The sequence below is a fragment of the Sparus aurata genome, unplaced genomic scaffold, assembly GCF_900880675.1.
Source record: "Sparus aurata unplaced genomic scaffold, fSpaAur1.1, whole genome shotgun sequence".
NCBI classification, from domain to species: domain Eukaryota; kingdom Metazoa; phylum Chordata; class Actinopteri; order Spariformes; family Sparidae; genus Sparus; species Sparus aurata.
The window spans coordinates 1-116,722 of NW_022045144.1; the positions used below are offsets into that span (position 1 = coordinate 1).

The following is a 116,722-nucleotide window of genomic DNA, read 5'->3' on the forward strand; positions in this document are numbered from 1 at the left end:
TAGCCAACATTGACGATGAAATACACCACCACCTCAGCTGTGCCAGTGGGGCTTTTTCAAGGTTAAGGAAATAGGATTTTCGAGAACCGCGACCTTCTGGCAAAGACCAAAATCCTGGTCTACAAAGCCATAATGCTACCCACTCTACTGTATGGATCAGAGGCCTGGACCACATACAGTAGGCACTTAAAGGCGCTAGAGGCACATGCCAGAGATGCCTCTGGAAAATCCTCAGGATCAGCTGGGAGGATAGGCACACCAACACCAGCGTCCTGGAGAAGGCTGGCATCCCCACCATCACTGCTACTATCGCTCAACACCAGCTCAGATGGACCGGTCACGTTGTCTGTATGCCTGACTTTCGCCTTCCAAAACAAGTCCTCTACTCCCAGCTTGCTGAAGGAAAACGTGACCCAGGAGGCCAAAAGAAGAGGTATAAGGTCAACATCAAAACAAACATCAAAAACGTTCCACATAGACCTTAAGACATGGGAGGACATGACAAAAATAGGGTGACATGGAGAAACCTTGTCCATGAGGGTGCTGCACTATATAATGAAGATTTCCACCACGCTGTAGAACACAAACGCAGACTCAAAAAGGAGAGAGCATCCACCAAACAGGCCCAGCCCAAACCCACCACCACTTTCACCTGCCCACACTGCACAAGAATAATCGGGTCCAGGATCGTTCTCTATGCTCATCTGGAGACCCAGAAGGACCAAGAAGGAGGACAGTCATACTCGACTACGAGTGACCGCCGATGATGATGATGGTGTGTGTGTGTGCGTGCGTGTGTGGATGAGCAGAAACAACCCTCACCTGCATTTTCTCTCTCCAGCTGGTCAATCCTGGACTTGCTGAGAAGTTCACTTCACTGCTGCTCAGTCTGGTCTGCAGGTCTGGAGTTAATGTAATTACAGTGAATCACAGAACAGAGCAGACATCAAAATATCAAACTGTTAACATGCACAACACATTATTTACAGTATCTTGACCCATATCTTCTATGTACGTCTGAACCAGTGCTAAAACTATTGTTTCGTTCATGATCAGAACATATACTGACAATATACGTAATTTTCCATGCTGTCCAAAACAACAAATGTGACTGTTACAGAAATATTCACAAAAAACATTTCTCATCCAAAGGTGTTAAGGTGTTCTTTAGGCAACATAAACTGTTCTTAATTTGAGTGAAGGTTGTCAGTGTGATACCTGCATTCTCTTTTTCAGGTCACTTGTTTTGCTCTCGGAGGACGTCAGTCTGCTTTCCAAAGATAACAGTTCTGTGGCTTGGACTGAAAAACAGAAAGTTAGATTTTTGTTTGTGAATGCATAAATTCATTAATTACTAACAATACAAAAGCGAACATCAATGAGCTCTGTTATATTTTTAATTCAGTGACACTTTCATTCATGTTGACTTTTGAAGCTTTATTGTTGGAGCTCACAATACGTTTTTAGTACACTGACACACTTCAGTGGAACATGATCATCACTGAACAGGAAAAGTAATCAGTCTGTACCTGAATTCTCTCTCTGCAGCAGCTCCATGTGAACCTTTTGCTCCACCACCATGTCTCTCAGTGCCCTCAGCTCCGTCCAGATGTCACAGGTGGTTTGCTTTGTGGTCTGCTCGGTCGATTCCTCAGCTGCATGTTTTGGATCTGTGTTCTGGTTGATCTCAGCCACCTCACCGAGGCCTCCAGCCTCCCCCTGAGCCCCTGATCCACACAGACTGAGCAGCAACAACAGCAAACCAACAACAACCCTCATCGTCTCCACAAAGGTACAGTGGTAGAGTGGGTCTGTCTTATATCGTCTCCAAACTTCAGCGCTGAACGAATGGGAAAAAAACAACAGTCCTTTTAAACACTCAATGGCACAACGTCTAAAGTCCATGGCACAAGTGTTTTTAGGGCGTGTAGATAATTACAGTATGGGTATGCTGATAACATCAACTATCCAGTTAACAATTATTGTTTTACTGCACATGTTGTAGGCTGTTTCGTAGCCTCACTGCAGGCTGCTCTACATGTTGGGTTAAATGTTTGTCAGAATTTCAAACCAGAATCAGAAGCAACTGCAGGTGATGAAGAGCAAAGTGTTCATTCTCATTTGTAAGAGCCAGCGTGCATCATGCATGAAGTGCACCAGCTTAACTCTATCGGTCATCGGTCAGGACTTATTGTTAATTAATCTTCATCTACTTGTGCGAGCTGTAAATTAAACACAGTTCAGATTCATATTGTCCAGTTGTTTGGAATAAGGCAGCAACCCTCCAGATAAATCCTGAGCTCCATCAGAGCTGTCTCAAAGTTTTATTTAAGAAGCTAAAATTTTGATTCTGTTTCCTCTGGAGAGTTTCCTCTGTCCTGTCAAGTTTATAACTACAGTTTTTCCTTTTGCTCCTTATATGTGCCATGATATTTGCTGCTGTGAAGTTACTGCATGCATGAAACGTCTAAAATAACTAAAAGCAGCCTCTCTGATCATTAAAGCAGGGTGTACATGTGTTGCCAACCTGCCTATGTAGGTTCATGTTAATAATTGAATGATGCACCTTTAAAAAGCAGGAAAAATACTGCACCATTGACTTATAGACAGGTTTTTCACTTTCTGCTGCCTGACCACACCTCATACTACATTTGCTACTTTCACAACGTGGGCGCTGGCTGTAAAAATGACAACTGCATCAGTCAGAGTCCAGTTTGTCCAGTTTGTGTCGGTGTTAGATCGGCCACAAGTGCTTTTGTTCATGACAATTTTGACTCAACACTGTAAACACAAAAATGTAATTGGATCTATGGATCTTTTCCTAATAACTTAACATAATGTTGATATACAAGTTGTAAACACAAAGTTCACAACACTTAAAATTTGAAGTTCTTATTTTCAGAACCTATAAATAAAAGTTCATCTGACTTCAAGTCTTTTTGACGGAAAATGATGAAATGATGAATATACTGCTCAGAGCTCAATCAGCCTATTAAAGAAACATGATTAGCATGTTATCATACTTCCCAGCATGCATTGTTTAAGAGTTCTCCTGAGACCCTCTTTTCATAGTTTGAAGAAAGCATATGTGATGACAACTTGCTGTGTGCCTGTAATAGGCGACATCTTGTGATGAATCATGGTTGTTTACTTGGACCGTAATGAAAAGATTGTTGTCCATGATGAAGGTTAGAACTGGATTCAGTACCTCGGCCCTCCTGTTGACCTGGACCTCAGTTCTTTAAGCTGATACAAATAAGTGGATTTCTCAGTGAAGGTCTCAGATGATTCGATGAAATCTCTGTGCTGGTGAGAAAACTAAAATTGGGTCGTAGAACATTTAAACTGTAGTGTGTCAACACTGTGTTTATTAATACACACATAGAGACAAACACTCACAGACACACACTGATCCTGATGCTGAGGCCTTCTAGTGTGACTGAGGGTTATCTGATTAAATTCAGTGAGTGAGTTCAACTTTTTCTTCACTCTGTCTCACTTGTATCTCATTATCTCTGATGTATTAGGCTAATAAATGAATATAGATACTGTCCTCTGTTTGAACATTGTGATTGTCTTTCACATCCCAGTAATGATTTTGTTTTTGTCTCGTACATTATTTAAAGCCCAGAGAAAGTTAAAATCTGTTCTCTGGAGCCCTCTGGTGGTTCCCTGAATACTTCAACTCAGTTTGGACGATACAAAGATCCTTCAGACTGCTGAACTGTGGTCAGGGGTCAAAGGTCAGGGGTCAGATATTCATACATTCAACTTTGAGTGACTCAGGGTTTTGATTTTCGACTGCTAGTTCTACTTTGCTTTCAGTAGTTTTATTTTGTTTTGCCTACTTTGGACATTATTATTTACAATTCTTGTATTTGTGGTTGTTTTGACATAAACTCTCATAAGTGTTGAACACATTGTGCACTTGCATCACTCAGTTACTAGAACCAACTTCCACTGTGTTTATTTTGATGCAGATCTTCAACCAAATACAGTATTTTCACAATGTATGTTGATATGTACCAACAGTTGATTGGAAGTGTTCAGGCCACACACCCTCTCAGGTCTGTTCAAACTCTTTGATGCAGTACAAATCTTTCACCACCAGAGGGCGGTATTACTCTGATATACAGAGAGAGTCAGCTGCAGTAAATCACACAGACTTTGTAGTAACTTCATGTTGTGTTGAAGTAAAAATGAAGGGTCATCTAATTCATTTTAATAAGGAGGCCTGAGATGCAAAAGGTCAGAATGAGACTCATGTAGTGAATCTATAAAACTCATCTCAGGCTTCACAGCCAACAGTCAGTGATAACAAACAGAATCCAAACACTTGAATGCAACTTTGATTTATTTGAATGTTGTTTTCATGTGACGACACAAAAGTGAAGTCAGATTGAGAATCAAATGATTTGATACATGCAGTGAATGTACAGAAAGTTGTCCTGGAGGCAGCAGTGCTGAGATATATCAGCATTTTATAAAGATTCACAGTTCAGCCAATAACAACAGGGTTTGTGACAAATCAGTCACACAGCAGCCTGAACAACATCCTCACAGTGTGAAGAGAAGGGAGCCACTGAAGGTGCTGTAATTATCACTGTTGTCATAGATAGAATGGCCTGATGGGAGAACCAGGTGAATTTCATCTCCTGCTGTCAGCTCCAACACCAGAGAGTTAGTGAAATACTCAGGAAAATAATCGTTGTTGTTATGCTCCCAATTATGCATAATCCTTTGGTTGTTCTTGTACACTCGTACACCTATATGACCAGCAGAGCAGCCAAACACAGTGAACTGGAGATAGTAGACACCTTTGACTGGTGCTGTGAAGAAACCTACAGAGTGAGAGCAGAAAATGAAAAACAGGAACAACTGATGTATGTAAAATGTCCACATGTGAGCTGCAGTATGTTACCTGTAGATGGATTGTAAGCATTGCCAATGTTGGTGAAGACCTTGCTGTATTTCAGTGTGATGTCTGTGTTGTATGGTCCAAGTTGTCCTGCATCAGTCAGAGCTGTGTAGAAGGCCACCTTTGGTTTCTCTGATGACAAGAAGGAGAGCATTTAATGTAACGATTTAACTTAATGTTGGCAATGTGGCACTGTGTGTGTGTGTGTGTGTGTGTGTGTGTGTGTGTAGATGAGTAGATACAACCCTCACCTGCATTTTCTCTCTCCAGCTGGTCAATCCTGGACTCACTGCTGCTCAGTCTGGTCTGCAGGTCTGGAGTTAATGTAATGACAGTGAATCACAGAACAGATCAACACATCGTTAAAAGTAACTTTGACTCTCCTGCCTTCTGTTAAACTAGCACTCAGAAAGCTGTGCAAAACTATTGTAAAGGTCCATCACAAGGTTAAATCATGATGTGACTAAAAGAGACTGGAACAAAAATTGCATTCAGTGAAACACATGTAATTCTTAACAAAGTTTACAATAATATCATAGACAATAACAAACCATGAAAGTTATAAAACCTTCATGTTCGTCAGTCACAGACCTGCATTCTGTTTTTCTAGGTCACTTGTTTTGCTCTCGCTTGCCGCCAGTCTAGTTTCCAAAGATGTCAGTTCTGTGGCTTGTACTGAAAAATAGTTCAGAGTTCAGTGCCGGTCCTGAGTAATTTGGTGCCCTAGGCAAAATCGTAGGCGGCGCACCCTTGTATCGCGGTCAATTTTCATAAACTCACACAGAAACTGCATGTATATATTCAAGATTTTATTTCTTTCAATTCAAAAATATCCCACCAAATAAAAACTGAGGAAAAACACAAGTGATAAAAATACAGTATAAATAAGGCATTGTGCAAACATTTTATCTCTCAGCCTCAGCAAGTGCCATCTCTCTATTGCTTATCTATTGTCAGCCACTTTGCAGAACGACCTCCAACTCCTTCTATGTATCCATGTTGGTATTGTGCTCCTGGCTATCCTCATTAACCTTCAGCAAGTGGCTTGCGTTGCTCCAGTCCTTTGGTCCTTCCTTATTAAATCTGTATTCTTCTGGAGAAAACATTTAGCAGTAGAAGCAGTGCAAGCTATCATTTCTGTTTGAGTATATCAGCCAGCGTCTTTTGAGTTTTTCAGCATTGACTAAGACTCTGTCACAAAAGTCATGTTGACACTCTCACATGTGTAACAGATTTTTTTCTTTTGAACTGGTCCTAAGTGAACTAGCTCTCATCTCACATTGTCGGTTAGAAGAAATGTCCAGTCAGCAGGTCTGTTGGGGCAGCCTTTAGTCCTAAGGCGGTGTAACTCTGCTGTACTGAGGTAGAGGGACAGGAGCACCTGATGCTGTGTCACTGGGCTGGTGAAATATGTTAAAAGTGCATCTGAAGAGAGAAGGGAAGTATATGTGACCAGTGCATGTAACACTTTAAGAAAAAAAGCAAAAGAAAATCCTCCTCGAACCGGCACCTTATCGTGGATGAGGGGTTTGAGCACCCGATTGATCCTAGGAGCTATGTTGTCCGGGGCTTAATGCCCCTGGTAGGGTCTCCCAAGGCAAACAGGTCCTAGGAGACGGGTCAGACTAAGATCGGTTCACAAGCCACTAATGAAAGGAAAAACACCAAGGACGTTCACGTCGCCCGGATTGGTGTCACCGGGGCCCCACCCTGGAGCCAGGCCTGGGGTTGGGGCTCGCACGTGAGAGCCTGGTGGCCGGGTCTTTGCCCACGGGACCCGGCCGGGCGCAGCCCGAAAAAGCGACGGGAGCCCGCCCTCCCATGGGCTCACCACTCGCGGGAGGGTTCAGAAGGGGCCGGTGCAGTGGGATATGGGTGGCAGTCGTGGGCCCCGGTGACCCAATCCCCGGATGGTTACTCTAGCCATGGGGACATGGAATGTCACCTCGCTGGGGGGGAAAGAGCCTGAGCTGGTGTGGGAGGTTGAGTGGTACCGGCTAGAAATAGTCGGGCTCACCTCCACGCACAGTCTGGGCTCTGGAACCCAACTCCTTGAGAGAGGCTGGACTCTCTTCTACTCTGGAGTTGCCCGCGGTGAGAGGCGGCGAGCTGGTGTGGGCTTGTGTATAGCTCCTCAGCTTAGCCGCCATGTGTTGGAGTTTTCCCCAGTGAACGAGAGGGTTGCTTCCCTGTGCCTTCGGGTCAGGGATAGGACTCTCACCTTTGTCTCGGCTTATGGGCTGAACAGCGGTGCAGAGTACCCAGCCTTCTTGGAGTCCCTGGGAGGGGTACTGGGGAGTGCTCCAACCGAAGGATTCCGTCGTTCTACTGGGGGACTTCAACACCCATGTGGGCAGCGACATCGTTACCTGGAGGGGTGTGATTGGGAGGAACGGCCTCCCTGATCTGAACCCGAGTAGTATTTTGTTACTGGACTTCTGTGCTAGTCACAGTTTGTCCATAACAAACACCATGTTCAAGCATAAGGGTGTCCATGTGTGCACGTGGCACCAGGAGACCCTAGGCCGAGGTCTATGATCGACTTTGTGGTTGTGTCATCTGACCTCCGGCCGTATGTCTTGGACACTCGGGTGAAGAGAGGGGCTGAGCTGTTAACTGATCACCACCTGGTGGTAAGTTGGATCCGCTGGCAGGGGAGGAAGCTGGACAGACCTGGCAGACCCAAACGTATTGTGAGGGTCTGTTGGAAACATCTGGCGGAACCCTCTGTCAGGGAGATCTTTCACTCCAATCATTGAATCATTAATCAATGTTCTGTTTTCATGTACTTGTTCAAACTGTAAATTAAACACGTTTAGATTCATATAGTCCAGTTGTTTGGAATAAGGCAGCAACCCTCCAGATAAATCCTGAGCTCCATCAGAGCTGTCTCAAAGTTTTATCTAAGAAGCTGAAAGTTTGATTCTGTTTTCTTTGGAGATTTTCCTCTGTCCTGTCAAGTTTATAACTACAGTTTTTCCTTTTGCTGTTTAAATATGTGCATAGAAACGTCTAAAATAACTGAAAGCAGCCTCTCTGATCATTAAAGCAGGGTGTACATGTGGTGCCAACCCGCCTATGTAGGTTCATGTCAATATCTGAATGTTGAACCTTTTAAAAAGCAGGAAAAATAGTGCACCAATGACTTATAGACATGTTTTTCACTTCCTGCTGCCTGACCGTACCTCATAGTACATTTGCGACTTGCACAATGTAGACGCTGGTTGTGAAAATGACAACTGCATCAGTCAGAGTCCAGTTTGTCCAGTTTGTGCCGGTGTTAGATCGGCCACAAGTGTTTTTGTTCATGACAATTTTGACTCAACACTGTAAACAAAAAAATATAATTGGATCTATGGATCTTTTCCTAATAATTTAACATAATGTTAATATACAAGTTGTAAACACAAAGTTCACCACACTTAAAATTTGCAGTTTCTTTTTTCAGAACCTATAAATACAAGTTCTTCTGACTTCAAGTCTTTTTGACTTGAAACGATGAAATGATGAATATACTGCTCAGAACTCAATCAGCATTAAAGAAACATTATTAGCATGTTGTCATACTTCCCAGCATGCATTGTTTAAGAGTTCTCCTGAGATACTCTTATCATACTTTGAAGAAAGCATATGTGATGACAACTTGCTGTGTGCCTGTAATAGGCGACATTTTGTGATGAATCATGGTTGTTTACTTGGACTGTAATGAAAAGATTGTTATCCATGATGAAGGTTAGAACTGGATTCAGTACCTCGGCCCTCCTGTTGACCTGGACTTCAGTTTTTAAAGCTGATACAAATAAGTGGTTTTCTCAGTAAAGGTCTCAGATGATTTGATGAAATACTTTTGAGAAAACAAAAGTTGGGTCGTAGAACATTTAAACTGAACTGTGTGAACACTGTGTTTATTAATACACACACATGGACAAACACTCACAGACACACACTGATCCTGATGCTGAGGCCTTCTAGTGTGACTGAGGGTTATCTGATTAAATTCAGTGAGTGAGTTCAACTTTTTCTTCACTCTGTCTCACTTGTATCTCATTATCTCTGATGTATTAGGCTTATAAATTAATATAGATACTGTCCTCTGTTTAAACATTGTGACTGTCTTTTACATCCCAGCAATGATTTTGTTCATGTCTCGTACATTATTTAAAGCCCAGAGAAAGCTAATATCTGTTCTCTGGAGCCCTCTGGTGGTTCCCTGAATACTTCAACTCAGTTTGGACGATACAAAGATCCTTCAGACTGCTGAACTGTGGTCAGGGGTCAAAGGTCAGGGGTCAGATATTCTTACATTCAACTTTGAGTGACTCAGGGTTTTGATTTTCGATTGCTAATTCTACTTTACTTTTAGTAGTTTTATTTTGTTTTGCCTACTTTGGACATTATTATTTAGAATTCTTGTATTTGTGGTTGTTTTAACATAAACTCTCATAAGTGTTGAACACATTGTGCACTTGCATCACCCAGTCACTCGAACTAACTTCCACTGTGTTTATTTTGATGCAGATCTTCAACCAAATACAGTATTTTCACAATGTATGTTGATATGTACCAACAGTTCATTGGAAGTGTTCAGGCCACACACCCTCTCAGGTCTGTTCAAACTCTTTGATGCAGTACAAATCTTTCACCACCAGAGGGCGGTATTACTCTGATATACAGAGAGAGTCAGCTGCAGTAAATCACACAGACTTTGTAGTAACTTCATGTTGTATTGAAGTAAAAATGGAGGGTCATCTAATCTATTTTGAATAAGGAGGCCTGAGATGCAAAAGGTCAGAATGAGACTCATGTAGTGAATCTATAAAACTCATCTCAGGCTTCACAGCCAACAGTCAATGATAACAAACAGAATCCAAACACTTGAATGCAACTTTGATTTATTTAAAATTGTTTTCATGTGACGACACAAAAGTGAAGTCAGATTGAGAATCACATTATTTGATTCATGCAGTGAATGTACAGAAAGTTGTCCTGGAGGCAGCAGTGCTGAGATATATCAGCATTTTATAAAGATTCACAGTTCAGCCAATAACAACAGGGTTTGTGACAAATCAGTCACACAGCAGCCTGAACAACATCCTCACAGTGTGAAGAGAAGGGAGCCACTGAAGGTGCTGTAATTATCATTGCTGTCATGGATAGTCCAGCTTGATGGGAGAACCAGGTGAATTTCATCTCCTGCTGTCAGCTCCAACACCAGAGACTTAGTGAAATACTCAGGAACATTATTGTTGTCGTTCCTCTCCCAATTAGCCATAATCCTTTGGTTGTTCTTGTACACATGTACACCTATATTACCAGCATGGTAACCAAACACAGTTAACTGGAGATTGTAGACACCTTTGACTGGTGCTGTGAAGAAACCTACAGAGTGAGAGCAGAAAATGAAAAACAGGAACAACTGATGTATGTAAAATGTCCACATGTGAGCTGCAGTATGTTACCTGTAGATGGATTGTAAGCATTGCCAATGTTGGTGAAGACCTTGCTGTATTTCAGTGTGATGTCTGTGTTGTATGGTCCAAGAGTTCCTGCATCAGTCAGAGCTGTGTAGAAGGCCACCTTTGGTTTCTCTGATGACATGAAAACAATATCTGTAAATAAGTAATGTGTGTGTGTGTGTGTGTGTGTGTGTGTGTGTGTGTGTGTGTGTGTGTGTGTGTGTGTGTGAGTAGATACAACCCTCACCTGCATTTACTGTCTCCAGCTGGTCAATCCTGGACTCACTGCTGCTCAGTCTGGTCTGCAGGTCTGGAGTTAATGTAATGACAGTGAATCACAGAACAGATCAGACATCAAAATATCAAACTGTTAACATGCACAACACATTATTTACAGTATCTTGACTCATATCTTCTCTGTCTGTCTGAGTGCTAAAACTATTGTTTCATTCATGATCAGAACATATACTGACAAAATAAGTAAGTTTTCATGCTGTCCAAAACAACAAATGTGATTGTTACACAAATTATTCACAAAAATTATTTCTCATCCAACACCTGTGTAGTTAAGGTGTTCTTTAGGCAACATAAACTGTTCTTAATTTGAGGTGAAGGTTGTCAGTGTGATACCTGCATTCTCTTTTTCTAGGTCACTTGTTTTGCTCTCGGAGGACGTCAGTCTGCTTTCCAAAGATACCAGTTCTGTGGCTTGGACTGAAAAACAAAGGAAGGTTTTAAAAATACGAAAAGAAATTAAAAACATATCGCTGTTGTATTTGTCATTATTAGATTAAGTAAGTAATTTTGATTTTTGTTTGTGAATGCGTGAATTAATTTCTTGAGTTCTGTTATATTTTTCATTCAGTGAAAGTTAGATCCATGTTGATTTCTGAAGGTTTATTGTTGGAGCTCACAAGAAGTTTATTAGTGTACTGACACACTTCAGTCAAACTCTTCAAGGAAAACATGATCATCACTGAACAGGAAAAGTAATCAGTCTGTACCTGAATTCTCTCTCTGCAGCAGCTCCATGTCAACCCTTTGCTCCACCACCATGTCTCTCAGTGCCCTCAGCTCCGTCCAGATGTCACAGGTGGTTTGCTTTGTGGTCTGCTCGGTCGATTCCTCAGCTGCATCTTTTGGATCTGTGTTCTGGTTGATCTCAGCCACCTCACCGAGGCCTCCAGCCTCCCCCTGAGCCCCTGATCCACACAGACCGAGCAGCAACAACAGCAAACCAACGACAACCCTCATCGTCTCCACAAAGGTACAGTGGTAGAGTGGGTCTGTCTTATATCGTCTCCAAACTTCAGCTGGCTGAATTGATGGGAAAACAACAATGGTCCAATTTTTAAAGAAATGATGGCGCAACATCTAAAGTCCATGAAACAAGTGTTTTTAGGGCCTGTAAATAATTACAGTATGGGTACAGAATGCTGATCACATGACCTATCCAATGGATAATTATTGCATCATTGCACATGTTGTAGGCTGTTTCTTAGCCTCACTGCAGGCTGCTCTACTTGTTGGGTTAAATGTTTGTCAGAATTTCAAACCAGAATCAGAAGCAACTGCAGGTGATGAAGAGCAAAGTGTTCATCCTCATTGTAAGAGCCAGTATGCATCATGCATGAGGTGCAACAGCTTAACTCCATCGATCATTAATCAATGTTCTGTTATCATTTACTTGTCCAAACTGTAAAATAAACACAGTTCAGATTCATATAGTCCAGTTGTTTGGAATAAGGCAGCAACCCTCCAGATAAATCCTGAGCTCCATCAGAGCTGTCTCAAGGTTTTATTTAAGAAGCTGAAAGTTTGATTCTGTGTCCTCTGGAGAGTTTCCTCTGTCCTGTCAAGTTTATAACTACAGTTTTTCCTTTTGCTGTTTAAATGTGCCATGATATTTGCGGCTGTGAAGTTACTGCGTGCATGGAACATCTAAAATAACTGAAAGCAGCCTCTCTGATCATTAAAGCAGGGTGTACATGTGGTGCCAACCTGCCTATGTAGGTTCATGTTAATATCTAAATGATGCACCTTTGAAAAAGCAGGAAAAATAGTGCACTACTGACTCATAGACATGTTTTGCACTTTCTGCTGCCTGACCACACCTCATACTACATTTGCTACTTTCACAACGTGGGCGCTGGCTGTAAAAATGACAACTGCATCAGTCAGAGTCCAGTTTGTCCAGTTTGTGTCGGTGTTAGATCGGCCACAAGTGCTTTTGTTCATGACAATTTTGACTCAACACTGTAAACACAAAAATGTAATTGGATCTATGGATCTTTTCCTAATAACTTAACATAATGTTGATATACAAGTTGTAAACACAAAGTTCACAACACTTAAAATTTGAAGTTCTTATTTTCAGAACCTGTAAATGAAAGTTCATCTGACTTCAAGTCTTTTTGACTTGAAACGATGAAATGATGAATATACTGCTCAGAACTCAATCAGCCTATTAAAGAAACATAATTAGCATGTTATCATACTTCCCAGCATGCATTGTTTAAGAGTTCTCCTGAGACCCTCTTTTCATGGTTTGAAGAAAGCAAATGTGATGACAACTTGCTGTGTGCCTGTAATAGGCGACATCTTGTGATGAATCATGGTTGTTTACTTGGACCGTAATGAAAAGATTGTTATCCATGATGAAGGTTAGAACTGGATTCAGTACCTCGGCCCTCCTGTTGACCTGGACCTCAGTTTTTTAAGCTGATACAAATAAGTGGATTTCTCAGTGAAGGTCTCAGATGATTCGATGAAATATCTGTGCTGGTGAGAAAACTAAAATTGGGTCATAGAACATTTAAACTGTACTGTGTCAACACTGTGTTTATTAATACACACACATAGACAAACACTCACAGACACACACTGATCCTGATGCTGAGGCCTTCTAGTGTGACTGAGGGTTATCTGATTAAACTCAGTGAGTGAGTTCAACTTTTTCTCCACTCTGTCTCACTTGTATCTCATTATCTCTGATGTATTAGGCTTATACATTAATATAGATACTGTCCTCTGTTTGAACATTGTGATTGTTTTTTACATCCCAGTAATGATTTTGTTTTTGTCTCGTACATTATTTAAAGCTCAGAGAAAGTTAATATCTGTTCTCTGGAGCCCTCTGGTGGTTCCCTGAATACTTCAACTCAGTTTGGATGATACAAAGATTCTTCAGACTGCTGATTCACTAGCAAGGACCACACCGTCAACGAGATGCGTTTAAGGATTTATTAGTGACAAAGGAAAACGAAATGTCGAAGATCTTGGTTCTTTTGAGTTCTTCGAATGCGTTGTGGGGATTCTTGTAGAGAATCCGCCGCCGCTCCCGGGCAGCGACGGACCCCCTCATGGATCTACGAAGGAGAGGAAAGAAAGAAGGAACAGGGAGAGATGAATGGGGTGGGGGGAGGGGCGCAGAATACGAGAGCGAAGCAGAGGAGAGGGTCAGGTGGTTATTCATAGAAATGCGGAAGTTGGCGCTGTTGAGGTGTGGTCCTGCTCCTGAAACTTCGCCAATTAAGCTTCAAACTGTGGTCAGGGGTCAGATATTCATACATTCAACTTTGAGTGACTCAGATTTGTTGATGTTTTTTTCTCTATTTGAGATATATTTTTATTTTTACATTTAATAATCAAATATGAAAATGAAGGGTAATCTGAATCATTTTGAATAAAGAACGGCTGAAATGAGACTCATGTAGTGAATCAATGAAACCTCTCTCAGGCTTTACAGCCTACAGTCACTGAGAACAGACAGAAACACTTGAATGCAACTTTGATTTATTTGAATGTTGTTTTCATGTGACGACACAAAAGTGAAGTCAGATTGAGAATCACATTATTTGATACATGCAGTGAATGTACAGAAAGTTGTCCTGGAGGCAGCAGTGCTGAGATATATCAGCATTTTATAAAGATTCACAGTTCAGCCAATAACAACAGGGTTTGTGACAAATCAGTCACACAGCAGCCTGAACAACATCCTCACAGTGTGAAGAGAAGGGAGCCACTGAAGGTGCAGTAATTATCCCTGTTGTCATAGATAGCACGGCCTGATGGGAGAACCAGGTGAATTTCATCTCCAGCTGTCAGCTCCAACACCAGAGAGTTAGTGAAATACTCATGAACCCCATCGCCGTTGTTTTTCTCCCAATTAGCCATAATCCTTTGGTTGTTCTTGTACACTCGTACGCCAAAATAACCATCCTTGAAACCAAACACAGTGAACTGGAGATAGTAGACACCTTTGACTGGTGCTGTGAAGAAACCTACAGAGTGAGAGCAGAAAATGAAAAACAGGAACAACTGATGTATGTAAAATGTCCACATGTGAGCTGCAGTATGTTACCTGTAGATGGATTGTAAGCATTGCCAATGTTGGTGAAGACCTTGCTGTATTTCAGTGTGATGTCTGTGTTGTATGGTCCAAGAGTTCCTGCATCAGTCAGAGCTGTGTAGAAGGCCACCTTTGGTTTCTCTGATGACACGAAGAAGAAGATTTATTGTGATAATTCAACTTAATCATCCTAAGTAGGCAATGTCTGAGTGTGTGTGTGTGTGTATGTGGATGAGTAAATACAACCCTCACCTGCATTTTCTCTCTCCAGCTGGTCAATTCTGGACTTGCTGGTTAGAAGTTCACTCTCACTGCTGCTCAGTCTGGTCTGCAGGTCTGGAGTTAATGTAATGACAGTGAATCACAGAACAGAGCAGACATCAAAATATAACTGCATGTACAACAATCATGGAAAGTGACTTGACTCTCGTCTTATCTGCTCACCTCATCATACTGAGTTTAACGTTATAGCTAGAAACCATTATTCATACAGTTAAACAGTCACATTCTGTGAATTCAAATGGACTCCAATGGATTAAATACAATTAAAATGTAATTTAAACAAATACAATTAATTACACATGATCACAAATCAATGAATTATTTAAACAAAAATGAATTAAATTGAATCAACTTAATGAAAAGAATCTACTTAATTGACTCAAATAAACTCAATTAAAACGAATTATCTCAAATCTATTATGTGTCTACTATGATATTGATTAATGTAAATAATAACATTTAATCATACAACTTATTACGATTTAAAAACTAGCATTAAATAAAATATAAAACTTTACAGATATATGGGGGAAATTCGAGTGATGCACGTATAAATGCATCAATAATTATGATCGAATAGTATAATATATATTAAATTAACATGTGACATTCTTCATAGTGAGTATTAAAATCATTTTATCATATCATGTTTGTCAGTCACAGACCTGCATTCTCTTTTCTAGGTCACTTGTTTTGCTCTCGGTGGTCATCAGTCAAAATTAAAAAAAAAAAAATTAAAATTCAAAAAAATCGAAACATATATCTGTTGTACTTGTCATTATGTAAGGGATAATGCCCGACGAGGTGTCCATAAACAGGAGTTAATGGACAACGCAGAGGCCTAAGAACCATCCGACGCGCAGAGGAGGACGGTTGCCTCCGCGAAGTCCATTAGCTCCTGTTTAGGGACACCTCGAAGGGCATTATCCCGCTTATACCATGGTCACTTGCCAAAGAAAAGAAATTCGGACCATTAATTTACATTTTCATGCGTCTTACAATCAAAATATAAAGTTTTTCACAAGCCATAACTTAGTTTCCCTGGAAACGCCTGAGGGTTTGACTAATACCAACAATCATTACTCTCCCGTAAGGTTCTTATGTAACAGAAACATTGTTTACTCCTCCAGTAAATAGGACGGATCATAGATACGACTTGGCAACGGGAGATATTCTAGTCCGCTCAGCGATGAGCCAGAAAGCTAACGCTATGCTAGCAAGATTAAAAGTCAATAACATTGCACACGGTTGACAAACAGTAAATATAATTTGACAGTATGCTAGCTAACATGATTAGCTAACTATCCAGTCATGTCATTGTCCCCAAATCAATAGCAAGATTTTCACGAAGAAATGACCGGCCGTGTGTACTGTTACTGTGGCCGCAGCCTGAAGCAGAGAGCTGAACAGCGAACGGGATGTGAGATTATTCGCGTATCAGTAAGTTTAGAGGGGAAGTGAACTTTCTGCAGCTTGTGTGTTACAGTCGCCACCCTGTGGTGTTCAGAGAATAAGACACTGAAGGACTCACGGACTGCACTCAGTGCTGAAAATAAAATATTCAGATTTGATACGCCAGCTAGCGCATTGATTTACAGCGGTGAACAGTCAATTTGACTGGAACTACTTACTAGGTGTCCATATATCAGGGATTAATGGACACCCTGCAGCCAATCAGAATCGAGTATTCCCCCAGACCATGGTATAAATGAAGTTGAATTATCCGTATCATATTGATGTTTAAAGGTTTTACTTGTGCTCACAGTAAGTACATCAATGCAGTGACACACTTCAGTGGAACATGATCATCACTGAACAGGAAAAGTAATCAGTCTGTACCTGAATTCTCTCTCTGCAGCAGCTCCATGTGAACATTGAGCTCCACCACCATGTCTCTCAGTGCCCTCAGCTCCGTCCAGATGTCAGGGTAGGTATGCTTTGTGATCTGCTCGGTCGATTCCTCAGCTGCATCTTTTGGATCTGTGTTCTGGTTGATCTCAGCCACCTCACCGAGGCCTCCAGCCTCCCCCTGAGCCCCTGATCCACACAGACCGAGCAGCAACAACAGCAAACCAACAACAACCCTCATCGTCTCCACAAAGGTACAGTGGTAGAGTGGGTCTGTCTTATATCGTCTCTAAACTTCAGCTGGCTGAACGAAGGGGAAAAACAAGAACAGTCCAATTTAAACAATCGATGGCACAACGTCTAAAGTCCATGGCACAAGTGTTTTTAGGGCGTGTAGATAATTACAGTATGGGTACAGAATGCTGATAACATCAACTATTCAATAAACAATTATTGTTTTACTGCACATGTTGTAGGCTGTTTCGTAGCCTCACTGCAGGCTGCTCTACATGTTGGGTTAAATGTTTGTCAGAATTTCAAACCAGAATCAGAAGCAACTGCAGGTGATGAAGAGCAAAGTGTTCATCCTCATTTGTAAGAGCCAGCATGCATCATGCATGAAGTGCAACTGTGTTTATTTTACAGTTCGGAAAAGTAGGTGAAAACAGAACATTGATTAATGATCAATGGAGTTAAGCCATTGATCATTAATCAATGTTCTGTTTCACCTACCTTTCCGGAAAAGTAGGTGAAAACAGAACATTGATTAATGATCAATGGCTTAACTCCATTGATCATTAATCAATGTTCTGTTTTCACCTACTTTCCGAACTGTAAAATACACACAGTTTAGATTCATATAGTCCAGTTGTTTGGAATAAGGCAGCAACCCTCCAGATGAATCCTGAGCTCCATCAGAGCTGTCTCAAAGTTTTATTTAAGAAGCTGAACGTTTGATTCTGTTTCCTCTGGAGAGTTTCCTCCGTCCTGTCAAGTTTATAACTACAGTTTTTCCTTTTGCTGTTTAAATGTGCCATGATATTTGCTACCGTAACATTACTGCGTGCGTGGAAAAGTCTAAAATAAAAAAGCAGCAGCTGAAAGCAGCCTCTCTGATCATTTATATCTGAATGATGCACCTTTAAAAAGCAGGGAAAAATACTGCGCCATTGACTTATAGACAGATTTTTCACTTTCTGCTGCCTGACCACACCTCATAGTACATTTGCTACTTGCACAATGTGGACGCTTGTTGTAAAAATGACAACTACATCAGTCAGAGTCCAGTTTGTCCAGTTTGTGCTGGTGTTAGATCGGCCAAAAGTGTTTTTGTTCATGACAATTTTGACTCAATACTGTAAACACAAAAATGTAATTGGATCTATGGATCTTTTCCTAATAACCTAACATACTGTAAATATACAAGTTGATTAAACTCAGTGAGTTCAACTTTTTCTTCACTCTGTCTCACTTGTATCTCATTATCTCTGATGTATTAGGCTTATAAATTAATATAGATACTGTAAAGTTAATATCTGTTCTCTTGAGCCCTCTGGTGGTTCCCTGAAACTTCAACTCAGTTTGGATGATACAAAGATCCTTCAGACTGCTGAACTGTTGTCAGGGGTCAAAGGTCAGGGGTCAGATATTCATACATTCAACTTTGAGTGACTCAGATTTGATGATGTTTTTTCTATATTTCATGCACATTTTTGCATTTTTATTTTTACATTAAGCATTCAAATATGAAAGTGAAGGGTCATCTAAATCGTTTTGAATGAACAACGGCTGAAATGAGACTCATGTAGTAAATCAATGAAACCTCTCTCAGGCTTTACAGCCTACAGTCAGTGAGAACAGACAGAAACACTTGAATGCAACTTTAATTTATTTGAATGTTGACAAATCACTGACAGCAGCCTGAATAACATCCTCACAGTGTGAAGAGAAGGGAGCCACTGAAGGTGCTGTAATTATTACTGTCGTCAAAGATAGATTGGCCTGATGGGAGAACCAGGTGAATTTCATCTCCTGCTGTCAGCTCCAACACCAGGGACTTAGTGAAATACTCAGGAATTACATCATTGTTCCTCTCCCAATTAGCCATAATCCTTTGGTTGTTCTTGTACACTTCTACACCTATAGTACCAGCATCGTAACCCATCACAGTGAACTGGAGACTGTAGACACCTTTGACTGGTGCTGTGAAGAAACCTACAGAGTGAGAGCAGAAAATGAAAAACAGGAACAACTGATGTATGTAAAATGTCCACATGTGAGCTGCAGTATGTTACCTGTAGATGGATTGTAAGCATTGCCAATGTTGGTGAAGACCTTGCTGTATTTCAGTGTGATGTCTGTGTTGTATGGTCCAAGAGTTCCTGCATCAGTCAGAGCTGTGTAGAAGGCCACCTTTGGTTTCTCTGATGACACAAAAACAATGTCTGTAAATAAGTAATATGTGTGTGTGTGTGTGTGTGTGTGTGTGTGTGTCCAGTGGTGGACAAAGAAGGCTCTGGAGATCCAGCAGCTTGCTGACTCTGGAGACACCAGAGGTTTCTTTGATGCCACAAGAGCGGTATATGGCCCCAGCTACCGTTGCCTAACCCCACTTTGCTCTAAAGATGGGCTCATGCTGCTGAAAGATAAGGAAGCAATAGCAAACAGGTGGAAAGAGCATTACGAGGATCTTCTGAACAGTGACACCACTCCTGACATGGAGGCCCTCGAAAACTCCCTCAACAGCCTATAAATGAGAGCTTGGGGGAACCACCCAGCCTGGAAGACGTGCAGGATGCTATTAGGAAGATGAAGAACAACAAGGCTGCTGGTCCGGACGGCATTCCAGCAGAAGTCCTAAAGGAAGGCGGCCCTGAACTGCTTAAACACATCCAACCCTGCTTTACAAAATATGGGAACAAGAGAAAATCCCTGCACAACTTAAGGATGCCCTGGTTGCCTCCATCTTTAAGGAAGGAGACAAGGTAGACTGCGGGAACTACCGTGGCATTTCTCTCCTGTCCACCACAGGGAAAGCCCTGGCTCGGGTTTTGGCCAACAGACTCACCCCTCTGTCAGAAAGCATCCTTCCTGAGTCTCAGAGTGGTTTTTTGCCCAAACAGAGGCACTACAGATATGATATTCATTGCTCGCCAACTTCAAGAAAAATGCTGGGAACAAAATCTACCACTATACATGGCCTTCATAGACCTCAGCAAAGCCTTTGACTCAGTGAACCATCAGGCCCTCTGGCTGGTTCTGGCAAAGATTGGCTGCCCAGAAAAATACATACGGGTACTGAGACTGCTGCATGACAACATGTCAGCTACAGTCCTCAGTGGCAGTGGAGATGAAACAGAACCCTTCAGGGTTGACACAGGAGTCAAACAAGGATGTGTCATTGCTCCAACACTGTTCTCCATCTTCATTGCTGCTATCCTCCATCTCACAGGTAAACATCTGCCCCAGGGAGTCAAGATTATGTGCAGAACAGACGGGCAACTCTTTAACATCAATCGATTCATGGCAAAAGGTCGAACCACTACCATATCCATCATGGAGCTGCAGTATGTGGACGACAACGCCCTCGTAGCCCTCTCAGAAGGGGACCTACAGTGCATTTTGGTTGCCTTCACAAAAGCATGCAAACAGCTTGGTTTAACCATCAACATAAAAAAGACTCAAATCCTCTATCAGTCACCACCAAACAGTACTCCTGTCCCACCCCCAAACATCTCAGTTGTCAACATCAAATTAGAAAATGTGGATCACTTTCAATATCTGGGCAGCCTCCTATCATCAAAAGCCAACACTGACGATGAAATACACCACCGCCTCAACTGTTCCAGTGGGGCTTTTTCAAGGTTAAGGAAAAGGATTTTCGAGAACCGCGACCTTCTGGCAAAGACCAAAATCCTGGTCTACAAAGCCATAATGCTACCCACTCTACTGTGTGGATCAGAGGCCTGGACCACATACAGTAGGCACTTAAAGGCGCTAGAGGCACATTGCCAGAGATGCCTCTGGAAAATCCTCAGGATCAGCTGGAGGATAGGCACACCAACACCAGCGTCCTGGAGAAGGCTGGCATCCCCACCATCACTGCTACTATCGCTCAACACCAGCTCAGATGGACTGGTCATGTTGTCCGTATGCCTGACTTTCGCCTTCCAAAAGAAGTCCTCTACTCCCAGCTTGCTGAAGGAAAACGTGCCCCAGCAGGCCAAAACAAGAGGTATAAGGTCAACATTAAAACAAACATCAAAAAGTTCCACATAGACCTTAAGACATGGGAGGACATGACAAAAATAGGGTGACATGGAGAAACCTTGTCCATGAGGGTGCTGCACTATATAATGAAGATTTCCACCACGCTGCAGAACACAAACGCAGACTCAGAAAGGAGAGGGCATCCACCAAACAGGCCCGGCCCAAACCCACCACCACTTTCACCTGCCCACACTGCACAAGAATAATCGGGTCCAGGATCGCTCTCTATGCTCATCTGGAGACCCAGAAGGACCAAGAAGGAGGACAGTCATACTCGACTACGAGTGACCGCCGATGATGATGATGGTGTGTGTGTGTGTGTGTGTGTGTGTGTGTGTGTGGATGAGTAGAAACAACCCTCACCTGCATTTTCTCTCTCCAGCTGGTCAATCCTGGACTCACTGCTGTTCAGTCTGGTCTGCAGGTCTGGAGTTAATGTAATGACAGTGAATCACAGAACAGAGCAGACATCAAAATATCAAACTGTTAACATGAACAACACATTATTTACAGTATCTTGACCCATATCTTCTCTGTCCGTCTGAGTGCTAAAACTATTGTTTCGTTCATGATCAGAACATATACTGACAATATACGTAATTCTCCATGCTGTCTAAAACAACAAATGTGACTGTTACAGAAATTATTCACAAAAATCATTTCTCATCCAACACCTGTGTAGTTAAGGTTTTCTTTAGGCAACATAAACTGTTCTAAATTTGAAGTGAAGGTTGTCAGTGTGATACCTGCATTCTCTTTTTCTAGGTCACTTGTTTTGCTCTCGGAGGACGTCAGTCTGCTTTCCAAAGATAACAGTTCTGTGGCTTGGACTGAAAAACAGAAGAAGTTAGATTTTTGTTTGTGAATGCATGAATTCATCAATTACTAACAATACAAAAGCGAACCTCAATGAGCTCTGTTATATTTTTCATTCAGTGACACTTTCATTCAAGTTGATTTTTGAAGCTTTATTGTTGGAGCTCACAATACGTTTTTAGTACACTGACACACTTCAGTGGAACATGATCATCACTGAACAGGAAAAGTAATCAGTCTGTACCTGAATTCTCTCTCTGCAGCAGCTCCATGTGAACCCTTTGCTCCACCACCATGTCTCTCAGTGCCCTCAGCTCCGTCCAGATGTCAGGGTAGGTTTGCTTTGTGGTCTGCTTGGTCGATTTCTCAGCAGCATGTTTTGGTGTTCTCGTTGATTTCAGCCACCTCACCGAGGCCTCCAGCCTCCCCCTGAGCCCCTGATCCACACAGACCGAGCAGCAACAACAGCAAACCAACAACAACCCTCATCGTCTGCACAAAGGTACAGTGGTAGAGTGGGTCTGTCTTATATCGTCTCCAAACTTCAGCTGGCTGGATTAATGGGAAAAACAACAACAGTCCTATTCAAACAATCGATGGCACAAGGTCTAAAGTCCATGGCACAAGTGTTTTTAGGGTGTGCAGATAATTACAGTATGAGTACAGAATGCTGATAAAGTCAACAATCCAATAAATAATTGTTGTTTTACTGCACATGTTGTAGGCTGTTTCGTAGCCTCACTGCAGGCTGCTCTACATGTTGGGTTAAATGTTTGTCAGAATTTCCAAACAGGATCAGAAGCAACTGCAGGTGATGAAGAGCAAAGTGTTCATTCTCATTGTAAGAGCCAGCATGTATCATGCATGAGGTGTAACAGCTTAACTCCATTGATCATTAATCAATGTTCTGTTTTCATCTACTTGTCCAAACTGTAAATACACACAGTTCACATTCATATAGTCCAGTTGTTTGGAATAAGGCAGCAACCCTCCAGATAAATCCTGAGCTCCATCAGAGCTGTCTCAAAGTTTTATTTAAGGAGTTGAAAGTTTGATTATGTTTCCTCTGGAGAGTTTCCTCTGTCCTGTCAAGTTTATAACTACAGTTTTTCCTTTTGGTTTTTAAATGTGCCATGACATTTGCTGCTGTGATATTACTGCGTGCGTGGAAAATTAAAGCAGGGTGTACATGTGTTGCCAACCCTGCGCCATTCAATATTCAAGATGTTTTATCGTCATATACACATAGTTTACACCAGGCAATGAAAATGAAAATTTGCGAGTTTCCCAACACACAAAATATAAAACACAAAAATATAAAACATACTTAAAAGAAAATATATAAATGACAAGCATGTTAGCGTGTGCAAAGTTCACATGCAGCAGAAGGCACTGAAAGACACTGAGATATATTAAATGTATTCATCGGATATTGAAGATATGTACATAGTGCAAATATAGTTCACAGTATTGAATATAGTCCAAATGTGGTTCCCAGTGCTGAATGGTAGTGTATACAGAGTTGTCATAAGACAGAGCCATTTAACAGCCTGATGGCCTGTGGATCAAAACGTTTTAAGTCTGGTTGTTCTGGCTTTCATGCTCCTGTAGCATCTGCCAGATGGTAGCAGTGTAAACAGTCTGTGCTGCAGGTGTGTAATGTCCTTGGTGATGTTGTGTGCTTTCCTTGTGACCCGGGTGTTGTAAATGTCCTGAAGTGATGGGAAGGCTGCTCCCCAGATGTGTTGTACAGTTTTAATTACACGTTGGAGAGCCTTCCTTTCCTGTAATGTGCAGTTTCCAAACCACACTGTGATGGAGTTGGTCAGGATGCTCTCAACTGTACATCTGTAGAAGTTGCTGAGGAGTTTGGTGGACAGTCCAAATTGCCTCAGCTTTCTTAAGAAGTACAGCCGCTGGTGAGACTTCCTGGCAATGTGATGGGTGTTGTGAGACCAGGAGAGGTCCTCACTGATGTGGGTGCTGAGGAATTTAAAAGTTTTCACCCTCTCTACCTGTGTCTCACCGATGTGAAGTGGGCTGTGCGGGTCTCTCCTCCTCATCGGGTTGATAATCATCTCCTTAGTCTTCTCTGCATTTAAGGAGAGATTATTTGTGCTGCACCAGGACACCAGCTGAGCCACCGCCTCCCTATAGTCTGTCTCTGCCCCACCAGCAGTGATCAGTCCGATGACTGTTGTGTTGTCTGCAAACTTGAAGATGGTGGTGTTGCGCTGGGTGGGGGCACAGCCATAGGTGAAGAGGGTGTACAGAAGAGGACACAGCACACAGCCCTGGGTGGTCCCTGTGCTCACCGTCCTTGTGCCTGATGTCTGGGTACCAAGTCTTGACTGTCTGGGGTCTGTCTGTGAAGAAATCCAGAACCCAGCTGCAGAGGGAAGGTGTCAGTCAAATGATGAGGAGCTTCTCAGCCAGTCTGATTGGGAGGACCGCGTTGAATGCTGAGCTGTAGTCGATAAACATCATTCGAACATACGTGTCCTTGTTCTCCAGATGTGTGACAGCCAGGGGCGTCGCTAGGAGTGCAAAACATCCGGGGCTTTAGCCCTGCGCAGTGATGCCTCAGTTACCCTGAAAAAGTAATCTGATTACTGATTACTGATTACTCCTTAAAACTCACTTGAAGCTTGATAGTACTTTGTCGCCAGCACAGAGTGAACAACACACATTAATATTCTCATCTTTAGCTGAGAGGAACTCAAAATAATGACTATATTTCCAGCTAGAAAACGCGCATCTCTCTCCTCCCTCCATTGTTGTCGTGTTTGTGTTGCTGCGTGGTGTTACACGTGAGTTGAGCTCGTGCTGAAATGTGACTTGTTGCAAACGTGACATCACTCCCCGAGACAAGAAGAAAGCAAAAATATACATTTTTACTAAGGAAAAAACAATGATATGTAACTTTAATCTGGTTACTGGTTTGGAAATATTAACTTGTTAGATTACTCGTTTCTGAAAAAAGGTCAGATACCGGCATCACTGCCCGCAGATAGAGTCTTTTTTAACGGGGTCCGGGGAAATTTCGAAAATTTGGAAAATCTAGCTGTTTAAAGATGCAATTTCAACATAGTTTGAGAGGGAAAGGAAGGGGTCCTCATCGTCATATTTTAATCACTAATAAAGCTAATTTTCCCTCACTAAGCCTACTGAGTAATGTTTACATTTAAGATATTATAGCCAAGACCTGCGCTGTGTGCATAAGCTATTAGAGCAGGTAGAACATTCCCTATTATAATTTCTTGGCTTCATTGTCTATCTGCATCAGGCCTACAGGAGGCTTTGTAGGGTATTAAGAGACAAACATCGTCATTTAACATCGTCAATAAACCCAAAAATGTACTTCAAATCTGCAGCATTTCCACCACAAATGTAGCCTAATACATTTTCCACAAGAGCCGCTGCCTACTACAAACGTAACAAACGATTTCCCACACATGTAATAACTGTTACATTTGCAGGAATTTCTTCGTGGGGACGTGAAAATCTTTATTGTAATAACTTCCCACAAATTTATTAATACAATGAATAATAGTCGGGGTGGTTGTTGTTTGTTTGTTTACCAATACACCTACTAATACTACTGACCGTGGGTGCAAAATCCAGCTGCTGACTCTCCGCTGTCACACAGCGGATCCCCCGTGACCAAAGTGTCAGTTGGACTTCAGACGAGCCGAATACAACACTACTAGAACTGCCGTAAGCGGTCATTTGCACCGCTAGATTTAAACTCTATAATCTGTCAGCTAAATACCCAACTGAGTGATGAATGCATTCATTGTGTCATGATATTTTTTTTAAAAACTAAATAACGAATTAACACCAAAGTGTACATTTTAATAAGTTTAATTATAATTAAACTTAGTTCTTTCGTTTTTTTAAATGTAGGCCTATATTTATCAATATTCATCGCACATAGTAAACCGTAATTATTGTAGGCCTATATTTACACACGATTTTAATAGAGAAAGCTCAGAACAAGAAAATTAGCCTAACTATTAAAAGTAACTTCTTTGATTATGAAACATTTTATTTTAACACTTAATAATATATAATATAATAATAATAATAATCGAAAAAGCTGAAAACGAGCTGATCTAAAACAAAGACAAACAAAGAGTCGTTGTGATCACTGGTCACAGTCTGCAGATTACCTCCGCTCTCCTCACAGTTCCACACGGGCTTGTGGCATTTCAAGTGTCCGTCGTTTGGCTCCGTTTGCAGTTCTTTTGGACCGGCACTGCCTCGGTGTCTGTGTCAGCGAAGATGGCCAGTGGCGGTCTTCTATAACATCCTCGACCTGACTGAGATCAATGCCCGCATCTTATTCAAGGAAAGGAGGAAAGTCCTGCAGCAGCTGGCAGAGGAGCTGAGGGCAGAATACATGGAGGGGAAAGAGGCCGCGGCAGGCGGCACAAGGTGGGCAGCAGCGAAGCATACGCAGCAACAGCAGACACGGAGACGGAGGCAGTGCTGGTCCAAAAGAGCTGCAAACGGAACCAAACGTCGGACACGTGTGTGGTATCTGTGAGGAGATCGGAGGTAATCTGTGACCAGTGATCGCAACGGCTCTTTTTTTGTTTTACATCAGCTCGTTTTCAGCTTTTTCGATTATCATTATTTTATTATATATTATTAAGTGTTAAAATAAAATGTTTCATAATCAAATAAGTTACTTTTAATTGTTAATTTTCTTCTGAGTTTTCTCTATTAAAATCGTGTGTAAATATGCAATAATTACGGTTTACTATGTGCGATGACATGAATGTTGATAATTGTAGGCTATAATTAAACTTATTAAAATGTACACTTTGGTGTTATTTCGTTATGGTTTTTTTTTTTTTTTTTTTATATCATGACACAATGAATGCATTCATCACTCAGTTGTGTATTTACATGAGAGAATAGGATTTAAATCCAGCAGTCCAAATGACCGCTTACGGCCGTATGTTGAATTCCGGCTCCTCTGAAGTCCAACTGGCACTTTGGTCCAATCAGAAACATTATTTGTCCGGATCTAACTCTAGGGTTGTGGAAAGCGCATCGTTATACCCTAACCAAGATATCGATCATTAAGATTAATTGGATCAGATCTGACTGGAATGAACCCGCCACAGTGGTAAACTGATTCAGTTCACCCGCCAGCACACAAACTCACCCGCATTTGGCTGGTGGCGGGTTTAATTTCCATCCCTGTTATAAACGCTGCAGTGGTACTACACAGTAGGCTAATAGACGGCTCTGGTAATATCAGTGACGCATAGAGGGGGAAAGAATAACACTGATGTTGAATTTGCAACAAATTATTCAGACTCTGGTGACAATGTCGCATTTGAGGCTGCTGGCCGTTCGATATGCAGCCACGTAAAAACCTTTCAGCTCACCATTAGACAATTATATCAGATTTTTTTTTTTTTTCAAAGCACAGAGATCCGGGGCTATTCCCAAAACATCCGGGGCTATAGCCCCGAATGCCCAGGTCTAACGACGCGCCTGGTGACAGCTGTGTGAATGGCGGTGTTGGCAGTGGACCGGTTCCGATGATGCGCAAACTGTAGGGGGTCCAGTGTGTCTGGGATGGTCTTTTTGATGTGGGTCATGATTTTCCTCTCAAAACACTTCATCACAATTGAAGTGAGCGCGATGGGACGGTAGTCATTTAAGCAGGTTATGGTGTTTTCCTTAGGGAGGGGCACAATGGTGATGGTCTTGAAGAAGGTGGGCACAGAAGATTGTGAGAGGGACAGATTGTAAATATCTGTTAGCACCTCAGCCAGCTCCACTGAGCAGACCCTCAGTGCACGGCCCGGGATGTTATCAGGGCCTGCTGCATTCCGGGGGTTCGTTCTCCTCAGCGCCCTGCACACCTCAGCTGATGTCACCTTGAGTGAAGAGCTCTGTGCTGCATCTGTTGGTAGAGTCCCTCTGCTGGTGTTGAGGGCATCGAAGTGAGTGTAAAACTAATTCAGCTCATCTGGTAGTGTGCTTTGGCTGGTTGTTACCTCCCTACTCCGCTGCTGGTAGTCTGTGATGTGTTGCAGGCCCTGCCACCAGGTATCCGCGGTGGTGTAGTATCCCTCAAGCTTTACTCTGTATTGTCTCTTGGCTTCTCTGATGGATCTACGTAGGTCATATCTGGCCTTTTTGTAGCCTTCAGCGTCACAAGAAACACTGTATGTCACAGTTAATCCAGGGTTTTTGGTTTGGGAATGTTTTGTAGCACTTGGTGGGGACAATGGTGGCTATGCATGTGCTGATGTAACCAGTAACCACTGAAGCATATTCCTCTAAGTCCACAGTACAGTCATCTCTCACAGCAGCAATCTTAAACACATCCCAGTCAGTACTGTTAAAGCAGTCCTGCAGTCTCTTTATTCCATACTTTAACAGTTTTACTTACTAGGGGGGCCTGTTTGAGGCGCTGCCTGTAAGATGGGTAGAGGAACACCGAGATGTGGTTGGACTGTCCAGAGTGGGGGCAGGGGGGGCAGCCTTGTAGGCCCACAACAAACACAGCGTCTGGGTGTGTAGTCTCGTGTTTGCTGAGAGTGTCGTGCAGCAGTCCGAGCATTGCAGTCCGGTTCGCCCGTGTCAGGATGTAACCAGCCAGCATAAACACAGCACTGAACTCCCTCGGTAAATAAAAAGGTCTGCACTTAACCATCAGCACCTCTATTTCCACTGAAAAATGTTTCACCACCACCTGAACGTCCGAACACCATCTGTTGTTGATGTAGACACAGACGTTGCTGCCTTTGTTCTTATGCCGCTGACTTATGAGCATGTTTCTCACTTTCTGTTGCCTGACCACACCTTGTAATACATTTTCTACTTACACAACGTGGGCGCCGGTTGTTAAAACTGCATCAATCAGAGTCCACTTTGTGCCCGTGTTAAATCGGCCACAAGTGTTTTTGTTCATGACAATTTTGACTCAGCGCTGTAAACACAAAAATGTAATTGGATCATCAGCAGGATCTTTCCCTAATAACTTAACATACTGCAAATATACAAGTTGTAAACACAAAGTTCACTACACTTACAATTTGCTGAAGTTCTTCTGACTTCAAGTCTTATTGACTTGAAATGATGAAATGATGAATATACTGCTCAGAGCTCAGTTTATTAAAGAAACATGATCAGCATGTTATCATACTTCCCAGCATGCATTGTTTAAGAGTTCTCCCTAGACCCTCTGTTCATAGTTTGAAGAAAGCAAATGCGATGACAACTTACACTACACTACGTTTCATTTACCAGACGCTTTTGTCCAAAGCAACTTATAGTAATTCATACATACATTTATACACTGATGGCGGTGGTTGTCATGCAAGGTGGCGACCAGCACATCAGGAGCATGGCTAGCTAACAGGTAGCAGCAGCAACAGTCGGCAGCAGTTAGCGGTGACTCTGGTGATATACTGCCCCCTATATGTTGCAAGTAGGAATTCAGCAGTTGGCCAATTCTTACTTGCTCTGTAATCTCCTTACCTCGGAGGTTGTTTTCACTTGCATCTGCTCATTCAGCCCAGAATAGACCCCACTAACTCTTGCAGCTGAAGGGATGGACCCCACGCTATGAATTAGGGCGCTTTTCATATTTTTTCCTTAATTTCTCACAGAATAAGTCATTGGTCTTGATGAAAAGAAATCAGGTGTATTTATGTCGCTGCAATCTGTGAGTAACTGTTGGGCCTTGACGGGGGTCAGCGCTCCACAGAGTGCAATTCTAGTTGTGTATGATATACTGTAACTCCAAATGTCTGCACAGTCATCAGAAAACACAGAAACACTGTTGTATGATCACTGGTGTATTGAAATGATATACACAAAAAATAATCTGGGGTTCCAAATCACTGACAAAACTTTTGCTGTGCAGGAGAATCTTCTGTCACTTCAAAATAAACCTAATTGTTATTAACACAGGACTTGAATTTGGCAGGAAAATCCCATTATAGAATCATCAAAACAGACATTACATCACAATACAGTCCTCCTCAATGACAGACCTCAAGAAAATGTGTGCAGTGATGTTATTCAAGACATTACAGTGTAAGGACATATTGCCCAGCCCCAATAGTGAGTGTATTTATTAGTCACATTTAATAAGAGCTTGTTTTAATAACAAAAAGTTGGGAATTTGTTGTGATATATTATTTTTTTAAAAGCTACGTTTGAGAAACACTTTGCTCGTTTGAAAGAAAATGACCAAAAGCTTCCATATTTATAATCTCTTAAGGATATTATTGTTTTTCATAATTTGCCAATAATCTGATGCAAGAACTTTTTCTAAAGCCGGAATTTAATTTAAATTAATCACTGACCAAAAACGTTGTTAAGGGCATTATTGTATAACTTGTTATCAGGGTGAGATTCTACATCTGACCATCTTACAGATAAATGTCCCTTAAAGCCACAAAAACAAAAACAGCACGTCAAAAACTCGTTCATACATCTTCAGCACCATTTCCTGAATCAGTGTCACACATATTAATGTGTTCTTTACATATAAAAGATTAGAATTCTTGTATTTGTGGTTGTTTTGACATAAACTCTCGTAAGTGTTGAACACATTGTGCACTTGCATCACTCAGTCACTAGAACTAACTTCCACTGTGTTTATTTTCATGCAGATCTGCAACCAAATACAGTATTTTCACAATGTATGTTGATATGTACCAACAGTTCATTGGAAGTGTTCAGGCCACACACCCTCTCAGGTCTGTTCAAACTCTTTGATGCAGTACAAATCTTTCACCACCAGAGGGCGGTATTACTCTGATATACAGAGAGAGTCAGCTGCAGTAAATCACACAGACTTTGTAGTAACTTCATGTTGTGTTGAAGTAAAAATGGAGGGTCATCTAATTTATTTTAATAAGGAGGCCTGAGATGCAAAAGGTCAGAATGAGACTCATGTAGTGAATCTATAAAACTCATCTCAGGCTTCACAGCCAACAGTCAATGATAACAAACAGAATCCAAACACTTGAATGCAACTTTGATTTATTTGAATGTTGTTTTCATGTGACGACACAAAAGTGAAGTCAGATTGAGAATCACATTATTTGATTCATGCAGTGAATGTACAGAAAGTTGTCCTGGAGGCAGCAGTGCTGAGATATATCAGCATTTTATAAAGATTCACAGTTCAGCCAATAACAACAGGGTTTGTGACAAATCAGTCACACAGCAGCCTGAACAACATCCTCACAGTGTGAAGAGAAGGGAGCCACTGAAGGTGCTGTGATTATCACTGCTGTCATAGATAGAATGGCCTGATGGGAGAACCAGGTGAATTTCATCTCCTGCTGTCAGCTCCAACACCAGAGACTTAGTGAAATACTCAGGAACCACATTGTTGTTATGCTCCCAATTATGCATAATCCTTTGGTTGTTCTTGTACACATCTACAGCTGTAGTACCAGTATGGTAACCCATCACAGTGAGCTGGAGATTGTAGACACCTTTGACTGGTGCTGTGAAGAAACCTACAGAGTGAGAGCAGAAAATGAAAAACAGGAACAACTGATGTATGTAAAATGTCCACATGTGAGCTGCAGTATGTTACCTGTAGATGGATTGTAAGCATTGCCAATGTTGGTGAAGACCTTGCTGTATTTCAGTGTGATGTCTGTGTTGTATGGTCCAAGATTTCCTGCATCAGTCAGAGCTGTGTAGAAGGCCACCTTTGGTTTCTCTGATGACACAAAGAAGAACATTTCATGTGATAATTCAACTCAATCAGACCAAGTAGACTGTGTGTGTGTGTGTGTGTGTGTGTGTGTGTGTGTGTGTGTGTGTGTGTGTGTGTGTGTAGATTAGTTTATACAACCCTCACCTGCATTTTCTCTCTCCAGCTGGTCAATCCTGGACTCACTGCTGCTCAGTCTGGTCTGCAGGTCTGGAGTTAATGTGATGACAGTGAATCACAGAACAGAGCAGACATCAATATATCAAACTGTTAACATGAACAACACGTTATTTACAGTATCTTGACTCATATCTTCTCTGTCCGTCTGAGTGCTAAAACTATTGTTTCGTTCATTATCAGAACATATACTGACAAAATAACTAATTATCCATGCTGTCCAAACAACAAATGTGATTGTTACACAAATTATTCACAGAAATCATTTCTCACCCAACACCTGTGTAGTTAAGGTGTTCTTTAGGCAACATAAACTGTTTTTAATTTGAGGTGAAGGTTGTCAGTGTGATACCTGCATTCTCTTTTTCTAGGTCACTTGTTTTGCTCTCGGAGGACGTCAGTCTGCTTTCCAAAGATACCAGTTCTGTGGCTTGGACTGAAAAACAGAAGAAGTTTGATTTTTGTTTGTGAATACGTAAATTGATTTCTTATAATACAAAAACACAAAACAATGAGCTCTGTTATATTTTTCATTTAAGGACACTTTCATCTTATCATGTTGATATCTGAAGCTTTATTGTTGGAACTCACAATAAGTTTTTAGTGCACTGACACACTTCAGTCAAACTCTTCAAGGAAAACATGATCAACATCCATATAAATTGTAATCAGTCTGATCATCTCTTGATGTTTCCAATAGCTCCATCATCAGGTCGACACTTTGACTAATGACTAATTACTTAAATACTTTTAACACGTTTTTAGTTTTTTCATCAAAGAGACTAAATTGCATTCAATGAAACACATGTAATTCTTATCAAAGTTTTCAATAATATCATAGACAATAACAAACCATGAAAGTTATAAAACCTTCATGTTTGTCAGTCACAGACCTGCATTCTCTTTTTCTAGGTCACTTGTTTTGCTCTCGGTTGCCGTCAGTCTAGTTCCCAAAGATGTCAGTTCTGTGGCTTGGACTGAAAAACATGAGTTTGATATATTTTTTTTGAATGGGTGAATACATTTCTAACCAAGTTTGAAATACACAGGCTATGTTTTATCATGTATTTAATGTAGTGTAATTATCTCATCCATACCACGTGGATTGTTACAGCTTTATTCTGGAGCTCACAATAAATTCATTGTTTCACTTCATCACCTGCATTTTCTGTCTCCAGCTGGTCAATCCTGGACTCACTGCTGCTCAGTCTGGTCTGCAGGTCTGGAGTTAATGTAATGACAGTGAATCACAGAACAGACCAACACATTGTTTACAGTAACTTTTACTCTCATCACTTCTGTTGAACCAACACTCACAAAGATGTGCAAAAGTATTGTAAATGTCCATCACAAGGTTAAATCATAATGTGACTAAAAGAGACTGGAACAAAAATTGCATTGAATGAAACATGTGTAGTTCTTAACACAGTATGCAATAATATCACAGACAATAACAAACCATGAAAGTTATAAAACCTTCATGTTTGTCAGTCACAGACCTGCATTCTCTTTTTCTAGGTCACTTGTTTTGCTCTCGGTTGTCGTCAATCCAAATGTGTTAAAGTACAAAAAAATCAAAACATATATCTGTTGTATTTGTCATTAAATGAAGTTAGAAGCGTACATATCATAAGGATGTTGAAAGCTTTTTCTTGAGCTCACAGTAAGTACATCATTACACTGACACACTTCAGTGGAACATGATCATCACTGAACAGGAAAAGTAATCAGTCTGTACCTGAATTCTCTCTCTGCAGCAGCTCCACGTGAACATTGAGCTCCACCACCATGTCTCTCAGTGCCCTCAGCTCCGTCCAGATGTCAGAGGTGGTTTGCCTTGCGATCTGCTGGGTCGATTCCTCAGCTGCATGTTTTGGATCTGTGTTCTGGTTGATCTCAGCCACCTCACCGAGGCCTCCAGCCTCCCCCTGAGCCCCTGATCCACACAGACCGAGCAGCAACAACAGCAAACCAACAACAACCCTCATCGTCTCCACAAAGGTACAGTGGTAGAGTGGGTCTGTCTTATATCGTCTCCAAACTTCAGCTGGCTGAACGAATGGGAAAAACAACAAGTGTTTCTTGTTTGACAGTTTGATTCAAGGCCTCAGTTTATTCAATATGTTCTCTGTGCTGGTGAGAAAATCCAAGCTGCTACAGGCTGGAGGAACACTTTAACTGTGACACCCTCTCATGTAGTCACAACTGTGTCAACACTGTGTTCATTAATACACACACATGGACATGTCTTCACTCCGACTCTAATGAGCTCATTCTCTCACAAATGTTCAAATTAATATGAAAACCTTGCTTGGATTGAGCACTGTGATCGACCTGAGAGTGGGTCAGGGGTCAAAAGTCAAGGGTCAGATCTTCATTCATTTTTATGTTCAATCGCACAAAATGCCAGTTTTCTACCTGATCTTGCATCAATTCCTCCACTTCTTCTTACTTTCATCATCGGTTTTGTTTCCTTCAATGTTGTTTGTTGCTTTTATCGTCTTTAACTAGAAAATCTGAATCTTAAATCTTCGTGGTGAGTTATGAAATGCACAATGTTTCATTAATGCAGATATTAATGCACAGTAAACACAGTTTCCGTTATTTAAAAAAAACATTCATATTTTTATCAGGAAGACTTTAATGCATATTGACAAGATATTGTGTATTTGAGGTGGTTTATGAGCAGGACAACAACAGATGTCAGTTTCACTGCAACATGTTGATGCATGTAACATGAAAACATGAAAAGACTGACAATATCACCAAACCCTGACACTTTCTTTATAAAGTATACAGTAAGTTGTTTGAATATTTTCCGTCCTCTTGAGCACCTTGTTTTGTGTTTGATGTGTATCCTCTTGCACTGTGCTATAGTTTCTTATAGATGTACACAGCACCAGATATGTAGCCGTGCTCCTGCTCCGACACCGCTCTCTCCCAGTCCTCCACCTGAGAGTACTCTACACAAGTCCACAGCTCCTCTTCCTCCATCTGCTTCAGCTCACGCTCCAGTGAGGCTTTGTACTGCAGGTTGTCATGGTTACTTCTGGTTGTCATGCAAATGTAGCCACCTAGTGTTAAACAGGCGACAGTGCAGTGTCGTCATAAAACTCACCTGTCGCTAAGAGACACTGATGTCAAATCAAAGATCAGAACTGCAGGTCAAAACTTAAAAAATAAAAATCTTCTCACCTGGTTTGGTGGATTTGCACAATTCTCTGACCACATCAACGGGAACCTGACCAACACTGAGCGCTCCAACGATCACAACCACGTCAAACAAACCTGCAGGAAGTGAAGAGAGATCATCAGTGAGAAGACTGGCAATTTCAATATAGTTATTATATATTATTTATGTCTATCACTGGGTCAGATTCTGACTCATCTGGGTTGGATAATTTACCTTATGGTGAACCAACATTAACCCCTGGACCCCACTGACTAATGATAATAATACTATAGATTAATAATATTTAATGGCCATAATTCTAGAGATCTTTTCATAATAAAGTAAATCTAAAAAAAACAATCATATAGGATTGATGATATGTAAACATGTCTGTCATGTCTGTGACAGAGTAAACACATAAAAAGAATTAATAAAATCACCCCACTGCACAGGTAGCTGCCCTTCTCCCAGCATGCACTGCTTCAGGTCCTGGTACAACCCGCTCTCTCTGGCCACCTCCAGCATAGCCTGGCTTCCATCAATACCCACAAAATGTCCAAATCCATGTCTCTTCATCTGTTCAACAGACGCACATTTAGTTGTAAATCAGTCTGGTCAAATCCACTGAATGTGAATCTGGAAAATAAAAACTGAGGTTCTAAATCACAGAACCAAGAAAAGAAAAACCCTCAAATAAAAGTTCTGGTGCAAAGAAGAAAACACGTCTTTACATTTACCAAACAAACTAGAGATCGACACAGAAGTCATATTTTATAGAAAGGATCACTTTTGGTCTTGTAGGTTCACCTGTTGTGCCACCAGTCCGGTGCCACAGGCCACATCCAACACGACAGCCGCCTCACGATCGCCGCTGAAATGTGTGGAGATGCTGTTTGCTGCCAGACTCGGTGCACGGTAGTCCAGAACAGCCACATCCTATTCAGATGAGTTTGAAGTAAAACCAGTGACTTTGAGCACAGATGCAGAAGACAAACATGAACATCTATCTGAGCATATTCATTCATTTTGTATGAAGACATCACACTATCAAATATATACTGTAGAACTGCTGTGAGTGCAGTGACACTATATTTGGGCACTATATACACTATACAGGGGGGCCAGACTCAGAGTTATGGGGGCACTGGCCCCTGTTGGCCCCCCTAGAACCACCACTGTCATACAATACAAAGATACAGAGCCTCATAATGTTATATATTGAACTGTGTTATTTAGATTAAGGGGGCACTTTGTAGTTTTGGAGAAGAAATTAAAAGTCTTAACAGTTATTATATTAATGATGTAATAATACAAACTCAGAAATATCTATTTTTTCTACACCTGAATACACACTGTTAGAAGCTAGAAAGGTGGCAGGGTCCGCCACATATAAACAAAGTAAAACAGAATGAAACTGTGTTGTCTTTTAAGGTCAGTTTGTTTATTTCATTTGTTTAGACAGTACGGAGGTGCTAATGCATGCTTTTATTTCCTGTCTCTTAGATTATTGTAATGCCCTGCTCTCTGGTCTTCACAAAACGAGTTCTCTAAATCTCCAATTATTACAAAACTCAGCCGCAGGCGTGCTGACGAGGACCAGAGGGCGGGAGCACATTACACCAGTTTTAGAGTCACTGCATTGGCTCCCCGTCCGCTTCAGGATCGATTTTAAGGTTCTTTTACTGGTTTTTAAATGTCTTAACGTCCTTGCGCCCTCCTACTTATCTGATCTGCTTTTACCATATCAACCCTCGCGGACCCTGAGGTCCTCCGGCTCTGGCCTTTTATCCATACCAAAACCAAGAACTAGAACCCACGGTGAGGCGGCATTTAGCCACTATGGCCCCCACCTGTGGAACAGCCTGCTGGAGAACCTCAGGTCTGCAGAGACTGTTGATATTTTTAAGGGAAGGTTAAAGACACACCTTTTTAATCAGGCTTTTAACTAATATTTTAAATTCTTATTCCGTTCTCATGTGGTTCTGTCGTATTTTATGTTGTTCCTTCTATCTTGTTTTTTAAAACAATTTTAATCTTAAATAATTTCATTTTTATTTATCTTTGGTACAATTTTATTTTATCTATTATCTTACATATTTCTATCCTTTTAACTGTTTACTCCATTTACTTATCTTTTGTCAGGGTTTTTATCCTATCTTATGTTTTTAGTTTTTAAGGTTTAACTCCAGAGTTTCCTCAGGGGGGTCCTCCACACTGGGAGCTGTGTCTGGGCTGCTGCTGGGGTGCTGTCCCTGGGTCCCTTCGGCCCGGCCAGCTGTTGTCTGTCAGGGTCGGGGGGCCTGGGCACTGCTGCCCCCGTGGCACAGCCTGTGACTCCTCCCAGTGTGGACGGCCCCAAAGGCAGCGCTTCCTCAATCCTCACAGGTGTGTGTGTGTGTGTGTGTGTGTGTGTGTGTCTATGTAGTATGGAGGGTGGGAGGGAGGGGCTTTCTTAATAATTGTGATATCTTTCTTGTGTAAAGCACTTTGTGCTGCACGGCCGTGTATGAAAAGTGCTCTATAAATAAAGTTGTTGTTAATAATGATAAAAGTAAGAAATGAAGGGTAATCAAGTGTGAAAGAGTTGCTGAAACATACTACTGGACACCAGCTGATTGAAATGTGCATCTACTGATTAAAGCTGCTGTAGTGTGATGATGTGAAGTGTGGAAATGTAAACACAGATATAAGAACAAAATCATATAACCAGATATACAACACTGCTATTGTTCTTTAAAATGCAGATATGATGGGATATATCAAGAAGGGGACTGAGTTATCAAAGAGTTTCTAAGAGCCAGAGATACAGATAGAGGAAAAGCACCTGATTAAAAAAACAAAGTGAGGCGAAGAGCAACTGGTCTATGTGCAGTTCTGCACGTGGGCCAAAGCTTCACACAGGTGCAGAAGGGAGAATGAGAGTTTTCGATAGAAAAATAGCATGTCAGCAGAAATAAAGAAGAGTAGTGATTGGTTGTGGCATGAAGCCTGTGACACCCTCTCATGTAGTCACAACTGTGTCAACACTGTGTTTATTAATACACACACAGACTAACACTCACAGACACACACTGATCCTGATGCTGCATGTGTGGCTGACTCAACTCAGTGAGTAAAAAGACAAAAGTATTTAAAAAACGTATCCACATCTTTGTTCTTATACAGCCTGAATATTTCCCATGAGCCTCTACACCACAACATCTGCCATCAAAAACTTCATCACAAAAATGCAGACTGTCATATATTTTTCATGCAGTTGTAGCAAACAACTAATCTATAAAAAAGTGTTTTTCACTCTAAATCTCCATTATAGATTAAATAAACATAACAGCATTATTATTCAGTGCAGTGTCCAACTGTTGTTGCTCAGTCTGTTACGTGTAATGATATTTGTGGGTTTTTGTACGTGCACCTGTGCACGGAGTCGAAGATACTGGAGTCATTTACGCCGAGCTTCGCGCAGGTGCAGAAGGAAGAACGGGGATTTTCCAGAGAAAAATAGCAGTGTCAGCAGAAATAAAGAAGAGTAGGGATTGGTTGAGGCCATGAAACCTGATAAGACACTCCCAGTTTTTGGGTTTAAAAGAGGACGCTCAATGCTTTGAACCTCGGGTCAGTTTGTTTTTTCACAGATTTTGTCTGTGTTATCTCGTGCTTTGTTTGCCGGCAAATAAAGTTCTACTGCACTCAGCCTTGAAGACTCCTGCTGACTTTTTTTGATCTTTTAAATCTTTTGGACCAACCGAGAAAAGTCAAATCGATTTACGAACTAACCAGCTAGCCCCGACCTGTCTGGCATTAAAACTTCTTTGTGTTAACACCAACACTTCCCCGGTGCTCTCAGCTCCACTCACCACTAGCTCCATGGCTAGCTAATAGGTAGCAGCAGCAACACTTGGCAGCAGTTAGCGGTGACTCTGGTGATATACTGCCCCCTATATGTTGCGAGTCGGAATTAATCTCCTTACTTCGGGGTTGCTTTCACCTGCATCTGCTCATTTGTCAGCAGGATTACATAAAAACTATGGAGGTGATCTCCATTAAAACTCAGAGGGACGATGGGTCTCAGCCCAGAATAGACCCCACTAACTCTTCCAGCTGAAGGGATGGACCCCACGTTCTGAAATAGGGCGCTTTTCATATTTTTTCCTTAATTTCTCACAGAATAAGTCATTGGTCTTGATGAAAAGAAATCAGGTGTATTTATGTCGCTGCAATCTGTGAGTAACTGTTGGGCCTTGACGGGGGTCAGCGCTCCACAGAGTGCAATTCTAGTTGTGTATGATATACTGTAACTCCAAATGTCTGCACAATCATCAGAAAACACAGAAACACTGTTGTATGATCAATGTTGTATTGAAATGATATACACAAAAAATAATCTGGGGTTCCAAATCACTGACAAAACTTTTGTTGTGCAGGAGAATCTTCTGTCACTTCAAAATAAACCTAATTGTTATTAACACAGGACTTGAATTTGGCAGGAAAATCCCATTATAGAATCATCAAAACAGACATTACATTACAATACAGTCCTCCTCAATGACAGACCTCAAGAAAATGTGTGCAGTGATGTTATTCAAGGCATTACAGCACAAATAAATAAGGTTAAAGATGCAAACTGAAGCACTTAAGCAATGATGAAAAAAAAGGACATTTCTAGTTGGACATTTGACAATAACATTTACATAAAAACAAGGTCAGCCTCACTTATTTGTAACCTAATCATGAGGGCAATCACAAACTAATATTTATCTCTTTTAGGTCCATAATGGAGTCTAATAGGCCGTTCCAAATAAACAAACATGAAGAATCTCTGGCTGTACATTTGGCATCCAGCCTCTCCCTTTTTTAAGGTTGTAATGAGCACCCACTGCCAGCAAAACCTATTGGATTTACCTACGTTTAATGAAAATAGCCTGTTAAAAAGAAAAGTCACCATTACTGGATTCCATACTGTGTATCTCAGGGGGAAAACAATGAGATTCTTCCTGCAGTGATTGTCTCCGACACTAACCCTGAGAAGAACATGAGAGGAACAAAAAGAAAATGGAAAAGCCGTAAATCTGCCGTTCCGAGAAACAGAATCAAATTTTAAAGTTCCCCTAACGCTGACACACACAAGGACATGATACCAAATAAAACCTCAGTAACTCAAATCATAAAAAGTACAAAATAAAGTTCAAGGCACATCGACAGTCTAGAGTACAAAATATAAAAACATGAAATGACAGAGCTGAAGCCTGTAGCTGTATACTACACTTCTATTAACCATCACTTTGAGGCACTAGAAACTATAAAAAGGCACCTGTGTGATGTTTTCAGAAAAGGCAGTTCATGAAGTGAGTTACAAAAACTGCAATCAAACACAAATGAAAGACCAAAACAAAGATGGAACACTGATGGAGTGTCACAAGGAGACGCTGCTCCTGCACACGTCCGCTCGTCAAACTTTTGTTCTAAGTTGCAATTAATACGTTTAGGAGCAAGATCACCATGTTGTTCTTCACATTATATGTTATTGATCAAGAATGATCTTTAATCAGGGCTGGGCAATGTATCGATAACATATCCTGAGACTAGACGCTGTATTGTCTCACATTCTGGATTGTTAGACATGAAGTGTCTAAAAGCTGCATCACAGTAAAGTGATATCATTTTCTGAACTCAGCAGTTTGTTCTACATGTTTTAATACTCGTCTTTACCCACTTAGACATTAAATCCACATTACTGATGATTATTTAACAAAGATCTCACTGTGTTACTGTTTTCTGATAACAGTCACCTCTACATCACTGTCACAATAATGTTGAGGTATTTAGTCAAAAATATTGTCATACTTAATTTTGTCTATTACAGGAGATTCCAAAATGTCCTAGTTTGTATCGTGTGTTAGGAAAAAGAATATTAGTGTAAGTCCATATTGTCCAGCCCAAAGAGTGAGTGTATTAGTCACATTTAATAAGAGCTTGTTCATTTAATAATCAGAAAGTTGGAAATTTGTTTTGATACATTATTTTTTAAAAGCTAATTTTGAGAAACACTTTGCTTGTTTGAAAGAAAATGACCAAAAGCTTCCATATTTATAATCTCTTAAGGTTATTACTGTTTTTCATAATTTCCCACAGCCTGAAAAAACTATTTGCCAATAATCTAATGTAAGAAATTTTTCTAAAGCCGGTATAGAATTTAAAATGAATCGCTGACCAAAAATGTTGTTAAAGGTATTATTGTGTAACTTGTTATTGAGGTGAGATTCTACATCTGACCATCTTACAGATAAATGTCCCTTAAAGCCACAAAAACAAAAACAGCACATCATAAACTCGTTCATACATCCATCTTCAGCACCATTTCCTGAATCAGTGTCACACATATTAATGTGTTCATTACATATAAAAGATTAGAATTCTTGTATTTTGTCAGGCTTGAACAAAGGAGAGGACTCAGGTGCAGAGCAGAAACGGTATAGACAAGCTTTTATTCTGGTTTCAGTTGTTTCCTCTTCAGACAAAGCGATAGCACAAAAAGCTATGAAAAACTGATCTCGTCTGCACAGACGGGGAAACATACAGCAAGAACACCACAACAGAAGACGCTCCCGAAGGATGAAAAAACAACAAGCAAAATCTACACTATCCTGAGAATCTAATATCTACAAAACGTTACTCAAAGAAAAATCTCTCTTAAAGTGGAAAAAGGCAAAAGGCCAAAAACTTAAACTACGCTGCACAGAGCTATGAAAATTACAAGACAAAGCACTCCAAGGGGGGAAACAAATAGACGATGAAATCAAAACTACAGGCAAAATAAAACAAGCTGACCAAAACTTTACAAAATGAAAATCACTCTTCTAAAGAGGTAAGCAAATGAAAACAGAAATCAAGCGTGGCAATACTTAGCGATACTGGGCTGTGGAAATCAAGGCTGGGGCAATCGATGAGACGAATGAAATACTCTGGCAACAAAGACAGGGGAAGACAAAGACTATATACACATGAGGAGGGAAGACACAGGTGGAAACAATCAGGGATCAAGGGAGACGCCAGACCAGTGACACAGGAGGAAGGGCAAGTGACCTGAAACGAGAGGAGAGTTACTTTTCAAAATAAAACATGAATTTCACAAGACAAAAAACCCAAGACAGGACACCCCTCACCACGGTGTGACATATTTGAGGTTGTTTTGACATAAACTCTCATAAGTGTTGAACACATTGTGCACTTGCATCACTCAGTCACTAGAACTAACTTCCACTGTGTTTATTTTCATGCAGATCTTCAACCAAATACAGTATTTTCACAATGTATGTTGATATGTACCAACAGTTGATTGGAAGTGTTCAGGCCACACACCCTCTCAGGTCTGTTCAAACTCTTTGATGCAGTACAAATCTTTCACCACCAGAGGGCGGTATTACTCTGATACACAGAGAGAGTCAGCTGCAGTAAATCACACAGACTTTGTAGTTACTTCATGTTGTGTTGAAGTAAAAATGGAGGGTCATCTAATTTATTTTAATAAGGAGGCCTGAGATGCAAAAGGTCAGAATGAGACTCATGTAGTGAATCTATAAAACTCATCTCAGGCTTCACAGCCAACAGTCAATGATAACAAACAGAATCCAAACACTTGAATGCAACTTTGATTTATTTAAAATTGTTTTCATGTGATGACACAAAAGTGAAGTCAGATTGAGAATCACATTATTTGATTCATGCAGTGAATGTACAGAAAGTTGTCCTGGAGGCAGCAGTGCTGAGATATATCAGCATTTTATAAAGATTCACAGTTCAGCCAATAACAACAGGGTTTGTGACAAATCAGTCACACAGCAGCCTGAACAACATCCTCACAGTGTGAAGAGAAGGGAGCCACTGAAGGTGCTGTAATTATCACTGCTGTCATAGATAGAATAGCCTGATTGGAGAACCAGGTGAATTTCATCTCCTGCTGTCAGCTCCAACACCTGAGACTTAGTGAAATACTCAGGAGCATTGTTGTTGTTATGCTCCCAATTATGCATAATCCTTTGGTTGTTCTTGTACACATCTACAGCTGTATTACCAGCATAGTAACCCATCACAGTGAACTGGAGATTGTAGACACCTTTGACTGGTGCTGTGAAGAAACCTACAGAGTGAGAGCAGAAAATGAAAAACAGGAACAACTGATGTATGTAAAATGTCTACATGTGAGCTGCAGTATGTTACCTGTAGATGGATTGTAAGCATTGCCAATGTTGTCTCTCTCTGCAGCAGCTCCACATCAGTCAGAGCTGTGTAGAAGGCCACCTTTGGTTTCTCTGATGACAAGAAGGAGAGCATTTAATGTAACGATTTAACCTAATGTTGGCAATGTGGCAATGTGGCAATGTGTGTGTGTGTGTGTGTGTGTGTGGATGAGTAGATACAACCCTCACCTGCATTTTCTGTCTCCAGCTGGTCAATCCTGGACTCACTGCTGCTCAGTCTGGTCTTCAGGTCTGGAGTTAATGTAATGACAGTGAATCACAGAACAGAGCAGACATCAAAATATCAAACTGTTAACATGCACAACACATTATTTACAGTATCTTGACTCATATCTTCTCTGTCCGTCTGAGTGCTAAAACTATTGTTTCGTTCATGATCAGAACATATACTGATAAAATAACTAATTTTTCATGCTGTCCAAAACAACAAATGTGATTGTTACACAAATTATTCACTAAAATCATTTATCATCCAACACCTGTGTAGTTAAGGTGTTCTTTAGGCAACATAAACTGTTCTTAATTTGAGGTGAAGGTTGTCAGTGTGATACCTGCATTCTCTTTTTCTAGGTCACTTGTTTTGCTCTCGGAGGACGTCAGTCTGCTTTCCAAAGATACCAGTTCTGTGGCTTGGACTGAAAACCAGAAGAAGATTTTTGTTTGTGAACGTGTAAATTAATTTCTTATGATACAAAAACACAAAACAATGAGCTCTGTTATATTTTTCATTTAATGATGATTTTATCCATGTGGATTTTTGAAGCTTTATTGTTGGAGCTCACAATAAGTTTTTAGTGCACTGACACACTTCAGTCAAACTCTTCAAGGAAAACATGATCAACATCCATATAAACTGTAATCAGTCTGATCATCTCTTGATGTTTCCTACAGCGCCATCATCAGGTCGACACTTTGGCGAATGACTAATTAACTAAATACTTTCAAAATGTTTTTAGCTTTTTTATCAAAGAGACTGGAACTTAATTGCATTCAATGAAACACGTGTAATTCTTAACAAAGTCTGCAATAATATCACAGACAATAACAAACCATGAACGTTATAAAACCTTCATGTTTGTCAGTCACAGACCTGCATTCTCTTTTTCTAGGTCACTTGTTTTGCTCTCGGTTGCCGTCAGTCTAGTTCCCAAAGATGTCAGTTCTGTGGCTTGGACTGAAAAACATAAGTTTGATTTATTTTTTGTGAATACATTTACAATACAATACAATACATTTCTAACCAAGTTTAAAATACACAAACTATGTTTGATCATTGATTAAATGTAGCATAATTATCTCATCCATACCACGTGGATTGTTACAGCTTTATTCTGGAGCTCACAATAAATTCATCGTTTCACTTCATCACCTGCATTTTCTGTCTCCAGCTGGTCAATCCTGGACTCACTGCTGCTCAGTCTGGTCTGCAGGTCTGGAGTTAATGTAATGACAGTGAATCACAGAACAGAGCAGACATCAACATATAACTGCATGCACAACAATCATGTAAAGTGACTTGACTCTCGTCTTATCTGCTCACCTCATCATACTGAATTTAAAATAACAGCTAGAAGTCAGTATTCATACAGTTAAACAGTCACATTTTGTTAATTTAAATTGAGTAAAATGGATTAAATACAATTAAAATCAAATTTAAACAAATATAATAATTACAAGTAATCACAAATCAATGAATTAATTAAACTGAAAATAATTAAATTGAATCAACTTGATGAAAAAAATGCACATTTTCTTATTGACTCAAATAAACTCAACTAAAGTAAATGATCTCAAATCTATCATGTGTCTTCTATGATATTGATTAAACATAAATGATAACATTTAACCATTCAATTATATGATAATTTAAATACTAACATTAAAAAAAGATAAAAGTTTATAGATACGTGGTAGAAATTCTCAACCAACCAAGCAGTCTATAAAGTGTCACAACTCCACATTTATCGGCTGCAACAGAAGAGCGATGCACATATTAATGTAGGGCTGTTTTCGACTAAGGATTTTCATAGTCGAATCTGATTCGTCAGATTTTGCCGTAGTCGACTGATCGTCGATCATGACCGACCGCACGGATCCTGAAAACGCACTTTTTTGAAAAGGGGTCTCAGGGTGGAGAAATCTGAAAACGCAGCTCTCCCGTTGTCGTGTGGACGGCGAATCCGCATACGATGACGCCATCACCCCACCCCGCGACGTCTCATAACAACAACAACAATGGCGGACTACATGCTCGTGTTCGTGCCGCAGAAGATATTGAGCTTTCTTGCAACTTACTCTCCTTGTAGTCGAGTGTGAGTCGCAGCAGCAGTTCGACCTCATTACCGGTCCACACTAAAGATTCTGGTTTCCTTGCACTCGCCATTTTCATCTTCTTCTTCTTGTGTTCGGTTTCTCCGTCTACTGTCTGTTTGTTTACAGCGTGCAAGCTTTCTGCGCATGCCCCGTGTCTTCTTCCCCGTTTGTGGTGAATGTCAAGCGCCACCTAGACGCCTGGAATATGAACTACAGCGTTTTCGGTCGTTTTCAGTGGATCCGTGTGGACGCAAATATTCTTAAAACGATGACGAGTAAGACGGAGAAAAAAAGATCGTTTTCGCCCGTGTGGACGGGGCCTTAGTAGCCATTGTGAGCCTATAAGTCCTGTAGCGTGCTGCTCACCTCCGCCTCTCATTTGGATTGTGCAACTGCAGTGGGTGATTAATTAATACGTAGTAAGAAGCTAAGAATACCATTTAAACGCACACATCATTTTGAACTCTTTATTACCAGAAAGTAGGCATATTTTGTAAATAAATAGGCTTTTATATAACAAAAACAACGTAACAATTTATGCTCAGTAGCCGTGGGCACCCCCATATAGTTAGAATGGTACAGTCTTGTTTACATAACAACATTTTCGGACCATTCGACTACGAGGTTCATAGTCGAATCAGACCTCTCCAGATCGAATCGTCGAATAGTCGACTATTGGAGGTCAGCCCTATGTTAATGCATCAATAATGATGATTGAATAGTATAATATATATTCTATTGACATGTGACATTCTTCATAGTGAGAATTGAAATCATTGTATCATATCATGTTTGTCAGTCACAGACCTGCATTCTCTTTTTCTAGCTCACTTGTTTTACTCTCGGTTGTCGTCAGTCTAGTTCCCAAAGATGTCAGTTCTGAGGCTTGGTCTGAAAAACATGAGTTTGATTTGTTTTTGTGAATGGTTGAATACATTTCAAAACACGTTTAAAATACACAAGCTATGTTGTATCATTGAATAAATGTAGCATAATTATTTCATCCATACCACGTGGATTGTTACAGCTTTATTCTGGAGCTCACAATAAATTCATCATTTCACTTCATCACCTGCATTTTCTGTCTCCAGCTGGTCAATCCTGAACCTGCTGATGAGAAGTTCACTCTCACTGCTGCTCAGTCTGGTCTGCAGGTCTGGAGTTAATGTAATGACAGTGAATCACAGAACAGAGCAGACATCAAAATATAACTGCATATAAATTGACTTAACTCTCGTCCTGCTCACCTCATCATACTGAATTTAACAATACAGCTAGCAGCCATTATTCATACAGTTAAACAGTCACATTCTGTTACTTCAAATTGGCTCAACTGGATTTGTTACAATTAAAATGGAATTTAAACACGTAATCACAAATCTATGAAATATGTAAACACAAATGAATTAAACTGAATCAACTTCATGAAAAAAATGCACGTTTATTTAATAAACTCAATTAAATTATCTCAAATCTATCATGTGTCTTCTATGATATTGATTAAATGTAAATAATGGCATTTAAACATGCAATTATATAATAATATATAAACTAACATTAAATAAAAGTTAAAGCTTTATAGATATGTGGGGGAAATTCTCAACCAACCAAGCAGTCTATAAAGTAATTAAATATAACTCCACCTTTATCAGCTGCAACAGAAGACTGACGCACACATAAATGTATCAGTAATGATGATTGAATAGTATAATATATATTATATTGATATGTGCCATTCTTCATACCTTACCTTACCATACCGGCTTACCTTTTTAATCATATTGTTTATTTTTGCTATTTGTTTTGTCTTTTGTAATATTTTATTGTTTGGCTGCTGGGACAAACACATTTTCCCGTTTGCGGGACATTAAAGGATTTCTGATTCTGATTCTGAGTATTAAAATCATTGTATCATATCATGTTTGTCAGTTACAGACCTGCATTCTCTTTTTCTAGGTCACTTGTTTTCAAAACATATTGTTGTTGTATTTGTCATTAAATGACATTGAAATACCCATATCTTATTGATGTTGAAAGCTTTTTCTTGAGCTCACAGTAAGTACATCAATACACCAACACACTGCAATAAAACATGATCATCAGTGAACAGGAAAAGTAATCAGTCTGTACCTGAATTCTCTCTCTGCAGCAGCTCCATGTGAACATTGAGCTCCACCACCATGTCTCTCAGTGCCCTCAGCTCCGTCCAGATGTCAGGGTAGGTTTGCTTTGTGGTCTGCTCGGTCGATTCCTCAGCTGCATCTTTTGGATCTGTGTTCTGGTTGATCTCAGCCACCTCACCGAGGCCTCCAGCCTCCCCCTGAGCCCCTGATCCACACAGACCGAGCAGCAACAACAGCAAACCAACAACAACCCTCATCGTCTCCACAAAGGTACAGTGGTAGAGTGGGTCTGTCTTATATCGTCTCCAAACTTCAGCTGGCTGAACGAATGGGAAAAACAACAAGTGTTTCTTGTTTGACAGTTTGATTCAAGGCCTCAGATTATTCAATATGTTCTCTGTGCTGGTGAGAAAATACAAGCTGCTACAGGCTGGAGGAACACTTTAACTGTGACACCCTCTCATGTAGTCACAACTGTGTCAACACTGTGTTTATTAATACACACACATGGACATGTCTTCACTCCGACTCTAATGAGCTCATTCTCTCACAAATGTTCTAAATCAATATGAAAATCATGCTTGGATTGAGCACTGTGATCGTCCTGAGAGTGGGTCAGGGGTCAAAAAGTCAAGGGTCAGATCTTCATTCATTTTTATGCTGAATCAAACAAAATGCCAGTTTTCTACATGATGTTGCATCAATTCCTCCACTTCTTCTTACTTTTTAATCATCAGTTTGTTTCCTTCAGTGTTGGTTGTTGCTTTTATTGTCTTCAGTTAGAAAATCTGAATCTTAAATCTTCGTGGTGAGTTATGAAATGCACAATTTTTATCAATGCAGATATTAATGCGCAGTAAAGACACAGTTTCTGATTCATATTTTCATCAGGAAGACTTTAATGCATATTGACAAGTTTGCATTTGTAGAAAACGGAGGTGGATTACGAGCAGGACAACAATAGATGTCACTTTCACTGCAACATGTCTATGCATGTAACATCAGGCATGAAAACAGGTCAGGGGTGAAAAAGGGGAGAAGGATACGACCCCTCTCGGGGGGGTTCGGGGTCATGCTCCCCCGGACGAAAATTTTGAATATTTCATATTTAAAACATCAATCTGATGCATTTTCTAAGCAAAATCAAGCAGAATTACAAGACAGTGAATGTATCTATACATACATCTATCTATACATTGTCACATTATGCTATATAAGAAATGAGACTGACAACTTCTCTCATGACATGCGCAACAGCACAACTTTAATAGCGCAATCTGCCGCAAAGAGTGTGTTTTGACAAGACCAACCTGGGTTTAGAAAAAGTTGCTGTCTCTCTGCGTGGAAGAAAGGTGCTGGCAACACGTGTTGATGCTGTGACCTGCACCTTCTTCCTGTGCACTTCTGTTTGACAGTGTGCCTGCAGTGCATGGCTGCCCTTGTTTGCATAGTTAATAGCTGTTTTTATACTGGGCAGCAAGCCGCCACTTCGGCTGTCCATTTTGCGGCTAGGTCCACGGATTTAGACAGAAGGCTTATTGGAGGTCTGTTCTGGTCCACCAATTTGCCACCTTGGAGGGTACACCTCGGATGCTATCTAAATCTGAGACATCAATGTGCCGGCTGTTGCGTGAGATGGGCGGAGGAGAAAACTCAGCTGATCACAGCAGTCAGTCCGCACATGTTCGCAGTTCATTCTCTGGTATACCTCCATGTCCCTCTTCCTCCATCTGCTTCAGCTCATGCTCCAATGACGCTTTGTACTGCAGGTTGTCATGGTTCTGATGCAAAGAAGAAAACACATCTTTACATTTACCAAACAAACTAGAGATCGACACAGAAGTCATATTTTATAGAGAGGATCACTTTTGGTCTTGTAGGTTCACCTGTTGTGCCACCAGTCCGGTGCCACAGGCCACATCCAACACGACAGCCGCCTCACGATCGCCGCTGAAATGTGTGGAGATGCTGTTTGCTGCCAGACTCGGTGCACGGTAGTCCAGAACAGCCACATCCTATTCAGATGAGTTTGAAGTAAAACCAGTGACTTTGAGCACAGATGCAGAAGGCAAACATGAACATCTATCTGAGCATATTCATTCATTTTGTATAAAAACATCACACCATGGAATATATACTGTAGAACTGCTGTGAGTGCAGTGACACTATATTTGGGCATGATATAAGGAAAAAATAGGCTTTTTATCTTTATACAATACAAAGATACAGAGCCTCATAATGTTATACATTGAACTGTGTTATTTAGATTAAGGGGGCACTTTGTAGTTTTGGAGAAGAAATTAAAAGTCAGAATCTTAACAGTTATTATATTAATGATGTAATAATACAAACTCAGAAATATCTATTTTTTCTACACCTGAATACACACTGTTAGAAGCCAGAAAGGTGGCAGGGTCCGCCACATATAAACAAAGTAAAACTGAATGAAACTGTGTTGTCCAGTTTGTTTATTTCATTTGTTTAGGCATAAAAAGAAGATCTTTCTCTTCTGATTAATATTCCTTTGTAGTATAAAATAACCATAGTTAGTAAATAGTGACTAATGATAACTGATCATAACTGTTATAATGATAAAAGTAAGAAATGAAGGGTAATCAAGTGTGAAAGAGTTGCTGAAACATACTACTGGACACCAGCTGATTGAAATGTGCATCTACTGATTAAAGCTGCTGTAGTGTGATGATGTGAAGTGTGAAAATGTAAACACAGATATAAGAACAAAATCATATAACCAGATATACAACACTGCTATTGTTCTTTAAAATGCAGATATGATGGGATATATCAAGAAGGGACTGAGTTATCAAAGAGTTTCTAAGAGTCAGAGATACAGATAGAGGAAAAGCACCTGATTAAAAAAACAAAGTGAGGCGAAGAGCAACTGGTCTATGTGCAGTTCTGCACGTGGGCCAAAGCTTCCCACAGGTGCAGAAGGAAGAACAAGGATTTTCCATAGAAAAATAGCAGCGTCAGCAGAAATAAAGAAGAGTAGTGATTGGTTGTGGCATGAAGCCTGTGACACCCTCTCATGTAGTCACAACTGTGTCAACAATGTGTTTATTAATACACACACACAGACACACACTGATCCTGATGCTGCATGTGTGGCTGACTCAACTCAGTGAGTAAAAAGACAAAAGTATTTAAAAAACGTATCCACATCTTTGTTCTTATACAGTGTGAATCAGAGTCCTGCACGGGTCTTATTTTGCAAACCCGCACCCGCCCGTACCCGTCGTACTTAAAACCGCATCCGACCCGTTTCCCGACAGTGGCACAAATTACATTCCGCACCCGAGCCGACCCGCTATAAATTGATACCGACGCCCGACCCGCACCCGAAGCAAAATTAGACTGACGCAATTTTTAAAAATGAAAGTAAGCCAGCATGGGGAATGGGAGTTCTGGGAGGGCGCAAGCACGCATGAATGAGCTCATATGAAATATACCGTATTGACCCTAATATAGGACGACCCTGATTATAAGACGACCCCTCTTTTCAAGACTAATCTTCAGAAAATAACTCTGATAACCAAAATTAGTTTCTCAATAACAAACTCACATACCCTCCTGTCAGTGTCTTGGAAGCGGCAGCTTAGAGGACCACGATAAGCTTTTCTCTTAGGGCGTTTTCACACCTGCCTTGTTTAGTTCGGTTGAATCGAACCCTGGAGCGTTTACCCCCTTGGTGCACTTCATTTGGGAAGGTGTGAACACATCAATCGCATTCGGGTGCGGACCAAAACAACCGGACCGAGACCTTGTTCAAGAGGTGGTCTCGGTCCGGTTCCAAAAAAACTCTGGTACAGTTCGTTTGTGGTGAGAACATGATCCAAACTCGATCCGACCCAACTGCAGGAAGCATCAGTGCTTAACCCCGAATTTCCACTGGATACGTGTCCGCTGCGTTACGGCCCGATCAGGTGTTTTGCTCCGCCGTCCGGTAACCCCCGGTTGCGTTTTGAGTCGGACACGGCGCAGTATGGTAGGCAGCTGCCGTCGCGAGGCCAAGGAGTTCCCGCGATATTCACATGATCACTCGCGACCGCAGTTATAGGTCTGTGTCATAAAAACAACAACACGAAGTGTTCCCGACCGAAGGATCAGAAGAAGAGCTTGTGTTTGTCTCTTTTTTGAGATTTGTGTGCTGGTGTAAACACGGAGTGTTTTATTTTGAAAAGTAACCGGATGTCAAATTGTTGTTGTTTCAGTACTTGACTTCCTGTCTGTCCGGTGCTAAATTCAGCTGAATTGCTGCCTCATTTTCGAAATTTAGACCAATTAGAGAGCAATTTCCTCACGCATCACACATTTTGGTCCACCTGTAAATGCTGCTGTGTGAACACAAACCAAACTCGAGGCAGTATGCAACATTGTAACAAGTTGGTCCCTGATACGGACCAGAGCAAACGAACTATAGGTGTGAAAACGCCCTTACTGTTAGCGTTTTCAGACGATCTTTTTGGACCCGCCATCTTCAGACGTTACACTCCGTAACTCCATATTTCTTGGCTGGCTGACAGTTGTTTGACGCCTCCGCAGCATTGATCACCACTATCTTAAAATTAGCATCATAGCTCCGCCTCAGATGTCTGTTAACTTGCCCCACTTTTGATCCATTTGTCGTGTAGCGACCCAGACAACTATCAGCATGTGTCAACGGTTAGACCCCGATTATAAGACGACCGTCACGACCCCACTTTTTCCACATAATTTTCATCCAAAAAAACCTCGCCCTATATTCGGGTCAATACAGTACATGCTTATCATTTTGAAATGCAGGCATATTTTTGTAGATGTGTCGCTAATGATTTTTTTTTTTTGCACCTGACGCCATGAAAATGACAATCGCAAAAAACCCGACCCGCGCTCTCTAGGCGTCCGACCCGATCCGCACCTGTGTCCGACACAGGACATTATTTTTCACCCGTTTCATTCAAATTGTGCGGGTCACCCGTCGGGTACCCGCGGGTACCCGAACCCGTGCAGGACTCTGATGTATATATATATATATACATACATACATACATATATATATATATTTAATGACCATATGTCCTGAACCATACAACATGTAAACTGCCATAATCGTCGGACTCTCAGGTTCAGCTCCAAGTTCGGCATGACTACGCCATAATCTGTGCAGACCTGGTGGTTGTTATCAAGCTGCTCTGCTCCTCAAGCTAGCGTGTAGCTAGTCAGCACATAATGGACAGGTTTTTGACAACAAATAGACAGAAGGAGCAGACCAACAGCTCTGCTGTGGAGGACTCTGCGGCAAAAAACCTAAGAATTTATGGCCAACTACAATCTGAAAATATGAGGCAGCGTACATTAAGTATGGCTTTACAGCCATACAGAAAAATGGCCGTGATTGCCTGAAATGCGTCCTCTATGTGGAGACCCTCTCAAACGAGTGTTCAGATGTTTGTTAATAATTGAACACATTGTGCACTTGCATCTATTATGTTGATATGTACCTACAGTTGATTGGAAGTGTTCAGGCCACACACCCTCTCAGGTCTGTTCAAACTCTTTGATGCAGTACAAATCTTTCACCACCAGAGGGCGGTATTACTCTGATATACAGAGAGAGTCAGCTGCAGTAAATCACACAGACTTTGTAGTAACTCCATGTTGTGTTGAAGTAAAAATGGAGGGTCATCTCATTTATTTTAATAAGGAGGCCTGAGATGGAAAAGGTCAGAATGAGACTCATGTAGTGAATCTATAAAACTCATCTCAGGCTTCACAGCCAACAGTCAATGATAACAAACAGAATCCAAACACTTGAATGCAATTACATTAGAATCATGAGAATCACATTATTTGATTCATGCAGTGAAGGTACAGAAAGTTGTCCTGGAGGCAGCAGTGCTGAGATATATCAGCATTATATAAAGATTCACAGTTCAGCCAATAACAACAGGGTTTGTGACAAATCAGTCACACAGCAGCCTGAACAACATCCTCACAGTGTGAAGAGAAGGGAGCCACTGAAGGTGCTGTAATTATCACTGTTGTCAAAGATAGAGAAGCCTGATGGGAGAACCAGGTGAATTTCATCTCCTGCTGTCAGCTCCAACACCATGAGAGTTAGTCAAATACTCAGGAAAATAATCGTTGTTGTTATACTCCCAATTATGCATAATCCTTTGGTTGTTCTTGTACACTCGTACACCGATATGACCAGTATTTAGACCAAACGCAGTGAACTGGAGATGGTAGACACCTTTGACTGGTGCTGTGAAGAAACCTACAGAGTGAGAGCAGAAAATGAAAAACAGGAACAACTGATGTATGTAAAATGTCCACATGTGAGCTGCAGTATGTTACCTGTAGATGGATTGTAAGCATTGCCAATGTTGGTGAAGACCTTGCTGTATTTCAGTGTGATGTCTGTGTTGTATGGTCCAAGATTTCCTGCATCAGTCAGAGCTGTGTAGAAGGCCACCTTTGGTTTCTCTGATGACATGAAGAAGAACATTTCATGTGATAATTCGTCCGTGTGTGTGTGTGTGTGTGTGTGTGTGTGTGTGTGTGTGTGTAGATGAGTTTATACAACCCTCACCTGCATTTTCTGTCTCCAGCTGGTCAATCCTGGACTCACTGCTGCTCAGTCTGGTCTGCAGGTCTGGAGTTAATGTAATGACAGTGAATCACAGAACAGATCATCACATTGTTAAAAGTAACATTTACTCTCCATCCTTCTGTTGAACCAGCACTCAGAAAGCTGTGCAAAGCTATTGTAAATGTCCATCACAAGGATAAATCATAATGTGGCTGAAAGAGACTGAAATTAAATTGCATTCAATGAAACACATGTCATTCTTAACAAAGTTTGCAATAATATCATAGACAATAACAAACCAGTAAAGTTATAAAACCTTCATGTTTGTCAGTCACAGACCTGCATTCTCTTTTTCTAGGTCACTTGTTTTGCTCTCGGTTGTCGTCAGTCTAGTTCCCAAAGATGTCAGTTCTGTGGCTTGGACTGAAAAATATGAGTTCAGTGCCGGTCCTGAGTAATTTGGTGCCCTAGGCAAAATCTTAGGCGGCGCACCCTTGCATCGCAGTCAGTTTTCATACACTCACACAAAAACTGCATGTATATATTCAAGATTTTATTTCTTTTAATTCAAAAATATCCCACCAAATAAAAACTGAGGAAAGAAACAAGTGATAAGAATACAATATAAATAAGGCATTGTGCAAACATTTTATCTCTCAGCCTCAGCAAGTGCCATCTCTCTATTGCTTATCTATTGTCAGCCGCTTTGCAGAACGACCTCCAACTCCTTCATGTTGCCATGTGGGTATTGTGCTCCTGGCTATCCTCATGAACCTTCAGCAAGTGACTTGCATTGTTCCAGTCCTTTAGTCCTTCCTTATTAAGTCTGTATTCTTTTGGAGAAAACATTTAGCAGCAGAAGCAGTGCAAGCTATCATTTCTGTTTGAGTACATCAGCCAGCGTCTTTTGATTTTTTCAGCATTGACTAAGACTCTGTTACAAAAGTCATGTTGACACTCTCACATCTTTGTTTTTGGGAAATGTGTAACTGTTTTTTTTTTTTTTTTTTGAACTGGTCATTAGTGAACTAGCTCTCATCTCACTGTGTCAGTTAGAAGAGATGTCCAGTCAGCATCTGTTGGTGCAGCCTTTAGTCCTAATGCAGTGTAACTCTGCTGTGCTGAGGTCGAAGGACAGGAGCACCTGATGCTGTGTCACTGGGCTGGTGAAATATGTTAAAAGTGCATCTGAAGAGAGAAGTATATGTGACCACTGCATGTAACACTTTAAGAAAAAAAAAAACAAAAAAACCGATTGGTGTGTGCTATATATAAGACTAATATAGACTAATAATGAAAATGTGATGAGATTCATTCAACTTTATTGCCATTGAAAAGCAATTCAGTCTAACGAGAGTACAAGTGCAGTGTATATATTTCGCCTATGAATGATAAGGGAAAGCTAAAATGTGGATTAGTAACAGTAATACATTTTAACTGCTCTTTAACACTGATGTAACTTTAACAAACATAAACTGTGACACAATATTTACAACTATACTAAGGGGATGGAAAACTAAAAGCATTTTAACTGACGTACAAGCAGGATAGACACCTGTAAAATAACACCTGAACAGGCCTAATGTTAACTTTCCGAATGTCCCTGATGAATTTAAGTGGAGTAACATTAACACACGTCGACTGCAGCTATTTACAAATTATTAAACGATGTTGCAATTTGAAGTGAGCGAGCAAGCTAACACTCTGCTTCAACAACGATAACTAAGAACATTAAAGTATTAATTTCATTCACTTCATCACATTGACGTTACTGTACCTCTATCTTCTTCACGTTTTTCTTCCTCTTCTTTCCTTTGTTTCTTTTACTGGGCGCCGGAAGGTTTCAGTCTTTGTGACCTTTTGGTTCTGCTACAGCATCAGTAAATCTCTCACTGGGTCTTGAGGTCTCGGTGCGGTCAGATTCAGGCAGCTCGCCTCTCGACCCGCCCCCCTCACAGAGGACAGGTACAGTGAAAAGAGCCAGAACCCAGAAAAAAAGGCCTCTCCTCTCATTTAATAGTCCTTCGTTGCCATGATGTTAAATTGCTGTGGGCTTATATTATATTTCGAAATAATAGTAGTAATGGCACTGTTAAAAAAAAAAGATTTTTTTTTTATTTGTACTTATTTATTTTTTCTCCCCCCGTTTTCGGCGCCCCCCATGGATGACGGCGCCCCTAACATTTGCCTATACTGCCTATGTCCCTGCATGAGTTTGATGTATTTTTAGGAATGGTTGAATATATTTCTAACAAAGCTTAAAATACACAAACTATGTTTCATCATTGATTAAATGTAGCGTAATTATCTCATTTATACCACGTGGATTGTTACAGTTTTATTCTGGAGCTCACAATAAATTCATCGTTTCAATTCATCACCTGCATTTTCTGTCTCCAGCTGGTCAATCCTGGACTCACTGCTGCTCAGTCTGGTCTGCAGGTCTGGAGTTAATGTAATGACAGTGAATCACAGAACAGAGCAAACATCAAAATATAACTGCATGTACAACAATCATGAAAAGTGACCTGACTCTCGTCTTATCTGTTCACCTCATCATACAGGTAGAAGCCATTATTCATACAGTCTATAAAGTAATTAAAAACAGCTCCACCTTTATCAGCTGCAACAGAAGACTGACGCACATATTAATGCATCAATAATGATGATTGAATAGTATAATATATATTATATTGACATGTGACATTCTTCGTTGTGAGAATTAAAATCATTGTATCATATCATGTTTGTCAGTCACAGATCTGCATTCTCTTTTCTAGGTCACTTGTTTTACTCTCGATGGCCATCAGTCAACATGTTTTAAAGTTTTTAATTACAAAAAAGTCAAAATATATATCTGTTGTATTTGTCATTAAATGAAGTTAGTATCATATATATCATAAGGATGTTGAAAGCTTTTTCTTGAACTCACAGGAAGTACATCATTACACTGAGGCACTTCAGTGGAACATGATCATCACTGAACAGGAAAAGTAATCAGTCTGTACCTGAATTCTCTCTCTGCAGCAGCTCCATGTGAACATTGAGCTCCACCACCATGTCTCTCAGTGCCCTCAGCTCCGTCCAGATGTCAGATGTGGTTTGCTCTGTGGTCTGCTCGGTCGATTCCTCAGCTGCATCTTTTGGATCTGTGTTCTGGTTGATCTCATTCACCTCACCGAGGCCTCCAGCCTCCCCCTGAGCCCCTGATCCACACAGACCGAGCAGCAACAACAGCAAACCAACAACAACCCTCATCGTCTCCACAAAGGTACAGTGGTAGAGTGGATCTGTCTTATATCGTCTCCAAACTTCAGCTGGCTGAACGAATGGGAAAAACAACAGCTGTCCAATTTAAACAATCAATGGCGCAATGTCTAAAGTCCATGGCACAGGTGTTTTTAGGGCATGTAGATTATCACAGTATGGGTACAAAATGCTGATATCATCAACCATCCAGTACAAAATTATTGCTTCATTGCACATGTTGTAGGCGTTTTGTAGCCTCACTGCAGGCTGCTCTACATGTTGAGTTAAATGTCTGTCAGAATTTCAAACCAGGATCAGAAGCAACTGCAGGTGATGAAGAGCAAAGTGTTCATTCTCATTGTAAGAGCCAGCATGCATCATGCATGAGGTGTAACAGCTTAACTCCATCGGTCATCGGTCAGGACTTAGTGTTAATTAATGTTCATCTACTTGTGCAAGCAGTAAATTAAACACAGTTTAGATTCATATAGTCCAGTTGTTTGGAACAAGGCAGCAAACCTCCGGATAAATCCTGAGCTCCATCAGAGCTGTCTCAAAGTTTTATCTAAGAAGCTGAAAGTTTGATTCTGTTTCCTCTGGAGAGTTTCCTCTGTCCTGTCAAGTTTATAACTACAGTTTTTCCTTTTGCTGTTTAAATGTGCCATGATATTTGCTGCTGTGAAGTTAGTGCGTGCGTGGAAACATCTAAAATAACTGAAAGCAGCCTGTCTGATCATTAAAGCAGGGCATACATGTGGCGCCAACACATCCATGTAGGTTAATATCTGAATGATGCACCTTGAAAAAGCAGGAAAAATACTGCATTATTGACTCATAGACATGTTTTTCACTTTCTGCTGCCTGACCACACTGCCTGTTCATGATAATTTTGACTCAACACTGTAAACAAATAAAATATAATTGGATCTATGGACCTTTTCCTAATAATTTAACATGTGTTAATATACAAGTTGTAAACACAAAGTTCACCACACTTAAAATTTGCAGTTTCTTTTTTCAGAACCTATAAATACAAGTTCTTCTGACTTCAAGTCTTTTTGACTTGAAACGATGAAATGATGAAACTGCTCAGAGCTCAATCAGCCTATTAAAGAAACATAATTAGCATGTTATCATACTTCCCAGCATGCATTGTTTAAGAGTTCTCCTGAGATACTCTTATCATAGTTTGAAGAAAGCATATGTGATGACAACTTGCTGTGAGCCTTTAATAGGCAACATTTTTGATGAATCATGGTTGTTTACTTGGACCGTAATGAAAAGATTGTTATCCATGATGAAGGTTAGAACTGGATTCAGTACCTCGGCCCTCCTGTTGACCTGAACCTCAGTTTTTAAAGTAAAGTAAACAAATAAATGGATTTCTCAGTGAAGGTCTCAGATGATTCGATGAAATCTCTGTGCTGGTAAGAAAACAAAAGTTGGGTCGTAGAACATTCAAACTGTACTGTGTCAATACTGTGTTTATTAATACACACACATAGACAAACACTCACAGACACACACTGATCCTGATGCTGAGGCCTTCTAGTGTGACTGAGGGTTATCTGATTAAACTCAGTGAGTGAGTTCAACTTTTTCTTCACTCTGTCTCACTTGTATCTCATTATCTCTGATGTATTAGGCTTATAAATTAATATAGATACTGTCCTCTGTTTGAACATTGTGATTGTCTTTTACATCCCAATAATGATTTTGTTTTTGTCTCGTACATTATTTAAAGCCCAGAGAGTGTTAATATCTGTTCTCTGGAGCCCTCTGGTGGTTCCCTGAATACCTTAACTCAGTTTGGACGATACAAAGATCCTTCAGACTGCTGAACTGTGGTCAGGGGTCAAAGGTCAGGGGTCAGATATTCATACATTCAACTTTGAGTGACTCAGATTTGGTAATGTTTTTTCTTTATCTGAGATACATTTTAATTTTTACATCATACATTCAAATATGAAAATGAAGGGTCATCTAAATCATTTTGAATAAAGAACGGCTAAAATGAGACTCATGTAGTGAATCAATGAAACCTCTCTCAGGCTTTACAGCCTACAGTCAGTGAGAACAGACAGAAACACTTGAATGCAACTTTGATTTATTTAAAATTGTTTTCATGTGACGACACAAAAGTGAAGTCAGATTGAGAATCACATTATTTGATTCATGCAGTGAATGTACAGAAAGTTGTCCTGGAGGCAGCAGTGCTGAGATATATCAGCATTTTATAAAGATTCACAATTCAGCCAATAACAACAGGGTTTGTGACAAATCAGTCACACAGCAGCCTGAACAACATCCTCACAGTGTGAAGAGAAGGGCGCCACTGAAGGTGCTCTGGTTATTATTGTCATCATAGATAGAACAGCCTGATGGGAGAACCAGGTGAATTTCATCTCCTGCTGTCAGCTCCAACACCAGAGACTTAGTGAAATACTCAGGAACCCTATCGTTGTTGTTCATCTCCCTACTAGCCATAATCCTTTGGTTATTCTTGTACACATCTACACCTATAGTACCGACATGGAAAGCAGTCACAGTGAGCTGGAGATTGTAGACACCTTTGACTGGTGCTGTGAAGAAACCTACAAAGTGAGAGCAGAAAATGAAAAACAGGAAAAACTGATGTATGTAAAATGTCCACGTTAGTCCATGAACTTATGTTATATGCAGACGACATCCTGGTTTTCATATCTGAGCCTGAACACTCACTTCCCGCGCTCTTCAAAATTATAGACATTTTCTCTTATCTGTCAGGATACAAAGTTAATTGGTCGAAATCAGAGGTTCTTCCCCTGACCTTGCACTGTCCCAAGTCATTGTTCCAGAGAGGGGAATTGTCATGGCCTAGCAATGGAATCAAATACTTGGGTGTTACTATTCTACCTAAATTAGCCGACTTAGCAAAGGTTAATATAGAACCTCGGTTGAGCCAACTTGAGGCAGATATTGATAGATGGGCCCCACTTTATTTGTCACTATTTGGGAAAGCCAATGTTTTAAAAATGTCCTGTATACCTAAATTTAATTATATTCCCCAAACCCTCCCAGTTAGAATTCCACTCAAATATTCTAAAAGATTTGACAAGCTTTGCAACAAATTTCTCTGCAACGGCAAGCGCCCCAGACTTAATTTACATAAACTACAAAGGCCATTTGACCAGGGGGGGCTGGGTATTCCTAATCTTTTGCTATATTATTATGCATTTGGTCTCATCTTGCCCACTGGTGCCTGCCTCCAGAGCGAGCTCCGCCCTACCACAGCATAGAAAGCACTCTATGCAATGCGCTACCTCCCTTCCACGTTATCTCAGCAGTATTGTCTGATGAAGCGCAGACTCATCCCATACTTGCGAACATGCAATTGATTTGGAAAATAATTTCAATTAAGATTAAATCTAAACCCCATCTGAATTTATTAGCAAGCATCTGGCTTAACCCTAGATTAAAAACAGAGAAGAAACCATTTCTTTGGAAGCAGTGGGTAGATAGCGGTATTTTGGTACTGGGGGATTTATATGACAAAGGCATAATGAAATCAGTCGCGGCACTGAAGCAACAATTTGGTCTCCACCAGCAGCAGTTCTGGAGATATCTTCAAATTAGGCACCTTCTAACTCAAACATTTGGCTCCACTTCATCCGCCCCGCCTAATTCTGATGTCCTCTCTAATGTAGTTAAAATATTTGGTACTGGTCACGAGGCTTCCAAATATTATTCCATGCTGCTTAAATGTTTTAATAATCCTGGCCTTAATCTTAAATCAGTCTGGGAGACGGACCTTAATCTATCTTTCACTACGCAGGAATGGAATAGCATTTTAAAGCCCCTGTACAGACTTTTCATTTAGTGTTGATTTTGGCGGCCCTGCTGGACGAAAGCGGTGGTGTTTTGCCGGAATGAAGACTGCATTTCCCATGAGCTCTAGCGCCCACTGTTGTGAAGACTTTTGTCTGGCAGGCGCGTGTAGATTTGTTTTGGAAACGTCGGAAAGAAGACAGGACTTGCTTTGAAAACTTTTTTTTAGCAGCTATCTGCAGCGTGCATATGGACGAGGTAATGTGTCTATTTGTATTTCTACTTAATATAATATGCCGCCGGTGAAACAAAGTAATGCTGCTGTTGCACTGCAATTTCCCAGCTATATATATTACCCACAGTGCTACAGAGCTAGCGTTACAGCAAAGTCACAGTGATTGTGATGGATGTTTTGTTCCAAGTAAGAAACTGAATCATTTATAATGACAGAGGATATTACCGATGCATCGTTGCAGGTCGGCTGGGCTGATACACACAGCTGAAATGGATGCGTGATCTAAGACGTTTGTTGTCGTTTTCATGAGTGTAGTATCTAGAACTAATCTAGTGGTAACGTTAGCCAGCTTTGTTGTAACAACATACATTCATGTATTGCTGTAAACTACGTCCCGCATTACATTTCATAAATGAAATAAAATTTACAAACCTGTCTCGGAGGAATTGGGCGAATTCTGGATCCGACCCTCCCTTCAAGCCCCGCAACTCTCTCCATCTCTGGAAGGAATCGCCAATGTTTAGCCCTAGCTCGATCAGATTCCCTCTTGGCCTTTCGTTGGTCTTCGGTTCGAATTCTTTTTCTTTTCTTTGTCTCATTATCAGCCATGACAAAAGTTTTAGCTCGGTTAGCACTGGCTAGCGAAGCAACAAAACAGCTATGCCGTATCCTGAATGTCGTCAGTTCCGGTCTGACTGCCGTAAATCGTTTCGTCAGTGGTCCGACCCGACCAATGCCTTTCAGAGGTATAGAATTAGACTACTTAGAAAAAGCGTACCTTCACGCTGATGGGCTCATTTGCTGTTGTAGGTAACAGAGACACATCAGCAGAAACCAGAGACTTTTCTATATCCAGTTAAAAACTCCGTACAGGGGCTTTAAAGAACAATAAAAAATTATCTCGGGAACTCAGAACTAGACTAGTACAGTTTAAGATAATAAACAGGGTATACTGGTCCCCCTCAAGGTTATTTAGGGCGAAATTAAGAGACAGCCCAAACTGCTGGAGGTGCAGGGTGGGTGTTGGCACCCTTTTCCATATGATGTGGTCCTGCTCTGTAGTACAAAAATTTTGGACCGCTATCCATGAGAATATAAAAATTATCTTCAAATTAGATATTCCATTTTGCCCGAATTTGTTTGTTCTTGGTGGCCCTCTCCCTTTGAAACATCTTCCTGTGTCACAGGCAGACTGGGTCAAGACATCCCTTATGTTGGGGAGAAAACTTATTGTGACAGAATGGAAAGCGACCTCCCTGCCGTCAGTCAGGATATGGTTTTCTCAGCTTGGTATAGTGGCCGCACATGAGCACCTTTCCTTTGGGTTGACTAATCAGGTAGATAAATACACTGCAAAGTGGGGGAATTACATCTCCTTTATCAAAGGTCCTCAATATAACTAGGTAACAACAGACAAGCTCAAATTTTTAAGAAATTATTCTGAATTGTGATACATGCTGCTTAACTGTCTACTCATCTGCCAAAGTATTGTTATATATGTGCAAATGCGTATGAATGTCTGTCTTTTTGTCATTTTTAATTTAATTTTCAACTACCTATTAATATTTTGCATTGTTAATTCTTTTCTTATGCAGTCTGTGTCTGCAGAGTTAGATTTGTTTTTTGTTTTATTGTGTAATGTTGTTTTTCCTTTTTATTGTTTGTGTCTTGTCTCTTTCTTGTAGCTTTGGGTTGATGACTGTCTGGTGTGTTGTTTTGTCTTTGTTCTAAATCAATAAAAAATACTGATCACAAAAAAAAAAAATGTCCACATGTGAGCTGCAGTATGTTACCTGTAGATGGATTGTAAGCATTGCCAATGTTGGTGAAGACCTTGCTGTATTTCAGTGTGATGTCTGTGTTGTATGGTCCAAGAGTTCCTGCATCAGTCAGCGCTGTGTAGAAGGCCACCTTTGGTTTCTCTGATGACACAAAGAAGAATATCTGTATCATTGAACTTAACCTGGACTAAATAAGTAATGTGTGTGTGTGTGTGTGTGTGTGTGTGTGTGTGTGTGTGTGTGTGTGCAACCCTCACCTGCATTTTCTGTCTCCAGCTGGTCAATCCTGGACTCACTGCTGCTCAGTCTGGTCTGCAGGTCTGGAGTTAATGTAATGACAGTGAACCACAGAACAGACCAACACATTGTTTACAGTAACTTTAACTCTCATCACTTCTGTTGAACCAGCGCTCACAAACAGTGCAAAACTATTGTTAATGTCCAAAATAACGTTAAATCATGATGTGACTCTTACTGTCCAACGAGCCTTCATGTCTAAAATGTCAAAATAATGTTGACAAAAACAATCAATATATGACTGTACAACATGAATAAGGAGGCTCAACCATCATCAGACACCTGTGAGATTAAAGTTTGGTTTAGGCAACTTTAACTTCTTGATCATTTCTAGTGGAAGGTTGTGGAAAAGGATACCAGACGGTCGTCAGCCAAAACCCATCAGACTGGCAATGAAGCTGTTGTTAATACTGTGAGGAGTTTTTGACAGACACGTGCAGACAAGTGAAGACAAGTGTGCCACATTGGTATATTTATTTGCCTTTCTTACTCTACAGATGAACGTGTCTCTGAACATGAAAGGGAAAGCATGGGGGAGGAGGGGACAGGAACCAGTAAAGATCCAGTTACAGGTGCACTATTGGTTCATGTTGTGGGGCTGTGAAGTAAAGTACGAGTGTTGAGTGATTTGCAATATTTTTAAAAACAAGCAATTAAGATCAATTATGTGTCATGTCAATATTACATTAATTCAACAATGAATGATTTATTTCTGTCGACACAGAGACGTGGAGGAAACCACTGGAAAATAAGTCTAAAAGTTTGAAATATGAGTCCGACACGTTGTAGTTTCCTGATTATAGTTTCCATCCTCCATATAAATTCTAATTAGTCTGGTCATCTCTTGATGTTTCCAACAGCGCCATCATCAGGTCGAGACTTTGGCTAACGACTAATTACCTAAATACTTTCAATATGTTTTTAGCTTTTTTTTATCAAAGAGATTGGAACTAAAATTGCATTGAGTGAAACGTGTAGTTCTTAACAAAGTTTGCAATAATATCACAGACAATAACAAACCATGAAAGTTATAAAACCTTCATATTTGTCAGTCACAGACCTGCATTCTCTTTTTCTAGGTCACTTGTTTTGCTCTCGGTTGCCGTCAGTCTAGTTCCCAAAGATGTCAGTTCTGTGGCTTGGACTGAAAAACATGAGTTTGATTTGTTTTTGTGAATTGTTGAATATGTTTCTCACAAGTTTAAAAGACACAAGCTATGTTTTATCATTTATTAAATGTAGCATGATTATCTCATCCATACCACGTGGATTGTTACAGCTTTATTTTGGAGCTCGCAATAAATTCATCGTTTCACTTCATCACCTGCATTTTCTTGTGAATCACAGAACAGAGCAGACATCAAAATATCAAACTGTTAACATGCACAACACATTTACAGTACAGACCCTCATCTTATCTCCAGAATGAACACTTAAAAATGTTCACACAGTCCACCACTTTGGATTGTCATGAATTCATGAACACACTTCATGTTTTCCAAAGGATGGATCCCACCGTGACGCCCTGACGTCTCTTCTCGCGCCACCAGGAGGCTGAAATTTATGTTGTTGTTTTTTTGTTATCTCAATAGCTGTTGGATTGATTACCTTAAACTTTGTTACACACACTCATGTTCCCCTCAGGATGAACTGTAATCAACTGTTGATCTCTTAACTTTTCATCTAGTTCCATCATCTGGTCAAAATGTTGTCGAGTTAAAGAGAGTTTGGTTTGTGAAGAATTTCCTAAATATTCTCAACACTTTTGAACAACTTGTAACTTTTTACAATGAAACTTAAATGATGTTCAAAGATGTGCACAGTACACTGTTAACACAGATTAAAATAATATCACAGACAATAACAAACCATGAAAGTTATAAAACCTTCATGTTTGTCAGTCACAGACCTGCATTCTCGTTTTCTAGGTCACTTAAATGTAGCATAATTATCTCATCCATACCACGTGGATTGTTACAGCTTTATTCTGGAGCTCACAATAAATTAATCGTTTCACTTCATCACCTGCATTTTCTGTCTCCAGCTGGTCAGTCCTGGACTCACTACTGCTCAGTCTGGTCTGCAGGTCTGGAGTTAATGTAATGACAGTGAATCACAGAACAGACCAACACATTGTTTACAGTAACTTTAACTCTCATCACTTCAGTTGAACCAGCGCTCACAAAGATGTTCAAAACTATTGTAAATGTCCATCACAGGGTTAAATCACACTGTGACTGGAAGAGACTGAAAATAAATTGCATTCAATGAAACACATGTAAGTCTTAACAAAGTTTGCAATAATATCATAGACAATAACAAACCATGAAAGTTATAAAACCTTCATGTTTGTCAGTCACAGACCTGCATTCTCTTTTTCTAGGTCACTTGTTTTGCTCTCGGTTGCCGTCAGTCTAGTTCCCAAAGATGTCAGTTCTGTGGCTTGGACTGAAAAACATGAGTTTGATTTTATTTTGTGAAATGTTGAATACATTTCTGAACAAGCTTGAAATACACAATATATATATTAGTGATGAAATGGATTGTTACAGCTTTATTCTGGAGCTCACAATAAATTCATCGTTTCACTTTATCACCTGCATTTTCTCTCTCCAGCTGGTCAATCCTGGACTTGCTGATGAGGAGTTCACTCTCACTGCTGCTCAGTCTGGTCTGCAGGTCTGGAGTTAATGTAATGACAGTGAATCACAGAACAGAGCAGACATCAAAATATAACTGCATGTACAACAATCATGTAAAGTGACTTGACTCTCGTCTTATCTGCTCACCTCATCATGCTGGATTTAAAATTACAGCTAGAAATCATTATTCATACAGTTTAACAGTGAGATTGTGTTAATTAAAATTGACTTATATTGTTAAAACTTTATAGATATGTGGTTGGAATTGCTCAACCGACCAAGCAGTATATAAAGTAATTGAAAATAACTCCAACTTTATCAGCTCCAACAGAAGAGTGACGCACATATTAATGCATCAACAATGATGATTGAATAGTATAATATATATTATATTGACATGTGACATTCTTCATAGTGAGAATTAAAATCATTGTATCATATCATGTTTGTCAGTCACAGACCTGCATTCTCTTTTTCTGGGTCACTTGTTTTGCTCTCGGGGGTCGTCAGTCAAAATGTTTAAAAGTTTTTAAATACAAAAAAATCAAAACACATATATCTGTTGTATTTGTCATTAAATGAAGTTAGTATGATACATATCATATGGATGTTGAAAGCTTTTTCTTGAACTCACAGGAAGTACATCATTACACTGAGGCACTTCAGTGGAACATGATCATCAGTGAACAGGAAAAGTAATCAGTCTGTACCTGAATTCTCTCTCTGCAGCAGCTCCACGTGAACATTGAGCTCCACCACCATGTCTCTCAGTGCCCTCAGCTCCGTCCAGATGTCACAGGTGGTTTGCTTTGTGGTCTGCTCGGTCGATTCCTCAGCTGCATGTTTTGGATCTGTGTTCTGGTTGATCTCAGCCACCTCACCGAGGCCTCCAGCCTCCCCCTGAGCCCCTGATCCACACAGACCGAGCAGCAACAACAGCAAACCAACAACAACCCTCATCGTCTCCACAAAGGTACAGTGGTAGAGTGGGTCTGTCTTATATCGTCTCCAAACTTCAGCTGGCTGAACGAATGGGAAAAACAACAAGTGTTTCTTGTTTGACAGTTTGATTCAAGGCCTCAGTTTATTCAATATGTTCTCTGTGCTGGTGAGAAAATACAAGCTGCTACAGGCTGGAGGAACACTTTAACTGTGACACCCTCTCATGTAGTCACAACTGTGTCAACACTGTGTTTATTAACCCTTTAGGCGCCGGGTTTTATTTTAAAAAATACTAGATTTTGACATCTAAATTTCAGAAGGCTCTGGCTTGAATGTAGTTTGAGATAGAGACAAAGTGTAAATGAGACAAATATTGAGAATGACCTAAAGTTTATGAAGGGAGTAATTTTTCCCATCTAATTTGCATATCATGACGTCATATGGTGGCGGCCATATTGGATTATGTAATTTCCATGAAATACCTGGTATTTTGAAAGAGAGTTGAACTTATTTCATCAGATTCATCCCCTCCATCCATTTGTTATGTTGTCCACACATCAAATGAACAGGGAAAAAGTAAATTGTAAGCCAACAGTCGTAAACTAGAACTATTAGTACACCACAAAACTCATGTAAACAGTATGCGTTTTTTTTACCCACCATCCCCCCCCCATTGGAGGACACTGTTTTTTCTTCCCTTTTTCTTGTTTTCTCTTCTCTTCTTCTTCTTTATTATTATTATTATTATTATTATTATTATAATTATTATTATTATATGATAATAATAACAGTAGGCGTCTTTTAGCTGCAGAGGCCTTATCTGTGCCCATCTATCCAGATAAAAGTTTGTAATATTTGTAGAGTGTGGTGCCTCTCATTGCACGGCATAGAGACAATAAGAACTATATATATGTATATATATATATATATATATATATATATATATATATTTACATCATACCATTCATGAAACCGTGAACTTGGAATTAGTTCATGTCAGCCTAAATACTGATGAGCATTGTCTCCATTGTTATAAGATACCAGAAATCATCAGTCAGAAAGAGGGACAAAAAAACTAAAGACCTTGAATCATTGCTTAGCTTTCTGTCACCACGATATCCAATTTGCTCATCAAAGGGCTTTATCCATATACTTCATCTCTCAAGTAAGCCCAGCCACCATTACCATTATCATCATCATCATTTCCAGCCCTTTTTCTTCAGTCTGTCTCACTTGTATCTCATTATCTCTGATGTATTAGGCTTATACATTAATATAGATACTGTCCTCTGTTTGAACATTGTGATTGTCTTTTGCATCCCAATACTGATTTTGGTTCCCTGAATACTTCAACTCAGTTTGGCCGACACAAAGGCTGTGTCCAGCCTTTCTACGAACACTTTGCCCACGTCTCCCCCTGCTATCTCCTCTAGTGTTGTGAGAAGAGTTGGACTCGTGTGTGCTTTGTGCTTCGTGAACACTGCTGCGGCGCATAGCTGCACCGCTGCCGCTATGGAGGACCAAACCTGACATAAGCATAAATAAATAAATAAATAAATAAATGCATAAATAAATACATAAATAAATGCATAAATGCATAAATAAATACATAAATAAATAAATAAATGCTGAAATAAATACATAAATAAATAAATAAATGCTGAAATAAATGTATAAATAAATAAATGCATAAACAAATACATGCATAAATAAATGAATAAATAAATAAATGCTGAAATAAATGTATAAATAAATAAATAAAAGTATAAATAAAGAATAAATGCTTTTTATTTATTTATACATTTCTGTTCACCTACATTTATTTATTTCTGTATTTCTGTTCACCTACATTTATTTATTTCTGTATTTCTGTATTTCTGTTCACCTACATATATTTATTTCTGTATTTCTGTGTCCATATGTAAATGAGGAGGTAGGAGGTCCTAACCTCAGTCAAGAGCATGATTGGTTACAGGAGTGTGCTCGATGAGGGTCTACTACTTCTGCCTTACTAGCAGCACTGATTCCTGTACACTGTACAGGAATGTTGCTGGCTACCAGCAAGCCCGCTCAGCTAACTGTTAGCTGCAGTTGTTGACATTTGTTCATGTAGCTATGGTATAGTTATGAATTTGACTGGCGTTCATTTTAACTTGCGAGGGTCCCAGGTGTGCTGGTGGTGTGATTTGAGAATCCCGTCTGGAGAGAGAGGGATCCTCAGCCATGTCCGCTAACCAGGAAAAACATTCTGCTCATCGCTCCAAGTCATGTATATGTGTATCTAGACGAGCGCTATAGAGCACAAATCGTCCAAAAGTGCATGTTGTCGGTCTCATATCTTTGTCGTGAATGTCTGTACTCTCAAATAACTCATGGGTGGAACAGGCTGAGGCATTTGTTCACGCCGAGCGGCTCGAGAGCGGTGTGGAGACCCCTTTTAGCTCTTATGTTAGCTGTTAGCTGCTCGCTGTAGTGCAGCGTCCAGGCTACCTTGTGACACAGGTTACCATCGGGTATTTTTCATTCCGCACTGTTCAAATGGTCGCTTAAAGCCATCGTTCCGAGCCGCATACATCGTTATTAAGCTGAAGCTAAGTCAGTGTGAAAACTGTACACTGTCATACAGCCTGCTGGTCAAACAGTCTGCAGAGTACTTTGACATCCAGCCCGAGCTCAGCGTCAGGTCAATCAGCTGTGGCAAATCGTGAGACGTCCAGATCAACCTGTGATACAAACACCAGTAGCGACAATGGTTCATAGGAAAGCCCAGACATGTATCTCACTCTCGGTGGTAACATGTGTCAACAGTTAACCTGGACGCTACGCTCTTAGCGCTACAGCGAGCAGCTAAAAGCTAACTAGCACCTAACTGCTAACAGCGGTGTCCACGCCGCTCTCGAGCCGCTCGGCGTGAACAAATGCTTGATACTGTTCCACACATGAGTTGTTTAAGAGTACAGAGATTCAAGACAAAGATATGAGACCGACAACATGCACTTTTGGACGATTTGTGCTCTGTAGCGCTCGTCTAGCAGTGGTTTGCAAGTCGCAGCCCCGGCTTCTCCGTGTGGATAGAAGTGTTCAAGCCACGTCAAAACGAATACACATATACATGACTTGGAGCGATGAGCAGAATGTTTTTCCTGGTTAGCGGACATGGCTCTCCAGACAGGATTCTCAAACCACACCACCAGCACATCTGGGACCCTCGCAAGTTAAAATGAACGCCAGTTAACCTGTCACACTGGTCGAGGCCATTAAGCTAACTGGAGCTGTTTACAACGTTACAGAGAGGGAGGCTTGAGATCAGGAATCGTTTGCTTTTGTCTGGCTCTCCGATTTGACCAATCATGCTCTTGACTGAGGTTAGGACCTCCTACCTCCTCATTTACATATGGACACAGAAATACAGAAATAAATATATGTAGGTGAACAGAAATACAGAAATACAGAAATAAATAAATGTAGGTGAACAGAAATACAGAAATAAATAAATGTAGGTGAACAGAAATGTATAAATAAATAAAAAGCATTTATTCTTTTATTTATACTTTTATTTATTTATTTATACATTTATTTCAGCATTTATTTATTTATTCATTTATTTATGCATTTATTTATTTATACATTTATTTATTTATGCATTTATGCATTTATTTATTTATTTATACTTATGTCAGGTTTGGTCCTCCATATGCCGCGGTTGGAGGCTACGTGACCGTCGCGGTGGAAAGAGTGAACACTAACGCTGACACCCAGCGCTATTCTCACCACCACCGCTACTTCTACCACATCCATTCGCTTCCCTACTGATACTACGAGTTCGTGTATCATTTCCATTCCCACCTATTGGGCAAAGGATCGTGTGTCAGTGCTTGTGCGTTTTCCTCGCTCTGCGCGGCACCGCCATTGCTATGCAAAGACGCACCGCGACTAGCAAGCTCACTAATCAACTGACCGTCATCTCCCAAAGCTAGATTTTCCACTTCAGAATCAGAATCACCGAATAGGAGCTCAATCACTTCCCTTAATGTCAACTTTTTGCATGCCATTGTCGTTTATTTCGTCTCAATAACTTCTGAATCCAGCAATGCCTCTTCAGCAAAATGGCTTCCTGGCGCACTGTCTCCGCTCTCTCACCCCACAGTTTGCATGGGACTTCCTCGAACATTTTGCATTGAAGGAAGACGTTTTTATGAGCTAAGGTCTAAGTATAGGATGTCTGCCAACTAGTGGTGGGGAGTATGAACGACATGTAACACTCTATTGGGAGAAAACAGCTGTTTTGTTCAGTACCGCGGTGTGTCGCAAATTTGCGACTCTGGCGCCTAAAGGGTTAATACACACACATGGACAAACACTCACAGACACACACTGATCCTGATGCTGAGGCCTTCTAGTGTGACTGAGGGTTATCTGATTAAACTCAGTGAGTGATTCAACTTTTTCTTCAGTCTGTCTCACTTGTATCTCATTATCTCTGATGTATTAGGCTTATACATTAATATAGATACTGTCCTCTGTTTGAACATTGTGATTGTCTTTTGCATCCCAATACTGATTTTGGTTCCCTGAATACTTCAACTCAGTTTGGACGACACAAAGGTTGTGTCCAAATTCAGGGGCAGCATCCTTCAAGGACCCATCCTTCGCCACTAGCAAAGGCAGGGTCCTTCAGAGAGACCTGCAGGCAGCGTCAGCCTGTTGTGAAATTGGACGGTCTACCCTTCGCAGCATTTCCTGGTTGCGTCACCAGATGTTCCCGCCCCTACCCGCACCTCACTAGTTCTGGTGAGGTAAGGTCAGCAAAAGTGACAAGAAGAGTAGTTTGAAAAGTTTGACTGTCAGATCTGTTTGAGCTTCAGGAATTCCTGACTTCCTTTTTAATCCTCCTGCTTGTGGAGGAAGAGTAGAAGCGGCTCTGGTTTATCTCCTGCTGAGAGGACCATGGAGAGGTAAACCTGTTATTGAACCCACAGTGATGTTATCAATATAATCATTATTAGCTAGCTAACAGTTTGGGCTCATCAACATACCGATACATTACGTTAATGCTGACATGTAAACTGCTGATCGCCACATATGGTTTTAATTTAGATTTTAAAGGAATTGTATTTAAAATGTTTGGTAGATCGTTTTGTTTGTTGAAATTATTTTTTATTATCATAATTATATCATGAAATTGCCTCTTTCTTAAAACATTCTAGTGAACTGGCTGCCGTGGATGGAGTCAGAACTACAGACCCAGTTGATGGAGGATGTGGTGGACAGAGGAGACTGGACCCCCAAACACCCTGAGTACCGACCCAGATGATGTCCCACTGACATCATCCAGCCCAGCAGCACTGCAGGGACTCCTGCTCAGCCTGTTACTGTACATCATCTGTAACTGTTTTAATATTGTTTTTAATGATAATTGTTTTTATTAATAGTTAATAATAATCTGTAAATAGTTATTTATGCTGTAATTTTGTAAACAGTTGTAAATGTTAAGACCTTCTTAATAAAAGAAAACATTCAATCCCTTGTTGTCCCTGAAAAGTAGCACTTGATGCCGTTTGCTGTTATAAATTGTACTTAAGCTTTAAATACTGGATTGGAATAGACAATGTGTAACAATAGAACAATATTTTATTTCATGAATTATATAAAATGAACAATTATGAACAAATAACTTAAAAATAACTCATACATATAACTAATTAACAGAAATAATGTAAGGATTGTCCTCTGGAGCAGAGAAGAGCCTCTCCATCCTCTCTGCAGCCTCATGTCCTCCTTCATCCTCCCTCCTCTTCGAAGCAAGAGAAAAGGTAAACACAAGATCACATTAACACAGGGATGCAAAGCTAAAAGTGACATCAGGACTGACAAATCAGCTATTTATTATTTATTATTATATATTATATCCTTACTCCCGTCCAGCCGGCGGAATGTTTTGCCCTGTGAACAAATGTTGTTCTGACTTCAGACAGTGATGAAGCTTCTCTGTTTGTTCCCTAAAACACGATGAAATGTGAAACACACAAAAGATTTCTAATACAGCAAAATTATATAATCATAAAGATAATAATCATAAACATAGCTCTTTATTCCAACGTTTAACTAGACTTTACACGGATCACAGCCTGATATGAATCTGTTCATCTTGGTCCATTTATGTACATGAAGTAAAACGAGTCTATAACATCTCCACAGTCACAACACGATATAAGATATGAGTCAACCTCTGAACGTCTAATGGTTGAAAGTAAAAGGCATTAAGTTGAGCATTACCAACATATTTTAACTATATATATATAAATATAAATATTTTGAGGTTTTAAGGTCCCTTGAAGTTTAACATATCTGACGTTTGACGCTCATGTGACTAAAGACGGAGTATAAACCCAACACTTACATTTAAATGCGAGATCTGCGCCACTTGAGGTCGCCATTATTTATTTGTTTATTTATTCTCTTTAGGCGCGCAATGAATCTTGGGCAATTTGTAGCTGCGAAGGATAGTAGCGGTGTGTCCTCCAGGAACAGGCAAAAGAAGGAGGCATTTGTGGGGAGCATTTGGAGCACACTTTGAATTTGGACAGGCTTCGCGTGGCTCAGTGACGTAATTGCACTTCAAATACACACTCCGAAGGATGCTGCCCCTGCATTTGGACACAGCCAAAGATCCGTCAGACTGCTGAACTGTGGTCAGGGGTCAGATATTCATACATTCAACTTTGACTGACTCAGTTTGATTATGTTTTTTCTATATTTCAGATCCATTTTTATTTTTACATTTAGCATTCACATATGAAAATGAAGGATCATCTACATCATTTTGAATAAAGAACGGCTGAAATGAGACTCATGTAGTGAATCAATGAAATCTCTCTCAGGCTTTAAAGCCTACAGTCAGTGAGAACAGACAGAAACACTTCAATGCAACTTTGATTTATTTGAATGTTGACAAATCACTGACAGCAGCCTAAACAACATCCTCACAGTGTGAAGAGAAGGGAGCCACTGAAGGTGCTGTAATTATTAATGTCATCATAGATAGCACGGCCTGATGGGAGAACCAGGTGAATTTCATCTCCTGCTGTCAGCTCCAACACCAGAGACTTAGTGAAATACTCAGGAATTACATTATAGTTCCTCGCCCAATTATACATAATCCTTTGGTTGTTCTTGAACACATGTACACCCATAGTACCAGCATGGTAACCCATTACAGTTAACTGGAGATTGTAGACACCTTTGACTGGTGCTGTGAAGAAACCTACAGAGTGAGAGCAGAAAATGAAAAACAGGAACAACTGATGTATGTAAAATGTCCACATGTGAGCTGCAGTATGTTACCTGTAGATGGATTGTAAGCATTGCCAATGTTGGTGAAGACCTTGCTGTATTTCAGTGTGATGTCTGTGTTGTATGGTCCAAGAGTTTCTGCATCAGTCAAAGCTGTGTAGAAGGCCACCTTTGGTTTCTCTGATGACACAAAAACAACATCTGTAAATAAGTAATGTGTGTGTGTGTGTGTGTGTGTGTGTGTGTGTGTGTGTGGGGGGGGGGGGGGGGGGGGGGGCTCTCAATGAGAGCTTGGGTGAACCACCCAGCCTGGAAGACGTGCAGGATGCTATTAGGAAGATGAAGAACAACAAGGCTGCTGGTCCGGACGGCATTCCAGCAGAAGTCCTAAAGGAAGGCGGCCCTGATCTCCTTAAACACATCCATGCCCTGCTTTACAAAATATGGGAACAAGAGAAAATCCCTGCACAACTAAAGGATGCCCTGGTTGTCTCCATCTTTAAGAAAGGAGACAAGGCAGACTGCGGGAACTACCGTGGCATTTCTCTCCTGTCCACCACAGGGAAAGCCCTGGCTCGGGTTTTGGCCAACAGACTCACCCCTCTGTCAGAAAGCATCCTTCCAGAGCCTCAGAGTGGTTTTTGCCCAAACAGAGGCACTACAGATATGATATTCATTGCTCGCCAACTTCAAGAAAAATGCAGAGAACAAAATCTACCACTATACATGGCCTTCATAGACCTCAGCAAAGCCTTTGACTCAGTGAACCATCAGGCCCTCTGGCTGGTTCTGACAAAGATTGGCTGCCCAGAAAAATACTTACGGGTACTGAGACTGCTGCATGACAACATGTCAGCTACAGTCCTCAGTGGCAGTGGAGATGAAACAGAACCCTTCAGGGTTGACACAGGAGTCAAACAAGGATGTGTCATTGCTCCATCACTGTTCTCCATCTTCATTGCTGCTATCCTCCATCTCACAGGTAAACATCTGCCCCAGGGAGTCAAGATTATGAGCAGAACAGACAGGCAACTCTTTAACATCAATCGATTCAGGGCAAAAGGTCGAACCACTACCATATCCATCATGGAGCTGCAGTATGTGGACGACAACGCCCTCGTAGCCCTCTCAGAAGGGGACCTACAGTGCATTTTGGTTGCCTTCACAAAAGCATACAAACAGCTTGGTCTAGCCATCAACATAAAAAAGACTCAAATCCTCTATCAGTCACCACCAAACAGTACTCCTGTCCCACTCCCCAAACATCTCAATTGACAACATCAAATTAGAAAATGTGGATCACTTCCAATATCTGGGCAGCCTCCTATCATCAAAAGCCAACATTGACGATGAAATACACCACCACCTCAGCTGTGCCAGTGGGGCTTTTTCAAGGTTAAGGAAATAGGATTTTCGAGAACCGCGACCTTCTGGCAAAGACCAAAATCCTGGTCTACAAAGCCATAATGCTACCCACTCTACTGTATGGGTCAGAGGCCTGGACCACATACAGTAGGCACTTAAAGGCGCTAGAGGCACATCACCAGAGATGCCTCTGGAAAATCCTCAGGATCAGATGGGAGGATAGGCACACCAACACCAGCGTCCTGGAGAAGGCTTGCATCACCATCATCACTGCTACTATCGCTCAACACCAGCTCAGATGGACCGGTCACGTTGTCTGTATGCCTGACTTTCGCCTTCCAAAACAAGTCCTCTACTCCCAGCTTGCTGAAGGAAAACATGCCCCAGGAGGCCAGAAGAAGAGGTATAAGGTCAACATCAAAACAAACATCAAAAACGTTCCACATAGACCTTAAGACATGGGAGGACATGACAAAAATAGGGTGACATGGAGAAACCTTGTTCATGAGGGTGCTGCACTATATAATGAAGATTTCCACCACGCTGCAGAACACAAACGCAGACTCAGAAAGGAGAGAGCATCCACCAAACAGGCCCAGCCCAAACCCACCACCACTTTCACCTGCCCACACTGCACAAGAATAATCGGGTCCAGGATCGCTCTCTATGCTCATCTGGAGACCCAGAAGGACCAAGAAGGAGGACAGTCATACTCGACAACGAGTGACCGCCGATGATGATGATGGTGTGTGTGTGTGCGTGCGTGTGTGGATGAGCAGAAACAACCCTCACCTGCATTTTCTCTCTCCAGCTGGTCAATCCTGGACTTGCTGATGAGAAGTTCACTCTCACTGCTGCTCAGTCTGGTCTGCAGGTCTGGAGTTAATGTAATGACAGTGAATCACAGAACAGAGCAGACATCAAAATATCAAACTGTTAACATGCACAACACATTATTTACAGTATCTTGACCCATATCTTCTATGTACGTCTGAACCAGTGCTAAAACTATTGTTTCGTTCATGATCAGAACATATACTGACAATATACGTAATTTTCCATGCTGTCTAAAACAACAAATGTGACTGTTACAGAAATTATTCACAAAAATCATTTCTCATCCAACACCTGTGTAGTTAAGGTGTTCTTTAGGCAACATAAACTGTTCTAAATTTGAAGTGAAGGTTGTCAGTGTGATACCTGCATTCTCTTTTTCTAGGTCACTTGTTTTGCTCTCGGAGGACGTCAGTCTGCTTTCCAAAGATAACAGTTCTGTGGCTTGGACTGAAAAACAGAAGAAGTTAGATTTTTGTTTGTGAATGCATGAATTCATCAATTACTAACAATACAAAAGCGAACATCAATGAGCTCATTTATATTTTTCATTCAGTGACACTTTCATTCATGTTGATTTTTGAAGCTTTATTGTTGGAGCTCACAATACGTTTTTAGTACACTGACACACTTCAGTGGAACATGATCATCACTGAACAGGAAAAGTAATCAGTCTGTACCTGAATTCTCTCTCTGCAGCAGCTCCATGTGAACCTTTTGCTCCACCACCATGTCTCTCAGTGCCCTCAGCTCCGTCCAGATGTCACAGGTGGTTTGCTTTGTGGTCTGCTCGGTCGATTCCTCAGCTGCATGTTTTGGATCTGTGTTCTGGTTGATCTCAGCCACCTCACCGAGGCCTCCAGCCTCCCCCTGAGCCCCTGATCCACACAGACCGAGCAGCAACAACAGCAAACCAACAACAACCCTCATCGTCTCCACAAAGGTACAGTGGTAGAGTGGGTCTGTCTTATATCGTCTCCAAACTTCAGCTGGCTGAATGAATGGGAAAAACAACAACAGTCCTATTCAAACAATCGATGGCACAACGTCTAAAGTCCATGGCACAAGTGTGTTAAAGGCAGCTACACAAGAAAGAGTTTCAGGTTGTGTTGAAGTGTGAGACATAAAAATGTTTAAACAGTCTTCAACAGTTAAGACAATGTAATGAGGAGATAGTATGTGGTCAGTGTAGATTATTACAGTATGGGTACAGAATGCTGATAACATCAACATCCAATAAACAACTGTTGTTTTACTGCACATGTTGTAGGCTGTTTCGTAGCCTCACCGCAGGCTGCTCTACATGTTGGGTTAAATGTTTGTCAGAATTTCAAACCAGAATCAGAAGCTACTGCAGGTGATGAAGAGCAAAGTGTTCATTCTCATTGTAAGAGCCAGCATGCATCATGTATGAGGTGCAACAGCTGAACTCTGTCGATCATTAATCAATGTTCTGTTTTCATTTACTTGTCCAAACTGTAAAATAAATACCGTTCAGATTCATATAGTCCAGTTGTTTGGAATAAGACAGCAACCCTCCAGATAAATCCTGAGCTCCATCAGAGCTGTCTCAAAGTTTTATTTAAGAAACTGAAAGTTTGAAAGTTTGATTCTGTGTCCTCTGGAGAGTTTCCTGTCCTGTCACGTTTATAACTACAGTTTTTCCTTTTGCTGTTTAAATGTGCCATGATATTTGCTGCTATGAAGTTACTGTGTGCATGGAAACGTCTAAAATAACTGAAAGCAGCCTCTCTGATCATTAAAGCAGGGTGTACATGTGGTGCCAACCCGCTTATGTAAGTTCATGTTAATATCTGAATGATGCACCTTAAAAAAAGCTGGAAAAATACTGCACCATTGACTTATACACAGATTAGGCGACATGTTGTGATGAATCATGTTTGTTTACTTGGACCGTAATGAAAAGATTGTTATCCATGATGAAGGTTAGAACTGGATTCAGTACCTCGGCCCTCCTGTTGATCTGGACCTCAGTTTTTAAAGCTGATATAAATAAGTGGATTTCTCAGTGAAGGTCTCAGATGATTCGATGAAATCTTTGTGCTGGTGAGAAAACGAAAGTTGGGTCGTAGAACATTTAAACTGTACTGTGTCAACACTGTGTTTATTAATACACACACATAGACAAACACTCACAGACACACACTGATCCTGATGCTGAGGCCTTCTAGTGTGACTGAGGGTTATCTGATTAAACTCAGTGAGTGAGTTCAACTTTTTCTTCACTCTGTCTCACTTGTATCTCATTATCTCTGATGTAGGCTTATAAATTAATATAGATACTGTCCTCTGTTTGAACATTGTGATTGTCTTTCACATCCCAATAATGATTTTGTTTCTGTCTCGTACATTATTTAAAGCCCAGAAAAAGTTATTATCTGTTCTCTGGAGCCCTCTGGTGGTTCCCTGAATACTTCAACTCAGTTTGGACGATACAAAGATCCTTCAGACTGCTGAACTGTGGTCAGGGGTCAAAGGTCAGGGGTCAGATATTCATACGTTCAACTTTGAGTGACTCAGACTGTGATGTTTTGATTTTTCGACTGCTAATTATAATTTACTTTTAGTAGTTTGGTTATTTTTGTCTACTTTAGAAACATTATTATTTAGAATTCTTGTATTTGTGGTTGTTTTGACATAAACTCTCATAAGTGTTGAACACATTGTGCACTTGCATCACTCAGTCACTAGAACTAACTTCCACTGTGTTTATTTTCATGCAGATCTTCAACCAAATACAGTATTTTCACAATGTATGTTGATATGTACCAACAGTTCATTGGAAGTGTTCAGGCCACACACCCTCTCAGGTCTGTTCAAACTCTTTGATGCAGTACAAATGTTTCACCACCAGAGGGCGGTATTACTCTGATATACAGAGAGAGTCAGCTGCAGTAAATCACACAGACTTTGTAGTAACTTCATGTTGTGTTGAAGTAAAAATGGAGGGTCATCTAATTTATTTTAATAAGGAGGCCTGAGATGCAAAAGGTCAGAATGAGACTCATGTAGTGAATCTATAAAACTCATCTCAGGCTTCACAGCCAACAGTCAATGATAACAAACAGAATCCAAACACTTGAATGCAACTTTGATTTATTTATAATTGTGATGAAACGAGTCAGATTGAGAATTACATCATTTGATTCATGCAGTGAATGTACAGAAAGTTGTCCTGGAGGCAGCAGTGCTGAGATATATCAGCATTTTATAAAGATTCACAGTTCAGCCAATAACAACAGGGTTTGTGACAAATCAGTCACACAGCAGCCTGAACAACATCCTCACAGTGTGAAGAGAAGGGAGCCACTGAAGGTGCTGTAATTACCACTGTTGTCATAGACAGACCAGCCTGATGGGAGAACCAGGTGAATTTCATCTCCTGCTGTCAGCTCCAACACCAGAGAGTTAGTGAAATACTCAGGAACATAATCGTTGTCGTTACTCTCCAAGTTATACATAATCCTTTGGTTGTTCTTGTACACATTTACACCTATAGTACCAGCATGGTAACCAAACACAGTGAACTGGAGATTGTAGACACCTTTGACTGGTGCTGTGAAGAAACCTACAGAGTGAGAGCAGAAAATGAAAAACAGGAACAACTGATGTATGTAAAATGTCCACATGTGAGCTGCAGTATGTTACCTGTAGATGGATTGTAAGCATTGCCAGTGTTGGTGAAGACCTTGCTGTATTTCAGTGTGATGTCTGTGTTGTATGGTCCAAGAGTTCCTGCATCAGTCAGAGCTGTGTAGAAGGCCACCTTTGGTTTCTCTGATGACATGAAGAAGAAAATTTAATGTGATAATTCAGCTTTATTAGACCTAATAGGCTGTGTGTGTGTTTGTGTGTGTGTGTGTGTGTGTGGATGAGTACACACAACCCTCACCTGCATTTTCTCTCTCCAGCTGGTCAATCCTGAACCTGCTGATGAGAAGTTCACTCTCACTGCTGCTCAGTCTGGTCTGCAGGTCTGGAGTTAATGTAATGACAGTGAATCACAGAACAGAGCAGACAACAAAATATAAAACTGTCAACATGCACAACACATTATTTACAGTATCTTGACTCATATCTTCTCTGTCTGTCTGAGTGCTAAAACTATTGTTTCCTTCATGATCAGAACATATACTGACAAAATAAATAATTTTTCATGCTGTCCAAAACAATAAATGTGATTGTTACACAAATTATTCACATAAATCATTTCTCATCCAACACCTGTGTAGTTAAGGTGTTCTTTAGGCAACATAAACTGTTCTTAATTTGAGGTGAAGGTTGTCAGTGTGATACCTGCATTCTCTTTTTCTAGGTCACTTGTTTTGCTCTCGGAGGACGTCAGTCTCCTTTCCAAAGATACCAGTTCTGTGGCTTGGACTGAAAAACAGAAGAAGTTTGATTTTTGTTTGTGAATGTGTAAATTAATTTCTTATGATACAAAAACACAAAACAATGAGCTCTGTTATATTTTTCATTTAAGGACACTTTCATCTTATCCATGTTCATTTTTGAAGCTTTATTGTCGGAGCTCACAATAAGTTTTTAGTGCACTGACACACTTCAGTCAAACTCTTCAAGGAAAACATGATCAACATCCATATAAACTGTAATCAGTCTGATCATCTCTTGATGTTTCCAACAGCTCCATCATCAGGTCGACACTTTGGCTAATGACTAATTACCAAAATATTTTCAATATGTTTTCAGCTTTTTTATCAAAGACACTGGAACTAAAATTGCATTAGATGAAACACATGTAATCCTTAACAAAGTTTGCAATAATATCCAGAGATGGACAGAGTACTCGACCCCAGTACTTGAGTAAGAGTACAAATACTACTGGTCAAAATGTACTCCGTTACAAGTAAAAGTAGCTCAGTCGACATGTTACTCGAGTAAGAGTAAAAAAGTACTTGCTTTTAAAGGTACTTAAGTATCCAAAAGTACATGCTTTTAAATTTACTTTAAGTAAAAGTAAGAGTAAGAGTAAATTTCTTATTTTTCACATCAATGAATTACTATAAGTTTTTCTAAATGAATTTAAGGACCTTTTAACTCTTGTTTCTGAGAATGAACTCTTTGAAACCACCTGCACTGATGTGCTTGCTTTTAGAACCACAATGTTATATAAAGCCTGCAGAAACACCTAAATACAAATCAAATGAATGGGATCACAGGAGGACAGCAGATGTTGCAGATGCAGATGTTTATTAACAATCATTATAACTGTAACCAAATGAACCTGCACCGTCCAACTAACTCTCTATCATTTAGCTAAGTTGGGAACTGGAACCCCCTCAAAGACCAATGTTGTCCCCAGACCACTGGTTGAGAATTACTGCTTTACAAAAAACTACATCTGATGCAGCCATTGTCGCAGTTTTGTGTTGACAAACGCAGTCAAGAGTGTGGCTACTTTGGTGGTATCCTTATTATGGGGAGGAATGACGTATTTCCGCTTTTACATAGATCCCAGTGGAGAGCATGCACTGTGATAGGTTTCCTTCTTTGACAAACACAGCTTGTGTCCAATAGTGTTTTAGAAAAAAAAAAAAAAAAGAGCAGACCTGAAAGTAACGAGTACTTTTCAGCCTTCCTAAAAATTAACTCAAGTAAAAGTAAAAATATTTGTCTTGGCATTGTATTCAAGTAAGAGTAATAAGTATCAAAGAAATCTAATACTCAAGTAAAGTACAAATCCTCTGGATATGTACTTAAGTACAGTACTCAAGTAAATTTACTCCGTTACTGTCCACCACTGATAATATCATAGACAATAACAAACCATGAAAGTTATAAACCCTTCATGTTTGTCAGTCACAGACCTGCATTCTCTTTTTCTAGGTCACTTGTTTTGCTCTCGGTTGCCGTCAGTCTAGTTCCCAAAGATGTCAGTTCTGTGGCTTGGACTGAAAAACATGAGTTTGATTTATTTTTGTGGATGGTTGAATACATTTCTGATCAACTTTAAATCACACAAACTATGTTTTATTATTGATCAAATGAAGCGCAATTATTTCATCCACACCACGTGGATTGTTACAGCTTTATTCTGGATTAATAATAAATTCATCGTTTCACTTCATCACCTGCATTTTCTGTCTCCAGCTGGTCAATCCTGAACCTGCTGATGAGAAGTTCACTCTCACTGCTGCTCAGTCTGGTCTGCAGGTCTGGAGTTAATGTAATGACAGTGAATCACAGAACAGAGCAGACATCAAAATTTAACTGCATGTAAAACAATCATGTAAAGTGACTTGACTCCCATCTTATCTGCTCACCTCATCATACTGAATTTAATGTTACAGCCAGAAGCCATTATTCATACAGTTAAAAATCGTCTAAATACAATTAAAATGTAATGTAAACAAATACAATTAATTACAAGTATCCACTAATCAATGAATTAATTAAACAAAAATGAATTAAATTGAATCGACTTCATGAAAAAAATGTACATAAGATTTAATCATTCAATTTTATGATAATTAACATCAGGTAAAAGATAAAACTTCATGCCTTGACAGCTTTGGACTACAGCAATATATTGATTTTCCGACAAACTCCACAGAACACATTTTTGACCTAATCTGCTGCTCTGGTGTAACCCTTCTAAACTGTTTTGCCTCAGATTTGCCCTTCTCAGACCTCAAGCTAATATCCTTTAGTGTCATGCTAAGATTATCCAGGACTAACATGCCTGCAGAGGCAACTTATCTACCACAGATGAAGTGGTATCTGACTACAACCTTGGACTTCATCGACTGCTAAATACTCTTACACCTCTGAAAACAAGGTTTGTGTCCTTTGCCCGCTCTGCTCCTTGGTTTACACCAGCACTATGCCAGCTCAAAACTAAAGGCTGTCGCCTGGAAAGCCTTTATGTCAAAACCGGCCTAGCAGTGCACAAAGAAATGTATCATAATCACATACTCCAATACAAGGATGCTATTTCTTTAGCCAAAACCACATACTACTCAACCTTTAAAGGACAGCAGATGGGAACTCCAACTGTCTCTGAAATAACCGGACTCATCCTTAAGTCCAACTCATCCACCTGCCAGTTAGACTCCCTGCCTACCTACCTGGTAAAAAGCTGCCTGCCTGCCTTGTCCTCTCTCATAACTGACATCATTCATTCCTCACTGACTTCTGGTGTTGTTCCATCATCACTAAAGACTGCTGCAATTACTCCAACTATCAAGAACTGTGGTGCAGATCTGAATGATTTGAAGAACTTTCCACCATCTCAAACTTGCCATTTGTGTCCAAATTACTTGAAAGAACTGTTGCAGCTCAGTGAAACACCCGTCTGTCTCACTACAACCTCTTTGAACAATTTCAGTCCAGCTTTCGTCCCCTTCATAGCACTGAGACAGCCCTCGTGAAAATCACAAATGACCTCTTGATGGCATCTGACCCTGGTTTACTCTCCATCCTGGTTCTCCTCGACCACATCGCAGCCTTCTCTCATGACATCCTCCTGGACAAGATGGCCTCCATTGGAATCACTGACATCCCTCTGGCTTGGCTGAAATCCTATCTCACTGGTCGCACACAATTTGTTCAACTCAAGAACCTAAGATCTTCCTCCTCTCCAGTCTCCAGCGGTGTTCCCCAGGGCTCTGTCCTTGGCCCCCTCCTGTTCACTATTTACCTTCTGCCCCTTGGAAACATTCTCAGGAAATTTCATGTTCAGGTCCACTGACGATGCCCAGCTCTATATCTCCACCAAGCCTACTTCCAATCTACCACCCACAGCTCTATCCAACTGCCTACTGGAAATTAAATTATGGTTCTCACTCAACTTCCTTAAACTGTGAAGCCCACATCAATAATGTTACCCGGTCTGCGTACTTCCATCTATGCAAGATCAATCGTCTCCGTCCCTCACTCACACCAACCTGCACTGCTATTCTCATGAACACTCTGGTTACATCCCGTCTAGATTACCGTAATTCTCTCCTCCATGGTCTTCCTCTGAAATCAGTCCATGAACTCCAACTGGTCCAGAACACAGCTGCTTGTATCATCAGCAGAACTCCCTCTGCTGAACACATCACTCCAGCCTGCAGCAACTCCTTTGGCTCCCTGTCAAATCCTGCATTGATTCTACTTCTCACTTTCAAGATCCTTCACAAACTGACACCATCTTATCTCGCTGAACTGATCCATATCCACACACCCTCCTGCACTCTCCGATCCTCTTCCAACATCCAGCTCGTTGCCTCGTCTGCCAACCTAACCACCTTGGGGTCCAGAGCTTTCAGCAGATCTGCCCCCAGCCTCTGGAACTCTCTTCCACCTGACATTCGCACTTCTGACACTGTCTCCACCTTTAAATCCAGCCTAAGAATAAACATGTGGGGGGAAATTCTCAACCGACCAAGCAGGGGCGGTTCTAGGGGGGGGCAACAGGGGCCAGTGCCCCCGTAACTCTAAATCTGGACCCCCCTGTGGCACCCCTGACAGGGAGTCTGCATCATTAATACAATGACAGATTTCTGGCAAGGATTTTGTTTTTAAGGGAAAGGCTGAAATCATGATCATGATCATGTTTGTCAGTCACAGACCTGCATTCTCTTTTTCTAGGTCACTTGTTTTGTTCTCGGTTGCCGTCAGTCTAGTTCCCAAAGATGTCAGTTCTGTGGCTTGGACTGAAAAAAAGGAAAATGTGAGTTTTATATGTAAATGATCAAATGAACTGATTTATATCATGTGAAAAAAGTTTTATTGTTGAGCTTCCAATCTTTACATCAACACTGACACACTTCAGTGGAACATGATCATCACTGAACAGGAAAAGTAATCAGTCTGTACCTGAATTCTCTCTCTGCAGCAGCTCCACGTGAACATTGAGCTCCACCACCATGTCTCTCAGTGCCCTCAGCTCCGTCCAGATGTCACAGGTGGTTTGCTTTGTGGTCTGCTGGGTCGATTCCTCAGCTGCATGTTTTGGATCTGTGTTCTGGTTGATCTCAGCCACCTCACCGAGGCCTCCAGCCACCCCTGAGCCCCTGATCCACACAGACCGAGCAGCAACAACAGCAAACCAACAACAACCCTCATCGTCTCCACAAAGGTACAGTGGTAGAGTGGGTCTGTCTTATATCGTCTCCAAACTTCAGCTGGCTGAACGAATGGGAAAAACAACAAGTGTTTCTTGTTTGACAGTTTGATTCAAGGCCTCAGATTATTCAATATGTTCTCTGTGCTGGTGAGAAAATACAAGCTGCTACAGGCTGGAGGAACACTTTAACTGTGACACCCTCTCATGTAGTCACAACTGTGTCAACACTGTGTTTATTAATACACACACATGGACATGTCTTCACTCCGACTCTTCTGAGTTCATTCTCTTACAAATGTTCTAAATTAATATGAAAACCTTGCTTGGATTGAGCACTGTGATCGTCCTGAGAGTGGGTCAGGGGTCAAAAAGTCAAGGGTCAGATCTTCATATTTATTTTTATGCTGAATCGCACAAAATGCCAATTTTCTACATAATGTTGCATCAGTTCCTCCACTTCTTCTTACTTTTTATCATCGGTTTTGTTTCCTTCAATGTTGTTTGTTGGTTTTATTGTCTTTACCTAGAAAATCTGAATCTTAAATGTTCGTGGTGAGTTATGAAATGCACAATGTTTTATTAATGCAGATATTAATGCACAGTAAACACAGTTTCTCATATTTAAAAAAAACATTCATATTTTCATCAGGAAGACTTTAATGCACATTGACAAGATATTGTGTATTTGAGGTGGTTTATGAGCAGGACAACAACAGATGTAAGTTTCACAGCAACATATTGATGCATGTAACATGAAAACTGTTAAAACTTAAACTGAACCATTTAATCATGAACAATTCAAGCCTCACATCAACACCTCTGATTGCAGGTTTACATCTTCAGTTTTGGTTCTAGAACAGATTGACAATATCACCAAACCCTGACACTTTCTTTATAAAGTATACAGTAAGTTGTTTGAATATTTTCTGTCCTCTTGAGCACCTTGTTTTGTGTTTGATGTGTATCCTCTTGCACTGTGCTATAGTTTCTTATAGATGTACACAGCACCAGATATGTAGCCGTGCTCCTGCTCCGACACCGTTCTCTCCCAGTCCTCCACCTGAGAGTACTCTACACAAGTCCACAGCTCCTCTTCCTCCATCTGCTTCAGCTCACGCTCCAGTGAGGCTTTGTACTGCAGGTTGTCATGGTTACTTCTGGTTGTCATGCAAATGTAGCCACCTAGTGTAAAACAGGCAACGGTGCAGTGTCGTCGTAAAACTCACCTTTGACTAAGAGATACTGATGTTAAATAAAAGATCAGAACTGCAGGTGAGACAGCGTCAAACCAAGAATATTTAAATCTTCTCACCTGGTTTGGTGAATTTGCACAATTCTCTGACCACATCAACGGGAACCTGACCAACACTGAGCGCTCCGACGATCACAACCACGTCAAACAGACCTGCAGGAAGTGAAGAGAGACCATCAGTGAGAAGACTGGCAATTTCAATATAGTTATTATATATTATTTATGTCTATCACTGGGTGAGATTCTGACTTATTCTGGTTGGATAATTTACCTCATGGTGGGCCAACATTAACCCCTGGACCCCACTGACTAACAATAATAACAATACTATAGATTAATAATATTTAATGGCCATAATTCTAGAGATCTTTTCATAATAAAGTCGATCACAAACAATCATATCGGATTGACGATATGTAAACATGTCTGTCATGTCTGTGACAGAGTAAACACATAAAAATAATTAATAATATTACCCCACTGCACAGGTAGCTGCCCTTCTCCCAGCATGCACTGCTTCAGGTCCTGGTACAACCCGCTCTCTCTGGCCACCTCCAGCATAGCCTGGCTTCCATCATTCATTTTGTATAAAGACGTCACACCATGGAATATATACTGTAGAACTGCTGTGAGTGCAGTGACACTATATTTGGGCACTATATACACTATACAGGGGGGCCAGACTCAGAGTTATGGGGGCACTGGCCCCTGTTGGCCCCCCTAGAACCGCCACTGTTATATAATACAAAGATACAGAGCCTCATAATGTTCTATAGTGAACTGTGTTATTTAGATTAAGGGGGCACTTTGTAGTTTTGGAGAATAAATTAAAAGTCAGAATCTTAACAGTTATCATATTAATGATTTAATAACACAAACTCAGAAATATCAATTTTTTCTACAACTGAATACACACTGTTAGAAGCTAGAAAGGTGGCAGGGTCCGCCACATATAAACAAAGTAAAACAGAATGAAACTATGTTGTCTTTTAAGGTCAGTTAGTTTATTTCATTTGTTTAGACAGTACGGAGGTGCTAATGCATGCTTTTATTTCCTGTCTCTTAGATTATTGTAATGCCCTGCTCTCTGGTCTTCCCAAAACGAGTTCTCTAAATCTCCAATTATTACAAAACTCAGCCGCAGGCGTGCTGACGAGGACCAGAGGGCGGGAGCACATTACACCAGTTTTAGAGTCACTGCATTGGCTCCCCGTCCGCTTCAGGATCGATTTTAAGGTTCTTTTACTGGTTTTTAAATGTCTTAACGGCCTTGCGCCCTCCTACTTATCTGAGCTGCTTTTACCATATCGACCCTCGCGGACCCTGAGGTCCTCCGGCTCTGGCCTTTTATCCATACCAAAACCAAGAACTAGAACCCACGGTGAGGCGGCATTTAGACACTATGGCCCCCACCTGTGGAACAGCCTGCTGGAGAACCTCAGGTCTGCAGAGACTGTTGATATTTTTAAGGGAAGGTTAAAGACACACCTTTTTAATCAGGCTTTGAACTAATATTTTAAATTCTTATTCCATTCTCATGTGGTTCTATCGTATTTTATGTTGTTGATTCTATCTTGTTTTTAAAACAATTTTAATCTTAAATAATTGTATTTTTATTTATCTTCGGTACAATTTTATTTTATCTACTATCTTACATATTTTTATCCTTTTAACTGTTCACTCCATTTACTTATCTTTTGTCAGGGTTTTTATCCTATCTTATGTTTTTAGTTTTTAAGGTTTAACTCCAGAGTTTCCTCAGGGGGGTCCTCCACACTGGGAGCTGTGTCTGGGCTGCTGCTGGGGTGCTGTCCCTGGGTCCCTTCGGCCCGGCCAGCTGTTGTCTGTCAGGGTCGGGGGGCTGGGCACTGCTGCCCCCGTGGCACAGCCTGTGACTCCTCCCAGTGTGGACAGCCCCAAAGGCGGCGCTTCCTCAATCCTCACAGGTGTGTGTGTGTGTGTGTGTGTGTGTGTGTACATGTGTGTGTGTGTGTGTGTGTGTGTGTGTGTGTGTGTGTGTGTGTGTGTGTGTGTGTATGTAGTATGGAGGGTGGGAGGGAGGGGCTTTCTTTATTATTGTTATATCTTTCTTGTGTAAAGCACTTTGTGCTGCACGGCCGTGTATGAAAAGTGCTCTATAAATAAAGTTGTTGTTAATAATGATAAAAGTAAGAAATGAAGGGTAATCAAGTGTGAAAGAGTTGCTGAAACGTACTACTGGACACCAGCTGATTGAAATGTGCATCTACTGATTAAAGCTGCTGTAGTGTGATGATGTGAAGAGTGAAAATGTAAACACAGATATAAGAACAAAATCATATAACCAGATATACAACACTGCTGTTGTTCTTTAAAATGCAGATATGATGGGATATATCAAGAAGGGACTGAGTTATCAAAGAGTTTCTAAGAGTCAGAGATACAGATAGAGGAAAAGCACCTGTTTAAAAAAACAAAGTGAGGCGAAGAGCAACTGGTCTATGTGCAGTTCTGCACGTGGGCCAAAGCTTCACACAGGCGCAGAAGGAAGAACGAGAGTTTTCCATAGAAAAATAGCAGCGTCAGCAGAAATAAAGAAGAGTAGGGATTGGCTGTGGCATGAAGCCTGTGACACCCTCTCATGTAGTCACAACTGTGTCAACACTGTGTTTATTAATACACACACAGACTAACACTCACAGACACACACTGATCCTGATGCTGCATGTGTGGCTGACTCAACTCAGTGAGTAAAAAGACAAAAGTATTTAAAAAACGTATCCACATCTTTGTTCTTATACAGTGTGAATATTTCCCATGAGCCTCTACACCACAACATCTGCCATCACAAAATGCAGACTGTCATATATTTTTCATGCAGTTGGCAGCAGTTAGCGGTGACTCTGGTGATATACTGCCCCCTATATGTTGCAAGTATGAATTCAGCAGTTGGCCAATTCTTACTTATTCTGTAATCTCCTTACTTCTGAGGGTGTTTTCATCTGCATTTGCTCATTTGTCAGCAGGATTACATAAAAACTATGGAGGTGATCTCCATTAAAACTCAGAAGGACGATGGGTCTCAGCCCAGAATAGACCCCACTAACTCTTCCAGCAGAAGGGATGGACCCCATGTTGTGAAATAGGGCGCTTTTCAGATTTTTTCCTTAATTTGTCAGGGAATAATTTATTGGTCTTGATGAAAAGAAATTAGGTGTATTTATGTCACTTCAATCTGTGAGTAACTGTTGGGCCAGAAACATATCATAAAAAGTACAAAATAAAGTTCAAGGCACATGGACAGTCTCGCGCAGTGAATTTCAAAGTGGAGACCACCAGTGGGCGCTAGGGGGGCTCATAAAATTGGAGGGAAAATAAGAAAAAAAAAATGATATATATACAGTATATATATATATATATATTTAATAACAATATGTCCTGAACCATACAACATGTAAACTGCCATAATCAGGTTCAGCTTGAAGTTCGGCATGACTACGACGACTACTGGTTGTTATCAAGCTGCTCTGCTCTTCAAGCTAGCGTGTAGCTAGTCAGCACAAAATGGACAGGTTTTTGACAACAAATAGACAGAAGGAGCAGATCAACAGCTCTGCTGTGGAGGACTCTGCGGCAAAAATCCTAAGAATTTATGGCCAACTACAATCCGAAAATATGAGGCAGCATGTATTAAGTATGGCTTTACAGCCATACAGAAAAATGGCCATGATTGCCTGAAATGCGTCCTCTATGTGGAGACCCTCTCAAACGAGTGTTTAGATGTTTGCAAATAACTGAACACATTGTGTACTTGCATCTGTTATTTTGATATGTACCAACAGTTGATTGGAAGTGTTCAGGCCACACACCCTCTCAGGTCTGTTCAAACTCTTTGATGCTAATACAAATCTTTCACCACCAGAGGGCGGTATTACTCTGATATACAGAGAGAGTCAGCTGCAGTAAATCACACAGACTTTGTAGTAACTTCATGTTGTGTTGAAGTAAAAATGGAGGGTCATCTAATTTATTTTAATAAGGAGGCCTGAGATGCAAAAGGTCAGAATGAGACTCATGAAGTGAATCTATAAAACTCATCTCAGGCTTCACAGCCAACAGTCAATGATAACAAACAGAATCCAAACACTTGAATGCAACTTTGATTTATTTTAAATTGTTTTCATGTGACGACACAAAAGTGAAGTCAGATTGAGAATCACATTATTTGATTCATGCAGTGAATGTACAGAAAGTTGTCCTGGAGGCAGCAGTGCTGAGATATATCAGCATTTTATAAAGATTCACAGTTCAGCCAATAACAACAGGGTTTGTGACAAATCAGTCACACAGCAGCCTGAACAACATCCTCACAGTGTGAAGAGAAGGGAGCCACTGAAGGTGCTCTGGTTACCAATGGTGTCATGTATACAATCGCTTCTTGGGAGAACCAGGTAAATTTCATCTCCTGCTGTCAGCTCCAACACCAGAGAGTTAGTGAAAAACTTTTGAACCATATCATTGTTATAATCCCCATTAGCCATGATCCTTTGGTCGTTCTTGTACACATGTACAGCTATACGGCGAGAACTGTAACCAAACACAGTGAACTGGAGATAGTAGACACCTTTGACTGGTGCTGTGAAGAAACCTACAGAGTGAGAGCAGAAAATGAAAAACAGGAACAACTGATGTATGTAAAATGTCCACATGTGAGCTGCAGTATGTTACCTGTAGCTGGATTGTAAGCATTGCCAATGTTGGTGAAGACCTTGCTGTATTTCAGTGTAATGTCTGTGTTGTATGGTCCAAGAGTTCCTGCATCAGTCAGAGCTGTGTAGAAGGCCACCTTTGGTTTCTCTGATGACACAAAAAAGTCTGAAATGTGTTTGGTGTGTGTGTGTGTGTGTGTGTGTGTGTGTGTGTGTGTGTGTGTGTGTGTGTGTATCTGGATGAGTAGATACAACCCTCACCTGCATTTTTTGTCTCACTGCTGCTCAGTCTGGTCTGCAGGTCTGGAGTTAATGTAATGACAGTGAATCACAGAACAGACCAACACATTGTTTACAGTAACTTTAACTCTCATCACTTCTGTTGAACCAGCGCTCACAAAGATGTTCAAAACTATTGTAAATGTCCATCACAAGGTTAAATCACGATGTGACTCTTAATGTGAAAAGTGCAGACAAGTGTGCCACATTGAAATATTTATTTGCCTTTCTTACTCTACAGATGAACGTGTCTCTGAACATGATGACTTGAGTGATTTGCAATATTTCTAAAAACAGGCAATTAAGACCAAGTATGTGTCATGTGAATATTACATTCATTCAACAATCAATTATTTCTTTCTATCCACACAGAGACGTGGAGGGAAACACTGGAAAATGAGGCCGACACGTTGTAGTTGCCTGATTATAGTTTCCATCGTCCATATAAATTGTAATCAGTCTGATCATCTCTTGATGTTTCCAATAGCGCCATCATCAGGTCGACACTTTGACTAATGACTAATTACCTAAATACTTTCAATATGTTTTTAGCTTTTTTATCAAAGAGATTGGGACTAAAATTGCATTCAGTGAAACACATGTAATTCTTAACAAAGTTTGCAATAATATCATAGACAATAACAAACCAGTAAAGTTATAAAACCTTCATGTTTGTCAGTCACAGACCTGCATTCTCTTTTTCTAGGTCACTTGTTTTGCTCTTGGTTGCCGTCAGTCTAGTTCCCAAAGATGTCAGTTCTGTGGCTTGGACTGAAAAACATGAGATTGATGTATTTTTGAGAATGGTTGAACATATTTCTCACAAGTTTAAAATACACAAGCTATGTTTTATTATTGATTAAATGTAGCATAATTATCTCATCCACACCACGTGGATTGTTACAGCTTTATTCTGGAGCTCACAATAAATTCATCGTTTCACTTCATCACCTGCATTTTCTGTCTCCAGCTGGTCAATCCTGAACCTGCTGATGAGAAGTTCACTCTCACTACTGCTCAGTCTGGTCTGCAGGTCTGGAGTTAATGTAATGACAGTGAATCACAGAGAATGTTTAGTGATGCTGATACTGATGAAGGAAACTGGTTTCAAGGAAGGAGATTGTGTTCAGAGCACTGGGGTGTCAGGTGTGACTGTGTGGCAATGAAAAACTGGTAACACGGCTCACAGGTCAGGTCGGAGGGATGAACAGAACTTTGCTGTGGACCTGAATGAGGTTTGGACCGGTCCTGGAAATACTGTTGTTGTCAACCCTCACCTGCATTTTCTGTCTGCAGCTGGTCAATCCTGGACTCACTGCTGCTCAGTCTGGTCTGCAGGTCTGGAGTTAATGTAATGACAGTGAATCACAGAACAGAGCAGACATCAAAATATAACTGCATGTACAACAATCATGTAAAGTGACTTGACTCTCGTCTTTTCTGCTCAACTCATCATACCAAATTTAAAATAACAGCTAGAAGCCATTATTCATACAGTTGAACAGTTTAATTTTGTTAATTCAAAATGACTTAAATCGATCAAATACAATTAAAATGGAATTTAAACAAATACAATTAATTTCCAGTAATCACACATCAATTAACTAATTTAGCCCAAATGATTTAAATTGAAACAACTAACACAATTAGTTAATTGACTCAAATAAACTCAATTAAATCAAATTATCTCAAACCTATTATGTGTCTTCTATGATATTGATTGAATGTAAATAATGACATTTATATTTTATATAATTTATAATTAAATTGTATATTGTATATATCTATTAAAACTTTATAGATATGTGGGGGAAATTCTGAACTGACCAAGCAGTCTATAAAGTGATTAAAAATAACTCCACTTACATCAGCTGCAACAGAAGACTGACGCACATGTAAATGAATCAATGATGATGATCGAATAGTGTAATATATATTATATTGACATATGAAATTTTTTCATTAAAATCATTGTGTCATATCATGTTTGTCAGTCACAGACCTGCATTCTCTTTTTCTAGGTCACTTGTCTTGCTCTCGGTTGCCGTCAGTCTAGTTCCCAAAGATGTCAGTTCTGTGGCTTGGACTGAAAAACAAAGGAAGTTTTTAAATTACAAAGAAAAAAATTTAAAACATATCACAGTTTTATTTGTCATTAAATTAAGTAGAATTTTCCGTATCATATCAATGTTGAAAGCTTTTTTCTTGAGCTCACAGTAAGTACATCAATACACTGACACACTTCAGTGGAACATGATCATCACTGAACAGGAAAAGTAATCAGTCTGTACCTGAATTCTCTCTCTGCAGCAGCTCCACGTGAACATTGAGCTCCACCACCATGTCTCTCAGTGCCCTCAGCTCCGTCCAGATGTCAGAGGTGGTTTGCTCTGTGGTCTGCTCGGTCGATTCCTCAGCTGCATCTTTTGGATCTGTGTTCTGGTTGATCTCAGCCACCTCACCGAGGCCTCCAGCCTCCCCCTGAGCCCCTGATCCACACAGACCGAGCAGCAACAACAGCAAACCAACAACAACCCTCATCGTCTCCACAAAGGTACAGTGGTAGAGTGGGTCTGTCTTATATCGTCTCCAAACTTCAGCTGGCTGAACGAATGGGAAAAACAACAAGTGTTTCTTGTTTGACAGTTTGATTCAAGGCCTCAGATTATTCAATATGTTCTCTGTGCTGGTGAGAAAATACAAGCTGCTACAGGCTGGAGGAACACTTTAACTGTGACACCCTCTCATGTAGTCACAACTGTGTCAACACTGTGTTTATCAATACACACACATAGACAAACACTTACAGACACACACTGATCCTGATGCTGAGGCCTTCTAGTGTGACTGAGGGTTATCTGATTTAACTCAGTGAGTGAGTTCAACTTTTTCTTCACTCTGTCTCACTTGTATCTCATTATCTCTGATGTATTAGGCTTATAAATTAATATAGATACTGTCCTCTGTTTGAACATTGTGATTGTCTTTTACATCCCAATAATGATTTTGTTTTCGTCTCGTACATTATTTAAAGCCCAGAGAAAGTTAATATCTGTTCTCTGGAGCCCTCTGGTGGTTCCCTGAATACTTCAACCCAGTTTGGACGACACAAAGGCTGTGTCCAAATTCAGGGGCAGCATCCTTCAAGGACCCATCCTTCGCTTATCTCCGGCTGAGAGGACCGTGGAGAGGTAAACCTGTTATTGAACCCACAGTAATGTTATCAATATTATCATTATTAGCTAGCTAACAGTTTGGGCTCATTAACATACTGTTGGGCCTCACCTTACACAAGGCCCGGTTAAGGTGTGTTTAACAACAATAAAAGGGGGATTTAGGTTAAATTTGGCTATCAATAATAAGTAATGATTATTTGGGATAATTATTAATTATGGTAAATAATATGATCCAATTTGCATTAGATCACCTCGGGGCACCACCCTTGAAGAAGGGAAAAAGATAGCAATTTTACTAAATCAGTCTCATAAAAACGTACTGAAGTGTTTATAACTCTGGTTAATAATTAACTTAATAACTACAACCAAATTCACCATAACAGCTAGTAATGGTTGAAGGATTTTGGAGTTCTTGACAGTGTAGAGGTTGGCAACATTCACTCATGTACAATATTAAATAGACAGCAAGAAGGTTCAAGATCTTTTATTTAAATACACACGTAGACAAACGTTCACAGACACATACTGATGCTGCTTGTGTGGCTGACTCAACTCAGTGAGCAAAAAGACAAAATTATTTAAAAAAACATACCCACATCTTTGTTCTTATGGAGTGTGAATATTTCCCATGAGCCTCTACACCACAACATCTGCCATCAAAAAATTCATCACAAAATGCAGACTGTCATATATTTTTCATGCAGTTGTAGTAAACAACTGTAAAGTCTTTAAAAAGGTCTTTTCATTCTCAAGCTCTCTTATAGATTAAATAAACATCACAGCATGTATTATTAAGTGCAGTGTCCATGTATTTATAGCTTCCTGGTATTTTCTGTCTAACTGTTGTTGCTCAGTCTGTTACATACAATGACATTTGTGTTTTTTTTACAACACAAAAGCAGGATTGCAGTTCAGTGTTGAGGTCATTCTGATAATATAAAAAGGTGCAAAATAATATTTTTGATGTCATGGCGTCTATGTATTGTGTTGCAATGTTTAGCATGCTAACCAGCTAGCCCCGGCCTGTCCGGCATTAAAACTTGTTTGTGTTAACACCAACACTTCCCCGGTGCTCTCAGCTCCACTCACCACTACCTCCATGGCTAGCTAATAGGTAGCGTCAGCAACAGTTGGCAGCAGTTAGCGGTGACTCTGGTGATATGCTGCCCCCTATATGTTGCATGTAGGAATTAATCTCCTTACTTCGGAGGTTGTTTTCATCTGCATCTGCTCATTTGTCAGCATGATTACATAAAAACTATTGAGGTGTTGGGACCCACAGATGAAGTCATTCATTGTGGATTTCAAAATGGACTCTGAAATGAACTCAGTGTCCCAGAATTCCCCATTCTTCACACCTAGGTGCAGAATTCAGGTTTGAGCTACTATTGGTCAGGGTGACAGACCCCCTGCTGATCAGGTAGTCAAAACCCCAGAGCATTCAATGTTCTCTCTCTCACTCAACGCGCTCTACTCCTTTAACTTTGGATCTTCAAGGGCTCCTCTCCACCTCCCCCCACGGGGCTGCCTGCCTTCTAGATCCCTTCTTCTGGGCCCAACAAGCTGTGGGGAGCTGCAAGCTGCATTGGCAGCAGGCCCAAAGAACTTCTCCTCACTGCAGCGACACAAGGTCCTGCCAATCTGAGGATCTAAGGAACACCAAGCAGGTTAGCACCGAGCTGCTATCCTTACAAAGTAAAGGAGCGACCAGTTTCCTCCTCTGCCGACTTTCATCAAACCTTGCACAGCAAGAGCAGCTTGTTCAACCTTGGAGCCCCAACTTTCTCCTGCAACCACCAGCCCCTTCTCCTCAAAGACTGGTAACGTTGAACTGGGCTTAGATAGCAAACCATAGCACGGCTAAGCACAGGACTTTAAACTCTGGTTGATGTAATGTGTTCAATTGATGTGTTTGTTCAATGTTTTGGCGTTATGGTGACCTCGAGTCAAGTTATTGGTAGTTTGCTTTCCTAGACGGCTAATTCGACATTAGTTGAATTATGCTTCACACAGACTCAGGGTCTCTGCATGCAACTAACCATCTTCTATAACCTGGCACCACATCACACACACATACATCCTCACAGACACACACATTCCTGGAGGCTAGAGCATATCACACCCACATGTGATATCATTGACCGCCATTGTTCCTTTGTTCTGCCAGGCACTCGCACACACACACACACACACACACACACACACACTGGTATAGTACATGTTAGTTAGATTGTGTGTTTCCATTTTGTGTTAAATAAAAGATCTTGAACCTTCTTGCTGTCTATTTAATATTGTACATGAGTGAATGTTGCCAACCTCTACACTGTCAAGAACTCCAAAATCCTTCAACCATTACTAGCTGTTATGGTGAATTTGGTTGTAGTTATTAAGTTAATTATTAACCAGAGTTAAAAACAGTTCAGTACGTTTTTATGAGACTGATTTAGTAAAATTGCTAGCTTTTTCCCTTCTTCAAGGGTGGTGCCCCGAGGTGATCTAATGCAAATTGGATCATATTATTTATCATAATTAATAATTATCCCAAATAATCATTAATTATTATTGATAGCCAAATTTAACCTAAATCCCCCTTTTATTGTTGTTAAACACACCTTAACCGGGCCTTGTGTAAGGTGAGGCCCAACAGAGGTGATCAGAAGGACGATGGGTCTCAGCCCAGAATAGACCCCTCTAACTCTTCCAGCTGGAGGGGTGGACCCCACGTAGTGAAATAGGGCACTTTTCTTTTTTTTCCCTCAATTTCATTGGTCTTGATGTAAAGAAATCAGGTCTATTTATGTCGCTGCAATCTGTGAGTAACTGTTAGGCCTTGACGGGGGTCAGCGCTCCACAGAGTGCAATTCTAGTTGTGTATGATATACTGTATAGGAACACCAGCCCTTATGTCTCCATCACGAGGCTCTGCTTCCTTTCCCCGTACTCTGACCGCTCACCTCTCAACCACAAGACCAGATTAATTTAACAAACAAAGCCTATCTATTTGACTGAATATTTGCTTCTTTCCCCCTCTCCAAAGAAGATGAACTCCTTCTTCCTCAGGCCAAACGATGTCCAGCACGAGTCCTGCTCTCTCTATAGAGTAGGATAATGTGTAGCTTTCTTGCTATAAACAGATCATCGGAGACCTTCTCTTATTAATTTTAACGACTAAGTACAATAGAGTCCTCTCTCTCCACATCAGATGACAGGAAGTGGGGGTAGATGTTGGTTGGGGTAAAGATGACCCAGTCCCCCCCCTCATGGGCCAAGCCGTTTTATGACCCTGTCTGTGACATTTCAATCTCTGCTGCATTCACTATACTCATCCAAATTTCAATATGTTCTGAATAACTATTAAACTCCAATTTCATCTTCTTAATTTTATCATATTCCCAAATAGCCTAAGAAAGTCATACAATAGATCTTTCCTATGTTATTGTCAAGCCTAAATGAAGTTTATCACTTAAAGGAGTCATCACCCGGAAATCGCAATTTCTCTCGTTAAATCATGCATATTGATGTTGGACCTCTGTTGAAACTTGCCTGAAAAGCTGGAGTTTGAAAGTGGCTTATTTTTTTCGCTTTGGCTCTTTTTCCGAACAGGAATAGTGCACAATAGTGCGCGTTCCTAAAGCACGAGATTTTGACTCTGCTCCTGTGGTGACGTTACCACAGGAGGCTACTTGCATATTAAGCATCGGCTCACAGCCGTCCTCAGCCAGAGTGAGCACGCCGAATCTGCTTATTTCTCTGTCATTTTCACGCCATACATCATGACCGCCAGCATTAAAACTCAGGTCTTACATGTAAAACACGAGTGTGAATAGTAAGAAGGAAAAAAAAAGAATTTACCATTCAGAGACGTCCTGCTGTAAACGTGTCTCTTCCACCGTCTCTGCCTCTTCACTCTCCCGTTCAGGTTCTGACTCTGGCTCGTACATAAATGCCTGAATTCTGTAAGGTTCGTCATTTAGTGTGTGCGCCATGACAGGGGGCTGTTTATGTTTTGGAGTCTGTGTGCCCCCGATTCCGGCTCTGTCCTTCCTGCAGCCAATCAACGCGCGCCTCATTACATATTAATGCAATGCACATCCGGACCGGTCAAAACCTCGCACATAATCTCGCGTGAGAAAGTCGCGGTATGAAAAAGTGTCAGAACAAGCTCTATGTTTGATTTTTAAAAAAAAAAAAAAAATTTCTAATAAGTTTTAAGAATTGATCCAAAGCGATCCAAGAGGGACTGGAAATGTAAAAAACCAGGTGATGACTCCTTTAATGAATTTGGGGTCTGGGAGAAACCAGCCCCCCCTCTTTGTGATGGGCAAAGACTTACAGATCCTTATTCTTCTGTGTGTAATGCTTGTGTTATTTACCAGTTAAATGTCTGATAGGTTTTGTTAAGATAGAACTCCAAGGAATATGAATAAGTCCTTGGTCATACTGTGTATTGTATATTTTATTGTTTATGTTGTATAGCTTAAACTTTTATGCCTTAATCATGTTTTAATTCTTTCATTCTTGGATCATAACCATGTTACCTCTTAATGAAGACAAAAATTTGACTTTTAAGATGGTAAAGTTTTTGGGAAGTTAAAACACAATTTTGAAACATTAAAACAATAGTTAGTTAAATTAAAGTGTTGTGGGTAAAAACTCCGAACACAGAAGGAATATTGTCAGCCAGCTCCACCACTGTTTTCAGTCTGCTAGTCCATGAGCCAGGGGGGTTGACCGGTATCAACGGGGGGACAAATGCTATCATATTTTTTTGGCAAGGTATACACCCCTAGTACTAGAAAAATCACGATAGCAGTGCAGGGGTGGTAGCGAAATCACTTTTTTCAGCTCATGAAGTTACTAACCCCCTAAAATAAATTCCGTTTTTGAAATCTGATGTATATCTAGTTTAGGCTCATGGTACGGATATTGTCAATATTCCATAATATAGTGCTTGGTATCGTTGGAAAGGGGACCTTTTAGGCTTTTATTTAAGCCCAGTACTGAATCTGTCTGACAAACACAGACGTCACATGACTTCTTTAAATCAGAAATAACACACATTTTCTCACAATTTCCGCCCAAACTGTATGCTATCTTTTATCCCTGTGGCATGAAAGAACACCAGGGTGACAAAACTCAAAAACTTCAATACTCAAGGGACTCTGATGATTCAGAAAATGTATAATATACCCATACTATTTATTTGTTAGAGCCTTAAATTAGACTTGTAGAGCCAGCGCAAGTCTTTAAAATAGAATGGAGCCAATAGAATGGACAAATAGAATACCCTATTAGTCCAGGGCCAAAAGGCCTATTCATTCATGTACAGTTGTAATAAAAAGTAATTGTTTCAATAGTGTTGTCAACATAACACTTGTAAGTGGTTTAACAAAATGTTTCTATCATGTATTTTGATATTCACCCACCTTCAGTTAGAAAATCATAAAGTAGCTCATGCATGGAATATTGATGGATTTTGACAGTTTGACAAGGTTTTTCTCAGTTTTGTGAAAAGATCGTTGGTTGAGTTGAGTGGTTATAACAACACTACCATCTATGCCATCTTCAATCAACTTCCAATGCGTTCCAGGGGTATTAAATTTAAGTACAAAATGCTTTTTCTCTTGTGCTTGTGAATTGATGGGGAATAGACAGAGGGAGATTATACCTATAGCTGTACCTGTAACAGTAGCTAATGTTAGCTTGGTGTTTTTTGCAGGCTAGCTATCTAGCAGGCCTGCTAGCTTGCAGGTTAAACAGTGTAACTGTGCGTTCAGACCAAAAGCGCACAAAGAGGGAAATCCGCCTTGTCTGCCTTGTCCACTCCACCTCAGTCCCTTATGTCACTTTTGTCACCCTGTTCATTCTTGCTTCTAAATTTAAAGGGCCCGCATACCACTTGCGTTAAACACCACCACAAAACTACTGTAGCACAGCCCATCCATTTACTGACATCGTTGATCACAGAAAGTTACTTGTTTCAAAGTTACTTGATAAAGATATTAACTAGCATGCTAGCATGCTACGTTGAATGCTAGTATGCTATAATTTCTCTGCTGTCTTACAAAGATATTACACAATTAAAAGCTCAGCAGGCAAACCAACAACTAGGCGCATTGGCCGTCTTTAATTGATCCCTATTAGAGTTTAGATTCTCTGCCAGAGTCCGAGCCTGACATCGATATTTTCCTCCACTATCCTTAGGCTGGGCCGGGCTGTAGCTCATAAAAACAGAGAAAATGCTTTGCATTTCACTTGGGTCCTGACTTCGGTCACGACTTCGGTCACTTCTTTCTGTTACTACACTTCTCTGTCTTCTTCTCCTTCACTCCTCTCTTCTCTTCTCTTCACATCTTTGCTTTTTAATTCTTATTTTATCTTTACTTTTATTTTTGCAACAAGCTCTGAGAAAGGCAAATTGAATAACTTACTTTAAGTGCTTTACTTTATTCAAGTTTTTAATAGAACAAATTCTTTTCTTTTTGATTTTTGATTTTAATATACCGTTAAAGTATCACCGCCTGATCCAGAAGAAGTTGAATTAGTTAAAGGTCAGAACTTAAGAACCACCTTGAAACAACAAAGAAAAAGTATTTTTCAAGACTGTGATCATCTGATAAAGAACGTTGCAGTCATTGTCCGCTTCAGAAGCCTTGCAAGGAGTCTCCAACAAAAGAGACTTTGTGTGTTCCCAGCCGAGATCAACTCTGCTCCCAGCACTCCCAAGGCGGGAAACTCGCTGGGCCTTCAGACCAAGAGTTCCTCAACAGAGTACCGGCCTTCCCTCTGGCTATTGGATCGGCGCACCGTGCCGTAGTCCAACCCAGAACTCTCAAAGAGACTAAGCTTCAGTGCCTCCTGACTCCCAGACAAAACAGGATGAACGTCTTCATACAGCTGGATCCACACGTGAGCATGAGTGGTGTCTAAAGTTCTGACATCTGTCTAAAGTTCTGATTCTATCTTATGAACTTGGAAGTTGACGTTAGCGTCTCGTTAATATTAAAATTTACTCCCGTAATATTTAATATATAAAAACCCCACCCTTTAATTTTACCATCTGCCGACGGTCACATAACTTTATTACTTTGCTTATTACAGTCTTTACCTTTTCTGTTATCTGTTGTTCGTCTAAAATTGTCAGTTCATTTATGTTACCCCAAATTATTTAGTCAATAAACATATATAATCATTTGTTTTTGTCTGGAACTTGATTTTAATGTGGAGAACTGATGGATACGTGCAAGGAATTCACTGCTTCAGAATATTGAGATTGAATAAATTGATTTGAAATTGATAGTCTAACTGTCCAAGTCAAACTTGGACAGTTAGATGTTTGGAATGGTTCCCTCCGGCCTATTCCAGTAAATCAAACAACGGAGGTGGTGCCTCATCTACGAGTGTATTATTAATCGCCAGTGATTCATGACCTTTATTATCAAGCAGTGATAGTCCCCTACATTTATATCTATGGTGCCGTCCATGTGAGGCCCGTATAGTCTCCTACATAGTGAATCTATAAAACTCATCTCAGGCTTCACAGCCAACAGTCAATGATAACAAACAGAATCCAAACACTTGAATGCAACTTTGATTTATTTGAATGTTGTTTTCATGTGACGACACAAAAGTGAAGTCAGATTGAGAATCACATTATTTGATACATGCAGTGAATGTACAGAAAGTTGTCCTGGAGGCAGCAGTGCTGAGATATATCAGCATTTTATAAAGATTCACAGTTCAGCCAATAACAACAGGGTTTGTGACAAATCAGTCACACAGCAGCCTGAACAACATCCTCACAGTGTGAAGAGAAGGGAGCCACTGAAGGTGCTGTGGTTACCACTGTCATCAGAGATAGTCCAGCCTGATGGGAGAACCAGGTAAATTTCATCTCCTGCTGTCAGCTCCAACACCAGAGAGTTACTGATATACTCAGGAACCCTATCATTGTTGTTCTCCTCCCTATTATAGATAATCCTTTGGTTGTTCTTGTACACTAGCACACCTATATGACCAGCCTTGAAACCAAACACAGTGAACTGGAGATAGTAGACACCTTTGACTGGTGCTGTGAAGAAACCTACAGAGTGAGAGCAGAAAATGAAAAACAGGAACAACTGATGTATGTAAAATGTCCACATGTGAGCTGCAGTATGTTACCTGTAGATGGATTGTAAGCATTGCCAATGTTGGTGAAGACCTTGCTGTATTTCAGTGTGATGTCTGTGTTGTATGGTCCAAGAGTTTCTGCATCAGTCAGAGCTGTGTAGAAGGCCACCTTTGGTTTCTCTGATGACAAGTAGAAGAACATCTGTATCATTAAACTTAACCTGGACGAAATGTGTGTGTGTGTGTGTGTGTGTGTGCGCGTGTGTGTGTGTGTGTGTGTGTGTGTGTGTGAGTAGATACAACCCTCACCTGCATTTTCTCTCTCCAGCTGGTCAATCCTGGACTTGCTGATGAGAAGTTCACTCTCACTGCTGCTCAGTCTGGTCTGCTGGTCTGGAGTTAATGTAATGACAGTGAATCACAGAACAGATGAGACATCAAAATATCAAACTGTTAACATGAACAACACATTATTTACAGTATCTTGACTCATATCTTCTTTGTCTGTCTGAGTGCTAAAACTATTGTTTCTTTTATGATCAGAACATATACTGACACAATAAGTAGTTTTCCATGTTGTCCAAAACAATAAATGTTATTGTTATACAAATTATTCACAAAATAATTTTTCATCCAACACCTGTGTAGTTAAGGTGTTCTTTAGGCAACATAAACTGTTCTTAATTTGAGGTGAAGGTTGTCAGTGTGATACCTGCATTCTCTTTTTCTAGGTCACTTGTTCTGCTCTCGGAGGACTCAGTCCTGCTTTCCAAAGATACCAGTCTGTGGCTTGGACTGAAAAAACAGAAGAAGTTGATTTTTTTTGTGAATGCGGAAATTAATTTTTCATGATACAAAAACACAAAACAATGAGCTCTATTATATTTTTCATTATGAAAAATTACACATTCATCCTATCCATGTTAGTTTTTGAAGCTTTATTGTTGGAGCTCAAATAAGTTTTTAGTGCTCTGACACACTTCAGTCAAACTCTTCAAGGAAAACATGATCAACATCCATATAAACTGTAATCCGTCTGATCATCTCTTGATGTTTTCCAACAGCGCCATCATCAGGTCGACACTTTGGCGAATGACTAATTACCAAATACTGTCAATACGTTTTTAGCTTTTTTATCAAAGAGACTGGAACTAATTGCATTCAAGGAAACACATGTAATTCTTACAAAGTTTGCAATAATATCACAGACAATAACAAACCATGAAAGTTATAAAACCTTCATGTTTGTCAGTCACAGACCTGCATTCTCTTTTTCTAGGTCACTTGTTTTGCTCTCGGTTGTCGTCAGTCCTAGTTCCCAAAGATGTCAGTTCTGTGGCTTGGACTGAAAAACATGAGTTTGATTTATTTTTGTGAATGGTTGAATACATTTCTAACAAAGTTTTAAATACACAAATACAAAACTATGTTTTATCATTGATTAAATGTAGCATAATTATCTCATCCACACCAGGTGGATTGTTACAGCTTTATTCTGGAGCTCACAATAAATTAATCGTTTCACTTCATCACCTGCATTTTCTGTCTCCAGCTGGTCAATCCTGAACCTGCTGATGAGAAGTTCACTCTCACTGCTGCTCAGTCTGGTCTGCAGGTCTGGAGTTCATGTAATGACAGTGAATCACAGAACAGACCAACACATTGTTTACAGTAACTTTAATTCTCATCACTTCTGTTGAACCAGCGCTGACAAAGATGTGCAAAACTATTGTAAATGTCCATCACAGGTTTAACCATAGTGTGACTCTTACTGTCCAAACAAGTGCAGACAAGTGTGCCACATAGGGTTAGGGTTAGTCAGAAAGGCAAATAAATATACCAGTGGGGCCCACATTGGTATATTTATTTGCCTTTCTGACTGGCTGGAGAAGATGGGATTGGCTAAAAGTAAACTTGCCACAGGGCGATTTCACCCTTGCTTTCGAGGAGTGGGGAAATCGTCTGTTTCTGTTTCTCTGAATATATTTCCCCACAGGTCGAAGCGCGGTGTCTTCTTTGCAGCGGGAGCGGGTGCTGCTGCTGACGTTGACGCAGCACCTGTCTCCTGGCTCGCGCCACCTTTCCGTCTGCTGTCTGTCTGATCATGATAACAAGTGTATGAGGAAAACAATGCAGGCACGCGGGGGGGGTCGGGTTCGGGCCGGGTTAGGGCAGACAATTCATGCTGGTGTGTCGGTCTGCGTCGGGTTCGGGCTTAAAAACCCACGGGCCGGGTCGGGTCGGGTTGTAATTTTCAGGCCCGTTGAGAACTGTACTCCAGATGAACGTGTGTCTGAACATGAAAGGGAAAGCATGGGGGAGGAGGGGACAGGAACCAGTAAAGATCCAGTTACAGGTGCACTATTGGATCATGTTGTGGGGCTGTGAAGTAAAGTACGAGTGTTGAGTGATTTGCGATATTTCTAAAAACAGGCGATTAAGATCAATCATGTGTCATGTGAATATTACATTGATTCATCAATTGCCATCGTCCATATAAATTGTAATCAGTCTGATCATCTCTTGATGTTTCCAATAGCGCCATCATCAGGTCGACACTTTGACTAATGACTAATTGACTAAATACTTTCAATGTTTTTACCTATTTTATCAAAGAGACTGAAACTAAAATTGCATTCAATGAAACACATTTAATTCTTGACAAGTTTGCAATAATATCACAGACAATAACAAACCATGAAAGTTATAAAACCTTCATGTTTGTCAGTCACAGGACCTGCATTCTCTTTTTCTAGGTCACTTGTTTTGCTCTCGGTTGCCGTCAGTCTAGTTCCCAAAGTTGTCAGTTCTGTGGCTTGGACTGAAAAAAAGAATGATGTCAGTTTTGTTTATAAATGATACAATTATTTATTTATTTCTTATTTGTTTTTGTGAATGGTTGAATACATTTCTAACCAACTTAAAAATACACAAACTATGTGTTATCATTGATTAAATGAACGGTAATTATCTCATCCATACCACGTGGATTGTTACAGCTTTATTTATTTATACAATAAATTCATCGTTTCACTTCATCACCTGCATTTTCTCTCTCCAGCTGGTCAATCCTGAACCTGCTGATGAGAAGTTCACTCTCACTGCTGCTCAGTCTGGTCTGCAGGTCTGGAGTTAATGTAATGACAGTGAATCACAGAACAGACCAACACATTGTTTACAGTAACTTTAAATCTCATATCATAGACAATGACAAACCACGAAAGTTATAAAACCTTCATGTTTGTCAGTCACAGACCTGCATTCTCTTTTTCTAGGTCACTTGTTTTGCTCTCGGTTGTCGTCAGTCTAGTTCCCAAAGATGTCAGTTCTGTGGCTTGGACTGAAAAAAAGAAAAATGTGAGTTTTATTTGTAAATGATAAAATTAATTCATGAATTATTTATTTTATGTGAAAAAAGTTTAGTGTGGAGTTTCCGATCATTACATCAACACTGACACACTTCAGTGGAACATGATCATCAGTGAACAGGAAAAGTAATCAGTCTGTACCTGAATTCTCTCTCTGCAGCAGCTCCATGTGAACATTGAGCTCCACCACCATGTCTCTCAGTGCCCTCAGCTCCATCCAGATGTCACAGGTGGTTTGATCTGTGATCTGCTCGGTCGATTCCTTAGCTGCATCTTTGGATCTGTGTTCTGGTTGATCTCAGCCACCTCACCGAGGCCTCCAGCCTCCCCCTGAGCCCCTGATCCACACAGACCGAGCAGCAACAACAGCAAACCAACAACAACCCTCATCGTCTCCACAAAGGTACAGTGGTAGAGTGGGTCTGTCTTATATCGTCTCCAAACTTCAGCTGGCTGAACGAATGGGAAAAACAACAAGTGTTTCTTGTTTGACAGTTGATTCAAGGCCTCAGATTATTCAATATGTTCTCTGTGCTGGTGAGAAAATACAAGCTGCTACAGGCTGGAGGAACACTTTAACTGTGACACCCTCTCATGTAGTCACAACTGTGTCAACACCATGTTTATTAATACACACTCATAGACAAACACTCACAGACACACACTGATCCTGATGCTGCTTGTGTGGCTGACTCAACTCAGTGAGTGAGTAAAAATTTCACAAAGTCACCAGGAGAAACCTTTTTGTTGTGGTTTACACCATATGAATTTATTCTTAATTGTGTGTGTGTGTGTGTGTGTGTGTGTGTGTTTTGAAGTGTCTCTATCTCCTGTGTGGCTGAAGGACCTCCCCCTGGAGCAACCTGACACACCTGCAAGTACTAATCACCTTCCCAAACAGATAAAAAGGAGGAAACGGAGCAGGACGGGGGCTGGGGGAATCCAACGGACACAGCAGAGAAGAAACAGGAGCAGCAAAGGACGGGCTGACTGAACTCCACCTGGTTCCCCCTTTACCTGCAATCAGGGAGAAGTAAAGTCTGGCTGGACAGCTTTTGGACCACTGACTAAGACTCTTTTAAAGGAACGTGCCACTTCATCACCCCAATCTTTTCTTTTGGACTGTCTGTTTTTACCACATCTGCCTGTGTTAATAAACTGCCTCATTGAACTTCTGACTACTTGTTTAACCAGAGCTTAAAGAAACCTGTGACACTTTTTGGCGTTGTCGGCAGGATCTCTGGGCTGCAAGTGTGCAGTCATAAGTATTGAAAACCAGGCAGTGGCAGCACCTGGACCAGTGGCTTTTAATTCAATCTGGCCATGGTTTATGGGTGTACCTTGGGCCCCAAGGTTTAATGGTAAGAGTGATGGTCTTAAATATGGGGATTGGGCCAATCAAATGAAAGCCCTTCTTAGGGCTCAGAGGCTCACAGAGGAGCAAACAATTGATTTTATTCTCAGTGCTGTAGAAGACGATGCTCAAAGGGAAATCCAACTGCTTGATGAACAAAATAGGAACACAGCAGATAAAATATTTGATTTCTTGAACAGACTGTATGGGGGGACCTCGTCTGCTGCTGACCTTCGTATGAAATGTTTCAATATAAGGCAAGGCAGCCGGGAAGTACTGAGTGATTTTAGCCTTCATATCCTGGAAGCTTTTCAGCAATGGAGGGAGGCAGAACCAGATGGGACAGCCCGCCAGGAGACTACTCTGAGGGACCAACTGATTGTCAGTCTACAAGCGGGGCTGCTAAAAAAGGAACTACAAAGGCAGGTACGGCCGAACCCCTTACATGACTTGTTCTGAGCTGTTTGAGGAAGCTAAGGAGTTGGAGAAAGAATGTTGGGGTGATGACTGTGAACGCCAGTCCAAACAAGTCATGACAGTGCCCCAATCTGATGACTCCACTCAGTGGGAAGACCAGAGCAGAACTGGTAAAGCTGGTCACAGAGCTGGGAAATTTGAAGGAGGAACTGAGGAGCAGTAAGCAAGCTCTGTTCAACAAGGAAGAGTCTTTGAACAGCCACGCCCTCGACGCCCAATGGCATGCCCTTGTTGGGATGAACAAGGGCGCCCAATTTGCTTGCGTTGTGGACAACCAGGGCACGACTGCTGGGGACTGCCCTCAGCGCCAGCAGACCCAGCTGCCTTTAAATCCTCAGGTCCAGCCACTGTAGGGCGAGTGGATGCACTTAACCCACTTGGACAGAGTGTTTCAGAAGCTCTATGAACATGGACTGAAATTGCAGCCTAAGAAATGCACCCTGTTCACCCTGGGCCATCGGGTCAGTCAGCAGGGGGTGTCTCCAAATCCAGACAGGGTTAAGGCAGTGCAAGACTGGCCACCCCCTTCCACTGGAAGACAGGTGCGCTATTTTCTTGGGTTTGCAGGTTATTATAGAAGGTTTATCATCTCTTTTGCAAAAAAATCGCCGCCCCTCTGCATGAGCTAACACATGGCACCCAGCCAGTTGAATGGACACCCAGCTGTCAAGAAGCCTTTGAGCGCTTGAAGAAAATGATGGTGAGTGCTCTTATTCTTGCATATGCAGATTACAAGTTGCCATTTAGGTTGTACACTGATGTCGGCTTCGAGGGACTAGGTGCAGTACTCTCTCAGGTGCAGGTGGAGAAGGAGAGGGTTATAGCATATGCCAGCCGAGCTCTGAGCCCAAATGAGCGGAATGATAAAAATTACAGCTCATTCAAATTGGAACTACTTGCACTGAAGTTGGCTATAACAGAAAAATTCAAGGACTACCTGTGGGGGGCACAGATAACAGTTTTTATGGATAACAACCCCTTAGTCCATTTGAATACTGCAAATCTGGGGGCTGCGGAGCAAAGGTGGGTGGCACAGCTGGCTAACTATGATTTTGTTGTAAAATATCACCCAGGAAAATAAAACAGCAATGCAGATGCCCTGACCCCAAAATGTACAACCCCATACAATGGCGGTGGGAGCAGAGGAGGATGAAGCAGATGGACCTTTATAGCCATTATAGGTTATAGCCATGGGTGCAACAAGGTAAACCCCTAGGGCACATTGAGGGGCTTAACAGAAAGTTATTGACACCTTATAACAAATGTTGGGCCCAGTTAAGGGTAAAAGATGGCCTTCTCTTGTAGCTTGGGGAGGAGGGTGGATCAAATGAACTGTTTACACTGATCGTGTTGCCCCCAGGATGGAGGAGGCTGGTGTGGAAGGAGTACCATGATGCGGTTGGCCACATGGCAGAGGCTAAAACCCTGTCCTTCTTAAAGCGGTGTTTCTACTGGCCTGGACAGGGGAAGGATGTCCATCAGTGTCAACAGAATGTGGGTACTGCCGATTACAGCGACCACTGCCGGAGGTAAGGGCCCCACTAAAATCTGTTGTCACTTCCTACCCTCTGGAGATAGTAGGCATAGGCTATTTGTCCCTGGGCCGACAAGGAGATGTTTTTTCGGATATACTCGTTGTTACAGATGTCTTCTCCAGGTTTGCATGGGCAATTCCAACCAACAACCAGAAAGCCACAACAACAGCTAAGATGCTCTGGCAACATGTCATCCAACCTTTTGGCTGTCCAGAAAGGATACACTCAGACCGTGGAGCTGCATTCGAGTCTTCATTAATGTCCGAACTGTGCCAAATGTATGGAGCCCGTAAGAGCCGAACAACCCCTTATCATCCCCAAGGAAATGGCTCTGTTTAGAGGTTAAACAAGACTTTGCTAACAATGTGGAGTTCCTGAGAGGGGGAGGACCAAGCACTGTGGCCCCAGAAATTACCAGAGTTGGTACATGCAAATAACAACTTTGTGAATGAATCCACTGGACTTTCACCTTTCTTTGTCATGTTCAGTAGGCATGCCCGTCTCCCAGTGGATGTAGTGATGGGAGCCAGCTCAGTCAGAGGAACCACATCAGGAGGATGGGTACAGGCTCACCACAAAGCTCTCCTCCTGGCATATGAGACTGTTGTAGAACATGCACAACAGAGACAGACTCAAGATCAACAGCGCTACAACCTGAGACAGAGGGCCTTACCACTCCTACCTGCTGAGCAAGTCTTGATTAGAAATTTCCGCTGGAGGGCTCAAGGAAAGTTGACCCCTCGATGGATTTGGGAGCTATTGGTTGTTTTGGCAGCACTCTCCCCTGACAGCCCTGTATATAGAGTTTGGCCAGAGGGTCATGAGGAACCTGAAAGAACTTTTAATTGTAATAACCTGAGACCTTGCTTGTACCCCCCAGTAGAAACCACCCCCCCACCGGAAGCAGAACAGCCACAGGACACGACAATGGTGAGGGGGTTCCTTCTAATGCTTCCTCTTAGGCCCCAGTGAATACCAGTTCGAGGACCTGCAGAGGGCCAACCAGTGGGACCGCCACAGCCGACAGATCCACAACAGCCAGAGGATATGCAGGAAGCTGCAGTACAGCCAGAACCACAAGGTGAACAGGCAAGAAACAGTTTGCCTCGCAGGTCAACACTTACAAATCTGGGGGTTAAGCCTAACAGGTACTGTGAGTAGAAGCCAGTTGTCGGAACGACAGTTCATGAAGTGAGGTACAAAAACCGCAAGCAAACACAAATGAAAGACCAAAACAAAGATGGAACACTGATGGAGTGTCACAAGGAGACGCTGCTCCTGCACACATCCGCTCGTCAAACTTTTGTTCTAAGTTGCAATTAATATGTTTAGGAGCATGATTACCATGTTGTTTTTCACATTATATGTCACTGATCAAGAATGATCTTTAATCAGGGCTGGGCAGTGTATCGATAACATATCCTGAGACTAGACGCTTTATTGTCTCACATTTTGGATTGTTAGATAGACGTGAAGTGTCTAAAAGCTGCATCACAGTGAAGTGATATCATTTTCTGAACTCAGCAGTTTGTTCTACATGTTTTAATACTCGTCTTTACCCACTTAGACATTAAATCAACATTATTGATGATTATTTAACAAAAATCTCAATGTGTTACTGTTTTCTGATAACAACAGTCACCCCTACAACACTGTCACAATAATGTTGAGGTATTTAGTCAAAAATATTGTCATACTTGATTTTGTCTTTTGCAGGAGATTTAAAAAATGGCCACTTTTGTATCATGTGTTAGAAAATAGGATATTCGTCTAATATTAATCACATTTAATCAGAGCTTGTTCATTTAATAATCAGAAAGTTGGGAATTAGTTTTAAGATGTTATTTTTAAAAGCTACACTTTGCTAGTTTGAAAGAAAATGACCAAAAGCTTCTGTATTTACAATTTCTTACGGATATTATTGTTTTTAATAATTTCCCACAGCCTCAAAAAAACAAATTGCAATAATCTAATGCAAGAACTTTTTCTAAAGACGGTATTGAATTTAAAATAATCCCTGACCAAAAATGTTGTTCACGTCATTATTGTGTAGCTTCTGTGTTTATGGTGATGCAGATCTTCAACCAAATACAGTATTTCACAATGTATGTTGATATGTACCAACAGTTCATTGGAAGTGTTCAGGCCACACACCCTCTCAGGTCTGTTCAAACTCTTTGATGCAGTACAAATCTTTCACCACCAGAGGGCGGTATTACTCTGATATACAGAGAGAGTCAGCTGCAGTAAATCACACAGACTTTGTAGTAACTTCATGTTGTGTTGAAGTAAAAATGGAAGGTCATCTAATTTATTTTAATAAGGAGGCCTGAGATGCAAAAGGTCAGAATGAGACTCATGTAGTGAATCTATAAAACTCATCTCAGGCTTCACAGCCAACAGTCAATGATAACAAACAGAATCCAAACACTTGAATGCAACTTTGATTTATTTAAAATAGTTTTCATGTGACGACACAAAAGTGAAGTCAGACTGAGAATCACATTATTTGATTCAAATAATGAATGTCATACTTGATTTTGTCTTTTGCAGAAGATTTCAAAATGTCCACGTATGTATCATGTGTTAGAAAATAAGATATTAGTCTAGGTTCATATTGTCCAGCCCCAATAGTGAGTGTATTTATTAATCACATTTAATAAGAGCTTGTTCATTTAATAATCAGAAAGTGGGGAATTTGTTGTGATATATTAATTTTAGAAGCTAATTTTGAGAAACACTTTGCTCGTTTGAAAGAAAATGACCAAAAGCTTCCAAATTTACAATTTTGTCAAGGATATATAATTTCGCACAGCATTAAAAAAAAAAATTCTGCCAATAATCTAATGCAAGAACTTTTTTTCAAAGTCGGTATTGAATTTAAAATTAATCCCTGACCAAATATGTTGTTAAGGGCATTATTGTGTAACTTGTTATCAAGGCGAGATTCTACATCTGACCATCTTACAGATAAATGTCCCTTAAAGCCACAAAAAAAAATCAGCACATCAAAAACTCGTTCATACATCTTCAGCACCATTTCCTGAATCAGTGTCACACATATTAATGTGTTCATGACCTATAAAATATCAGAATTCTTGTATTTGTGGTTGTTTTGACATAAACTCTCATAAGTGTTGAACACATTGTGCACTTGCATCACTCAGTCACTAGAACTAACTTCCACTGTGTTTATTTTGATGCAGATCTTCAAACCAAATACAGTATTTTCACAATGTATGTTGATATGTACCAACAGTTGATTGGAAGTGTTCAGGCCACACACCCTCTCAGGTCTGTTCAAACTCTTTGATGCAGTACAAATCTTTCACCACCAGAGGGCGGTATTACTCTGATATACAGAAAGAGTCAGCTGCAGTAAATCACACAGACTTTGTAGTAACTTCATGTTGTGTTGAAGTAAAAATGGAGGGTCATCTAATTTATTTTAATAAGGAGGCCTGAGATGCAAAAGGTCAGAATGAGACTCATGTAGTGAATCTATAAAACTCATCTCAGGCTTCACAGCCAACAGTCAATGATAAAAACAGAATCCAAACACTTGAATGCAACTTTGATTTATTTGAATGTTGTTTTCATGTGACGGACACAAAGTGAAGTCAGATTGAGAATCACATTATTTGATTCATGCAGTGAATGTACAGAAAGTTGTCCTGGAGGCAGCAGTGCTGAGAATATATCAGCATTTTATAAAGATTCACAGTTCAGCCAATAACAACAGGGTTGTGACAAATCAGTCACACAGCAGCCTGAACAACATCCTCACAGTGTGAAGAGAAGGGAGCCACTGAAGGTGGCAGTGGTTACTACTGCTGTCATAGATAGTATGGCCTGATGGGAGATCCAGGTGAATTTCATCTCCTGCTGTCAGCTCCAACACCAGAGAGTTACTGAAACGAATCATATCGTACCTCTCAAAGTTGTACATGATCTGTTTGTTGTTCTTGTACACAGATACACCAAACAGGACCAGAAACCGCTACCATACACAGTGAACTGGAAATTGTAGACAACCTTTGACTGGGTGCGGTGAAGAAACCTACAGAGTGAGAGCAGAAAATGAAAAACAGGAAACAACTGATGTATGTAAAATGTCCACATGTGAGCTGCAGTATGTTACCTGTAGATGGTCTGTAAGCATTGCCAATGTTGGTGAAGACCTTGCTGTATTTCAGTGTGATGTCTATGTTGTATGGTCCAAGAGTTCCTGCATTAGTCAGAGCTGCGTAGAAGGCCACCTTTGGTTTCTCTGATGACAGAAAGAAGAACATTTAATTTGGATAATTCAACTTAATCAGACCAAGTAGGCAAAGTGTGTGTGGTGTGTGTGGTGTGTGTGTGTGTGTGCGTGTTGTTGTGTGTGTGTGTGTTGGTGTGTTGTGTGTGTGTGTGTGTGTGTGTGTGTGTGTGTGTGTGTGTGTGTGAGTAGATACAACCCTCACCATTCATTTTCTGTCTCCAGCTGGTCAATCCTGGACTCACTGCTGCTCAGTCTGGTCTGCAGGTCTGGAGTTATGTAATGACAGTGAATCACAGAACAGACCAACACATTGTTTACAGTAACTTTAACTCTCATCCCTTCTGTTGAACCAGCGCTCACAAAGATGTGCAAAACTATCAGAAATGATCCATCACAAGTTAATCATAATGTGACTCTTACTGTCCAACGAGCCTTCATGTCTAAAATGTCAAAATAATGTTGACAAAAACAATCAATATATGACTGTATAAACTGAATAAGAAGGATCAATCATCATCGGACACCTGTGTAGATTAAGGTTTGGTTTAGTTCACACAACTTTAACTTCTTGATCATTCTAGTGGTTGGGTTAGGGAAAAGGATGCCAGAGGCAGAGGGTGGTTAGCCAAAACCCATCAGTCTGGCACTGAAGCTGTTGTTAATACTGAGTTTTTGACAGACATGTGCAGACAAGTGTGCCACATTGGTATATTTATTTGCCTTTCTTACTCTACCAGATGAACGTGTCTCTGAACATGAAAGGGAAAGCATGGGGGAGGAGGGGACAGGAACCAGTAAAGATCCAGTTACAGGTGCACTATTGGATCATGTTGTGGGGCTGTGAAGTAAAGTACCAGTGTTGAGTGATTTGCAATATTTCTAAAAACAGGCGATTAATATCAATTTTGTGTGACCATTACATTAATTCAACAATGAATTATTAATTTCTATCCTGGGGGAAAACATTGGAGAATTAGTGTAAAAGTTTGAAATATGAGTCACGTTGTAGTTTCCTGATTATAGTTTCCATCCTCCATATAAATTGTAATTGGTCTGGTCATCTCTTGATGTTTCCAATAGCGCCATCATCAGGTCGACACTTTGGCTAATGACTAATTACTAAAATTGCATTCAGTGTAACACATGTTATTCTTAACAAAGTTTGCAATAATATCATAGACAATAACAAACCATGAAAGTTATGCAAGTTATGCATTCTCTTTTTCATAGTTGTGACTGGCAAAGGACAAAAATGCAGGAAAATATACGGCTCCTATACGGCAATGTTTGTCTTTACATTTTTTTATTCCCGTTGTTGGTCTCAGCTAAAAAGAAATAGTTTGGCCCATACGTCCAAAATTCTTATAACACAGAGTTTCCCCTAATTTTTTGTAGCAGTGGTGCCCTGAGTCGCTAACCAGCAACACTAGGGGGGTCTGGGGGCACGCCACCCGGAGGAAATGTTTTAAAAATAACCCTTTATATGGTGACTACTGGTGAGAATTTTGAAAAAAAATTCATTATCGGCATCAGAATCTAAGACATGAGACAAGATAGTGTAGAAGTTGACATTGGAAACAGAATCTGTTTCAGAAGTCAGTAGGTCACATGACATGGAAGCTATTGAGAAAAAAAAAATCATCATTTCTGCATATAGAGGAAGCACTAAAGTACAATAAAAAAGGGCTGTGTCTCATTCCTCCAGTTTACTAATACAATATACTGCTGGTTTGGAGTCACTGGGTCACATGACATGGAAGATATTGAAAAAAAAATGCAATTATTTGTATTAATATATTTATGCTAAGTAATTTAATGACGGTCCCTAAATCAGTCTCCAGTGATTCAGCGAGGCTCTGTGAAGTGAGCTGACCTCCTCAGTAAAGTCGCTGCTGGACCCGAGTGAATATCCGCCTAACATCCAACCTGAAATTAACTTCACCCCGATTCGATGAGCCTTTTGCAGCCTCTGAATAGGATGACGAGGATTTCAGTCACTCAACTTAAACGGTGACTTGTAGAAATTATACAAATAGCAGTAATGACAGTAAAAATCGATTCCAAGACAATTTAGGGTGTAGGTGCGTTCACTGTGTGCAAGTTCGCCATTTGCCACCCGCGATATAAACCTGACAAAATCATGTCTGCAAAACTTGCGGTGGCAGTTGAAAATCCGCAGTAGCAAGGCACGTGCACACATAAGGCCGAAGGGGGGCTTGAGCCCCTGCCTTTTTTACCTCATATTAAAAAGTGCCCTTTTTGTGTTTTTTTTTTTAATGAATAGGCAAATTCCTGTTGTGCATAGGGATGTGAAAAAAGGCGGTATTAAAAAAATGCCACGGTTATCTTAAAAGCCCCCCTGCTAAGAACCCGGTTCTAACTCCAATGGGGTGCAAT

General features: G+C 40.6%; 3 protein-coding genes and 4 long non-coding RNA genes across 8 annotated transcripts; all 7 read right to left on the bottom strand.

Moving 5' to 3' along the window:
* Nucleotides 1-9,793: 9,793 nt before the first annotated feature.
* Nucleotides 9,794-67,289, bottom strand: LOC115577981 (complement C1q-like protein 2). 2 transcript variants are annotated; one of them, XM_030410847.1, is made up of 4 exons: nucleotides 67,006-67,289; nucleotides 66,251-66,334; nucleotides 63,369-63,497; nucleotides 9,794-10,297 (listed from the first exon to the last, which is right to left on the bottom strand). In XM_030410847.1, exons 1-4 carry the CDS (start codon nucleotides 67,253-67,255, stop codon nucleotides 10,014-10,016), a joined length of 747 nt encoding a protein of 248 aa, XP_030266707.1. In that variant the 5' UTR covers nucleotides 67,256-67,289; the 3' UTR covers nucleotides 9,794-10,013. The 2 variants fall into 2 exon arrangements, with proteins under 2 accessions (XP_030266707.1, XP_030266708.1); XM_030410848.1 differs by lacking the exon at nucleotides 9,794-10,297 and adding an exon at nucleotides 59,798-60,127.
* Nucleotides 18,726-19,182, bottom strand: LOC115577986 (uncharacterized). The gene is made up of 2 exons (XR_003983326.1): nucleotides 19,150-19,182; nucleotides 18,726-19,069 (listed from the first exon to the last, which is right to left on the bottom strand). It is a non-coding gene; the product is annotated as an uncharacterized LOC115577986 (long non-coding RNA).
* On the bottom strand, nucleotides 21,516-22,213 carry LOC115577984 (uncharacterized). Its single transcript, XR_003983324.1, has 3 exons — nucleotides 22,185-22,213; nucleotides 21,871-21,954; nucleotides 21,516-21,550 (listed from the first exon to the last, which is right to left on the bottom strand). It is a non-coding gene; the product is annotated as an uncharacterized LOC115577984 (long non-coding RNA).
* On the bottom strand, nucleotides 30,948-31,581 carry LOC115577985 (uncharacterized). The gene is made up of 2 exons (XR_003983325.1): nucleotides 31,530-31,581; nucleotides 30,948-31,449 (listed from the first exon to the last, which is right to left on the bottom strand). It is a non-coding gene; the product is annotated as an uncharacterized LOC115577985 (long non-coding RNA).
* LOC115577983 (uncharacterized) lies at nucleotides 31,813-33,371 on the bottom strand. Its single transcript, XR_003983323.1, has 3 exons — nucleotides 33,329-33,371; nucleotides 32,182-32,265; nucleotides 31,813-31,862 (listed from the first exon to the last, which is right to left on the bottom strand). It is a non-coding gene; the product is annotated as an uncharacterized LOC115577983 (long non-coding RNA).
* Nucleotides 67,290-74,209: 6,920 nt separating the features above from the next.
* LOC115577980 (heavy metal-binding protein HIP-like) lies at nucleotides 74,210-77,693 on the bottom strand. Its single transcript, XM_030410846.1, has 5 exons — nucleotides 77,410-77,693; nucleotides 77,096-77,179; nucleotides 76,688-76,771; nucleotides 74,582-74,710; nucleotides 74,210-74,501 (listed from the first exon to the last, which is right to left on the bottom strand). The coding sequence occupies exons 1-5, from the start codon at nucleotides 77,657-77,659 to the stop codon at nucleotides 74,221-74,223; spliced, it is 828 nt and encodes a 275-aa protein (XP_030266706.1). The 5' UTR covers nucleotides 77,660-77,693; the 3' UTR covers nucleotides 74,210-74,220.
* A 9,008-nt stretch (nucleotides 77,694-86,701) lies between these two features.
* Nucleotides 86,702-87,657, bottom strand: LOC115577979 (methyltransferase-like protein 27). The gene is made up of 3 exons (XM_030410845.1): nucleotides 87,552-87,657; nucleotides 87,136-87,228; nucleotides 86,702-87,005 (listed from the first exon to the last, which is right to left on the bottom strand). The coding sequence occupies exons 1-3, from the start codon at nucleotides 87,655-87,657 to the stop codon at nucleotides 86,803-86,805; spliced, it is 402 nt and encodes a 133-aa protein (XP_030266705.1). The 3' UTR covers nucleotides 86,702-86,802.
* Between the last annotated feature and the right edge of the window lie 29,065 nt (nucleotides 87,658-116,722).

Bases quoted from the DNA above. Each gene is read 5' to 3' on its own strand.
- LOC115577981 (XM_030410847.1), bottom strand. From the start codon at position 67,255: ATGAGGGTTGTTGTTGGTTTGCTGTTGTTGCTGCTCGGTCTGTGTGGA. The intron at 63,498-66,250 runs GTGATAAAGTGA...TTGTGTCATCAG, and splicing joins GCTGGAGAGAGAAAATGCAG to AGAAACCAAAGGTGGCCTTC. The intron at 10,298-63,368 runs GTAACATACTGC...CTCACTCTGTAG, and splicing joins TGCTTACAATCCATCTACAG to GTTTCTTCACAGCACCAGTC.
- LOC115577980 (XM_030410846.1), bottom strand. From the start codon at position 77,659: ATGAGGGTTGTTGTTGGTTTGCTGTTGTTGCTGCTCGGTCTGTGTGGA. The intron at 76,772-77,095 runs GTATCACACTGA...CATTAACTCCAG, and splicing joins CCTAGAAAAAGAGAATGCAG to ACCTGCAGACCAGACTGAGC. The intron at 74,502-74,581 runs GTAACATACTGC...CTCACTCTGTAG, and splicing joins TGCTTACAATCCATCTACAG to GTTTCTTCACAGCACCAGTC.
- LOC115577979 (XM_030410845.1), bottom strand. From the start codon at position 87,657: ATGAATGATGGAAGCCAGGCTATGCTGGAGGTGGCCAGAGAGAGCGGG. The intron at 87,229-87,551 runs GTAATATTATTA...CACTTCCTGCAG, and splicing joins GCAGCTACCTGTGCAGTGGG to GTCTGTTTGACGTGGTTGTG. The intron at 87,006-87,135 runs GTGAGAAGATTT...GTTTTACACTAG, and splicing joins GTGCAAATTCACCAAACCAG to GTGGCTACATTTGCATGACA.